At 38.3% G+C, this 121,896-nt stretch overlaps 2 protein-coding genes and 1 long non-coding RNA gene across 3 annotated transcripts; 1 reads left to right on the top strand and 2 right to left on the bottom strand.

The window, feature by feature from the left end:
* Positions 1-799: 799 nt before the first annotated feature.
* Positions 800-34,414, bottom strand: LOC141578247 (uncharacterized). The gene is made up of 3 exons (XR_012508387.1): positions 33,983-34,414; positions 13,212-13,293; positions 800-907 (listed from the first exon to the last, which is right to left on the bottom strand). It is a non-coding gene; the product is annotated as an uncharacterized LOC141578247 (long non-coding RNA).
* SPAM1 (sperm adhesion molecule 1) lies at positions 13,325-20,295 on the top strand. Its single transcript, XM_010947685.2, has 3 exons — positions 13,325-14,905; positions 15,369-15,458; positions 19,903-20,295. The coding sequence occupies exons 1-3, from the start codon at positions 13,949-13,951 to the stop codon at positions 20,293-20,295; spliced, it is 1,440 nt and encodes a 479-aa protein (XP_010945987.2). The 5' UTR covers positions 13,325-13,948.
* A 22,788-nt stretch (positions 34,415-57,202) lies between the features above and the next one.
* On the bottom strand, positions 57,203-63,742 carry TMEM229A (transmembrane protein 229A). Its single transcript, XM_074367142.1, has one exon. The coding sequence runs from the start codon at positions 62,836-62,838 to the stop codon at positions 61,252-61,254; it is 1,587 nt and encodes a 528-aa protein (XP_074223243.1). The 5' UTR covers positions 62,839-63,742; the 3' UTR covers positions 57,203-61,251.
* Between the last annotated feature and the right edge of the window lie 58,154 nt (positions 63,743-121,896).

Raw genomic sequence — 121,896 nt, 5'->3', positions numbered from 1 at the left:
CAGCAATAATAATGGTTATTAATGATTACTCCTATCTTATAGATGTAGATAAAACTGCTAATAGCCAAAGCAAGTTTGATCCTGAGAAATATTCTTAACTATTGCTTCTTTGATTTTTAGTAATTGTTCTTCCTTCTCTTGTGAAATAGAAGCAGAATCAGTCTATTTGGCTTAGATAATATATAACGCCCTAACGCTGTAAAAATATCTGGATTCTATATTAATAATTTGTCTTGTTAATAGTCATTTTAAATGCCTCTTACTCGTATGCTACTTGCTTATTCCATGAATCCAATTTAGAAGACTGAAAAGAAGTCACCCATGACGAGTCAAAAAACATTTCAGTCGGAATGAGGGAAGACAGTTTGAAGTCTGAGCTTGAATACGTTGTCTTCTTAGTGGACTTCTCCACGGGATGCAAAGAGGTAGCCAAATTAATGCAACCCACACTAAGGCTTGAGTCCATCTAATCTCCTGATGGAGTCATAATCCACGGAGTGCCACGCAGGCTCCTTCTCGGGGTTCACAGGGAGGGGACAAGAGCCATGACTAAGGCACAGCACCATCATCAGATCTGGCGCCACTGCAGAATAAATATGCTGGGTATTTTATTTCTGCCAGACCAATTCTTTCATGGCCCACATATTTAGATCAAAAAATCTTTTTTTTCTTGGTGTTTCCTAGGGAAGCTTTAATGCCAGCAGATCTATGACTCATTAAATGGTCTTGAGTTTTGCCTCCTTTACTCATGCTTCTCCTTCCTTTTATTCAGAAGAGGATAGAGGCAAGGGATGCTATTATTAATAACTATGGCAACAACTTACATTTATTTGGTCTTTACCATGTGTCAGATGTAAGGGAAGGAAAAAAACCTTTCCTTTACCCTCTTAGATTCTGCAGTGGGGGCCTGTGAATTGAAATGACAAAAGACAGATTAACAGGAGAAAAATACACCAACTTTATTTAATTAAAAAAAATTTTTTTAATAGAAGTATAGTTGATTTACAATATTGTGTTAATTTCTGGTATACAGCAGAGTGATTCAGTTATACATATTTATAAAAACCCTTTTCATATTCTTTTTCATTATAGGTTATTAGTTCCCTGTGCTCTACAGTAGGACCTTGTCATTTACCTATTTTATATACAGTAGTTTGTATCTGCTAATCTCAAACTCCTAATTCATCTTCCCCTCCCTTTCCCCTTTGGTAACCATCAGTTTGTTTTCTATGTCTGTGAGTCTCAAGCATTATTTAGTATTTTTACATGTGCATGGAAGCCTTCACAGGGAAAAGGGAGACCAAGATGTAGTTAGGACCAAAAGCTTATATGTCTTTTTAACAAAGAATGATAAAATGTGAAGGAATGACAAGACAAGGAAACAGGGTTTCAGCTTCAGGAGCAGTAAATTGTGACTGGGAAGTATATGAAGGAAGCTCCTGGAAGATAAGGGGCGTTTTCATAGGTTCATTCATGCAGATCCACTTTGGTGTCAACTCCCAGTCTCTGGTGTTAAGACGTTCCCTGCTTCCTGGCACCAGGAGTACACCTTTCCCATGAGAAATCTTCTGTCCTGCTTCAGGCAGAAGGCAGGAGGTCAGAGAGCCCTTCTCATTTATGCAGCTCAATCACCTTCAGCTCAAAATAACCCAAATACTATGCCCAAGTGGCACATTTGGGGGTGGAATGTTCTGAACCTCTTCACAGGCATCGTACTGAGTGATTTTTGCACATTATTTCACTAAAATTTCACAACAGATCTGTGAGATAGTTGCTCTTAATATCCCCATATTTTAACTGAGAGAAAAAAAAAAAAAAGAAAAGGAAAGAAAAGAAAAGGAAAACAAAACTAAAGTTCAACGAAGTTAAATAGTTTGGGCAAGGCCACATTGCTACCAAGTTGAGAAGCAGATTCCAGGCCTGCAGGTTCTCACGTAGAAAACTGAGTTGCTTAGTCCAGTAGTTTAGACATTTACAGACATTTCTTTAAGGAGTCCCAAGACAGCTCAGAATTCTGTTGTGGTTGCTGAAGAGATGAAAGAGATTTAATAATTTACCCAAGGCCACTTAATTAGAAAGTGACTACTCTTAGGATTCAAAATCCAGGCATGTCAGACTCAGAGTTTTTGGGTATCAAAGTGGTTTGATCCATTCCACAGTAAAAAATGTAGTTGACATTGTGACCCATTGCACACATGTGTAAACATATAACTGATGGGAAAAGTTAGTAAAATGATACTCACCCTAACTACATGGGGTGACCGTCTGTGTTTCCTATTCTACCCTATTCTATTCAATCTGATCCTATTTCACTCTGTTATAATCTATTTCACTTATTGTTTTTAAAATGCACATTACAACCAATTAAATCAATGTTGTGACCCATTAACAGTTTGTGACCTGCAATTTGGAAAAAAAAATGCTAGGACTAAGCCAACTCAACATCACTTTCTTGGATAATCATGTTCACAACTACCCTCAATTTGTGCCTAAAATGCATAGGACTACTTAGATGATTTAGTTTTTGCTCTGAAATGCTCTTTGTGATTAGATCTTGGCCAGAGATCATCTCAGTGTTGAAGGACTAGCCACTGTCTCTTGTGGAAGGGTTGACTGAGCTCTTCCATTTACTTCAACTGGCAGTGTGTGGTCTTTGTTGAGGCGGAAACACCCAGCTTCTCAATCCATAAGTGGAGATAAAAGGACTATTTAATTGTAAATGCAACCTTTACTGAGTTTCTACACCTTGAAGTGAATTTTGCTAGGATGACTCTTCCTCTGTCCATCTTTCCTTTCTCACTGGCCACAATCTTTAGAGGAGACTTTGATCACCGCTGTTATCCCCATCCCCTCCCCACAAAGTCCTCTGTGTTGTCTAAGAATGTCACTATCCATGATAAACATTTCTTTGGGTTTCTTGGACTAAGAATTCACAATTCCTAAATTTTTCTAGAGATATCCCTAATCTAATTACCTATATTGGCTCTTTGGGCCTCCTACAGGTCAAAGCCAATTTTCTTTACACCTTATGACAACCGTCTTTCTTATAGTTTGGGGTAAATGCAAATGAACAGATATAAGCAAGATGTAATAATACAGGTAGTCCAGGGGAGCTAACACTGCACTTCGGATTTTCAGGGCTTCTTGTGAAAAATACTTCACAGACATCCTTTCACACATCATCCCAGCACCCCTGGGAGTTAGACTGATCTAGGTTTTACCAATATATTTTCAAAGAGTTGAGTGATGCCTAAAAATTGAATAATTTGAATCATCTAATCACTGCATAATAAAGCTAAAAACAGAAATAGAGCCTTAATCCTTTTCTGAATCTCCTTAAGCCCCAAAGTCACCAGCCTTAAGGTCCCATTGGTGAATGAAAGACTCAGTTAAAATAGAAAGAAAAAAGTTAAAAGTAAATGTAAGAAGAGGAGAGCTCTTCTTTGCATGTGTGGTAGAATTCCCCAGTGAAGCCATCTGGTCCTGGGCTTTTGTTTGCAGGGAGGTTTTTTATTGCTGATTCTATATCACTTCCAGGGATTGGTCTGTTCAAATGATCTATTTCTTCTTGATTCAGACTCACAGACATAGAAAACAAACTTATGGTTACCAGGGAGGGAAGGGAGTGGGAAGGGATAAGTTGGGAGTTCGAGATTCGCAGATACTAACTACCATATATAAAATAGACAAACAACAAATTAATACTGTACAGCACAAGGAACTATATTCAATATCTTATAGTAACTTATGGTGAAGGAGAGTATGAAAACGAATATATGTATGTTTATGTATGACTGAAGCACTGTGTTATGCACCAGAAGTTGACACAATATTGTAAACTGACTGTACTTCAATAAAAATATATACACCAAAAGAAAAAAAAGGAAAAAAAAAAGTCATTGTAAAGGGAAACACCAGTAAACATTTCCACTGCTCTCTGGAGCATACATACCATATCTGCATCTTGGACTGTATCATATCATGAACTAGAGAGAATGGTGGCAGTGGGGGCAGTTCTGAGAGAGTAAGATTAAACTCCCCGCTAATTGTAACCTCTAAGATACCTTTTACTTTCATATAACAAAGTAAGATAAAACAAAGCTCTTCTTACTTAAGGATAATTGTCACCCCTTCAACTCTTTATCGTGTTAATGCTTAAGATGTGATAAATGGGTTTTATCTAACAGATAACTTGTACCTTGGAGAAGGGTAGGAGATTAAAACTGAGTGAAGCTGGGGAAAAGGAAAAAAATATTTTGATAAAAGGATTAATTAATAGATTCACTCATTCACCTACTCAATGAAGTACACGTGGACCCCCTACTCTGTACCAGGCCCAGCAGTGGGAAATTGGAACTCAAGAGAGAGTTTACAGTCTAGTGAGGGAGACAGACTTATTTCAGATTTGAACATAAACTGTGACTGGGGCTAAGAAATAAGTACACTTTTTATGAGAGCCTTTGAATCATTTGCAATAGTCTTGGTGGCAATCAGAGATTAACACTTCACTAGTCAGATCTATTTGGAAAGGCCACACAGTGGAAACAGTCAGAGAGAGATATACCTCTAGGCTCAGAAGAGACATTTTAAAAATCTAAGGCAAAGAGATTAACACAAGAGGTGCAAAGCAGGATCCCTCTGGACTGAGATGTATGCAGTTCCCAGGTGGAATTCATTTTGTCCATAAGAGCCTGTAACCCCAAGCCCTTCTCCTTCAAAGGAACTTTTGTGGATAATGAAAAATTTGAGTTTTATTTTTCTTTACAGCCTGGCTGAAAAGCTGGTCTAGACTGAACTGCCACACATTCCCGCTAGGAAGACACTTGGTTGCTGGAGTCTTCAGCCACAGTTTTGCGTTCACAAAATGTGCATTTGTAAGGTAGACTGCAGAACATGGCATTTTAGGGTGATAACTATTACCACTTAAAACTCTGACAAGATTTTTGAATCAGTCCTCTGTCCTAAGTTAAAAATTCAATCTGCCTCCGAAGTGCTCCATTTAGAAGCCTGGTTATCTCTATAGGCTTCAGATCTCTTAGATAAGAGGAAAATACCTGCTGTATTGTGTTTTGAAGCTGAGCTCATCTTTGTCTTCAGTGGTATTGATGTGCAGTCTTAATGAAGGTGCTCAGATGCGTTTAATGACATTGGGTCCCTATTGTCTTTGGACAAAGGAAATTTATGAATACATAGGTGTTTTATTTATTTTAGGCTACAGTGGCCATTTAGATCATTGACATAATCCCATATGTAGAAGATTTAGTAACTAGGACTTTGACAATTCAGAGAAAAAACCCAAAACTCATCTGACTGGTCGAGCAAAGAGAAACAAAAGTTAATACTGCTAATAGAAGACCAATTCATAGCCCATGTTATGGCTACTCTACTTTTGTGAATTTCATGGTGCAAGGCACCAGTAATAATGCAGGTGTTCGTTATTCTTCTTAAACTTTGACTTGAATAGTACTGTCAGGGAGGGGGAAATATCCCTCTCTACCCTTCTTGAGTTCTTGTGGCTGGACTAACAATAAAATCAACACAAGACAGATTAACAGGAGGACAACTAATTTAATATCATGTGCATGAGAGATCATAAAGGGATGCTCAGAGAGTCATCAAAAGCAGGCAGCTTTTATATCTCATTACATAAACAATAAATTTGTGAGCATTTGAGAGAACAAAGAGGCTTGGGTTTGAGAGCTTAATTAGTAAAGTTAGGCTTGGGTAGTAAATTATTAAAGCAGAAACAAAGTTTGTTTATGTGGGCTTCTCAGCCCTGAGCAACTTATCTCTGGTGATAAGGATGTCTCTATTAGCCTCCTGGTGCAGGAAGTGTACCCTTCACAGGGGAGATTTATTTCCTGTATTCAGGGAGACAAAGAAGAGTCAAAGTGTCCTTTTTGTATGGGCTGCTTTTCAAGGAACTTTAATTCGAAATAATCCAATGCCACTTTGGCATATTTTGGGACAGCCTGCCTGCCCTAAGCTCCAACAATAGTAAGCCCCTTTGCCTTTTTGTGCCAGGCAGCTGAGTCACCGTAACCACAGAAGAACCAGGATTGGTCCCAGAATTATGGCGGTGGAATGTTGGGTTGACGGCAAGTGAGGCATCGCCAAGTTCAGCCTAGGGTCTGACAGGTGGCACTGCAGGGAGCATCCCTAGTGAAGCTATTGTGTTTTTAATTAGCCTCTAGAATTGACTCTTCAAGACTTTACGCAGTTTTTCGATTACTCTGTTTCAGTCGTATCTGGGTGTGTCAGTGCTTCATGCTTGGTTGTAGAAAACGTATTTGTCTTCCGAGTAATGTTTGAACTCTGGCTTCTGGCTGCTACACTTTGGTTTTTTGTTTGACCATCTTCATTTTAAAGTGTTACCATAAGCCATGATTTTGAGTTTATTGAAATTCAAAGAAGATCAAGGTCATTTATTTCATTAAATGGTTAACTCAATAGCATACACAAGACTGGGGACTGACAGATTCTCTACTGGACCATACTCATTAGGTCCACTGAGCTCTCCTGTTGCCTAGGTCCCAAACCCTGGACTTCTGTAGCCTTTCCTACAGAGTCCAATTCTAGCAAGAATCCTGCAAAGTCAGTTTACTAGGAGTTCCCCATCCTCCATACCTGATCCCCCAGGATATGTAACCAGGTTCCTCATCCTCCACCTTCCCCCAGGTGATGTCTGTCTGATCACCTGGCTTGTATTCAGCAAGGATCCGGCCTGGTGAGTTTAGCCAGACCCTCCCTTTACCCCTGATGTTTCTTCTTAGTTATTTTTCTACCCACTGACCACCCCTGTCCCTTTGCTCCTTGGCTATAAATCCCCACTCTTCCTCCTTGTATTCAGAATTGAGTCCATTTCTGTTCTGAGGAGTCTTCCCTACTGCAATAGTTTTTCTTCATAAAATTTGTTTTTACTGCTTTAACTACTGTCCTGTTCTAGTTTTTCTTTGATGGTTTTGAGGCTTCTGGACAATATGTTTTGGTTCTTGTTTGAACATCTTTATTTAAAAGTCACCATTGGCCATATTTTGAGTTTACTGTAATTCAAAGTATGTCAAGTTCATTCCTTTAATTAACTATTAACTCTTGTGTGTATCTATTGAGCATCAATTAAGTGGCTTGGAAAATTGAACAATAACCTAATCCTACATGTTTTCCAATATATCAATATAACTTAAGGTTTCAATATTTAGAATTCATGTTTAATCATCCTGTGGTTTTCTAGCTTCTTAGATGTATTACTTCTTAATTATGTCTTGTCACAACAGGACAAACTTCTATTGCATAAAATGAGCATATATAAATTATATCTGTGTTCCACTATCACAATTAAATAAAATTAGATTTTTGGAATTTCTCTTGAAGAACTTTGTTATTTATTTGGCTCTTTTTTTCCTCCTCTCCTCTCTCTCTTCCCACCTTAAATATCTTTTTGAAAATATTAAATATCAATTCTAATTCATTTCATTAATTTCTTAAGGAGAGACTACTTTTACAGTGAATGCCGTAATTCCTTGAAATCGATGCCTTTAAGTTCTTTCTATATGTTACGCTACAGAAATCTGTCATTAATTTAACAGAATGCTTAATAATCAAAACACCTGCAATGAGCATTTGTTTTATCATTGTTCTTAAACTGATTTCAAATGCTAATAAGCAATGTATAAGATTCTTATGTTAATTTACCAAGCTTGTTAATCTTTTCTGTTAGGAGGCACTAAATTTGCTGAGATTCAAACACACATATTCAAACACACACACACATACCCCCACATGCACACACACAAAAGTTCCCTTTCCCCTAGTCACACAATTACACTTCAAAAAAATTAAGTCTATCTTTAATTGACTGGGCAAAGAGCTGTCTTCTCTCACCCAACAGGTTAAATACTGTAGAGTTATTAGATGGTCTGGGACAAATCTACTGACTTCTTAGAGGAAAACTCAAATTTTGTTTCAAAAGTAAGTTGTCTTTTTAAATTTCTACTGTATAGCCTGATAGGGAAAATGAGATATGTCTCTCGGGGGGGGGGGGGCGGAGAGAAGTTCTGTAACGTGCCATGTCTTTAAGACTACGTCTTTGGCTTTGGGAGGAGGTCGTTTGGCATTTAATTGTGCTTGGAAGGAGATACACAGATTAAGGATTAGCAATTTCTTTAGCCTTGAGAATCTCCAGCCTGTGCAAAATTTATCAGGGGGAGATACTGACAAAGTTAAGACAGAGTAGGAGAAAGAACCAATAATGAGGAATAATAATGATAATAATAATACTAAAGAGAAAGGGGAAGAAAAAAAGAGTTGATGTAATGCCGCCCAAAATGGTATTAACTTCTCTTGTTGAATCAGGTTTATCACCATGTCCATTTCTGGCCAAATTACTTGTAAAATATCATAGCTTAATAAGAAATTTTCTAGGAAAAATGTCTCACTTGAAAGCTCCTTTCTTTCCTGAAAACATGCATAAATTTTTGCTATAAGAGAAGAAAGTTGCACATGGATTTTTCTGCTTTGGGGATATTATGCTGGTCTCTTATTTGAAAAGTTTGCTCAGAACTCAGCTTGGATTTACTATAATTTGCAAGTGGAGGGAGAAGTCAGCCTCTGAGTTGAAATGATAAACTAAGTATTTCGTAAAGGATATACACCCTATCACATGTGATTAGTATATAAAGGCTACAAGAGCAATAAATTAGGGGCCTGCTGCTCACTTGGAATTTTGCTTCTTATTTTTCATATGAAAGCATGATTCCCAGGGTGTGGGTATAATTTAGATACATTAAAACTGGGATACATTAAATTGAGAGTTCGAGATTTGCAGACACTAACTAATAAATATAAAATAGACAAACAAGTTTATACTGTATAGCACAGGGGACCATATTCAATATCTTGTAGTAACTTAAGGTGAAAAAGCATATGAAAACCAATATATGTATGTTCCTATATGACTGAAGTATTGTGCTGTACTGTACCCCAGAAATTGACACAATGTTGGAAACTGACTATACTTCAATAAAAATATATTGAAAAAATTACGTTCAGTATCCTGAGGCCAGGGGCTATTTGCTGAGTACTGTGACAATGCCTTTATCCTATTCAGTTGTCCTGGGGACTGTAGAGTCATGGAGACTGAGAAGAAGCTAAGGAAAGGAAGCATGAGGGGAAACTCATAGAAGACAAGGGTTATATTATCTTGGCATCGTTTCCTCGTCTCCAGTGATAAGACTATTCTCTTTCTGGTTCAAAGAGGCTGTTTTTCTCACAGGAAATTTTATGTCCTGCTTTTAGGAAGAAAATGGAGGTTAGAAAGCCCTTCCTGCACCTGCTGTCTCTCAGATGCCTTTAGCTGAAAATAGTCAATATGCCAAAATGGCATTTTTGGGGATGGCATGTCCTCATCTCCTTCAATCCAAATAAACACATAAGTAGAAAAACAATGACCTCCATGTCCTGATCACCCAGTTTCTACCATTATTAACTCACAGCCAATCTTTTCCACCTAAACTCAGATCCCCCCCTTGCCACCTAGTCACCCTTCTCCAACCCAAATTATTTTGAAGCAGATCTGTATAGGACATTAAATGACATTTAAAAAATAGTTTTTCAGGTTATCTAAGATATTTTATTTTTATAAGAAATTTCACTTCCATTAGCTTAATCAGCTTTGTTACAGATGAAGGATCATGGCGGTAAAGAAAAGAGGTTGAAGGACTGTCTTTTTTATTTAGTCTGGTTCCATCTAACTGTTCAAGCCAGAAGCCAAGGAGTCATAAGTTACTTGCTTCCTTATTCTTCCAAATGCATCTGGTGACCAATGGCTGTCAATTCTCAATCTCCTCCTGAACCTATCACCCTGCTACTCTCCACCTTATTTATACTCCTTCTGTCTTGTCCCTCTCTCATTGTATCTTGTATAAAGTGCTTATAATAATCATTCTGAAGTGAATCTGATCATCTCACTACCCTAACAAAATACTATATTGGGCCAAGGACCCCTGATTGACAACCCAAAACTCTGTTAGCTGACATTTTCCACCTCACTCACAATGTCTGAACACTGCCAACACTTACACGTACAGAGATTTGTCCATATTTAAAATTGATATTTCCACACTATAAAAATGGATGTATTAAAAATTGGAAGATTTGGCACCACTCGAAATAACGTGAGCCAAATAGCAGACGTTCTTTTAGGACAGGATATGAGCTTCGGCCTTGGCCCATCGTTTCACACATCTTGCCTTTTTCACTTATTTTGTTACTTGCCTAAGGGCTGCAATCAGAATTCCTTGGGATGGAATCTGTCCCATTACCAGCATTAACTTTCTTTCTTTTTCAGGTCCTCAAAGTTCTCCCATATTGGATTATGGAATGCATCACTGCAAAGACTAGCCCTCTGTGTCTAATCCTTGCCTCTATTCCCAGCCCCTACACCTACTTGGGTTTGTCCAACTTGAGCATCGTTCTCTGTTGGGAGCCACATCTCATCTACCCAGGTGCCTTGGTATTTGGCTCTCATGGTGCATTAGGCATATCCTAACACCCTGTCACTGTGCTTATCACATCTGGCCGTCAATTTCCGCACTTCTAATACTTATCAGGAAGAGTGTGCTGTCTCCTCCTCCTCCTTTAAATACCAGTGCTTGCCACAGTACCTATCCTATAGTTCAATAAATGTTGGATGAATGATTGGCTGGTTTAATTATCTTTAGGTAATAAGACCCCAAGTGGATTGAGAGGTGCTTAGAACAATTAAGATCACAGCCAATCCAAATATACTCTTTGCTAATCATAAAGCTCTGGGCCTGTGCTAGTTCCTCTAATTGGGTCTCAGAAGTGGATGTTGATAATCCCTAAGGTTCTGCTAACAGTCTAAATGGAATTCATCTTATCCTTTGACCACAGTCACAAATCAATGATCTGTGATCTCTGGATCTTGCATTTGTACTTAAGATCTGACAACGTTTCTCTCTGCCATTCTTCTTTTCCTTTTTTTCTCTCACATAATGTTAACACTTATCAGTCTCTCAACTATCTGTCTATTTGCCTAGAGAAATTAAACTTCTCTAGAAATCTTGCCTCTGGGACTCATACGTGCAGCCAATTTCAAGTTCAAGTGAGGCTTGCTGTCTTTACGTGCTTTGACTCTGCTTATTGCCTCAGCTCACACAGACACCATCTGTCTTGCTTTGTATGGAACAGTGATACCTGAGGAGGTTATGTTGCTAAACACCAGATAGCCCAAAGGTTGGAAGGGTTTTCCTTTCTCCTTAAACTATGAAGCCTTCAAGAAGGTTTTATTCCACAGAATGAGGCTCAGAGACATAGGTTCTGGCTCTGGCTGTGTCACTGGTTTGTTATTTTTAGGTCAGTTTGGGTAAAACAGTTACATAATGATACATAGAAATATACCAGTCTTTCTCTTGAAGCTGAAACTGGTTTGAGAAAAGAGACTTGTAGAAGCTACAATCCTTTTTTTTTTTTAAACCTTTGATGATTATAATGAGTTTCCTAGGGCTGCTGAAATAAATTGTCATTAACTTGGTGGCTTAAAACAACAGAGATGTATTATCTCACAGTTCTGAAGACTAGAAATTCTAAATCAAGGTGTCAGCAGGGCCATGTTCCCTCTCAAGACTCCAGTAAAGAATCTCTCCTTGTTTTTTCTAGCTTCTGTTGGCTCCTGGCAGTATTTGGCTTTCCTTGGTCTGTAACTGCATCACTTCAGTCTCTGCCTCCATAGTCACATGGCCTTCTTCCCTGTATCTCTGTATCTCTGTATCCTCTCCTTTTCTTATATGGGTACCAGTAATTGGATTTAGGGCCCACCCTAAATCTATGATATTATCTTAATATCCTTAACTATTTGTACCTACAAAGACTCTATTTCCAAATAAGGTCACATTCTGAGGTTTGGGGTAGAAATGGATTTGTAGGGGGACACTGCTCAACCAATTAGAGTGACTATCTTCCTTTAAATGTCAACAGCTTTATCACTTTTTTTTTTTACTATAAAAACTTTTTTTATTGAGTTATTGTCATTTTACAATGTTGTGTCAAATTCCAGTATACAGCACAATTTTTCAGTTATACATGAACATACACACATTCATTGTCACATTCTCTTTCGCTGAGAGCCACAAGATCCTGTATATATTTCCAGTACAATTTTGTTTATTTAGTCTACATTTTGAAATCCCAGTCCCACTTTTTAAATTTTAAAATTCACATTTACAATTTTCAAGGATAGAAGTGTTCATTTCTTCCTGAAGATTTCTGTGAGTAGAGAGCTTTCCAATAGTCTCATTCTGCCCCATGTTTTTCTTACATAAAGTGATCATGTGGAAATTAGGTTTGAATGTTAATTATTTTAATAAGCTTAACCTACTTTTTCCTTGAAGTATAAGGACATCTAATTCTTTCTTTATTCCATGTACTTGTCCCACTCCCTGCCATTCAGACATTTTTATTGGTAGTTGGTAGTTGAACTAGTCTTCTCCCCAATATTACTTTGGATGAAGACCTTCTAGGTCATAAGTAAGAAAGTTTATAAGGGCTTAAACGGTAAAAATCTTTAGCTCCTTTACATGTTCTAACTATTAGGGGAAAAACCTATTATCTTCAAAGCATGAGACTGCAATGGTTCTTAAGATTTTATTTTGTTCCATCTATGGTGTTCTCTTTAGAGCAACTGCTTTTTCAGCAACAGGAATGAATGAATGATTTGCTATGGTAAAGACACACATTCGTGGGAAGAATGGTACAATCCACATTGTACCCTCACACAGCAGAACACTACTACTGGATTATGAAATGCATCTAATTAAATGGAATCTAATTAAAATAAATGTTCCAGTTTCCTCCTAGAATCACAGAACATTTAAATACATCTTCTTGTAGGTAATTTTTGCAAATACCAAATGTTAAGTAATGCCTAGCTTAATTTCCTATCCTTGATTCAGACATTATTGTACCAGAGTGCGCCATAACTCTTCACATTGGGACAGTCAGCACAACACAATCTCAATTATTAAAAACTATAAAGGACCAAAATTCATTTTTGCTTTTATTAAGCTAGGTCAGAACCAATTCTTTTAGTAGAAGATATAACATTGTAAAATATTTTATTAAATTTAAACAACACGAGTGTACAGTACTTTGAGATATCATTAAGAGTCCTGTTCTAAATAGAAACTTCAACTTACCCCTCAAGAGGAGATTCAGTTGGATTCTTTTGACTTATTGCCTCTGACAGAAGTGACTTTGCCTCCTCTTTTACCAGCATCCCTTAAAAAAGAAAAACAAAATGATGAAATCTCACAATTCGATGAGAGATTGTTTTCACTTTTGGGTAGACCACTACAGAGTGCTTGTCCAAGAAATAACAAACAAGCTTGAGAGGTTCAACTTGGAATTTCTTTTCATTCAATAGTTTTTTTGCTAAGGCATTGCTCAGTACGGCATTCTGCACAACTAGGAGGGCACAAGGGAAAATGGCTGCATTTACTTCTCTGCAGGTTCAATAGTGATTTGGAAAGATGAGACAAATATTAGCTATTACAGGATTTGTATCCTACATAAGAGAAAATAATTTTACTGACTCAAGCACAGGAGTCCTCCATCTTCAAAAGTTGAATTAAATTCCTTGCACTTAAAGTTGGGAATTTGGTAAAGCTTGTGATCTCTGATATGGAAAGGTAGTTTAACAAGATATCCTATGTGTGTTTTTTTTTTTTTCAGTTATAGAAGAAGCAATTTGCAAAACATTCCTAAAACACAAAAGCAAGAAGAATAATATTAAATATAAATCATCATTATATCTTTTCATCAATCAAAGTGGCTTCATTCTACTGTCTCTCTTCTGTGCTTATATCCTGCATCAAATATTGGATAAACTAAAGTGTGTAGGAGCAACAAGTGCTTTTCATAGTCATTGCTCTTCATGATGGAGGCATTAAGGCTCCATCCCATCTCCTTAAGGAGTTTTGTTGGGTCCAATGGAGCACCCCAGGCAGTGTTCACCTTCCTTCTGATTCCGTGTTGTTTGACTCGGGACTTCAGATCACCCCCTCTTATTCCAAATACCCCTTTCCTCTGGGTCTGGAATGCCCCAACTGAACTTTGTAATAGATTTAAGGTGCCTCCAGATCTGAGACTCTTCTCTTTGGTGGGAAGCCCCCAGAAAGGTGCCAGAGGACAACCTATTGCATTATTTTATGCTGATAGACTTGGCTACTATCCTCACATAGATGAAGTAACAGGCGAAAATGTGCACGGAGGAATCCCCCAGAAGGGATCCTTAGAAAGGCATTTGGAGAAAGCTATAGAGGACATTTCCTATTACATTCAAGTCGATAACGTGGGCTTGGCTGTCATTGACTGGGAAAACTGGAGGCCTACCTGGGAGAGAAACTGGAAACCGAAAGATATTTACAAGAATCAGTCTATTGAGCTAGTTCGGCAACAAAATACAACACTTTCTGACTCAGAGGCTGCCAAAGTAGCCAAAGTAGAGTTTGAAAAGGCAGGAAAGAGATTCATGCTAGAGACTTTAAAGGTGGGAAAATTACATGGGCCAAATTACTTATGGGGTTATTATCTTTTTCCTGATTGTTACAATCATAATTATAACCAACCTACTTACAATGGAAGTTGCCCTGAAATAGAAAAAAGAAGAAATGCTGCGCTTGACTGGTTGTGGAAAGAAAGCACTGCCCTTTTCCCATCCATTTATTTGACCACCAAGTTAAAGTCTTCTCTACGGGGTGCACTCTTTGCTCGTAATCGTATCCAGGAAGCCATTCGGATGTCTAAAGCAGCCAAAGCTGGACGTCCACTTCCGGTGTTTGTATATGCCCGTCCAGTTTTTACTGATATGTCTCTGAAATACCTCTCTCAGGTAAGTTAATCAAGGTATGAAGTCTATAGAATATTGTCCACAAATGGTGTTCAGTGGAATTCAATAGCACTTTTGAAGGGAGTGAAATTTAGCTTTTAATCTGGAATGTGCACACAGGTATTTCTGCATCACTATATGAATGCAAAACAAGGATATATTTTATTTTAATGTAGTCATATAGTTATCTTCACAACCATGGAGAATTGGGTAGTATAGACAATGTATTAACTCAGTTCCTTTCATTCTTTTTCTTTTATAGGGTTTTGTCAATAAAATTGAAATAGTAGAAAATCTGTATTTTTGTTATTGTAGGACAGAGGTGGCATCAAAGATAGACATAAGTAGCGGGGAAATATTTAAATGATTATTGCTGGGTCAGCATTCTTGGCTTTGGTGTAACTGTTCTAAGAGTAACACTTCTATTTTATTCCTCTCTGTTAACTCTTTCCATCACATTTGCCAGGATGACCTTGTGCATACAGTTGGTGAAAGTGTTGCTCTAGGCGTCTCTGGAATTATAATGTGGGGAAGCGCCAATTTAAGCCTAAGTATGGTAAGTTGAAATTACAGGAAGTAGGTGAAAACATTTCTACTTTTAATGTTTTTGAGGATTTTTGTGGAATTGAGTAATAAAATAACTATGTTTGGTACACAATAGTATGTGCTCAATGAATAACAGAAAAACCAAACCAGCTTTCATTTGTGTGGTTGGGTTGTAAGGCTCTTTTCCAGTGAGAAAAACAAATCTGGTGAGATTAATCGAAATTCTCTAGGCTATGTGGTTAGTAAGTAGCAAAAACAGGGCCACAATCTTGGTTTTCTGATATTTGGTGTTTTTTCTACTATATTGTGCTGTCTTTCTTCTCAAAAGAGCTCAACTAGTTGATATGCATTCATTCATTCTTTCATTTGCCCAATTACTGTTTGGTAATTACTTATTTATTTAATGACAGTTTATTGCGGGGGGCCAGTAACTGGGGGGGGGGGGGTTGTGGGCAGTTGGGAGTTACTTTTTGAAGATATTGCTAAGTTGTTCAAAGCTTCCCTAAGGGAGAGGAAAAGGAACCCTTCTTTATTTCCCATGGGTTATATTTAGTAGTATCCATTTTAAGTAAAATTTTAAGTAAAACTTGTTTTATTAGGAAAATGTGTTTATTTTGTTCTGTATAGTGTTAACTGTACTCATTTTCTCCTGACGCATTTTCTTTAGCTCAAAAAGCCTTTAACTATCATGACCTAATCCTTTCCTCTCTTCCTTTATTTTTCATCCTTGTTTCATTCTCCATATCAGGCCTTTATCCTTCACCTCTTCAGTCTTCTTGATTCAAAACATGAGTAAAGCTATCACATGGACGCTGCTGAGCTGGAGCTGAACTTTTCCTTCTCTGACGGATGTGGAGATACTTGTAATGTAGGTGCCATGGAGAATGTCTAATGATGCTTATGGCCCAGAACTCTTCTCCTGGGACCTACAGAGAACAGCTTTATACTCTTAAGACCAGAAGAGATCTTTTGATATCTTGTCCTTCAGACAGACTAGCCAGATTCTTCCTTTATTTATAAAGATACTTAACAGCAGTCTCCCTTCAGAAATTCTTTCAAGGTAATCTGAGCCCTTCTACCTCTTTGGTAGATTCTGTTGTCTCCGGTTTGATCACCAGTAAAGAGAAATAATATAAAATGTAAGTTCAGGGAAAGGTATATGTCCCCTTTGCAAAACTCTTATATGTCAGAAAATTATTTAAAAATTCTAAGAATATTTCAACTTTTTATTAGTTGTTTTCTCAAATTTATAAATTCTTTTCTCAAGGATCCTGTTACTTCTATGATGGAGCCATTTATAATTTCCCCATACTACTTCCTCTTTTTTTTTTTTTTTTTTAATAATTGAGTGCTCCACCTGACTCTGATGAGGAATGAATCAGGCATTCTCCAATCAGTAGGGGCATGGCATGGCATACTAGTCAATCATCACACTTTTTCAAAATCGCACTTTAATCTTAGATTCACATTCTTCTGCCATGACTCTCAAATCACCTTCCGTATTATTCATACAGGGACAGTCCTTCAACTTTAATATGATGATTTTCTACTTAATAACACTGCCTTGAAATGGTCCCTTGTGGACTCTATTCTGTATATGTCTTTTACCTTTGCCAATTGATGATCATTTTGACTATTGATTCTGTCATTACGTCCTCTTTTTTCTATGTCATTTGAAATCAACAGAGTCACAGATTACTTGTCCTGCTTCCCCTGATTCATTGACAACTTGAGAAACTGGTAATTGCAGGTTTACTTACAACGACTGGAATCAACATGAAACAGTTGTTATCAGATGTAGGCAAATCATTTCCTTCCATTCCATCTTATTAGATCCAGTTGTGTGACAGAGCCAGCTTCTACTGGTCCCAGCCCATGAGACCTGATTGTTAACTATTCAGAAATTTTGTGAAGTTTGTTAAACACAGCCGTTATTAAATATTAAATTATAAAAGCTTAGAAGAAAATAAAGTATGTTAAAAACAAAAATAATACTCAAAATGTGCTATCATCCATACTTTTGAGGTTATTTACATCTGTTGTATCTGTGTAAGTAGAAATGGTGTTATGTAACAGTCTGCTACTTCACACCATACTACCGTGCTGTGTAACAATGGAGTACTTGATTCCTAATTCTGCACTCAGTGATGTCAGGTTGGTAGCTTAAAACTGGCCACGGTAGGAGTATTTACACCAGGGATATTAACAAATGCTATAAACCAGGCTTTATCTCTTGGAGAACCAGTTTTAAATCTTTTCAAAGACCGCATCTTGTGCAGTCTAAGGATTCTCAAAACATTCTCATCCTTTTACTCCTTTCCCTGTGTAGTTTTTGTATCTGTAGACAACTGCAATGTCATCTGAACTTGGTATAAATTCTCATATATCCATGGCACTGGTGATGCAGTGTTGAATACTGACAAAGTCCCTGCCTTCTTGGAGCTTATTTAAAGTTGGAGGGGAAGAAACAACACAAGACAAGAAAAATATTTGACAAGCACCATGCAGGAAATTAAAATAGTAGATATGATAAAGTGGATAGGAAAGGTTTCTGAGAAGGGTATTGTCTAATTAAAGCTGTGATCTGAATGACAAGATGGAATCAACCACGTTAAAAATTAGAGAGAAGAGCATTCTGGGCAGAGGGAACAGTAAGGGCAGTTTGAAATGAACCTGCCATGCTTGTGGGACAACTAGTACATAAGGCTGAGTGGGTGACAAGAGGGTTGTACAAGAGGAAGGAGAGATTACACCACATCAGGTGCGTACAAGTTGAAAGAAGCTGGATTGTATTTTAAACACCCTACAAAGCTATGGGAGGGTTAAGAAGAGGTTTTCTATTGCTGTCATAAAAATTACAACAAACTTAGTGGTTTAAACAGCAGAAAAGTGTTATCTTACAGTTCTGTAATTCAGAAGTCCAACAGGGACCTCAATGCACTGAAATCAAGATGTCAGCAAAGTTGCACTCCTTTCTATGGAAGGCCCCTCATTTGCTCATTTGAGTTGGCAGAATTCATTTCCTTGTGATTGTAGCAACAAGATCTCTATTTTCTGGCTGGCGGTGGCTAGGGGTCATTTCCAGCTTCTGGAAGTCACCACCTTCTTTCTCTTTTGGCCCTCTCCTCTGTCTTCAAAGCCAGCAATGCTGGCTGAGTCTCCCTTCCCTTTGAATTTGCCCTCCTTCTTCCATCTAATTTTTTAAAATCCAAGCTTAAAGTGTTTCTACATTATTAAGAACCCTTGTGATTAGACTGAGCCCATCCAGATAGTTCAGGATAATCTCTCCACCTCAGGTCTATACCCTTAATCATATCTGGAAAGTCCCTTTTGCCATGTAAAGTAACAAAATCACAGATTCCATGGGACTGGGGTATGAACATCCTTCTTGGAAGGCACTTATTCTGACTACCATTGATGGCATCATCTCAAGGGAGGCAACAGAAATAGATTTGAGTGGAACCTGCCAAGATTCCTCAGCTTTCCTGATGACCCACCACTACCACTTCTTTGGTCTTACTGAAGGAGTAGCACAGACAGCTCACTCAATGGAACTGTTGATCATGAAAGAAGCAACCGCCTTCTATGTTTTTAAAAGGATGGCGTCCCAGTTTTAGAAATATCAGTTTCAAGATGAATCATTTTAGTTGCTCATAACTCATACTCTGCCAAATATCTGTAAAAGAGCTGTCATTAATTCACCCAAACTTGAGTTATACGTAACATTTAACAGAAAGTATACTCGGCTGAACCTGTTTAGTTGTTTTGAGCTAGCAATTTAGAAACCACTCTTTCCAATGCGCTTTAAACTTGTCTGACAAATGTGATACTTAATACATTCACTTACACTTCATATTATTTATAAATTGAGGGCCAACCAATGATATGCTGGGCCTCGTGCTTAGCACTTTTATATACACTGTACCTTTTCATCTTCATGATAGCCCTGTAAGGTGGGTGCTGTAATTATCCTTATTTTACAGTGATGCATAGCCAAGTTATTAATTTTTCCACGGTCCCCCAGATAGGAAACTAAGACTTAGAAAACTTAAGAGATTCCCAAGTTCACACAGTTGATCATCAATGGAACTGTGACTCCAGTCTGGGCAGATGGATCCCAGAGCCCACGCTCTAAATCCTCCCACCCTCATTGTACCTTTCTGCCCCTTCCACCCCCATTAGTTTATGAATTACTGAGGAAGACCAAAGCTAGAGTACATCAAACCTCAACTGGTCAATTATTTAGTGATATGAAATGGCATGTGAAACTTACAATTGTTACCAAAAACACTTGGAAGAATCTTGCTTGTTAAAGTAAAAAAGATAAAATATTTCTACTTCTTACTGGGTCTGTTGTCTTTTTGTGCTTCCTTAGAAATTGCTTAATATAGTGAATTAATTCACATATGAAATAACTTGGATCTTAATAATCTGATCTTCTTATAATTTTACAGCAATCTTGCATGAACCTAAACAATTACATGAAGAAGACACTGAATCCTTACATAGTCAATGTCACCCTAGCAGCCAAAATGTGTAGCCAAGTGCTTTGCCAGAAACAAGGAGTGTGTGCAAGGAGACACTGGAATTCAAGTGACTATCTTCACCTGAACCCAATGAACTTTGCTATTCAAACTGGGAAAGATGGAAAATACATGGTACATGGGAAGCCCACAATTGAAGACCTGCAACAATTTTCTGAAAAATTTTATTGCAGTTGTTATCCCAGCACCCATTGTAAGGAGACAGCTAATGTAACAAACATTCATACCATTCATGTGTGTATTGCCAAAGATGTTTGTATAGATGCCCTTCTAAACTCAGGTTGTTCTCCTATGTGGAAATAAAGATTCTCTGCCACATTTAGCAATATCTCATCCTTCACACCACCTGACACAGGGTCTCCATGTGTTTCTGGGAAAGATCTCAGTGGGTGCCTCACAGCCAGGTATTCAGCGGAAGCCACGTCCAACAACACCCAAGAGGGCTGTCAGAGTGTTAACTGGAACAACACTTCCACTCAGTGATATATTCAACACAAAAAAATCAAACAACCTTTTCAAGTACAAGTTCAGCGCTTATTAGATTTCCTGTACCCATGCTTTATGTTTTGATATGTTTTTCATTTTTTCATTTAATAGTTTAGCTCGCTTAGTTTACTTTTTTAAGCAAGAGATGATACCTGCATATTTAAAGTTTCGTATTTGAAATGTGAAACAAAACTCATGGCCAAGACAGTATTTTAATTTTTTGAGCAGAGATTGCTTTTCCATGATCAAATTGAACTTGAAATAATCATTGATTGAGAAACAAAGAATTGTGGCTAGCATCTTTAATTTTCAAAATCATAGTCCGGGCAGTGTTATTACTAAATCCATTGAACACATTTTCTTTTGAAACTTAAAGTAGACTCACTTATTAAGAGAGCATCAGGGGGAGGGTATAGCTCTGTGGTAGAGCACGTGCTTGGCATGCATAAGGTCCTGGGTTCAATCCCCAGTACCTCCATTAAAAAAAAAAAAAAAGGATAAACTTAATTACCCCCCAATGAATAAAAAAATAAATACAGGATTTAAGAGAGCATCAAATTTGCTTTGTAAGATGATATCCAGGTTTGTATTTTTGAGTTGCCATGAGAGTGTAGCAAATATTTCACATACTGTGAATGTATATATAAAACTAAGAGCTACCTGTTGTATTCTTGGTTCTACCAAAGACTGACTGTAAGGCCTATTAATACTTAGGGGCCTAGTGTTCTTCTGAGAAAAGTGACAATTTGAATAATGCCAATTTACTCCAAATGAATGTCTATAAGTAGCTTGTAATTTGTAATAAAAATGTCAGGACAATATCAAAGCATAATATCTTATCTTTTAAAATGTAATATCCTAAATGCACTCATCTGTCTCAAGCACAGAATTATAGTTTTTAGCTATTTCACTTGATAATTTGTTCAAGTTGTGCTTTTGTAAAAAGGTAACTTTTAAAAAATGATTATCCTGTCAACTTTTGCACATGGTTTAATATGTCTTCAAAATTCGTATACGAAGTATTCTAACTTTCTTTTCGCTCTTGATTGTCAAATTTGACAATCTTGTGCATCTAAAGTGCCTTAATTCATCTAAGCCTCCATTCACACCCTTCATTTAGCATTTATCGAGAGTTTATTCTCTGCGAGGCTCAATTTTAAGTGTCACAGGTTCAAGGTGAAATAGCGTACTTCTTACCATCAGTGAGTTTGTTGTATATTTGGAGAAAGACAGACATTGACTAGGGTGTGAGAAGGGCTGTGATATAAGTTCAGCATGCTCCGCTGTATAAACGAGAACCTGAGCATGTCAGAGAAGGGTTTCAAAGATGTCATGAAAGAGATGATGTGTCCGTTGCCTTGAAGGCTGAATAGCAGTTAGGTCATGTGGAAACACAAGACACAAGGGCCTTCAGTAGAACAAAACACCGAGTGTGGTTATTCGAGTGGTATACAGTGAATGATGGCCAAATGATGAAGGCTTTCGTAAAGCATACAAAGAAAAGTGGACTTTACAAGGAAGATGCTGGCTGGCATGGGTTCTTCACTTCTCCTGCTTCTGGGTCTTGCCCAAACCTGGTGTTCCTCATGTGGTCCTCTGTGTAGCTGCTCAGTAACCTTTATAAATTAAGACTCACAGAACAAACAGGAAAGGAGAAATGCTTTTCTCTTTGCTAATATTTTGTTCTTCTATAATAAGTTTATAAGTCTACATATTAGCTAAAATGAACAATATGTCCATTTTAAAGTGTGCTTTTACTATGTACAATAGCCAAGACATGGAAGTAACCTAAATGTCCATTGACAGATGATTAGATAAAGAGGCTGTGAGACAGATACATATATATGCACTGGAACACTACTCAGCCATAAAAAAGAATAAAATATGCCATTTGTAGCAACATAGATGGACCTAGAGATGGTCATACTAAGTGAAGTAAGCCAGAGAAAGAAAAATACCATATGATATCACTTATATGTGGAATCTAAAAAATAGAGAGACAAATGAACTTATTTACAAAACAAAAACAGACTTACAGACATAGAGAACAAATTTGTGATTACCGAGGCCTGAGTGGGAAGGGGAGAGGTGGAGGGATAAGTTGGGAGTTCAGGATTTGCAGATACTAATTACTATATATAGAATAGATAAACAACAAGGTCCCACTGTATAGCACAGGGAGCTATTTTCAATAGCTATAGCCTATAGTGAAAAAGAATATGAAAAAGAATATATTTATATGTATGTATGTATGTATAACTGAATCACTATGCTGTACACCAGAAATTAATACAACATTGTAAATCCACTACACTTCAATTAAAAAAAAAGTGTGCTTTTAGACTAACTCTGAAAGGAGCATCTCTCATTGAAAAGTCATTTTTGGAAAAACCTTTTTGAATTACAGTATCTAGTGAATGGCAGTTTCCTTTGAACTTGACAAACAGTGCAGTCTCGACCCTGGGTCTAGGACTGCCATTGCAGGACTCTGCAGCTTGCCTACCAGCGGCCCCAGTTCAGAATACTAAGACTCACATTATCTGTTTCACATGCAAAGCTGCCAGGATGGTTTCAACACAATCATTCTGCTCAAGGTACTGACATTTTGATGACACAATTGATAAGGAGTGGCTAAGAATTTGTACGTGAAAACCCATCAACAAAACCCATCAATAAAATTGAGAACATGGATATTTCTCGTTTCTCCTCTGCTGGCAATCAGAGAGCGGGGGAAGGAAGGAGGTGGGGGAGAATGCTGGGAGAGAAAAGATAAGCAAAAGAGAACTAGAATTCTTTGCTTTCTCTAACTCCATTGAGGATGCTAATTTGCACAGGATTGAAAAGAACATTCAATACAGACACAATTTGCCTTCAATTCCCTCTTAAAAAGCCAAGAGCGTTTGTACTTGAATGCCCTACCTGGGCTGACCTGACAGATGTCACTGCCTCCTCCTTCTCCCTTTGCCTCAGACTTCCTCTAAGAAGAAAAAATGATGAAGCCACAAAGTGCTGGCACTGTTGGAATGTGCCAAATCCGCAGACGGCTAGGTACTTGTAGGTTATGGGTAAAAAGTCACTAAGCTCTTAGAGGGGAGGGTGTAGCTCAGTGGTAGAGGACATGCCTAGCATGCATGAGGTCCTAGGTTCAGTCCCTAGTACTGAAGGAGGATTAATAAAATGGCTGCACTTAGGCTAACAGATTGCTTATTCTTATGCTTGCCCTTAAAAGGGTCAACTGACCTGAGTGACTGTTTGCTACTCACAGTTCCTGGCGTATTGTTAAAACTAAAGCTATTGATCTTACTGATTCTACTTTATTCCAGTAATTGAAAGTAATAATCAAGCTTGGTATCTGAGTCCTTCTCCAAGGAGAAGTTCACAAGACTGTAACCTTACAAAATAGCCTGAATTACCAAGAAGACCACAGCTTGAGTGCTCACGAGATAAAGAGATCTGACCTCTGGGATCTATAGAATTGGTTGTCTGGAGGCATCATGTCACCATTCTAAGTCTTCTGGTGAGAAAATGATTCTGTTGCTTCTTATCAATGCTTTATTGTTTGAGCTCTGGCTATATAACCACCCCAACCCATGTCCAAGGTGGGTTTACAGTTTTGTGAGTCCCCTTTGCCCGGCAAAGCAATAAAATTGCCTCTTTTCTTCTAAACTCCAAGACCTAGTCTCTGGGTTATTTGGCTCATCAGAGATGGGGGCCAATCTTTCGGCAACAGTACCTCCATTAAAAAAAAAAAAAATCAGTCACATTAAACAATCAATTCTTTAAAAAAATTAATTAATAGAATATTTAACACAAATAGGGCTGTCTATAATGTGCTCTTCCTACATGACAACATATTTTGGGTATTTGTCCACATCAGGGCATTTTGTAGTGACTACATTGCACTCCACTATACCATTATATGACATTTTTTCTGGAAGTTCTTAATTAATTGACATTTCATTTTCTGGAGATTTTTCCCCCCTCTATCAAAAATGTTGTAATTAGCACCTGTGTATATACATATCTTGGCCTGCTTTGGCCAGGATGAAATGGAATTGCTAATGCAAAGGGTATATACAGTTCAATTTTCAGAGATATTGCAAAATATTCTTTTAAAAGTTTGTTCCTATTAAGGATCTCACCAATAGTGAATGAGAGGGCCAATTTTCCTTACCAACACTGAGCATTATCAAATTCTGTAATTAGTGTTCATCCCTAGGTGAAAATGGCATTTCATTTTAAGAACTTGGTTCTTACATAATAAAGGTGATATTTTTCATAGTTTATTAAGGGCATTCCTTTTTTTTTTTTTTTGCCAAGACTTTTTTTTTTTTTTTTTTAAGTAAACCTTGTATTGTTTCTCCTGTATGTTCAAATTCTATTTTTAGGAGATTGTTGCCATTTCTGAAAATTAAGATAATACCTTTTCAGATGTCAACAAATTATACAATGGAAGGCCAGGTTTAAAAAGAACATTCTAATTCTTCTGCCTATTATTTCTTACGTGACATTCAGTTTTGATTATCATTATTATATTTTTAAAGTACACCAGGAGCTACAAATGCACCTAACCACCGAGTCTCATTGCTTCCATGCCACCACAGAGTCTCCTAAACTTTTGGCAAATAATTACTTTACAAGAGATCTCTTTTAAATAAACTTCTAGTAGTTTTTAATGGGACACTTAATCCTCGGTAGTAGGGTACAGGTAAAGAACAAATCCATCTCAGCTTGGCTACCTGCAAGTTGTTGACCCTGGGCTAGTAATTTTCATTCTCTGAGTTTCTTCCCTGAATGTGGAAGGCCAACTGTTGAGAAGATTACAGAAAATAAACAGAGGTCAGCCAGCATAGTGCTTGTCACAAAAATGGTGGGTACTTGACCGATAGTGATTATCATTTATCTGAAACATTTATATACTCTCCAGAGCGTTCTGTCTGACAAATGACTAAGAGTTTAACTTTGAAATCTGAAACGGGTTTTAATATGTTTAGTTTGATGAATAGGACAAGTAAAATGTATTTATAATTGATCTTTACTTAAAAGGGGTAAGTATGGTTAATTTGACTGAAAACCACAAATTACCTAACTCTGGTACAATGTGCTATCACACGGATGAATGAATATTATCAGAAAAGAATTAATACTATCAGGAGTCTCAGTCTTATGTCTAATATGCCACGTTTGTAGTTAAGACTCCATAAAAAATTTCAACACATTTTGTTAATATACCTTCACTTACTTATTTGGTTTCCAATCATTTCATTACAGTACATGTTTAATAACAAACTTTAGCACGTAGCACATGTAGTTTTTATTAAAATATATTACTTCCCCCACACCAACTTGCTAACCCTAAATTACAGCTGTAGGGACAAGTATGGGCTTGGGTTAAAATACAATTATATAATTTTTAAGGAATAAGTCATTCTGAATGATTTTACTGTTCTCTAATAGGTTTTAATTAAAGATCAGTGTTAGAAGAAATTTCTAAGTTAACCATTTTATAAAAGTAGGGAAAAATTTATGACTATAATATGTAGATACCAAAGTTTTCAAAAATTGTGCAGCCAAAAATAAATATACTTTGTGTATCTTATAGAAACCTTTAATCCTTGAATGTTGAGAGCTGACTTCAGTGACTACTAATTTTGGTGCTATCTGGTCCCCATGGATGCTAGGAACTAGCCTGGCTGGAATTGTCAGTCACTACTTCACAATCCTTCATGAATAAGAAGAGCCTCCAATTATTATTATTATTCAACACCTAATTATGTGCTTTACATACCTCTATTTAATTTTTTTTTCTTCCAGATGAGAAAACCAAGCCTTAGAATAGGTCCCATGGCTAGGGCTGGAATGAAGCCCTGGGTGACTTTGACTCTAAGCGTGCATTCCACCTTACACAATACTGCCCTCCCATGAAGTTACAAGATGAAATAACATCACGGCCCATAGAACTTAGAACTACTTCCAATTTCTTCTTTTCACTCCACAACAGCATCTGACCAGGGGTGTCTGCTAACTACAGAGACTTTTCTGACTTTTCTGAAGGGCACAGGTGATCAAGGGGTACTTAATTTTTTATATATACTTTCAAAGTATGGCATATATGGATCAAAGGAGAAACTGACATTCAAAGAAAGCAAGCAAGCTTAGGTAGGCTCCTAGAAGCTTGCATCATCTTGACACATCCCGGACCTCAGTCACAACACAAGGGAGAACTTCAGAGTCACAGCAGCAGGTGGCAGTAGGGTAACAGTGTCATTCCCCAGGGCTGCTTCAACAATAATGTCTCTGTGTCCTTGAAGCCTTTTGGTTTCGGCAAACAGAAATAACTAGTCACATGCTAGCCCTCTATGTCACCAGAAGAAAATCAGTCAGCTTTTCCTTCAGATAAAAACTGGATTAAGATGATAAAAACAGAATATACAAATAACATGGCTGGTTTGTGATCACTTTGTAAGCTCGAGGTTTTCGAAAGATGACTTTAAAATTTTTGACTTACTTACAAAACTGACTTAAAAGTGACTTTTATTTTTTTCCCCCTGCAAGTAACAAATTTAATTTTGTGGGTATTTTAGCGGTGAGGAAAACGGTGGGTGGGAAAGTGAGTGATCATATCTTCCCTGCGAGTGATTGTTGTATGTATTCTTAGTAGATAAGCTAAATAATTCTTTTAAATGTAGACTTTACTATACTAGTTGTAAAACAGCATGATGTGTGTGTGTGTGTGTGTGTGTGAGAGAGAGAGAGAGTCTGGTGAATGGTGATATGCCGGGGAAGTGGAACTTGGCGAGAGGTGGGAGTTGAGGCTGGAAAGGAAGACAGGAGTCAGATATGAGGGGTCCTCTGGGCTATGCTAGTGAACACATAAGTCATCCTTTTCAGGCAGGATTGAAATGGTCAGACTGGTATTCTAAATCTGTAGAGAAGATGAATTGAGGAAAAACTGGGTGTTGGAAACTGGAGGCAGGAAAAACAGAAGGTTGTCACTGTTACCTAGAGCAGAGATGATGAAGTGTTGAATGCGGGAAGAATTAGGGTTGGAGAGAAGAGGATAGAAATAGAAATCAATCATTGATTGCTTGGAGGTGGGAGGTTCAAGGGGAAGGAAGAACCTAATGTGAAGCCAGGTGTCTCCCTGGGGCAGTGGAAGGGGCTCAGGTGGAGAGCTGGCTTTGGGGACTCTTTTGAGTATGTTGTGTCTGAGGTGCCTGTGGGGTACCCAGAGAGGTTTTTTTGTTTGTTTATTTGTTTTTTTAAGGCTGATTCTCATGGGAGAGAGTAGGGCAGTATCATTAACAATGAGTAACAGTAATAGTCAAACCCAGTTTGAGAAGATGGTCTCTGAGCCAGACTAACTGAGCTTGAGTTCTATGTCCACCATCTACTTGTGAGCTTGGGCAAGTTACCTAACATCCTTGTGCCTCAGTTTCCTCATCTGTTGTGAGAATTAAATGAGCTGATGTATATGGAGCTTTTAGAGCAGTACTCAGTATACAGTAAAGGCCATGTACTTTTTTGTATGGTGCTGTTACTTTTATTTTAGCTCTCATTTTGGGATATTTGCTATGGGTCCAGCCTGTGCTAAGAGCATATGGGCAATTTCTCAATGAATCTCCACAACACTCTGTGATGCTAAAACTGTTATCATCTGAAGAAACTCAGACCTTTGGGGAGCTGAGCAACTTTCCCAAAGCACCCCGCTGGGAAACAAAGGGCAGAGCCAGGATGTAAGCTCCAGTCTGAAGGACCACAGAAGTCGAAGCCCAGTTAGGTATTTGAAACCACCAGAGTGGGTGAAACCTCTCTTGGGGGAGGGTGTGTAAAGGGACAAAGGCCAGGGAACACCGACGTCCCTCTGTGGTGGGATGAGGGTAGAGCAAAGCAACTGAAAATGCCCAGTGCAAGAGACTGGGAAGAAGCAGGTTGGCCAAGTCCGGGAAGGCAAGGACATCCTTTTCAGTCTGCCCTGACTGGCCCTCCCCTTTCTTTAATATTGAGATTTTACATTTTACACTTCTCTGCGTGAATAAAAAAAGAAAGAAAGAAAGAAAGAAACAGACACACAAATCTTGATTCCTACACCAGAGGCATCACATTATCTAGCAGATTTAATATATATGGAAGGTATTTTAAACTCGGAACCTCAGAGATGCTCATCTAAGGTTAGGTCCTAGGAGATTTCTCCCTCCTCTAGGCAGGGGCCTTAGGGACTAATACTTACATCTACTTCTGTGCCCCAGACTAGTGTTCCTCCAGGGTCCCCGAGCCTGGATTCTCTGTCTTTGCCTGGGGTCCCCTGGAATTTATTCTATATATCTGTATTAGTTTGCTGAGGCTGCCTTAACAAAGTATCTCAGACTGGGTGGCTTAACCAACAGAAATTTCTTTTCTTACAGTTCTGAAGGCTAGAAGTCCAAGATCAAGGTGTTAGCAGGGCTGATTTCTTCTGAGGGCAGGAAAGGAGTGATCTGTTCCACACCTCTCTCTTTGGCTCGTAGATGGCTCTCTTCTGCCTGTGTCTACCTTCTGTCCCTCTCTGTGTCCAAATTTCCTCTTCTCATAAGGACACCAGTCATATTGGATTAGGGCCCATTCTAATGGCCTCGTTTTAACTTAAGTACCTCTGTAAAGATCCTGTCTCCAGACAAGATCACACTGTTAAGTCTGGGAGTGGGACTTCAACATATGGATTTTGAAAGGACATAATTCAGCCCATAACAATGTCAGTACCCTAATGATGTTCACTTTAATGGCTAAAGATTTTGACTTTGATGAATCTAATACAAAAGTGCAGCACAAATAAAGAAACATACTCTACCCAACCGCTTTCTGGTATCAACCAAAGGAAATACATTTTCTTTTTACATCCTCCCAGTCAGCTTTCTCTAATTAATAAGATACTTAATAAAGAAACTTTTCTCCTTCTCTTGATAAGAAATAAAGATTCGTACTCAGTTTTAAAGTTGAAACCCATATGTAAACCTGTTCACTCAGCCAAGTCTGTCTCTTGTGGTCAATATCACTTAGGAAATGGGAAAACTGTTGACTAACATCACTGGGTCTTAAGGACAGTCGCTTCCCCAGGTTCTGCAGGGAAAAGCCAGGTTGGAAAAATAGCCCTGACCTCAAGATATTAATAATTTTATTCTATTTTTCATACCCCTTTTGGCATCATAGAGGCTTTGGGAATCTGGTGAAAGCTAGAGCTTCTTTTCCCGGAGATATTTACATAAGAGTGTAAGCAAAATTATTTGTGTAACTTACTTCATTGCATTGGATCAAAATACTTTTTATAAGGAATTATGCCTTTCCCATCATTTTTTTTTTGCAATGCAAAATGAATTTCAGGCAATTGTCTTAAAAAAAATAGGAAGGAAAGAAAGAACTCCAAAGTGTGCTAATAAAATTAAAAAAATAAACTTTAGTCTTGCTAAAAAAAATAAATTTCAATGAAAAAGCACCTCTCCCTTGGTTTGAATGAGAAGCTAAAATTACTGCGTGGTCTTTGGTGTGGCAGCACGCACACTTTCCGACAGACTCTGCTTTGACGGTAACACATACTAGAGAGCGGGGCTCATAACAGCACAGTGAAGCAAACACAATAAGTTCATGTTCCCAGACGACACGAAGGGCCTGTGATCAGGGAACACCAAGATATTCCAAGACTACCTGAACTGGATTTATGTCCTTTCATTTCTGTTGGCTTTACAGCACTGAGTTTTCATGTTCAGCCAGGGGATGCTGCTGATGTCAGCAAAGGGAGGATTAAGAACCCACGTTGCAACTTTCTGGTTGTCTGAGCAGAAGTATTTTAAAGAGTCATGCGGAATTTCAAGTTGTCTGCATATTTCTGTATCACAGATTTGTAAAAGAGAAGAAGTTCATATTCTGCTTTCATCTCATGAGAAAACATTTTGAAAAGGCAATGATTCAAGGCCCTGGCATTAACAAAGTTAACTTGCTAGTAGCTAAGCAGAAGTATCCAAAGCAATGGGTTGCAGAGCTTACTGCATAAAAATACATCCTCTAAGATGTGTTACTAAGCACCACAGGTGTTCTGTCTGTTCACAAAGTGCCCAGTGAGTTTTATTTGCAGAAGAAACTTTCCAGCCTTTCAAAGAGGTTGACGGATTTGAGATTTCAAAAAGAACTTGCTAAATAGGAATTCATTTTTGAAGACATCAGCTGGCTGCATAGAGAAGTTTCTAATTCCTCTATCACACGTGACTCAAAATATTATTTTTGAAAAGTCAACCATCACGGAATGATTTCATTTTTCAGAGGCACTGCTTTAACCCACCTCCTCTGCTCCCAGTCACACAGGAACTTGTGATTCTGGAGCATACAGCCTTTCCCAGTTATCTTGTGGCTATTTTAAGATGAAGCTGTGGCATCAGGACAGACCAGCTTTTAGTCAAGCCTTGCCTTTTCAACTCCAGCCTTTTTTGTTGAAAAAGATCTACACTAATATATTTTTGGAACAGAAAGTATGAGGTGGTACTTTAGCATTTTGGGCTTCAGGCTCCTTCCATCAGCAAGAATGTTGTTATGCAAAAAGCACTGGGGTTCTGCTGTCCTCTCACACACCATGGAGAGCAAAGCCAAAGGATATTCGCTATTTCTTCTTTATCTTTGACATTTTCTAACTTTAGCCAGTCTTGGAGTAAACAAAGACAGATGCTCACCATCATAATGGTGGGGCACATATTTAAAAATTCCTACCAGTGGAAAGCTGTTCCAACATATGACAACACGGGTGAATATACAGTACGTGTCTGCAGAAGCAGCCACACTAGACATAAAAATAGTGTGTTCCAAGATAATCTGGCAAAATCGTATAAAAATTATATCCGTGTACGTGTGTGTGCATACCTGTCCCTGTGTGTACGCGTGCACACACATATCCACACGCCTGAGTCACAGACCTCCCTCTGATGCCCTCCCAAGATGTAAACGAGTGGGCAGTAGCTTCAACCAAAGCCAAAACCTAATGTGATGACAAAGATGGATGCGAGCCCAATGGTGGGAGAGATCCACTTTCCTGGTGGCCTTAGAAAAGGCCTCCCAAGGTCCCATTGGTGCTGTAACTGGAAGGCTGAGTAGTAGCTTATTGAATTGAGAAGAGGAGGAAGGACATTCCAGACACAAACTGAAATGGGAGATGCCCCAACCCAGGCAATGTGAGACTCCTGTAGGAAGTATGCAGCTGCGAAGGCAGTGCAAACGACCTCGGCTTGAATCTTAACTCTGCTTTTCTGTGTGACCCTGGACAAGTCACTTCATCTCTTTTTGCCTCAGTTTTCTCATTTTCAGTATGACGAAGGCAGTTGGGGGCTCAACTTGGGCTGGGATATTTTGTTTGTCCAAACAGGATTTCTTTAATCCCTATTTACCATGCCCAGTACCTGAACACCCTATAAAAGTAGATACAGCCACCCTCCCTTGGTTTAGGGCAGACAGCAATAACAATGATAATAATAATAATTCTAGCAATGAGCCTCTGCTCTGTGCTAAGTATGACACTGCCTTGTTCATGTCTTGTCATGTTTTCCCTCAGAACACCTAAGGGAGGGGCTGTGGTTTATGTCCATGATGAGGACACGGAGATGAAGTAGACTAAGAGACACAGCCAGCGTTTCTTGGAGAGCAGCCATGGAGCCAGCACTTAAATCAGGCTCTACCCTCTACTCTGTTCTAAATTTCCTCTGGTGACTGGTCTTCTTCACTTGCATTCAATGAGCTCCACACCTGAATTCACCCTGTCTGGCCGGCCCCCTCCTTTGGTGGCCCACTCACATTAAACTGACATCTGTCCGGGAGGCTGCTTCTCAAATCATCCTCCTGACTGCACGCACCTCAGTCTATGTGCAAGTGACACTTACCCCACTTGGCCCGGATCTGAGGGCACTGTGCTTCAGTGAGGGCCCCAGGCTGCACTGTCTGGGACATGAGATTCGGTGCATTAGTCAGCTATCATCAGGCCTGAGCAAAGTCCTTTCTCCTGGAATATACTAGAAATGAGTGTCCCTGTTATCTCTGAGTGACATGAAATCGTGTCAGCCAAATCTGTGACTGCCCTGGGTCTCACTCGCATGTTTAGAAAACTGAGCATGGGAGGGCAGAGAAAGAGAGAAAGAAAAAGGAATGCAAAAAGAAAAAAAAAAATCACCAAATAAAAAACAGATTTTTTTTTTTCAAGTTCTTGTGGAGTGGAGACAAGGTGCTTCTCCGGGTCTATACAAACACATGCTGGCTTTCTTTTCATTCCTTCTGAGGCACTTTGTCTGCCATCAATAGAGGAGCCTGTTCTGCTTGAGGAAAATAATCCAGCTGGATCTAGCTCAAATCAACTGTTTACATTTCCAAATTTCCTCCTTCTTCTCTTTCCCTGTCAAATTATCTTATTTATCTAGCTCAAGGTTATAGGAGGAAAGTATCTTAGTAGATGTTACTGTATTTGGGCTGCTATAACAAAATACCGCAGACTGGGTCACTTATAAAGAACAGAAATTGCTCACAGTCCTGGAGGCTTAGAAGTCCAAGATCAAGGCACCAGCCCGGCTGTGTCTTGATGAGAGTCTTCTTCAGGATCCTGGCTGGCCCCTTCTCCTCACCTGGTGTAGGGAGCCTGGGAGCCCTCTGGAGCCTCTTTGATAAGAACACTAATTCCATTCACAAGGGCTCCACTCTCAAGATCTAAACACCCCCAGAGGCCCCACCTCCCAATGCCATCCTCTGAGGGAATCAGGATTTCAGTATATGAATTTAAGAGGGACACAGACATTCAGACCATGGCAGTTAATTTCGGCCATTCTAATTTATTCAGGTTGATTCTGTGAAGTAAAGTAGGAAAGAGTAAAAAGGAATAGAGGAAGATTAAACTCTGGACTTAACCCTCCTGCTCACTCAGCCACTCTCAAGAAGATTTGGGCTAAAGGTGCTGTCATCACGACCCTGTAAACTCCCTGGACTCCTTTCATATCCTAATTCAAAAACAGTCTCGTGCTCCCTGCCAAAGCAGATATAATCTTTCCTCCTCCTGCTTAAGATAATTGCCTAGAATGTCATACTGAGGGACATTCCAGTCCCTCATCTGCTTTTCTTAGCATCTCTTACCCACATTTTTACGATACAATATATTTTGAGCTAGATTTGCTGTCACTTCAATGGCACATTTACAGCCATAAATTAGTGAGTGATTTCTTTCGGCCAAATACATAAGAGGAACTTTAATAATATTAGAGAAACCTCTCTCATAAATTGCTTTCTTTACCATAAAAAATAAATATACTCATATGCACCGTGGCAGGTGTTAAACCATTGGGTCTCCTGCATGAAAGTCTCTAAAGGTGGAAGTGAGAATAAAGAAAATGCTCTCTCTATATTGGAAGTACCCTGGTCACAGGAAGCAGCGCAGCGCTAAGGCGACTTGCATGCTGGTTGCATTTGAAGTGATGCCTGACCACCCGTTTCATTCCAGTCAGTCCGTTCTTACCTTGAGAAAGTTGTTTCTGAAGCCTTGTCATAAGAGCTTGTAATGAGCTGCCGTGTTTACAAGGACCACGCGCAGCCCCGCCGTCAAAGCTGCTTGCTCTGCCCGAGACCAGGCTGGTTCTCAAGACACTTCAGGAACTTTTAATGAGCCCTCGGAAATCCCCTGTGAGGTGGGACGTGGCTCCTCTGTCTCCAGGCAGGAGGTGAAATATCCATCTGACTTACTTAAGGTCACAGAGAAAGAGAGAGGCCGAGGGAGCCAGAGCCGGCAGACACAGGAACGGGGCTGGAAGTGGAACTGTTCCGTAGTTAGGTAAGTGGGGGCACAGGGCAGATGAGGTGGAGGGGAGGGCGGATGGACCGGAAGATGAACGGCCCGCCTTCAGCGTAAAGGGGCTTCACTTCCTCTAAATGAGTGACAGCAAGAAACCAGTTAGAAACCGATGGCCGCAACTGTGTGGTAGCGAGAAGGACCTAACCGGAAACGGTCCAATGCTCATTGTAATATAATTAGCACTGTGGTTTAGCCCCGCCCCATGGGTTTTTCTGTGTGCATCATGGGTAAGGACATGCGCAAAAGGGGAGGAGCATGACTAAGCGCTCCTCCGGCAAGAGCCGCCAATCAATCTTGAGAGCGCCTTTCGGCGAGGGTATGAGAGTAGGGGCAAAGACCATTGCTAGCCATCCTCAGATCAGCCTGCCTCCTGTCCTTGGAGCTGGACTTTCTCTTTGCTTAAAAAAACCTTTGAAATCTTTAGCTACACAGCACTTCCGTCTCCCATCTGAATTCTCGTCTTTCAGGTAAGACATGAACCGGACTCTTTTCCCTTCCCCTTTTGGGGTAACAGAACAAACCCTGTTAGCTCAACAAAGTCGAAGTGATGAGCACAGGTGGATGGGTCCGGGCTGGAAGTGTTTTTCGCAGCAGTGATACTGCAGTTTAGACGACAGGGATGCCCAACGGAGGCCGTGTGTTTTTTCTCAGACTGAAAAGGCATCCGAGCAGGCGCTGGATGAGGAAGGGGCCGTCTGGGGAAAGCGGAAGAAAGCAGAGCTCTAAGGCCAAGCGTCAGGGTGAGGGGGCAGGTAGAGGGATAATGGGGCCGAACGTCAAGTGGTGGGGCAGTGGAGTCAGAAAAAGTTCGAAATGGGTCTAGGAGTGGTAGGGAAATGTTTGTTCTGTGTCTAGGTCTTAACTTAGGAATGGCGACATGGAAAGGTCAATACCAATGGGGAAAAAAATTAAATGTTACAGTTTCTCTAGAAACAAGAGGCATGGCTCGCCACACATAGACACATGAGGAACACCAGGTGTCAGTCAGGAAGCAGAAGCAGAAGCAGGAATAGGTGTGGGTTGGGGAGTGTGTAGGCCATGGCCTTTATTGGGGTTTTCCTGGGAAACACAAGGCAGGGCAGGGTAAATAGTTTAGGATTGGCTAGTTTGAATAGTTTCGGCAGACTTGGGGCTATAGGGATGCTTTCTAGTGGCCTGTACCTGGCCCTGGAATGATGAAGGCAGAATGTTGCCCCCCTGGGTGTACAGGCAAGAGGAGGTAGGCTCTGCACTGGTTGGTTTGTGTATCAAAGAGCAAGCCCTTTGCTGTCTCTTAAGAATTAGCTAGTCCTGAGAAGGGCAGTCTCTCCTCAATCAGATGTCGAAACATCATGATATACAGAAAATTAGAAAAATATGAGTAATGTAAGTTCTGGTTGGCTTTGGGGGCCAAGTCAGGGGGTCAGAGTGAATAGGAATGGGGCTCAAGGTCACCGAGACTGTGAAGCTTGGTGGCTACAAAGGAAAGGGTGGGGGTGGGAAATTGCCTAAGATTTGGAGCCCCACTCTGTCACTGATGTGGGTTTCCTCTGTGTGTAGATTTCCTCTGCTGTGTTGTCTGTAGAAGTATTTACTGGCTTTCTTGCATTTATAATGGGACTTCTTGTTCTCAATTTGGAAGAATGGAATATATGGGAAAAGATTCTATCTTCAGCCTACAGAAATGACCAACTTCCCCTTTCCCAAACCTGGTTTAATTCTCCAGCCCCCACTTGATCTTCTCTTTAACTGAATGTAGATTGGCCTCTTCTATTCTTCCCCATCCTTCTCCCCTTTCCCTGATTCATCCAAACCATCCTTCCAAGGCGGTCCACAGAGCCTCTCTCGCCTGCCCCAGACTTGACGTCAGATTCCAGTCTGCACCGGCTAACCAGCTTCTACGGGCTAAGTCTCCCTTCCCCTCCCTGTCTCTGGGGAACCTATCAGGACATGCTTTTCTCTTGCTCCTCTGTCTCTTTTACCTTTCTTCCAACTCCAGTATTGCCATTGCCTGTGGTTCACTAAATGAGGTCCCCCATTCTCTGTATGGAAATCAGCTTAATAACCACACTCTTGCTTCTTGCCAGTGGATTTGGTATCTGGGGTATATGGAGATGGGAGATGTGGACATGATTCCAAACTGTTGTGGACACAACACGGCAGCTGGTTGGTGAGCTAGTGACACGCTGGTTGGTAAAAGAATTTACCAGGGATAAACTATAAGAATAGAAAAGGAGCTTATTAGGGTATGCTGCTATAGGCGACAGCGGGCCGCACAGGAGAGGGACGCCTGTGTGAGCAGTGAGGGTCAGTTGTTGGAGTGTTTTATAAGGTGGAGTCCAAGGTGCCTGATTGGCTTGTGCACAGGTCTCTGATTGACTGTAGGTGAGATAAGCACTTTAGGGTCCGTGAAGGGTGATGGGGTTTATGACTCTGATAAGGTGGGCTGAAACAAGCCTATCTGAGCTGTTGTGAGACTAGGCATTACCTAGGACTATTAGTTTGTTAGGGCAAACACACCCAGTAAAGAATGTACTTTATCTGTTGAGGGATCACAGGCAGACATCTGAGAGGACAGAAATGGGGGTCATTGGACTTTAAAGGACGTCAGTTGGCCCAACACAAACCATTCTTTCTGGAGGGGGAGAGGGGACAGTAATTAGGTTGTATTTATTTATTTTAGTGGAGGTACTGGAGATTGAACCCAGGACCTTGTGCATGCTAAGCATGCGCTCCACCACTGAGCTATACCCTCCCTACCCCAAACCATTCTTTTTTCTTTTTATTTTTTATTGAGGTAACATTGGTTTATAACTTTATATGTTTCATATGTACAACATTACATTTTGACTTCTTTATACACTACAGCGTGTTCACAGACAAAAATTTAGTGTCCATCCATCAGTCATATGGTTGATGCCCCTTATCCATTTTACCTTCTCATACCTAGTCCTCTCTGGCAACCACTACTCTGTTCTCTGTATCCATGTGTTTGTTTTTGTTTTGTTTGATTTGTTCATTTATTTGTTTTTCCCAAACCATTCTTTGTTACAGTTTCTCCCCTAGTGCTAGAAAACAGTTATAACAGATCTCACAGCTCCAGAAAGATTCTATATAATCTTGGTGACCTCATAGCAAAAGTATTCAACTCCTTTTTGAGCAAAAAGAATGATAACAATAACAACAACAAAACAACCAGCTAGTATTCATCAAACATTTACCAAGCCCCAGATATTGTTGTATTTCACATATTTAACACATTTAATCCTTAACAACCACCCTGTGAGGTTGGTACTATTATCAGCCATCATTTGAACATGAGGAAACCAGGCATAGAGAGCTGAAGTAACTTGTCCATAATGCTGGAGAACATAGGTGCAACTTCCCATCTCTATTCCTCACCATACTTTCCTGTGAGAAAAAAACAGTAGTTTAGTCACTAGGAAATGGAAATTAAAGCCACTATGAAATACCACTACATGCTCACTAAAATGGCTAAAATATCAAGTGGTGGTGAGGGTATAGGACCCTTGAAATACTCACACGCTGCTGGTGGGAATTTAAGATGGTGCCACCATTTTGGAAAACTGGCACTTTCTTGTAAAGTCAAACACATCTACCAAACAATTCAGCTATTCCACTCCTAGGTATTTACTCAAGAAAAAGTTGAAAAAGTGTATGTCCCCACAAAGACTTTTTGGGAATGTTCATAACAGTTTTATGCATAATAGCCTAAAACTGGAAATCCAAATGCCCTTTGACTGATGAATGGGTAAACAAATTGTACATGTATACAATGGACTACTCTTTAGTGATAAAAAAGAACTAAGTACTGATACGTGTGATAACATGGATAAATATTGAAAGTATCATGCTGATCAAAGGAAGGCAGACACAAAAGGCTACCGAATGTATGATTCTCTTTCTATGGAACTCTAGAAAAGGTGTAACTGTAGTGACAGAAAGCAGATGAGTGGTTGTCAGGGGTTGGGGGCCGGGAGAGGGGATTGCAGAGGACAAGAAGGAGCAGTTCTGTTTCTTGATTGTACTGATGACTACACAGTTGTATACATTTAACGAGACTCACTGAATTGTACATTTAAAAATGGAATTTTATTGTATGTAAAGTATAGCTCAATAAATCTGATTTTAAGGAGGAAAATAACACGCAGCTCACTTTAAAAAGAAAAAAGAAATCAAACATTTCTAGTCCCAGAGTTACAACCAACATGCTCTCTGACTTTAACCAAATTACTTAGTATTAATAGCACTAATTCCTTCTCTACCATTAGGATGCTAGTAAATACATCTTTTCTAATGCACCTGATTATTATGAGGACAAAATAAAACAATGAATAGTAGATGAGAAAACTGATGTCCTATGCCAAAAGTGACATTTTTTTCATTCTTTAAAATCTCCCATAGGGTCCCCCTCTCCACTCCACACTGTCACCCAGAGGCTGTGTCTAAGACAGAGCAGCCCTATTACACCCAAGCCCAGATTAACACTGTCCATTTTAAGATATGGCTATAATATGGCAGCTCTCTAGTTCATCAAAGGAAGACATCAAAGTGGAGAAAATGTAAAGAAGAGATTCAAACATACGTCTAATTCTAAATTGTTAATCTTATTCTGGCCTCATCACTAACTAGCATGGATTGTGCTATCAGGCAAACGTCATTTTAAGACCAGATGCACACTTGAATAAGTGGGCCTTGGATAAGTGTTCACTCATTTCTAAGCCTCCTTCAGTGATAAAATCAGGAAATTGTGATGAAGATTAAAAGAGAAAAAGCATAAAAGAACTTAGTGCAGTGCCTGGCATAGAAAGAGTGCTTCATGAAATTGATAATAATGATAAAAAATAATTAATTAGCTGATTTATAATTATTACCAGGATCATTCATCATTTAGTTTATATATGTCTTCTCTTTTAGCTATGAGCAATGAGCTACTAATTCCTTAGAATCATAAAATTTTACAGAATAGGTTTGAAACCCAAATTGACCTATTTTTTCTTTTTCAAGTAAGTTTATGAGGTTAAACATAGTGTATTTTAAGTACCTCAAGGCATTTGACAAGCCTTCTATGATATCCTTGAGGACATGATGATGAAATATGCACCATAATATTAAGTGAGTTCATTTCAAGGCTGGCCAAATAAATGAAGAAAGTTTCTGTCCTTGACCCTGTTTTATTAAAAGGTTTTATAAATGATGTGATTGAAGACATACAGTAACATGTGTTTGTCCAATTTGCATGTGACCAGAGCTGGGAGAGGTCATAACACTTTAACCAATCGAACTAAGAGTGGCTATAAGGAACAAGCTGGAACATTCAGGGAAAAAATTAATTGAAAAACTGAGAGCACTCATATTTTGGTTAAGAATATGATTTGAACAGCTAGGGTATATGTATCATTGAGCTGTCTGAAAAAGCCCTGAGCATTTTAGTTGATCTGAAGTTTATCATAATTATAAAGTGTAACATAACTGTTGAAAAGCTGAAAGCGTTAGTGTGCTGCAGGGAAACTCCCCAGCTCCCTTAACAGAATCACTTTCTAATTCTCCAGGCTTGGCAGTGGACCGTCTCCAGATGGGAGGGGCTGCTGGGCTTCCCAGCTCTTCTCTTATCCTGTAAGAGTCCACTGGCATCACTAAGCTGTACAGCATGTACCCTTATTCTGGCACAAGTCGTGATTTAACTTAAGGCTCCAGGAAACTGGAGGGAACTTCCATCCAAAGACTACTATAAACAATCAGCATCTAGGATTGGCTCTTCTCAGAGAACAGAACCCTGGCTCTCTTCAGGGTCCCCTGGTGTGACCCGCATGTCCAGCCATAGGGTTGTCTCTCCTTACTAACCACCCATTTGCCTCATTAACCAAGACCCTCTAAACACTTCAAAAGAGCCAGCATGGAGCAAGGAAGATGCTCCATTTCTTTTCCATTTTAGATTTTTCTTCCAAGTTATAATTCTATCCCCAGGATGTTTCTTTCTGATGGATAAATGATAGTCACTGGAATGACTATTTCATTACAATGAGATCCCAGTTTCTATTCTTGTGATTGGCATGACAGCACATTTTGACCTTAATAGGACAACCATGCCGTAACACGCTAGTCCGATATTAGTACGATACACACATGTGGGGAGGGATGTCCTTTCCATCAAATCCTATTATTACCTGAATTAAGAAACAGTGTCACAAACAAACAAACAAAAACAAAGCGTATATACAGGACAGAAATAGACTCATAGACATAGAATGCAGACCTGTGGTTGCCAGGGGGGCGGAGGGTGGGAAGGGATAGACTGGGATTTCAAAATTGTAGAATAGATAGGCAAGATTATACTATATAGCACAGGGAATCACAGAGGAAAAAATGTGATAATGAGTGTGTTTATGTCCATGTATGACTGAAAAATTGTGCTGAACACTAGAATTTGACACAAAATTGTAAAATGATTATAAATCAATATAAAACCGAAAAAAAAAGAAACAGTATCACAGATTTTTTCAGTGGACCAAGGATTTTTTTTTTTAATTATAGTCAGTAAACAGTGTTGTATTGGTTTCTGCTGTACAGAACCAGTAGTGATTCAGTTGTATATATATGTATTCCTTTTCATATTCTTTTTCATTATAGGCTATTACAAGGTATTAAAAACAGTTTCCTTTGCTACACAGTAGGACCTTGTTGTTTAATTGTTTTATATATAGTAATTAGTATCTGCAAATCCCAAACTCCCAATTTATCCCTTTACCCCCCACTTTCCCCATTGGTAACTATGTTTGTCTTCTATGTCTCTGATTCCATTTTTGTTTTGTAAATAAGTTCATTTGTGTCATTTTTTAAAATTCCACATATAAGTGACATCATATGGTATTTTTCTTTCCCTGTCTAACTTAACTTCACTTAGTATGACAATCTCCAGGTCCATCCATGTTGCTGCAAATGGCATTATTTCATTCTTTTTTATGGCCGAATAGTATCCCGTTATCTTTATCTAGTCATCTGTTGATGGACATTTAGGTTGCTTCCATGTCTTGGCTATTGTAAATAGTGCTGCTATGAACACTGATGTGCATGTATCTTTTCAAATAAGAGTTTCATCTGGATATATGCCCAGGAGTAGGATGTTGGATCATACAGTAAGTCTATTTTCACTTTTACAGTTCACCTTTGATGTATATTCTATGGGTGCAATTTCCTTTTGTGTACTATTACATTTTAAAAGAAGAGTTCCATATAGAACACTTTATGCCTTTAGAATTTAAAACATCAATGTAAACAAATGCCATACAATAGGTAAAATAAGGTATCTTGGGGACATAGTTTTTTGTTTTTGTTTTTTAATTTCATGTAGATTCTGAATCTGCTCATGTCATCTGAAGTTGTAGGGACTGAGAGCTTTAGGAACTGAGGAGCATGAATCTGGGAGTTTTGGGCACCCACAGCACCAATCCAGTTATTTTCCTATCACAAACACCTTTTCTGTTTGCAAAACTCTGACACAAAACTGCCTACATATCACAAATCAATTCCACCTTTTTTCTATAAAATAATGTTATCCATAGTCTTTCTAGTGTTAATAACACATCTCCAGGAATTTAAAGATGAGTTTAAACAACTAATATTTGGAAGGCTTAAACAGTGAGAAAGATAAGTAAGATATAATCTAGGACAGTTCCTTTGTTTTATAGATGAAGAAACTGAGATTCAAAGATGCCAAATGACATGTCCATGATGGCACATCAAATGTGTAGTTGAGCTGGAAGGAAGCCCCAGTTGTTATTTTTTTCTCTCTCAACCCAGTGCCCTTTCTATTATAAAAAATGGTAGCTGAAATTTTTGATGACCAAATTAAACACAGTACATTAATATTATTTCAACAGATGTTTAATAACCAATTATAATAAGCAATTTTTCAACCTAATGAATGTGGAAACTTGAAACATTTGTTAAGCAAGTGACTGGTTCATTGAGTTCTTTTTTGTACTACATACACACACACTATCTTTTTAATAGAGTTCCTAAGAAGAATATGTTTAAGAGGGTTACACGATTCTATAGTCCTTCTGAAATCCCTCGTTTTCTCCCAGTCGTCATGGAAGGTGGGACTCTACAGACACAAAAGGAAGATCTCAGAAGACCAGCCCTTCAAACCCTGAACACTGCTCCCAGTTGGGGTGTTGGCTGCTTGGTGTTAAGCAACCAGGATGCCCTGCCTTTTTTAATAAGACTGGAGAGGCACTGATTTGGAATATCAACAACAAGGACCACGTAATGAAGGAGAAAACATACCTATATGTATGGAGCGAAGGAAAAGTTTCTCAAGTGTAAACAAAGTGAAAGTTGTCATCAGTTGAGAGCATTGCCCATTTTTCATTCACACTCATAATTTGAGCTGCCTTTCCTACTGTCTGCTTAAATCCTATCATGAAAGGATTTTTCTAGTGCTCTGAGGACAGGAAGGAAGCAAAATTAGTATACCATATTCCCAATAGGGTTAAACTAAACAGAAGAAAACCCGTTCAAGTCAGTTCTTTTTCCACTCCAGGGTGTCTTTGAATAATGAGTTTCTGGAGCATTTTAAGTGTGGTAGGATTGCATATAAATCAACTTAAACAGGTAGTGCCTGGAACAATCTATTTTCTAAAACAAGGATAATTGCTTATGTCAAATTTTTGAAATGAAGTAAGTATTCACATATGGAAGAAAACACGACTCTTTTTTTAAAAAATAATGTATATGTGCACTAAGAAAAGTTATATGTATTATAATTTTCTAGTTTCTAGACATATCTTAAAACCATGTAAAGACATTATTCATATGTTAGATTTCCACTTCCTATTAATTTTGATAATAGTTTACTTAAGTCAGATGATTTAATTTTATTGCCTGTGGCTGCTTTCCCCTACGCTGGCAGAGCTAAGTAGTTGAGACAAAGACTATAAACTTACTACATCCAAAAGACCTAAAATGCTTACTATCTAGCCTTTGGCAGAAAAAAAAAAAATGCTGACCTCTCTACCAACCTATACTATTAAAGCACTTTTAAATACATAATCGGTATAATCATGACTTTATAAGGCACAGATATATTTAGCAGCCAAACCTGTCCTTTCACTATATTGCCCCTTTTCCACATTCAAGACAATGTAGTCCCTTTCTACAGATCTGGAGCATTCCAGGACACCTAAGGCTGGAGGCCATGTGAGAACACTGGGCTATTATGAGAGTTTCTTTGTTTACTGTTTGACAGGAGGGATTTTGCCTTCTCCAAAAATTCTGTTTGATCCGAAACAGTAAAAAGATCTGATGAATTACTGAGGCCCTGAGGCTCCACTAAAGATTAGAGTAAAACTTGCACTTCAAAGGATCCTGGTGAAGGAGGGAAGGTCAATAGCTTTGAATTCTAAATGGGGATGAGGCAAGGGGACTTGCCATAAAGGGACTGGAAACCATCATTCTTAAATGAGCATTGGCAGAGCAATGTAGGGATTGCTTCACCAAGGTTCTACCACACTCTGATTGCATCTTCCTTTTCGGCTTAACAAGTAATATTCTGAGTGGGTCTTCGATAATGAGTTTCTTGCAAGAGGACATTTCTCCTGATTACCTGTGTATGTCCTGAGCACTGTTTCCAGTGTTTGACATCTATTGTCTCACTTCATCCTTACATTGACCTCATGAGATAAGTACTGTTATTATCCCTGTCTTACAAAGGAGAACATGGAAGCACAGAGTGGTTTAGTAACCTGCTTAAAATCACCTCGCTGGTAATTGTCAGAGTGAGGATTTGAACCCAGGATTTGATTCCAGTGCCTGTTTTTCAATAGCTGCCCTAGTCTGTCTCTGTTCTGACCTGGATGCCCTGCTGAAGGCATGGTGGAAAGTCACATGCCCAGGCAGTCTCCCAGTGAAGGTGCTGATGTAAAACAAATTGACTGCCAGTTATTTATCCAGCAAAAATGGGTTTAGTTGGAATCCGCAGAGAATTTTAATTGCAGTTTGATATCTGCAGCCATGGTGAGCCATGTGCAAGTCCCCAGGATAAATGGAAAGAACTCTTTAATAGGGGGAAAAAGGAAGTTAGGAGGGCTCTAGTAAATGATGAGTCCATGGCTTTTCATTGGCTGAGTTGTGGTAGGCAGCTATGCTCACTGCTATACCACCAACGCTCATTGCCTGAGTTGTGATGGTCTCATTGGCTGAGCTCTTGCCAGGAGAGGAGTCTTTCTGTTGGGCTCCACCATGTCACAGGGTGTGAGAGCTCCCCCTTCTGGTCTCATGACTGTACTAAATTGAGGTTCTTACTAATTTCTTACATAGCAGTGAATATTCTCAGTGTCAATCCCTGAGGAAGAGACTGGGAGTTTAGACAGGAAGCTGGAATTAGGAACGCTGGCCTTGGAAAGGCTGAAGAAGGAATTCCTGTGCCCACACCTGGTCTTTTTCTCTTCAGACTAGACTTTTAAGGAAGCAAAAGTTTAGACACTAGCTCCATGGTCTGTCCCTCCATGTGGAAAAGCTCTTGAACAAGGAATTTTTAGGTGAACCAAAGGAAATGGGGAGACATTGGAAATTTTTAAATGAAGGAGTTATATGTGTCCTATAAATGAAAAATACCCCAGGAGCTTTGCTGAAGATATGTTGGAGAAAGATGTAGGATTCACTCTTAGAGTGAAGTATGTGCTTTTGCAAACCTGCACAGAGGAGGAATGGGGAGGGCACAGGGCAGATGCCACCACCCCTGCTGCAGGAGGTTGGGGAGATGAGGCTGATGGCCACCAACTTGGCAACTTGGAGGTTTTTGGTGACCTTGACAAGAGCAATTTCTATGAGTGATGGAGACAAAACCTAGTTAGAGTGGGTCCAAGAGAGAATGAGCAGGGAGAAAGTAGAGACTGCAGGTTGTTGGAGCTCAGGACAGGCCACCCCAAAATGGCGTATTATTTTGAATTAGTTACTTAAGAGTGGAGGAGAGTATAGCTCAAGTGGAGGAGCACATGTTTAGCATGCACGAGGTCCAAACTTCTTTGTCTTGTCAGTTCTTCACAAATTTACGATTTCTTTATCTTAAAGGTATAAAAGCTTTCTGCTCTGGTCACTTCTTTGCAAGAACACATTTCTGCTGTTTTAAGCCACCAAGTTTATGGTAATTTATTACAGCGGCCCTAGGAAACAGATGTCATTGTATTATTATTAATGTGACAGTTGTTAGCCTGAATAAATGATTAGTGAGTCTAAATTTTACAGAGAGTGCTTGAACATGGACATCTCTTGTGCTCCAGGCTTCAGGACAGTGCATTATTTAGAGAGGACGGACTTTCCAAATGAGGGACAGATGGTGCAAAATCAGCAATTGAAACACACTTTTACATTCTAAAAACCTCAGCAGTTTTAGACATTACTTAGTGCAGATCAGTGATTTTCAACTGGGGAGGGTCCTGCTGGCTTCCAGTAGGTAGCGACTAGTGATGGAAACCTCCTAGAACGCACAGGGTAACCTCCCACAACAGACTTATGTGGCCCCAAATATCAAAAGTGAAAAAGTTGAGAAACCTGAGGGTAAATGTAAATATAGGGCCATGAGGTTCCCCTCACTCCTTCCTTTTACTTTAGGTGTAGCGCAATTTTTGTGTTAGGGAAGAAAAATTTTCTTTCTTCTTGTCTACTAGGTTCTATGGCTGATCTAATAATCAAATTGACAAAAGACAGATCAAAAGGAGAAAAAGAAGGCTTAATAACAAGTATACCTTGGCAGTGGGTATAGCTCAGTGGTGGACATGCTTAGCATGCACAAGGTTGTGGGTTCAATCCCCAGTACCTCCATAAAACAAGCAAAGCCAAACAAAACAAAACAGAAGACAAGCACATCTACCTCCTGTATACATTGGGGAGACCCAGAAAGACTGAATACCTCACCAAAAATGTGGAAGCCACCCACCACCTTAAATACCATCTTCAGCTAAAGACAAAAGAGGTTGGTGGGGGAAGTCTGTTATGGGAGGTTACCAGGAAAAGTACAGTAAAGAAGGGTAAGATTGTTACGCAAATTGAGTCATTTCCTTCTGCATTGTTTCAAGTTCCTAAAGATAGTGTTACATATTCTTCCTGGTACTGGTAGGGAGACACCCTTACAAGTGGAGATTTCTCTCTTTTTTGTTGTTGAAGTATAGTTGGTTTACAATAGTGTGTTAGTTTCAGATGTACAGCACAGTGATTCCGTTGGTTGCCACATAATGCCAGCTTCAAAGGAGCCCCGGTATTTAAAAGAGGAAAGGGACTTGAGAAGAAATGGTGTATCCATAGTTTTAGATGGTGACCACTGATTGTCCTGGGAAAGAAAAGTCAAAAGCAGAGAGAGAAATCGATTTGGACCTCTCAGGGCTTTCCTGGGAAGCGCCTGATTCCAAGCCAAGGCATTAGGCTGCCTTTCTTCTACTCTAGCTCCGGGATGAACCAAGCGCTAATGGAGCAACAACTGATAATCTTAGGCATTCAAAGAACTGTTGGTTAATAGTAACTAACTGTTTTCCCATGAGATAAAGTTTAATAAAGTGTTACAGAAACGACAGGCCAGCCAAGAAACAAGCACCACTTGGAAGGTTGGAGTACTCAGGTTTTTTACGCCGACGGGCTCAGAGGGGCTATCGCTCCTGGGCTCTGAGCACCTCTAAGACGTGTGCGTGAGGTTTTATAGGGTAGATTACAAGCTTGGGGTATATTGGCCAATAAGGCGCGAACAGTTCAGCAGTATCACAAAAGGGAAGCAGGGAATCCGCAAACCAGAACTTATCTAATAAAAACAGATCAGTTATTGACACTGATTAAACTCAGATTTACGAGTTAGCCCTGCCCAGCAGAACTCAGATCAGTAAACTGACACTTATTAAACTTAGATTTATGAGTTAGCCCAACAGAACTCAGATCAGCAAACCACTTGTTAAACTTAGATTTACGAGTAGGGCCAGCAGGACTCAGATCAGTAAACCGACACTTGTTAACCTTAGATTTACAAGTAGGCCCAGCCCGGCTTTTCCTTCTCAAAAATACTGTTTTAATTTCTCCCTCAATGTAATGACATTTGTATTTAAGGAAGATTAGTTCAGATAGATTGAATTCTATAGAAATTCCAGTTAGGGGGAAAAAGTATGAGACTGTCACATTAGAGTTCTATTTCCTCTGGAGGCCAAGGATACAGAAAGAGAAGAAAATAAATTATAATTTCAAAGGAGATGTGATAAGACTTGATTATTATTTTTTGGGAGTATTAGCTATACTTTTTTCTATTGATGTATAGTCAGTTTACAATGTTGTGTCAATTTTTGGTGTATAGCATAAAGTTTCAGTCATAAATATACATATATGTATATTTGTTTTCATGTGCTTTTTATTATATGTTACTATAAGTTATTGAATATAGTTCCCTGTGCTAACAGGAGAAATCTGTTGTTTATCTTTTTTATATATAGTAGTTATTATCTGCAAATCTCGAACTCCCAACTTATCCCTTCCCACCCTTTTCTACCCTGGTAACTGTAAGGTTTTTTTCTCTATGTCTGTGAGTCTGTTCTGTTTTGTAAATAAGTTCATTTGTGTCTTTTTTTTTTAGATTCCACATATAAGTGATACCATATGGTATTTTTCTTTCTCTTTCTGGCTTACTTCACTTAGGGTGATGATCTCTAGGTCTATCCATGTTGTTGCAAATGGCATTATTTTATCCTTCTTTATGGCTGAGTAGCGTTCCATTGTATAAATATACCACAACTTCTTTATCCACTCATCTGTCAATGGACATTTGGGTTGTTTCCATGTCTTGGCTATTGTAAATAGTGCTGCCATGAACACTGGGGTGTGTGTACCTTTTTGAATTAGAGTTCCCTCTGGATATATGCTCAGGTTTGGGATTGCTGGATCCCATGGTAAATCTGTTTTTAGTTTTTTGAGAAATCTTCAAGACTTGATTATTGACTGCCTATAAGGTATACAAGAAGGAAGAACCCAAATTACTCTTAAATTTTGACTCTTTGAATAAATGTAAATCCTGGGCAGAAGGAATGCTTTTGGTGTAGAGTTACCAACAGTAAGATTAGGGTGAATAATAGGATAAGCTGAATGTTGGTTAATACACTTAAGGTAATGTTTTTCCCAAGTGCATTTTGTGAGAGCCCCAAACACAAGGCAGCACAAACACAACTCAAGAAATCTGTTCTGTACTCAAAAAATTTGGGAAACACTGCATTCTATATCAAGTTCTTAGATGCTCATGACCAATATCAGTTAATAAAATCTCTGACAAGTTCTACAGTAAAGAAAAAATTCTTGATGTTTAAATCAAATTTTCTCAAACTTATTTGTTCTTGAAATTTTTTATTCTCAAGTGCTGATTTAGGGGAAAAAAGAGCAACAGGTTCAGGGGACTCAAAAGAAGAAGAATTACATAAATTAGTTCTCAACTTAAAAATTTAGAAAGTTAAAAGCAATCTTATGTATCAAAACAATTTCTCTAATAATTTGAGCTATTCTAGTATATTTAAAGCATCATTTGTTCTGGGTTTTTTTTTTTCCTGAATTGAAATTTAGTTTTGTTTCAACTGAAAGCAGTTGAACTCAACTGAAATATTTTGAACATAAATTAAAATAGAGCCAATAGGGAGATCATAGACCCAATTGAAAATGACAGCCCTCCAGTAACCTCAATTATGATAATAGCTTAAGAAAATATTTTTCTCAGTTGTTAATTTTTTTAAAAATATGGTTTTATGGGTTGACTTATGCTCCCTAACCCCAAATACGTGGAAGTCCCAACACCAAGTATTTCAGAATGTGACCTTTCAGATGTAAATAGTTTGAAGTCCTACTGGAGTTGGGGGGGGGTCTTCTAATCCAATATGATTGGTGTTGCTTATGAGAAGAAGGAACTTTGGACACAGAGGCAGAAAAGGATAACCAGATGATGACAGAGGCAGAGATTGGAGTGGTGCCTCTACAAACCAAGGAATGCCTAAGATTGCTGGCAAACACCAGAAGCTAGAAGAGGCAAGAAAGAATTTACCACCACCTCCCACAGGTTTCCGAAGGAGCACTGCAGACACCTTGATGTCAGACATCTAGCCGCCAGAACTGTGAGACATACACTTCTGTTGTTTCAAGCCACCCAATTTATGGTACTTTCTAATGAAAGCACTAGAAAACTAATATATGTGGTTAGAGCTCTGTCACTCAATATAGTAGCCCTAGCCCCATGTGTCTATTTAATCTAAATTAGTTAAATTTAAATATAATTTAAAATTTCACTCTCTGGGTAAATTAGCTAAAGTCACGCTGTTCAGTAGTGACTACCCTGTTGGTCAGTGCAGATATAGAACACTTCTCACTACAGAATGTTCTAGGGGACAGCACTGGTATAGAGTAAAGTTGATTATTAAAATATTTATCAACAATTTAACTACTTTGGTGAATAGGCCTCTTCAAGAAAGTTTGGTACTGGAAAAGAAAGTGGTTTTATAGACAGGCCATTTTGAATAGCTAACTCCAATCACTGACCTTTTCCATTCTGAGAAGCTTTTCATCAACCTCCTTCAACTATTTGGGGGCAGCAAGTGACCCCAATAGAATTTCTTACCATGAAAATAACTATATTACCCCAGTGATATAATTTGTGTGGTTAAGTTTAGAAATGCGGAATTTATTAAACCTCAAATAGTTCATCTAGCTGCTTCAACAAGAGATTTTCACTCAGACTATTTTTAGTGCTTTTGGAAGCCTGATGATTTCTGACACCAGGGGAGACGGGAGGATAAATACTGTGCTGTGCTTTCAGTTGAAGAAGGAATACACTGCACATTTAACCCACAAGAGGAGTTCTTAGGAGGCCACTGTTTCCTTTTGATATTGTCTAATTTACTTGATTTGCATGCAGCTTCCAAAGTAATATGCAATCTTCTGGATTAAAAAAATTTTTTTTCCTTTGGCAAAGAAAACTCAGTACCTTGTTATATATGTTTTCTATTTTACACCACCAAAAGCAGAACATCACATCGATAAGCATATTTGTAGTTATTTATAGACCATCCAGACATAATATCAGGAATCATGTTTCTGAAACGGAAATAAACACTCTATACACTTAATGGAAATGTGGTTACCTAATGATAGATACGATACATGGAAAATTGATTTTGTCCTCTTGAATATCCTGGTCAGATATTTTAAATACTAATCTCAAAACTCTGTTGTATGAAATTAAGTGAATTGGCTCTGAGTATAGTTGCCCTCTAAGGCCTCTGTCTCAGCTCTTAGAAAGTCCTGGAGACACAGTGTCTGCGACCAGAGGTTTCCAGAGAGCTGATTTTCTGAGGAACAAATAAACTTTGAAGAAAAAAATGAAAATGAAGAGGGGCTCACTTAGAAATCAGTGTACAAATACTAAGAAAGGTTAAAATTAGGGATGGACAAAATAGAACTTGACCCTAGAGAGAATAAGGAAAACAACTCAATTATATAACATTAGAAAGAAAAAACTAAGAGGATGTTCCTTTTTTCTTTCTTTGGGTTCTTCTCGCCTGTCTAATGATACAGCCCTGAACTTCCTGAGAGACAGATAATGTGGCCTAAAAAGAATGCTAAAATAGAGTCTCATTCCTGTGCCTTATTGGCTGTGTGGCAGATAAGTTTCAATAACTTCATCTATAAGCTATAGATGATAATAGTAATAATAACAACAATAATAATAGTAATAGTAATAACCATGCCGGGTCATTGTGGGAATTAAAAGGGAGTAAGTGCTATGTACTGAATTGTGTCCTCCCCCCATCAGATTCATATGTTGAAATTCTAACCCCCACAGTATGATTGTATTTGGAGATACACCCATCACAGAGGTAATTAAGGTTAAATGAGGTCATAAGGGAAGGGCCCCAACTGGTAGCATTAGCGTCCTTATAAGAAGAAACACCAATTTTCTCTCTGTATACCATATGAGGACACAGCGAGAAGGCAGCCATCTGCAAGCCAGGAAGAGAGCTCTCAACAAAAAAGAATCCTGCCAAACTTTGGTCTCAGACTTCTAGCCTCCAGAAGTGAGAAAGTAAATTTCTGTTGCTTCAGACACCCAGCCTGTGTTATCAGCAGCCCCCCTGAGCTGATGGATACAATTAGTAGGGGATCAAGGGTAGAGCTCATGTCAGACTTGCTCATCTTTAATCCCACAGCATTCTCAGTGCCTATTAACTAGCAGGTGCTCTATAAATCTTTCTTGAATGAATGAATGATTGATTCAAAAATATAAAAGTTAGTCATTACATCTGAAAGGCAGCTATGCTCACCACTATACTACCAGTGCTCATTACATATGGATTTAAATTCTCTTCGAGTAGAGCTGACTTCAAACTCTGGGTTCTTTATTGGCTTGCATACATTGGGCAGCATGCAAACCCAGTGCAATGCCAATCCCAGGGATTTTCCCCCTCCCTACCCTTTCCCTTTTCCTCCACCTTTCTGTGTAGGTGTTTAGAGAATGCAGGTTGGGATCCAGACTGCCTGAGTCCAAATCTTGACTCTGTCACTTACAGCCTTGGGCCAGATGGTTAACTCTCCCATGTGGCAGTCATAGCATATGTAAAAACAGAGACAATAATAGTGTCTACGTCTTCAGGTTGCTGTGAGAATTAAATGAACAGACACATGTCATGCTTAGAAAGTAAATAGCAACCTTAATCTAGCATCCTCTCGCCTGTGCCAATACTCCCCCTTCCTGAATCTCCTGAAATACAGTGGTCATTAATTCTGTTCTTAAATATACTTTACTTTTAGCTGAGCTTGAAGTGTCAACCTAACACAAAAAGACTGCCAGGTATTTCCCCAGCAAAGATGGAATTTTCAGGATCAGCAGAGGAGCACAATTCAGGGTCTGCAACCATGGCAAGCCACATCAAGTCCCCACCTGTCAAGAGAAGGAAAGTACTTTTACAAAGGGGAAAAGGAAGTTGAGAGGGAAACAGTAAACAGAGTCCATGGCTTTTCATTGGCTGAGTTCTTGCCAGAAAGGAAGAGGACTGTTTCTTCTTCCAGTTGAGCTCTGCTTTTGTTGCAAGGCATGGGAGCTCCTCCTTCTGGTCTCGCACCTCTATTTAGTTGAGGTTTCTGTTTATTAATTTTGCAGATGATACTGAACATCTCCTCCTCCTCCTTTCTACTGTTATTGGTGATATGGCATTCTCAGGATCTCCTGCCTATCTGACCATTTATTCCCAGATCTCTTGCAGGCTTCCTCTTTTTACTTACTTTAGAAGGTTCTCAAGTCTCTAAGTCTATATGCACTTGGCCAATTGCATCTACTTCTCTCTCTCAACATGCACAACCATCCTATCACTACACACTGTCTATTCTGACTTTTAAATTTCTCTCAATCTGTATTTTAGTCCATTTCCACTGTCATAGTCCCGGTCCAGCTCTCCATCATCTTTCACCTTTTGTATAACAGCCTCATAACTGGCCTTTCTCTACCTCTAATCTTATCCACTCTGACCCCAGTTTTTTGTTTTGTTTATGTTTTTGTTTTTGTTTTTAAATGCAAGTTCTTTCCCTGCTTAAGTCCCCTAAGTAACTTGTCAACGTCCTTAGGAAATGGCCCCTCAAACTCTAATGTGCCCATAAAATTTCAAGACCTGCCCCTTGCCTGTTGGTCATTAATTCTGTTTTTAAGTTGTCACTTCTCACTCAGGTCTCACTCATCCCTCCACCACCCTCCTGAACCAGGCACAATGGGTTCTGAGTTACTCAGTGCTCTGCTATGTACTCTTGCCAGGACTTTGAGCCTGCTGGACCTTCCATCAGAACCTCCCCAGCATGCTCTTCAGTATAAGAGGCTGAATCATTATTTCCTCCAAAAGCATCTTTCTATAACATGCTTTTGTTTTAAAATCTGTATCCTCTGCTCTATGCAAAAATAATTGTCTTTATCTTATTTACTGTTTTCAAAATGGAGGTACTGGGGACTGAACCCAGGACCTCGTGCACTCTAAGCATACGCTCTACCACCGAGATTTACCCTCCCTCCTCTTATTTACTTTTAACACACATATTTATTGAATTTACATATTTATTGAATAGAGGAATAAATGAACTCTTTTCAATTTTCCTTACATTCATTTTTACTCCTTTGGTTCAAATGCTCTGATCTACATGATGATTAATTTTATGTATCAACTTGTCTGGGCCACAGGGTGCCCAGATATTTGGTCAATCATTACTCTGAGTACTTTGGTGAAGGTGTTTTTTGGATGAATTTAATCTTTTAATCAATAGATGGAGTAAAGTAGATCGTCTTTCCTAATGTGGCTGGGCCTCATCCAATCAGTTGGAAGGCCTGAATAGAATGATAAGACTGACCTCTGAATAAGAGGAAATTCCTCCTGTTCAAACTGGGACATTGGTTTTTGCCTGTCCTGAGATTTGAACTGAAACATGGGCTCTTCCTGGGTCTTGGCCCTGCTGGTCTTCAGATTGTAACTACCCCATTGGCTCTCCTGGGTCACCAGCTTGCAGACTCACCCTGTAGATCTTAGGACTTATCAGCTTCTGTAATTGTGTGAGCCAAATTCTGACAGTAAATCTATCTGTTTACATCCTATTTGTTCTGTTTCTCCAGAGAACCCCGACTAATACTATCTGCCAATAATATTTGGGGTTGAAAATATAGCAAGAAGTGATAATAAAACATAAATTGATAATAAAACATAAATATTTACCATCTGCCAGAAGCAGCAATTTTCTAAGTCTGGCTAAGTTTGAATTTTATTTTCATTTTTCTGTTCAAAAGTTTCCCAAACCCAGGAGGTCATCAGCAAAAACCGTGATAAAAATCAACAGGCACCAGTGAGCTGCGAACCGGAGAGTGTCATGTCGTAAAACTTGCACTGCCCGCCAGTTCATGCGCATGTCAGTTTTTTAAAAACTGGTATTTCAGAAATAATGTTTTAAAGGGTAATTAAGTTCTCTAAATAGCCTACAAATTAAAAAAAAAATCCTATATTGGCTGAACTCTTAGAGAATTACCTGAGTTCTGTACATAGCAAAAGAAATTGCTGAGCAGAGGAGGGACGAATATGAGAAAATTAAGCAATTTCTACCTTTTTTCTAGGTACATGGTAGGTCTTATTTACATTCCATCAATAAATGTCTTGTTGAAATCACATGTTGCCACCTGGCAGCATTTCTAATTCCTGTTTTCACTATTGAATTATGTCAGATAAGTTCACCAAAAAAAAAATTTTTTTGAGCACCTTAATGTTGCCCTGCATTTGCAGAAATCAAGTGTCTAGATCAAGTACGTAATCGTTTTACTGCTGTATACTTTATGATATGCTGCCGAAAGATCTTGGATATTTAGCCTGGAATAAGACAATTAAGATACACTTGAAAACTTTCTTCAAACCTTTGATCTTCTGTTTGTCTATGAATGAAACACTTGGAAAAATAAGTGGAAGTTACAGATGTGGTCTTAACTGTTAAGAACTTTCTAGCAACCGAGGTATAGAACAAAGAAATGAGTTGGCCCTGGGGGATCTGAATAAGTACAAAAATTTCTGTCATCAGAAGTGAGCAAGACAAGGGTGAATGGACACCTGTCAAAAATAATCTAGGTCTTGTTCTTTCTGCTGGGAGTTGAATTAGATAACATTGTATCTCCACAAGCTCTCAGGTTCCATGATTTTAGATTTTAATAAATCGTTGACTCTTTACCTGTGCATTGGGTAGGCAAATCAATGATACATAATTAAAACTTTAGAACATGTCCAATAACATCATTTAACAAACAATAAACTCAGAAATTTCATTGAATAAATATTAGTGCAATAAAGTGGACATTTTGGTATTCAACCAAACCTAGGGTATGCAGTATTTCTGAACATAAAATTTCTTTGTAATTCAAATCTTACATGGTACAAAATCCTAGAATAATATTTATAAATGAATTATTGTAGCCAAAGAAAAGAAAAATAAGGCAAGGGCTTTCTAAGTCTACTGAACACTATTTCGTTCACTGTTTCTGTTTCTGCCTTTATTATTCCTTTGTTTCTGTTTGTTTTGTTTGCTGAAAATATCATTACAAGTAAGTACAATGATACATTTTGTTAAACTTGCTTTTAAGTACTTGGAATCTGAGTGCTTGTTCTGATGTACTCCGGGGAACTCTTTTATTTATTTTTTCTTCCTGTCCATTCATTGTTTCTAATAAAAAGTTAAGACTAAAATAGTTCTTCAGAAATGTACAAGAGCATGTTTAATTTAGTTTTTATTCCTAAAAGTTAGTGGGTAATCAAAATATGATATAAACTTCCTGCATGTTCCTCTCAATATTATTTTCAAGTATTTAAAGTTCCTAATCTGAGATCCTTTGAGACTACTTTTATTTTCAACATGGATATAAATAATATGTTAATAAAATATCTTGTATGTAATATAAATATTTGCTGGAAACCCATCAAAAGTGTGGCTAGGACTCTGCTTAATATTATAAATGGTTTTTGGATGGGACAGTTGATCTGTGGCATCTTTTGTCCTTTCTGCCTAAGCTTCTGTGACACTTGTGTCTTTTCAATTCCCTCCTCGATGAAGCTGTTTAGGTCTGCCAGGGAAGCTACCAGGAAACTCCCCCAGCTGTATCCCGTAGGTATATCTGAGCATCAGCCAAAAGACTTTCCTAGGTTGAACCAGGTTGAGATTCCAATGACCCAAGTAGGGTTCCTACTATTTAATCTTTTACTCCTATGCTTGCAGCTAATTTTTTTTTCCTGAAGTAATTTTACTTATACTCAAAGCGCTCAAAGCCTTGTTGCTTAGGCTCAGTGAATGAAGCATCACTTGAAAAGATAAGATAAGTAGACCATAAGTATCATGGTAAAATAATAAAATGCTGAATTTTTTTGTCTTTTAAATAAAGAGAAAAGAATGTCTTAAAGATGTTTCATTGCAACACACAAGCAGGCTGAACGGTATGTATTAGCCTCCTAGAAGCTCTGAGAAGCCTTCTTCCTTCACAAATAGACAGTAGGGTTCATCAGCTCAGCTTGGACAGCTTTCCACCCATGTAGTCTTTGCATGAAAAACACAATTAATACTGTCTTGAATAGTCCAAGCTGAGTTGAGAAACCATCTGTCAGAGATGTAAGAGATTCTATCTAGCCTTGGATGGAAGGCTGGATGTTATTAATCTTGATGGTTTCTTTCAATTCTTAATTCTTCTTAATTATGATAAAGATATATTTTCTTCTAAATGAGAAAATTGGTCCATGTGATTTTTGGATTCTAACAGAATTGTTAAGAGGTTACGATGAAAATTAAACCTTTTTGTATGTCAAAGACCAGCCTCTTTTTTTCTCTCTCGCTCTCTTTAGCAGCTGTCTGATAATTTGACTATTTCTGCAAAGAGAATTTAAATATTAAGGGAAAATTCTCAATATTTATATTCTCTTTATATTAGGGGAAAAAAATCCTTAAGGAAAAATTTCCGTAGACAGTCACAGGTTAATTTACAATTTGGGTTGCTAGTCACTGTTAGTCATTGCCTGTGTGACAGCTTCATGTCTGCATGTCAAGAATTAGAATGAGGCCAATTCTAATGAATAGAGGTCCACACGGACAACTGCTGATTTTGTTGGTTCCTCTGGTACCAAGTCTAAGAATAGAAAGAGAAAGAAAATTGGCAACACAACAGAACCATCTTTACCGCCATCTTTCCCTTCAGCATAAACTGAGGCACGTGTTTGATGGAGGCGAGAAAGGGTGTTTCTTCTTACTCTTCCTCCGTAAAGGATCTTAGTTCCATTAAGCACTGTTGGAAAATGTATTGGAGATAGTATATTTAAAATTAATTTAAAAGGTAAAGGGTTTTTAATGCCTTTTAATATAAGCAAACATTGATTTTATTAAAATGCTTTCAGCTATTACAATATGATGACTTATCACTCCAAGTCTGTATCATGAGTATAACTTCCTATACAAGTACATTGATTTTTTATGTGCTTTGGAAGTGGAGAGAGAACCAAAGCAGTCAACCAAAATTATTCTTCTTCTCCATCCTTCTTAAATGGAGCCAGATCCATCATGCCAACATAGACTAATTCAAAACAGTAGAAACTATTATTATTTTTATAGGGATTAGATACTTCTTAAGCAACAAAGAACAGGTCATATTTTTCTAAGCTGTGTTTGACATGAAATGTCAAATATTCATAATAAAATCTTCAAAGTTAAATACAGTGAAATGTGTGAAATATTGAAATGGATTATCAATCTTATTGGAGTCTTTATATAACACAGGGACATCTATATTCATTGTCAACATGAAAACCTTAAAAAGTAGTATTTCTGTTTAGATTCAGAGCCCAAATAGAATTGGTTTAAAATTTAAAGCACTTCTTGTAAGAAATTTCAGTATTGTATAAGTTAAACATGGAATGAAAACCATATTTATCACTTTTTTTCTCATGGTTTTTTTAGACTGCAAGGTGTTTAATCAAACTCAGAATAAATGTCTCTGCAAAAAATTTCCTTTTAATTTTTGGGCTGTTTAGTTCTTATGGTGAAGCTCATTCTGAGTGCTGTATTAAATGTGTAGCAATAATTACAGGTGTTTCTCCTAGCATGTGATATGAGGTATCCTGCATTTCAATATATTCTTCTTATACTCAAGATTATAGGACTTCAAATGAGAAACTCTATTTTACAGCACTGCTTGAATACAAAGATTATCATCTGGGGATTAGAGACGGGCTGATTGTCAGTTTTGCATCTTGGTATCAGCGCCCTTGTTATTTTCCAGAGAATAAAAAGGCAACATGAAAGAATGGCTTTGCTAAAGTATCTAGCTTTAATATAGCTGCCCTCGCATCTGGGATAGTACAAAGGAAGAGAAATACAGGTTATGAGGTGAACTCCCTAGAAGATCCAAAATCACTGTGGTCAGTAAATAGAGGTACGACAGTCTTGCTAAGAACAGACCCGGGAGTCCAGTGTACTTGGATTCTAGTCTAAATAGCTGTATGAGTTGGGCAGTTACTTAACCTCTTTGGGCTTCAGTTTCATTGTCCTGATGTAAAAAGGAGAGTTGCCAGAGGTTTAAGTTAATTGTGTGTGTGTGTGTGTGTGTGTGTGTGTGCACATATGTATATATAAATGTACACACACACATACACACTTAAGGTGTATATATCATATATGATATGTATCTTTATATATGTCATATATGAATCTTAGGATATATATATTATTTAAAACTGTATACAGATATACTTAAGATGTATATAATATATAGTCATTTAAGGTATATGTGAATATGTACATACATTTACTTAAAATTATATATATATGATACTAGAGCAGTTCTTGGTAGGTAGTAAGTGCTGCTTAAATATTAACTATTTTTATAGTTATCATTTCTATATCTGAACCGTTAATGAGTAACAAGATTGATCTGCTGGTTCTTTCCTATCCCTGCTTCTTCCCTTAAGGGTTCAAAGTTGCAGCAAAATGTTACTTTTAAGAAGCTGAGTAAACACAGAATGAGAAGCCCTAAAGAAAGGTGCTGAGTTAAGAGATGGGATAATCACTTCCTGAATACGTATGAACAAGCTCTTTATAGAACTAGCAGAGGGACTTTTGTTTTAGAGATGGGCTTCTGTTTTAGAGATGATGGATTGACATTCTGGGGAGAGTTCTGACGAGAGCCCTCACAATGCCCAGTCTCACAGCCTATTCCTAGAACAGGAGCCCTGCAAATAAGTATCATCTCATATAAACTAAAGCACTGGAATGGGGGACGGATATTTTGTCTGCATTGGGTCACTGCTGTATCTGCAGGGTCCAGGCAAGTGCCTGACAAACAGTGGGTTCACAATAACTATTTCTTGAATGCACTGAACGAATGAAAAATCTTGACCTTTCTTTTAAGAAAGATTAACATTAAAAGCAACACAAACAAAATAGCAGGAGTTCCTACTTTCTGACAGATTTCTGACCCTGAGAAAGCTGGGAAGTAGGTAGGCAGGGCTGGGGAGCAGCATGTGAAGGATGGGTGTACATCCAGCGAGTATTCCAGAAGCCAGGGATTTGGTTAAGTCTTGACAGAAATGTGTGGCGTGGAGCAGTGCCACACTTCACTCAGATTCATGCACGTGTGACAATGACACATTTGAATTACAAGTATTTTGTTCAGCGTCTGACTAATTTTAGTGTCTATACTGACACTTTTTTCTCCGCAGGTTTTCAGAAGTCTTTTAAACCTGTGACCAAGTGTCATGAAGTGACTCTTGTATTCTCTGCAAACATTTAGTTTCTACTCAGCTTTGATGGGCTAAAACATCAGTTTGACAGGCTCTATTTCACAGGTGGAGTTGATCATACAGCATGGCATAATTTAGCTGATGACCTCAGATAGCTGATTAAAATAATATAACACTCTTAGGTATATGTTAGACTTAAATCTAAATCCATGTTCATTTTTACTGCCATAGCAGACATTTTTTGAAAACAGAAATAAGTCCCTTTTTACAGCATAGACCAGCTAATAATTTGAATAAGAATATGTATTCATTTGTATACACTCTAAATTTTCCTAATTATCTTTGTAATGAAAACTGAGGAGTTATTAGTCATCCTTGGATGAGCCATGCTCAATTCTACTTGTTTTTTTCTAAATAGAATAAAAACAGCAAACAAATTTAAAGTACATTATTAATTGATTTGACATAAGATTTCTTAAAATGGTTTACATGATCTCATTTAACTTTGGAGCTTCCAGACATTAATAAAGAGTCACCAAAAAGCTATCTTTGATTTATAATGCACATTGACACATTGGGCTTGGCCCATGAACTCTGTGTGGTCCCAAAGGAAATAGAAAAATGTTTACAAGTGAACCATGGCAGAAATTGCCTGAAAACATTTATCTGTATTCCCAGAAAACAATTTAGGGCTAATGCAATTGGGGTGAACATTCCAGTTCATTTTATTCCATGGAACTGTTTCTACTCTTGAACTGTAGAAAAGACTGCTTACAGTTAGAACGCTATGAGGGTGGTCTAATTTTGATTGGCCCTTGTACATGTAAGGTAAACATTTTATATTATTGCACAGGAACAAAAATTTACAGTCGAAGATAACACAGGATCTGATTAAAGTGAACACACTTGGCAGTTAAGGCTAACCCACATTGGAAAGCAGTCATTTCCAGGATGAAGATCGAATATCTTAACACAGTGTTACCTGTCTGAATTGCTAGAAAAGATTTCTTATCTAAAAATTGACTCATATGATGTGTTTTCAAATTTTTCAGTTTCTTTTCATTTGTGTGCTAGACAGAGGCACTTTAAGAGCTATATATTAACTGTAGCTTTAGGAGAACAAGACACTGAGTTTCAGCAGGCATTGGTAAAAAATGGCAAGGAATTAAAATGACATTGGATTAAAAAGAAAGTAAACAAATCATTAAATCAGAAAATTTCTCCAAATCTTGTAAAAATCATTGGTCTCTGAGTTGAACTTTCTCACTTAAAAACAAAAATTAATGATTATCACCCCCTCTACGTCCAAATAAGTGAATACTACAGTTTTCCGATGTTAAGGGATGATGGTTTTGCAGTTTGGGCTACTGAGGGTTTTAAAATATTGACGAGTTAAGTACTTCGAGTTATCTAGCGATATTTCAGAGTATTGTAGTAGTATGCATAGGTTCCAAATGTTTTTAAAACTAAAATGTCAAATAAAATAGGTTGGAAAAGTTTAGTAAAAGATATAAAACTTAAAAGACTTAAAAAAAAAACCCATAAACTACTCCGTTTTAAATGTGTAGAAATACGCATTCATTTAGGGGAAATCCAGTGCCTTTTTTCTTTTTCTTTTTCTTTTTCTTTTTTTTTTTTTTTTTTTTTTTGGTCTTAGTTAGTTGGTACGTAATGCACCCGCCACAATACGTTAGAAAGTAGGTCCTGGTACACGCTAAGGAATATCCAACCAGGTAAATACATCAGAGTGATAAGGCCCATGAAATTGAGCGGATAGTGAGAATAGTCCCAGGAACAAGCGCCCCAAGTGCGGAGTCCCAGACCCCACAGTAACTCCCACGCGTAGATGAAGATCACGTAGATGGGCACTCGCTTCCAGGTGCCCCAGCCCCGACTGTAGCGGAGGTGGAGGTAGAGCTTGTCTACCACGAAACTGCAGCTGCCGTATATAAAGAAGGACCAGAGGGACGTGTGGCCGCTGGTTGTCCCGTCCCCCTGCCCCAGCAGGTTAAAGAAGAAGGTGAAGAAGATCTCATCCAAAAAGCCGTGCATTCCAAAGAAAAGAAAGAGGATCAGGTCCGGGAGTCCCTGGCTGGGGGCTCCCCCGGCGCCCCTGGGCCCGCGAGGCCGCCGGCGGCGGCCACCCCCTGCCGCGGGGGCCCGGGCGCCTGGCGGGGCGGGGGACGCGCGCCGCGGCTGTTGCTGCTGCTGCTGCCTCTGGTACCGCAAGCGCAGGAAGCGCTTCAGGAACACTTGGCAGTGGTAGAGCGCCAGTACATACTGCAGCGCCAGGTCCAGCGCTCCCGGCGCCGCTGCGCCCCCGGGCCGGCTGCCCAGGCTGAGCAGCAGCGCCTGGCCCGCTAGGGTCTGCAGCCCCACGTGGGCCGAGGGGTAGAGGAGGAAATTGAAGACGAAGGCGCTGGGACAGCGCTGTTGCTGCAGGTAGACCTTCTCCAGGGCAAAGTGGGTGAGCGAGTGCAGGAGGCAGCGGTAGGGCGAGGAGAAGCCCAGCATCCGGAGGTCCGGGCTGCGAACGAAGCGCCACGCCGAGGACAGGAGCACGTCCAGGGTGATCCCGTGCATCCCGTAGAAGTAGAGGCGCATCCAGGCGGGCAGCGCGGCGCCCTCGGCCGGCGTTTCAGCAGTGGACAGCGGCTCGGGGCGGCTGGCGGCAGCCTCGCCTCCCCGTCCGCCGGGGGCCACGGAATGCCGCGCCGCACCACCCCTCCTCGCCAGACCCTCGCCGTCCGCGTCGCTGCCCGCCATCGGCTCGGAGGCTGCCGAGGTGCCCGAGATCGCGCCGCTGCCGCTGCCGCCGCCGCCACCCCCGGGTGCGCGGAGCTTCGGGGCCAAGGGGCCGAGCCTCGCGCCGCCTCCCGGCAGCTGCCAGCCCCCGGGGGGCGCGCGGGGAGCTCCGTCCCGGCCGTGGCCCGGCGGCGGCCGGAGCTGGTGCGATCGGGGGACGGGCGGGCCGCCCGGATCGCGAAGTCCCCCCGCCGCGGCCCCGCCGCGCCCTCTTCTCCAGTCCGGGGCGAGGTGCCGCGGGCCGGCGCCCGCGCTCACACTGCGCGGCCTATCCGGCACCGCGGCCCGGCGAGGGGCGGTGGCACCGGGGCCGGGAGGAGAAACGCAGAGGCTGGTGCAAACCCCATCTCCTCCGCGGCTCAGCCCCGCCGCCTCTGCTGCAGGCTCTGGAAGCGTAACGCTGGCAGCGACGCCCCTTCTCCCCGCCCTCCCCATGTCCCTCTCCGCGCGTCTCGACCTCTCCCGCCTTCGCAGCGTCCCCTCCCCGCCCCAGCCCTCCGCGCTGAGTCCGGCGAGGGTCCGCTGGGGAAGGCCCGGCCCTGCTGCTCAGACCCGGTCCCCCGCTCTGCACCCGGCTCTCCGTGCGGGAGTCGTTTGCTGAGGCGGAGGCACAGAGTGAAGAAACACCTAACAGGTGTGAGACTGCGAGCTGGTGGGCATCTCTTTTATAGAGGAAACCAAGGCCAGGGCCTGGCTGGCGGAGACGAAGGGCAGAGTGCCACCGACCAGAGGCCGGGCCCGAGACCAAACTATGCTACTGTATATTTAATGTCCTTATTCAAAACCAGCTGTGTCCCAGTCACTGAGAATAAATACGAGACTCCACTCCGGTCCGACCCCGGGTTCCCCAGCACCTGAAATGTTGCCGCGGGGCCTGGTCCACTTTGTCAGCCTCTCTCCCTGGCCAGTCAGTCTGCCTCGGTTAGTTTGATCCTGGCCAGGGACAAAGATTCAAAGTCCCCTAGAAGTCCTAAAATGATTGGGGCGGGCATTGCTCTGTCTTAAATCAGGAATGGTACCTTTGCTCACACTGGCACACGCCAGTGCGTCTTTTTCTCCTTGCAGAACTAGGTCATCCCAGAAATGGAGAGTGAAATTGAGAGCAGGGATTTTTTGTTTGTTTGTTTTTCCTTTTTCTTTTTCTTTTCTTTTTTTTTTTTTTTAAGGTGGAGAGGGCGGGGGAATCCAGAAATTTGGTGTGTTGGACTCCACATTTTTCAACAATTTTGAATCAGGCTTAGAACTGGAGAGAACCTTAGAAGTAAATTATACTGAGCTCCCCCTCCACCCATCTCCCTGCCACCTGCCTCCCCCAAGCCACACAAATCATGTCTAGGCATATATGATAGTCTAGATAACAGTGTTAATTTGTAAGAAGTTCAGATGGTTCAGATGTTTCCTGGTTGGAAAGCTTTCTGGGGATTTTTTTTTTCCCTGTGGGAAAATATTCTGAAGCAGTTCCTCTATTTTTAAAGGAACCTTCTCTCCACTCTCCCCCTTTACTCATTTCAATCCCTTATGTTACAATCTGTGGTTGCTAAATTGTTGATGAATTAGGTAAGAGAGAGAAATAAGAGTACGGTGAGGAGAAAAAATAGTTACGGTGATATCAACTCTTGTATAAGGCCAAAGGACTGATTTATTTACTTATTTTGTAAAGGTTCACTACCATGTGGTTTATTTGAACATTTCTGTTGACAATGGTCAAAAGTCAGTCTGTGGAAGCTCTCATGCCAGGCAGGGACAGAAGCACCAGATAGCAGGCTCACCACCCCTGCAGTAAAACAGACAAGGTCAGTTGTACAAGAGCCTGATCAAGTACACTGACAAGAAATAATAATATAAACATTTTCGTGAGCACCTACCGTATACAAAATGCTCTACACACTGGGAAAAGACATTATAAAATGCACAGTCTCAGAAGTGTATAAACTAGTTGATATAACAATCTATTATACCTGTGTAAAGCCTACTTTCTTCTGATTCTTATTAATAATTATGATTGGCTACATACCAAGTAGTGTTTCTTTGAGTTATTATTTTATTAAATAAACTCAATTCTGGGCCCAATTTATCCAATAATAAACAAATGCTTTCTTTCTCCATAATTGCTGTTCAGGCAAGGAAATACTTCATCATTATAGCATAAATATAGTTACTAAAACATGCATACACTGACTTGCTAGATTAAATCTGAATTATTTTCAAACAAAATTAAATTTCAAGGACCCAAGCCTTCTATTTATTCTAACTTTTTAAAAAGATGCCAAGAAAACCTTGAAACGTCTAATTCTGTGGTCCAGTCTAGTTCATCTCAGGGAGTATAGGAAAATCTTTTGAATTAAACAAAAAATTAGAGCTTTTAGTTCTATATTTTAAATCTCAACATTTAAACAATTTCTATTATATCAGTATGTTATCAGTAAACAGAACATGTATACAATTTATATTAGTATAGTACTAGCAGAGTATAAATTATATCAGTATAATAGGACATGTATAAGATTTATATACATACATATCTATGAAACATGTTTAATTTTTTTACTGAAGTGTAGTCAGTTTACAATGTTGTATCAATTTCTGATGTACAGCATAATATTTCAGTCATACACATACATATACTCCTTTTCAAGTTGTTTTTCATTATAGGTTACTTTAAGATAGTGAATATATTTCCCAGTGCTATATGGTAGAAAATTATTATTTATCTGTTTTATATATAGTAATTTATATATGCAAATCCTGAATTCCCAATTTATCCCTTCCCACTCCCTTTCCCCCCTGGTAACCATAAGTTTGTTTTCTATGTCTGCAAGTCTGTTTCTGTTTTGTAAATAAGTTCATTTTTGTCTATTTTTTTAAAGTGATCTTCTCTTTCTGGCTTCACTTAGAATGACAACCTCCAGGTCCATCCATGTTGCTGCAAATGGCATTATTTTATTCTTTTTTATGGTGGAATAGTATTCCATTGTATAAATATACCACAACTTCTTTATCCAGTTGTCTGTCAAGGGATATTTGGGTTGTTTCCATGTCTTGGCTGTTGTAAATAGTGCTGCTATAAACATTGGGGTGCAGGTGTCTTTTTGAATTAGGGTTCCTTCTGAATATATGTCCAGGAGTGAGATTACTGGGTCATATGGTAAGTCTGTTTTTTGTCTTTTGAGGAATCTCCATACTGTTTTCCACAACGGCTGCACCAAACTGCATTCCCACCAACAGTGTAGGAGGGTTCCCTTTTCTCCACACCTTCTCCACCATTTATCATTTGTGGAGAAGTCTTCTTATTCTTCAAGGACCCTTTTAAAATCTGCTTTCCATTTATCTTAGGAAAAGTGATGAAACAATATAAATCAACAGTTATAAAACCATAGAAGAAAATGCACCTATTACCTGTTATTCTCTCCGAGTTTCTTTTGTATTTTCATTGTAGCCTCTTCTTAGTTAACATTACTTTTAGAGTGTGAAACACTTTTTTTAAAAAAAAGTAAAAAAAAAAAAAAGAGATAAAAGGAAAAGTTTTTAAAAGGGCATGAGACAAAGTGCAAGAAAAATATTGTATAAATTACCTTTAATTCTTTTCACTTGTTGCCTCATTTAAAAAAATCAGTATCTTCTATTATTCTGAAAAGTTAGCCCAACAATGATGCTAGTCTTTGTTTGTACCTTATCTTCACATTGTTCCTTTTGTCTGAAATGCTTCATTGCTGTGTTTCTAAAAAAAAATTCTTCTCACTTTTAAAACTGCGGAATGGCTTTAATGATCCATGATGATTTTATAATTAAAAATCCTTGTATCAGAATCTCTATGATTATAGCCTGCTTAAAAGCACTTCTGTGTTGGTCTTTGCTGCTGCAACCATTAAGTTGTAAAGATACGTCTGTAAACCTGGCAACTTTGGGGCAGTTGTTGGGCATGAGGATGAGGGGCGTTAAAAAGCAGAAAACAGGAATCTACAATAAAATAACATCAGTTTGAGATTCCTTAGGTTAGGAAGCAGCCATTCAAAGAATATTTGGAACATTGTTCTTCCATAAAAACACAGACTTCTTTGACCTCAGGGCTGTGAAGCTGTATGAGTAACCAGGTTTGTAGAGATGTAACAGTTCATGTGGAGCCAACACTGACCTTACTGGACTGGTTAAATGGGTGCAACTCCTACAGCCAGGGGAGTCAGTGCGACCAGGGAGAGATCTGAGAATTAGGAGAAGCATCCTTTGGAGGACTGTGATCATCTTTAGCGGATTGTTGCATAGTGGCCAAACGTTCAAGGTTATAGTCTTATAGAATGTCAGAGACCTTTCCTTACATACCGGAAGAACAAAAGGCAGGGATATGGAGAACACAGCATGACGAAAACAGCTCAAGGAAAATTCAACAGGGTAAGGCATGAGTGTAACGTTAGAGAAAACAGTAAAAGGCAGCAGCCATATTAACAGCAGAGGTAATCGGTAGTTAGATAAGTGGGGGCACCCAGCAGACAGGTAGAGGAGAGGGGGATGGTCTGGAAGATGAGGTTATGCCCGCCTCCAGCATAAACGGACTTGACTTCTAATTGAGAGCCAGCAGGAAACCAGTTAGAACCCCACAGCCATGACTGCACTGCAGCAGAATCAACTTAACTGGACGGGACCCAGTGTTCATTGTATTATAATTAACATTGCTGTTCAGCCACCACCACCCCACCACAGATTTTTCTGTGGGCACTGCAGGTAAGGACATGCACAAAAGGGGCCAAACATGACTAACCATTCCAGTGACAAGAGCCATCAATCAATTAAAAGACCACCTCTAAGTGAGGGTATAAGAGAAAGGGGAGGCAAAACCCACCACTTTTCCTACCTTGGATCAGCCCACCTCCCGTTCTTGGAGGCGTGCTTTTCGTTTTCTAAATAAATCTTTCGCTACACAACGCACTGTCTCCCAGCTGTAAACGTATCTTTCGGGTATGACAAGAACTGGGGTCTTTATCTTTTGGGGTAACAGAGGTAAAAGGTTTTCTTACTATGGATCAAATCACACACACACACACACACACACACACACACACACACACAACACAACACACCTCTTATACACTATAATCATCAAACTAAGGAAGACATATATCCAAGAAGGCTTGCAAGTTTTGATTGCTGGCTCCCTAAAAATACCACCAACATTGCCTACTCCTAAGGCAAAGATGAGTTTGTTGTTTACCATGGCAAGAAAGCTCTACCTTGACAAAGTTTTAATAGCATCTTGGAGTAGGGAGGTCAATGTCGGGCTCTTTATGAGGTTTTTGGAGTCTGGTTGAAGATGGGTCTTTCAATATAAGGGCTTGATTGGAACTGGGTAATAATTATGATACAATGGTTTAGGATTGATGGATACAGCAAGGTGAATGTTTGAGGTGAGGGTTGCAAAAAGCATTGAGAATAAATAGTAAACTTTTATCTCCCTGGGCCAGAGCTTCCTGGAATAGTGAAGTTGTGTTGGTGAAGACAGTGGAATAGTAAAGTCATGCTAAAGAAGACAGCCATATAATGAAGTCATGATCGTGTAGACAAGCTGTGGGGGTGTGTGGTCCTGAGTTTGCACAATCTAATGGTGAGGATCTGTTTGGAATCCAAGAGGGGAATAATTTGAGTAAGGACAAGTAAAGAGAAAGAAGAAGCAGGATTGACACTGAGTTTAGCTAAAATGATGCTCAGTGTGTGTGGTGGGCGAGGGAAGGGGAGGGAAGTTGATTGACAGTTCAATAAAACCAGATCTGTATACTATATTTGTTAAAAATGTGTATTTCTCAGTTTAATTTATTTTACCTAATCTCTTCTTTCTTAAGTAATTTCTTTTGTTGTACAATAAAGTTCCAAATTAAAGAGTTTTTTTTTCTATACATTACTTAAAGAGTGGTGTCAGGAGGTGACTATTAGAGCTCATTGCCAAATGCAGAAAGATCAAATAGGAGCACATAAATTTTTTTGAATACAACACTGTTAGGGAATCATGGAAATCTGCCCTGTTGTTTTCATTGTAAGTCTTTACAATGCTTCTTCTTTTTAACTGTATTTCTTTTATTCCTCTTTCGGAGAATTGATTAATGGGGAGTCACACTGGTATCAGGAAAGTTTCTTTTTGTACCTCCTCCTGCTGACTTTTTATGTCCTTTCATACTGTTAATTTAATTTCAGGCCTTCTCCTCTGTCTCTGGAATTTCTTGGAGCTCCTAGTTTTTACCAGGAAGCTGAGGGTTATTTCTGAGATTTCATTTGAGTGGCGCTCCTAAGGAACAGAGTTTGAATAAATTCTTTTAATTCATGAAGCTTGAAAAAAAAGCAACAAGTTGTTTTGAGAAAGCTTGCTTAAAAAATAAAATTTTACCTCGAGCAATATTCAAATCAGAAATACTCCATTTGTATAATCTTTGCCTGACCGAAACTGCCTCCTGAATGCCCCTGTGAGGCTGTTTTCCACTCCCCAGTTAGTTCCATTGTGTTTTCATAAGAAGTAGCTTATTTTGAATAATATTTCTTTACATTGGTTAGGGGTTTATTGGTAACAGATATGACAGTTAATGGATACGACTTCTTGAGCACCTACTTATCAGCTACGCAATCACACACATTATCAGTAATTCGAATAACGTTCTCTAATTTTTTTAATGTATATTGAAACCAAGGCTCAGAAAAGTTGCTTGCTCGATGTCTTAGCTAATAAACCAAAAGCCAAGACATGAAGCTGTTTCCACTTGACATTAAAGTTCATTTGTCCTATACTGTCTTACCTCCTACATTTTCAAAATGAAGCCATCTCAAATGAGCTGAAGTAGCATTTAATTAGAGAAGAGATCAATTCTGTTTACAGTTTCAGTGAGTATTAATGTAACAATCACTAACTTAGTTACTCCCTCCCTTTTGCTTTCATGCTTTTCATTTTAATCATTAATCTGCATGTTCATTTTATATACATTTTTCCCCTCTGTACATTTACTTATTTATTTTTTCCCATCTTTCCTTCTAGGTTCCTTTACAAATTAGTAAATGGCTATTTATTTGGACAAACATGGCTCTCTGGGCTGGGTTGCTCTTTGGTACTGATGTGAGAATAGAAGACGGGGTTATATAATGAGAAAATGAGGATGGAATGCAAACATATTCCTGGGTATTGTTCGTACATGTTTCTACACGTGGAAGTTAAGCAAAACCACACCCTGCTGCTCCAATCGTTCACATTCCTTTTCATGGTTACCATATCTGAAAACCTTGGTGTGGTTCAGTGCAGTGACTTAAATAGATTTGCATGTGTCCATTTATTTAACAAAGTCGGTGTGTACCTGGTAGATCTCCAAAACCAAAGTGCATATTATATTTTAATATTTTCAAAATAGAAAAAAAGCACAAGTCAATAAAATATGGTGGTTTGGTAATCTGGAGACCTTGGGGAAATTTTTCAAAGCCTCATTTGGCAGTGGGGTGGGAATGGGAGGCACATAAAGGTGGCTGAACGAACACCTCAAACAAAGAATACCAGTTATGATGTGGAAACCAAAGGTCACGAGTGCTTGGACCCTGCCCCACTTCTTACATGTATTGAGTACCTACTGTGTTCTAGGAATTCTGCTGTGAACTGAGGATGCAAAGCTGAGCACCCAATAGATCTCATCCTCACTGAAATCACAGTAGGCTACAATGTTCATTTTTAATCATTATGAGCAAGATGGCAAATTCTGGACAGAAAGAAACGTGTGCAGCGCAGTGTGCAGGGGGCTCTGGAGGGATCCAATTCATTGTTCATGCCAGGACATCCAGGTCCTATGCTCACAAGCCAGAACCCCACAAGGGACTTCCTTGATACGCAGGGCAGGGCAGAACACTGCTTGTTGTCTCTTTGCCTTCATCCTGGTCTCTTGTTCCCACAGTCAAGAGGTAGATAAGTAGGTAGGAGGTAGGTAGGAGTGAGTGGCTGTTTTAGGTGAAACTACATTAACACCAGAAGGAAAGATCTTTCCTCTTGCATCACAGCGTGTTGTGAAATTATTTCATCACCAGGAGTGAAGGTAGTACATTTTATAGTTTAACACCTAGTTATGGCATTTCTTAACTTTTTTTTTTCAGTCATTCTTTCCCTCTGTCCTCAATCATGTGACAACAGAGCTATTTTGGTCAGGTATTTTTATATTTACTTATCAGGTAAAGTCAGAAAATGTGACTTGATGGCCAAAACTCACATACTGTTAGTGGCAGGGCTGTTTCTCATTTAGAATCCCAAAGTTCCTTCCTCCAGACCACACTGGCTCTCTGACAAAGATCTCCTCCCTGCTGGAGGATTCTAAGTGCCCACCTTGGCTGTGTGAAACAAGCTCACTGATCAGGGCTCAGAAGAGAGGCCCACCTTTTTTTTTTTTTTAACATTGTTTTATTGAGTTATAGCCATTTTACAATGTTGTGTCAAATTCCAGTGTACAGCACATTTTTTCAGTTATACATGAACACACATATATTCATTGTCACATTTTTTTTTCGCTGTGAGCTACCATAAGATCTTGTATATATTTCCCTGTGCTATACAGTGTAATCTTGTTTATCTATTCTACATTTTGAAATCCCAGTCTGTTCCTTCCCACCCCCTCCCCCTTGGCAACCACAAGTTTGTATTCTATGTCTATGAGTCTATTTCTGTTTTGTATTTGTGTTTTGTATTTTTTTAGATTCCACATATGAGCGATCTCATATGGTATTTTTCTTTCTCTTTCTGGCTTACTTCACTTAGAATGACATTCTCCAGGAACATCCATGTTGCTGCAAATCGTGTTATGTTGTCGGTTTTTATGGCTGAATAGTATTCCATTGTATAAATATACCACATCTTCTTTATCCAGTCATCTGTTGATGGACATTTAGGCTGCTTCCATGTCTTGGCTATTGGGAATAGTGCTGCTATGAACATTGGGGTGCAGGTGTCATTTTGAAGTTGGGTTCCTTCTGGATATATGCCCAGGAGCGGGATTCCTGGGTCATACGGTAAGTCTATTCCTAGTCTTTTGAGGACTCTCCATACTGTTTTCCACAGTGGCTGCACCGAACTGCATTCCCACCAGCAGTGTAGGAGGGTTCCCTTATCTCCACAGCCAAGAGAGGCCCATCTTGATTTCAATTCCAGAGATAGGTGAAGGGAGCCTGAGTCAGTCCCTCTAGCCTGGATTTCTTTGACCCTCAGGTGAGGGTGCAGCTCCCAGGAATCAGTATATTCATTGCCTTCCTTAGCTAAGCTGCTGGCTCTGTTTCTGGTCACCTAGCGACTACCTTTGGTTTTCTTATTTTAGCTATAGGTTTTTGGCTTGACCCATGTGATCATGTTTCTCCTATGACTGGTCATGTTGGTGACATATTGCTATCTTCTGGTTATGACTGCCATAACTCTTGCCTTAAAGAATATATACTTCTTATATTTATATCATATCTAAATTTCATTTAATTTGTAATAGCTAAAAAGAAACATATACTTAAAAATATTTTTCTTTATTCAACAAACAGTTATGGAACATTTCTGTGCAATATGTTGTGCTATGTCCTGGACATATAAAAGTGACCATGACAAAGTCTGTGTTCTCTTGGAGTTTAGAGAATAGCTTATTATAAAAGATATAGTTGCCTATTGAAGACATTGGAAATAAAAGTAAAAAGTCAAACAAGTACTTATCATCCATGATACCACAACTCACAGATAAGCACTGTTAATGTTTTGGCATGTAGTCTTTCAACAGTATTATAAAATCATGAAAAGGAGATTATATTATGTATTCCTATTGTAATTTGTAATTTACTCTTGTCACTTTCTGATGATTAAAGAGAATCTTTCCATTCGACAGTCTGCTGCATCACTGGTGATGATGCTAAAGGATTCTTTTGTAGAGACATTCCATAATTTGTTTAGCCAATCTCCAGTTTGGGGCTGGTTAGGGTGTTTCAGAAAACTTTTGCTGTTAAGAGCTTCTATGTGACAAGCTTTCTCTTAATTATCTTTCTCGTGTAGCCATGTTTATTTATCTAGAATACATTCCTTAACGTTCTGTTGGAGGATAAAAGTTAGACACATTTTAAGGCTTTGTTTATTGCTACTGAATAGCCTCCAGAAACCTTGCTGGAACATTTGAAAACCTTCTGTAGAATAAATATTTCCCTATGATGGGACTAAGGAGTTGTGGCTGGTGGGAGGTTGGCCTTAGAGTAGAATCCTCGTGTTGAGAATCGATGTTTGAGGTGTGCAATACCTTGGGTTGTACTGAGTGGATAGTAATAAAGATCATCTTTGAAAATATCTAATATAATTCAATAAAATATATTATTATCTTGAATATGATTCAATAAAATGTATTATTTTGAATAATACACTGTTACTTCCATCTCTCCATGTGTAACAGTCCATTGCTCATGTCTCCCTCTGAAACAGACCCTTTCTTTCCTCCCTCCCTGTCTTCCATTTCATACACATACAAACATTCTTGTGCCAGGTTGCAGCACAACTAAAGCAGCTCACTGTCTAGTGAGGGAGGTAGATACTTAGAGACCACAAAACTGAATAATATTATGACAGAAGAAAAGCACTGAATGTATTTACCCACTGGCAGGAGAGAGGATCTGACGCTAACCAGGAGAAGGGTCTTCCTGTTCTCCCAATATGTTAACCTTGACTCCTTAATATCTCTCAACTCCCACATTCAGCAGTGATTAGGCCCTGCCTATTTTTGCTCTTCAATTCTCTTTTCAAACATTTTCATAATTTATTGTTTCCTTTCCAATTCCAGTACTCTCACCCTCATCCAGACCTCTGCCACCTTGGCCAGGACTATTCCAAGCTCGCGAACTGACGTACCCAGCACAAGTTTCTTCACTCTCCTGCAGTCTGTCTTGGCTTTGGCTATCCACGTCACCTCCCTAAACCACCACTTTGCACATTTCATTACCCTGGTCAAAAACCTTCAAGTAATTTCTGTGACTTAAAGCTGGGCCTGAGTACACCACCCTGATGTATTTCAGTTGTGTGAGTGTTAACAGTTTCATCATATACTCCCTTAATTGTTACCCTGAATTTTTCAAAATCTCTCCCTCACATCTCTATTTTGTCATTTTGAAAACTCATCTGAATCACAAATACTGTCAGCATCCTGGTAGCTCCTAGGCTAGAAACTTACACAGAGAAAAGATCATTCAGTGTCTGCAGATTCTGATACTGAGTTAAATGACCTGCTATTTGGACAATCCTCAAATGTCCTTGATTAAATTATATGTACATAAACTCTAGTCATGTTGCTATGAATTGGGTCGTGTGTATCTCTGCTCCCCTTCTACATTTTAATTTAATAATCACAGCCAAAAACATCTAACTGGGCTCCGGGCAAGCTCTCCTTCTGTTTCTTCATCCGTTCCTCTCGATAAGGAATTCTAGGGAAGCAGGCACCTCTTTCTCTCTCAGTGGTAGCCTGTATCATTCCTTCTATCATGTAACCCTTTTACCTGGGAATCTTTTTGCAGAAAATTATGGCGGGGGGAGGCAGAAAGGAAGAAGAAAGGGGACACTCATGGAAGCACAGAGCGAGGATGGTTGTGTCTGGCTCCTCCGACCCTTCTTCACTCTCTCCCACGAGGCAGACGTCATTATTACAGCATTCTTTCCTAGTAAGTCCAGACTTTGCCTTAGAATCCTATTCGACAGAGTGACCTAAGAAGACATTCACAGGAATTGGCAAGAAAAACGAATCCTACTTGGCATTCCCATTCTAGAATGTATATGGGGCATTCATCTCTCTTTAGACAAATTTAGATCCATGGAAATTAGCATTTATACACTTACACTCTCAGGATTGGGATAATCGTTGATTCTGTAAGAGTTCTCTCCCTCGTAAGGAAATCCTCACAGAAGAATTTTTTGAGATCACAAGTTTTCCTAGGACATGACATGTATTGCTTGAGTTACACGCAACTATTTTTTAATTTAGTGTGACATAAAGTGAGTTCTTATTTGCGTTTAAGATTTTTTAAAAAATCTTCCTTAGGAGCCAGAATTTGACAATTAACAAATAAATGCGCTAGAATCTGTGTAACATTCTTAACTTTTCAGCCTTCAGCATTGAGTTTCAAAAAAAGTATTAGCATATCAGGTTTGTATTTCAGAGCAGGGATCCAGGCTCCATCAATACTGTTATGTGTGGACATAGTTTTAATTCTTTTTGCATTTGTATAATACTTCATAGTTTACAAAGTGCTTTATATTTGTTATCTCATTGGTGCCTTGAAATAATATGTGGTAGGCAACAAGTATCATTTATTGACAGGGAAATTTCAAAATAGGGAAACTGTATTTCAAGAGTTAAAATACCTCTTGAGGAGGCTGGGCAAAAGCCCAGATGATTTTGAATTTAGCTTTCATTTAATTAAAAATATTCAATACTTTCATATCTTCAACATTTATATGGCACAAAACTATGCAGAGAAAAATTTCCTCTGACATCTGTCCCCCACCCACTTATTTTCTTTTGGGGACAATATTATTAGTTTAGTATTAGTTCTGGAGATATTTTATGCATCTACAAGTGAATAGAAGCCCCCTGTCCCATTTTTATGAGGATCCTAATACACTGTATACTTTTTTCTACACCTTATTTTTTTACACTGTTAACTTTGTGTAGGAATCATTCTGGATCTTATGTAAGAACTCATCTTCAATTTTTGTCTTAAACAGCTAGGTAGTATTGCATTGTTTGAATGAATCATTACTTATCTAGCCAAGATTTTACTGATGGTCATTTAAATGGTTTAAAATCTTTTGTCCTGGTAAAAATGGTACAAAATAAAAGCCTTGACTATAAGTCATTTCACCCATGTGGGAGTATGTATATTAGGGATAAATTTCAACAAGCAAAGCTATTAGGTGAAAGGCTGTGTACATTTGTAATTTTGATAGCAATTGCCAAATTGTTCTCCTGAGAAACTGCATCAGGTTGCACTCTCACCAGCCATTATGAGAGGGCCTATTTCCACACAATTTTGCCAGTGATGTTTTGTTACACTTTTTGATGTTTGCCAATTTGATAGGTGAAAAATAGTATCTCACTGTAGTTTTAACTTTCAATTATTATATTAAGAGTGAAGTGGGCATTATGTCAAATATAGAAGAACTAGTCATCTTTCCTCTTCTGTGAACTGTCTGTTCATATCCCTTTCCATTGGGTTGCTAGATCTTTTTTTTTTATTTATTGGCAGCAGTTCTTATTTATTAGAAAAATTCATTCTTTGTGTGACGCACAAGACTTTTGGGTCTAAATTTCACATTCCCACCACTATATTAAACACAAAAACAAAACATCATTTCTAATGCTGGTGTCTCCAGAGCATGCAAATCTTTCACATCATTCATCTATTTGCATGTAATGATATTCTCTTTTGCTTCTTATCCCATAAAGTTATTTCTTCCCTGTAATTAACTTACAATGTTGATGAATTTCACCTTCAGTCTAATTTTCCTTATTTCTGAAGCATCTTTAGGATACCTTCCAAAATTCTACCAAGAAGAACCTTACCTGTAAGAGTACTCCTTCTTACAAAGAGATGTTTCCCTTTTGTGAATTTTTTTTACTCAACTATCTGGAAACAAATTAACTTCTAAACTTATAAAATTCTAGAGTTTCACAGTAGCATAGATCTCTTTTTTGAATCTGAGCATTTCAGGCACCCAGACTTTTCTAGGTATGTGTGATAGCAAGCTGTAGTCCCTGAACTCACTCCTCCTTATACCTAACCCGTGGCAACTGTCCTGCTCTGAATTTACCTCCCTAGGATGGTTATCCCTGCTTGTCTGCTGGTCCACTGGATCTGTCCCAGAGAGAAACCGTTGCACCACTTTTTCCCATGCCCTCCTTGTCCACGGAGGAATTTTAGAGGATTATGGTTTACCAAATACAAATTCTGAAAACATAAAGAACAGATTGTAATTGACAAACCCTTTGTTTTCAAGTTATTCATGTGGCTTTTCAGCAATAACACAAAGCTCTCTTTGTCTTTGAAAAACAGAAAGAACCTCTTAACTCACCAACTATTTAAATCTACTCAATATGATGGGTGCGCTAATCCTGGCCTGGTACAAAGGGAGTGCTGTGAAAAACTCATTCTCAAGCCATATATGCTGCTAAGTTTGCCACGATAAACAGTACAGAGGTAAAAGACTGAGAGGGGTTAGAGAATATTCAGAGATTTACAGTTGGACGAATTCAAGTAGTTGGAAAATTAAGACTATTAAGGAAGGCATAAGGACCCAGGGTTATTTTGCCTGCAAAAGAGAGGCTTCCACAGTACTTTATTAATGTGTTTCTGGGTCATAAAATAAACATGGAAAGGATGGTTACAGATATACTGAGGAGAAGGGAAAATGAGCACATAAAAGATGAGGAAGAATATAGATTAGAAAAAAGATAACACTTTGATTGACTTATTTTCATATTTATTAGAAATATTTCTTATTTAAAAATAAGGATGTTCTCTTTTCTCTACGTACACTATAGTTTAATAAAAAGTTAAAAAGAGAAACAAACTGCTTTTCTTCGTGCGGGATGCCCTTGGAATGGTCGGAGAGTTAGATGGTTTTCTAAAGCTTAGTGATAATGAGTGTAGCCTTTGCCGTCAGACTGCTTGGACTAAACCCTAGCTCTGTTGCTTTCTGTTTGGATGACCTTGGGCAAACCTCTCTCCTTGCTTGTCCTAGCCTCATTTCTCACTTCTAAAATAGGCATAATGATAATGTTCTTATGAGGATTAGGTGAGAAAGATAATGTGTCCTAGTTATGATTTGGTTTTGTCTTAAGAGGCAGAACATCCAAATATTAGTGGTCTAAATCAGAGGCAAATGTTTCTTCCCTTATGAACAGTTTCCAGTAGATGTCTGGGGCTGATGTGGTGCTACACAGGTCCTAGCTCCTGTGGACCCTCTCCTGTGTGTCACTCCCATTCCTAAGTATATGTCTGTTCTAGCCATCTAGTCATTGTCTGCATTCTCGCCATCAGAAAGAACGAGGAGAAGGTTCTTTCTCAAAAATGCTTCCATTCCCAGCCCATTGTGACAATTTAGTTCCAGGATGACACCTACCAACAAGGGAGATTAGGGACCATAGTCTTTTTCCCAAGTAGCTCTGTACCCAGCCACAAATGAGTGGTCCTCTTAGTATAGATGAAGAGGAATATAGTTATTGGGGGAGGAAAGATATTTCAAAACAGCTAGCCACCTTTTGTGCTACAGGTGCAAAATGCTTAGCACAGCATCTAGCCATAAATAAAAGTTCTTTTGACGGCTATCATTTAAAACTCAGATTTATACACCCAGGATTCAATCAGTTCTTTTCACCTGGGTGTTTCACAAGCACTACCAACTCAACATTTCTAAATATGAAGTCATTATATTCCTCGCTAGTGCCTCTAATTGTTACCCGCTCTGAGGGTAAATCCTCGGCTTTTTGTGTCCTTGGCCTTGGTTAATGGCTTCACCACCCATCTATGTTGGAGTCTCTCTACTAACTCTTTCCTTCACTCACTGTGTCTAATCAGTTTCAAAGACCTGTTAATTCTTGGGAAATGTCCTTCGAATACAGCCTCTTTATGCTCATAATTCACTATCTTAGCTTCACAAGTCTTTAGAATGTGGTTCACGAGGCCCTTCATAGTCTGATTCCAATTTATTATTGAGTCCAAAATATCTTGTACTCCAGCTGCTCTGTTACAAAGATGAAGTAAATATTTATATTTTTATTGTTTTAGGCAAAATTTGAACAAAATGTTTATTTGTTTAATAAAGGATTTAATCACAAAGATTGTGATTAAACATCTATACGAGCAACCAGTTTTATATACTACAATCAATGCAAAATCAGAAACTCTTTTTTGAATGGGGCATCTCTCTGTCCCTCAACAAGTGAGAAAGTTGCCAAGAAATAAAACCCATGTACATTCTTTTCACTTATATTCACTTCATTTACAATCTTCCCTCTAAAGCCTACAGACTCACAGGAGGGTAAGAGATACTGCTTCTGCTCCAACTTTTCCCCCATACTCTGTAAAAAGATTTGTGAATGACCCATCAATATAAAAATAAACTTGCTTTGTAAGCCGTTGAGCTCTAGCTATTGGGTTGTTGTAAGTTCTTAATCATTTTTCTTTCTGGTCTGTTAAATATTCAGACTCTTTTCCTTCACTGGGATTCAAACTTGAATAATACTTTGAATCCAGAGTTTGGCATGTGAATTACTATACCTGTGTCTTGGTTCTTTAACCCAATAGTCCATTAAAAAAGGCAGTCCTGTCAACTTAGAGGACGTAGTGCTGACTCTGGATATACATATTGAAGTGAGAATAAAAGCTAGAGCACTTTAGTGGTAAAAAGTTTAAGCTCTGGAGTTAGAAGGCTGTGAACTTATGCAAGTTCCTTAAGACATTGCCCAAGGTTATAGCCTGTAAATGGCAGAGCCAGGCCTAGAACCTAGGTATATCTGGCTCAAAGTCCATGTTTTCTCCCATAGAGAGGCAAAGACAATTTAAGTTTAGAGAAAGTGAAGATTAGTACATATATATCAAAACCATAAAATTATTTTAAATGATAATTAAATGAAAACACATTGTTAGATGGAGCATCTAGCAAAAACTTCCGACCTTGCTGTGAAACCTGAAGTTAATGTCGAGAGCATTTGCTATAGAGAAATAAAACTGTAATCATGTCAGAAAAAGAGGAATCACTTTTTTCCCCATTTAATCTCTTTTTTTTGTTTGTTTCTGAAAATGTTGTCCCTAGATGTTAAAATGATGTCCAGTGGATGAAAAAAGGCATAGGCAATCATAAAATTATTCAGGTTTCTGGGGAAAAGAATCATCAAAAAATGTTCTTTCATGGCTTCACTGTAAATAGACACATTATAACGGAACCAGAATGGATAGCAAGAAAGACTTGATATTATGGTGGTAAACTGCCTGAAATGCTAAACAGTCTTTTAAATAAGTTAGTTGCAGTTTAGAAAATATAAATAGAGCATTTGGCTTATTCAAAAAGAGGACTGCCTGCTTGCTAGGCTTATTTTAAAAGAACCACTTTGCATTTTATTCCCTATCCAGCTAACAATGATGTACTAGGGGATAAATTTGCAATCTTATACATGTTCTCATGTAAGCACTTTATAGAGACTGAACCTAAATCTCTTAGAATTTTGTCTATGAAGAGGAATTCATGCTTCCTCTGAACCATATCCATAGTATTCCTATTTAGTATTTCCACAGAAGCAAGTGATAGAATATGGCCGTGAACATATATGGAAAGTGAAAGAAAGGACAGGTCGGTGTTATCCCCTATTTTAGAACTTAGGGGACAGGTGGAATGGTGACAGTTCTAACTGCAGGGTGAGGTGTAGTTTTGAAGATGGTATATTTAGACCCAGAAGACCTCAAATGTAATTCTCTGATCCACCTAAACCGTTATGGTGCCCCTACCAAGCATTTCTGGAACACCTGATAACTCATTTCTCAGAGCATTTGCCAACATCATTATTTTCATTTATTATCCATCTTCTTCCAGGCTGTAAGCTTTATGAGGACAGAGTTGGAGTCTAACTTTTGTAGTATTAGATATTTCCTTAACAAATTCCTAAACATACAGGAGTTTTCCTTTTAGGGACAGGTAGTTTAGTAAAACAAGATCTGCAGATAATACACACGTACACACAAATACCGAATGAGGGAGGAAGCAGATTTATAAGTATTTGTGTACACAAATATGCACAGTACATATTACATAATATATACAGATATAAGTATTTGTGTACATGAAGAAATGGAAGCTGAGTGAGCAGAAGAGAAAGGACATAGACTGAAATCAGAAGTGGAATAAGAAGCTAATAGGTTGATTGATTCCCAAGAAGCACTCATAGTGAACAGGCCACTGGAAAACAAGGGACCCTATTTGAAGGCATTTATGAATCCACCATAGTTCATAGAACAAGAGATGAGCAGGGATCTCAACGCTTTCTCTTCCCTCTCCTTAGATTATGCAGTTCTCACTTCCTCTGGTTGAAATATACTCAAGAAAAAGAGAGGACTTTGTGGCTATTTTGATTATTACTTCACTGTGTGTTGGAGGAGGTCATCAGGAAGATGTGACCAGCGGTTGACCTGTGAGCTGGACCCCGGTAATCAGAAGCTCCTCACTCCCACCCTCGTCCTTGGAATGTACGTTCCGTCCACCATTCCCACAGTGGGGACTATTTTCATGGACATAGTCTTGAGAAAGGAATGTGTTGTTGAGACCATCTGGACTGGCTATGTGACTGAACTTCACTAAGAGCTCTGCATAAACTTTCAAGATTTTGGTAGATGGATATGAAGATCCTCATCTTATGGCAGCCCAAGACAAGCTTCAAATGTAAGTTCTCTTCCTTATTAACCCTGCCATCAACTAATCTGCAGTGGTCTACCTCCTTCCTTGGTCTCTCTGCCCTCTGTATGAGGGCCAGTTTGCAAACCAACACTGTGCCTTTCCTTTTTGGAACGAATACACCTAAAATGTGAGTAGTTGTTCTTGGGTAGGTTTTGATAACTTCCAGTATTTGTAGTAATACAATTTTTAAACCTTTTTATTCATCAAGGAAATGTTACTTAAACAAGTTATGGGTACGTTTCAGCTTGTTGGAAAATATTTTAAATTTATTTTATAAAAACTTGATCTTTTATTGATAATGTATTATTAGAATAAAGTGCTGGAATAATGCTTCAGAAAAGAAGTGTTATGAGCACAAGGAATTAAAATATGGTAGCCTGTAAAATCAGGTCTTTGAGAAAATACGGACTTGGGACTTCTGAAATATGTGAGCAGGAAAAAGCCTCTGAAAGGTGAACTGTAATGGGTGAGTAACTGGAATATCTCCATCTTAGCCTGCTCACTATATCAGAGCACCCTGAGAAGGTGTTGTCACTGACTGACTGTTGTCTGGGTGTAGAGAGAACATAATGAGTCCAAGTAAATGTGGAGGCAGCCAAAATCTGGAAAAGAATAGAACGCAAGAGGTTAAACCCATTGCTGTTGCTGAATTTTGTCTGGTATGGGACTTACAACTGGGTAATTCCCCTGGCTGAACTTCGGTGTGACAGACAGCTTGTCTCTGCCTTTGGCTATTCTGGATATCAGAATCTCATCAGATCTCATATTGCCTGAGAAAAATCTGTACTCTGGAGTCAAGAAGTGACTTGTCCAGGGTTACACAATTGATTGGTTGCTCAGATAAGTCTCCAGTTCAGATGTCTGGATCCTCGGTTCAGTTCTCTTCATTTAGTGTACCATGCTGGCTCTGTAATGTGCCCCAGGATGAGTAACAGAAAGAGAGATGAATGTATACATTCATTCTCACTCTCAGGCTTTCAAGCCAAGGTATCTGTTCTCTGGCGGGCTACAAAAAACATAGCTTAAAACAACAACAAAACCAACCTGTCTAGGATTTTGAGTACAGATCCACATTAAGATGTAAAATCCAAAGAACTTTGTCAGTGACATTTTAGAAATACCCTGAAATAACAGACTAAATACACACTCATAGCATGATGAAGTGTAGTTCACACAATTTAAAGGATGTCATTAAAAATTAGTGCATAGCTAAGGAATTAATTTAGAATATTTACTGGTTCTGTGTGTGTGCTTGTATGTATGTTTTAATAAATCTGAACAGAAAAGTAAAACCCTAAAATATTACTTCAAAAAGAATGGCCCTAGAAATATTAAAAAATTTAAAATATTTCTAAAACTGGGGGTAACTTGGGATCATCTCTGAAGATATGCAAGTGTAACTTAACTAAGATTGAGAAAAGGAAACATATACGACATTAGGAGTAAATAGAAAGAAGACAGTAAATCTATTCTATTTCACCCTACCAAGAAAAAAAAAAAAAGGCAAAGGGTCTATTCTGAGGTCTTTTAAAAAGTTCTGATTCTAAAAGTTGAAAGGAAAATAACAGTCCACGATAGGAAAACATCAAAAAAAAAAAGGAGTTAATTCCTATTTTATTTATGTCTGTGTATTAGTTTTCTATTGCTGTGTAACAAATTACCACAAATGTGGTAACATAAAAGGAAACTTCATAATCTTACAGTTCTGGAGGCTAGAAGTAGGACATGGGCTCAAATCAAGGTGTCAACAGGACTGTATTCCTTTCTGGAGTCTCCGGGGGAGAATCATTTTTCCAGTTTCTTAAGCTGCCTACATTTGCTGGGCATCTTCCTCTGTCTCCAAGGCCAGCAACGTTGCTTCTTTCTGACTCTTCTTCCTTAGTCACGTTTCTCCCTGACTCTCTTGCACCTCCCTCTTCTACTTTTAAAGACCTTGGGATTACATTAAGCCCATCTGGATAAACCAAGATAATCTCCCATCTCAAGGTCCTTAACCTCAATCACATCCAAAGTCCCTTCTTGCCATGTAAGGTCGATTACATATTCACAGGATGTGTTCATCATTGTGTGGCCATTATTCTGCCTACCACAGTCCACGTAGTTAATATTACCAAACCTTACACAAAAATTTTAATCTGGGAGTACATGTAAAAATTGCTTCAAATTAATATATGCACATAGTTTAAAAAAATAAAATGGTGCTGAAGTGTTTACCCCGTCCGCTAACATCACTCTGGAGAAGTTACCAGTTTTACGGATTCAGTGTTTAATTATGCTGGTGGCTAGCTCCACATCTCCAAACAAATCCCATATAATGCTATTTCTTGACTTATCAACCTTGGCACTTTCTAGTGACAGCTTGCTATGAAGGATGAGGACTTAACTTCACACTGCTCTCACACCTGTCACCACTCCTCATGTAACTTTCTAAGAAATGGTATATAGAGGTACATTTGTCAGTGCTTTTTTGACTGAAAAGTTCTTTATTATTCCCTCCCATTTGATTAATGGTTTTAGCTGGGTAGAGAATTCTAAGCTGGAAAAAATCTTCCCGCAGAACCTTGAAGGCATCGCTCTACGATTTTGTGTTGCTAGTCAAACAAACACAAAAGAATCAATGCTTCTGATTTTAATTTCTCTGTATGCAATCTTCTTTTCCCAACCTTCTCTGAAATCTTTTAATATCTTTGAACCTTGGAGCTCTGAAGTTTTATAATAATGTACCCAAGTGTAGTTCCTTTCATAGTCATCCTATTGGTAGCAGGTAGACCCTACTAGATTGGAGCCACGTGTCTCCCTTCATCCCTGGAGAGTTTTCTTCTTTTAATTCTTTAATAATTCCCTCTCTTCTCTTTAGAATTCCTTATAATTGGATTTATATTGATTTTTGGTTTTGATGATCTTTTCTCTTTCATTTTCCTCTCTTTGTTTTCTTTTGCTTTTAACCCCTTTGAGAGTGCCCTTGCTTTCTCTTTCAAATAACTTTTTGACTTGGGAAATCATTCAATTAATTTCTGAATGCACATTCTTGTTTGTTTGGTTGTTCTTTTTTCAAAACTTTGTGTCCTTGGTCTTTGGAGACTATTTCCTGCCTACAGACACTACAGTTTTACTTGAAGCTCTCTTCTGCTTCTTGAATAGTCTCTCTTTGTTTAGGAGACAATTTTCTATTCATCATGGTCTTTGTCCGTTACCTGCAGCCTTTGCTCAGTTTTCTGGAGCCCATTCCTTGTCTGTTTATATTTACAACTGAGGGATTTGTAAGGTTGATGGTGTGCATTGTATGTGAAGGAGATTTATTGGCTGGAAGTTTTACATTATATTGAGAAGGAGGTGAGCCAGTTGCCTTTTCTTTGAAGGAGAATGGCTTTGCTTTCTGGCACCAGTGTGAAACACCTGACTACAGGTAATCCTGTGTGAGAATATAGGTGTTTGTTTTATACACAGGTCTTCAACGAATCTCCTGTTTTCAGCTCCATTTTCTCCTGCCCTTTCTTTTACCCACAGTCTCTAATCTGAAACCTCTCTAGATGTCTGCTGGGCAAATTGTTTCCCATATCTGATGTAGCCCCCATTTCTTTTATTTTGGGCTACAGCTTTAGCAGAAAATATACTTTCCAAATTTCCATTTTCCAGAAATGTGTCAAAGTGCTTGTTTTCGGATTGTCTTTCTCGTATTCTTTTCATTATTGTGTTTTTATAATCTTAGATAATACTTTATTATAAACTTATTGGGGACCACAGAAGAAGAGAAGCTGAATAAATTGGGGTTAATCTTCCATTTTGTACTGAAATCTAATATGCAATATTTGGTTGAGGTTGGTGAGGGAATGTATAAGACAAGTTAGTGAAAAATCATTTATGATTCTGTTTATCCCCCACCTATTTCTGTTAGCTTACGTCACTGTCTCTTGGATTTTATCTGCAAAACAGAGTAAGGCATAAAAATATGTATAAATACCACCCTTAACTGATGTGGAACCATTAAAATTCATGAGTAGTACCTTGATTTTTAGTCCTGCTATTCCCCTCATTTCCAATGAAATCAGAACATTTCAGACACCTCTAAGAATACAATAATCTCTGATTTGGATTCCTTTGCACTTTAAGACCTATTATTTTATTTTATATTTTATTTATGTGATTTATAAAGACTTCTCAGAATTTTATACAATAGTCACCATGGTGTCTTGCTTACAGTTTGATTGGGGAAGGAGAACCACTATTAATGATATAGGATAGATTTATTGTAGGAATCAGGTTGTACAAAGCTGTGGGAGAATTTGGAGACACAAAGTTCCAAAAAAGTAATGGCTGGAAGATCGGAAAAAAGTCTCTAATCATCATGAAGTGGAAGGGGTGAAGTAATTTCTGGAAGGCCCCTCTGCATATGGTGGCAAGTCTGACGTGACTGTGGGTCAGCAGCACAAGTCACTGGGAAAGAAATCTGGACCTGAAGTAAATTAGGACCCACGGGGACAAAATGGAACCTGAGAGGACAAACTGGAACTCATGTCAGCAAATGGTACCCTGTTTGACTCTCATAGCATCTAACTCTGGTATCGTGGGTGACCTAAAAAGGAAACTGGCGCTTTCAGGTGTTGTTAGACATGTACCTTGTCGAGGACCTGCTGCTGCTCCTTGTCAAGGAGGTGAGAAGCAGGTCAGGAACAAGGTACACGAGCTGTAGCAGTGCCTGTGGCACAATCTTAGTTCAGGCTCTAAGCAGTTACCAAATAGGCATACTGAGTCTGCTGTTTCTGTTGGATGACCATGTGTACATGTTGGTAGGAAGCTGGAGGTTGTGGCCAGAGACTGGGTTATCAGAATCCTAAGATTTTGAGATGAAGAGATCCATGGTTGATAAGATCCAGAAAATGCAAAATTAAGATCACTAGATCTTAGGAAATTTTAGGATCTATGAATCTAGGACTTGGGGCTATTGGATAGGTCATCCAAATGTCCATTAAATTCAATTAATATGATGATGGATATTTTGAAAGACTAGTGCCAAAACCATCTAAGTTTTGACCAATAGCAATAGATGGCAGAGAATAAGGGCTGGATAATATGTCTCAAAGGAGAAGAGGTTTGTTTGCTTTTATTAGAGAAAAGTAGAGAAAAAAAACTCTTTAGAACTAATATGAGTTGCTAGGGGCATGCCATTTCTTTTCTAGTAGATAGATGGTTTATTTTGGGGATTTTGGAGGTATGAGCTTTCTGTGTTTTTGGAGGAGCTATCAAGTCAGTGGCATGTTTATCACATGCCAGACTGGGCCAGTAGTTCAATATCCTCTATAGATAGTGACTGGACCAAAGAATAGTTCTGTGATCTACGCTATTTCAACCAGACTCTTCCATTGTAGATGCATTCCTTGAAAAGAGGGTAAAGGTTATGTAATCCTGAGGTTATCAGTTGCCATATTGACCAGTGCCTAGAAAAAGACTGCAATAAAATCTTGAGAAAATTAATTCAAGCAGAGACAGGCAGAATAATGGCTGAAAGTTGGAGGGATATTTCTGAAATTTGTGTCTTTGAGAATAATTGTTTCAGTTATACAAGTTCATAAGTAACTCTTTTAAAAAAAAAAAACTTAAGCAAGATTTGAGTTTGGGCCTCTATTACAACCAACCAAAAGACTATTAACTAATGTACTCCTTCCAATTCCTCATCATTATGGCCTTGGCCTCTGTGAATTAGAAGTAAACAAAGAGCCTCCATCAGAGGACTATGGAGAGAGAGGGATTCTCCAGAGAAAGTAAAATTTCAGTTACGACAAAGAGTACAGAGTGCTTATCTACAGTGGGATGGAGTTTTAGAGGTCACGGTGGAAAGGGTTAAAAGCCTGTGATACAAATGAACTTATTTACAAACCAGAAATAGACCCACAGACATAGAAAACAACCTTATGGTTACCAAAGAGGGAAGGGAGTGGGGGTGGGGGGGATAGATTAGGAGTTTAGGATTAACATACACATACTACAGTATGTAAAATAGATAACGAACAACAACCTACTGTATAGCACAAGGAACTATACTCAATATTTTGTAATAACCTATAATGGAAAAGAATCTGAAAAAGAATAGATATATACATGTAAAACTGAATCACTTTACTGTACACCTGAAACCAACATAACATTGTAAATCTACTGTACTTCAATAAAAAAGACAAAAACAAAAACAAAAGAAGAATTTGTCCCAGAGATTCTCACAAACGTGTGTCCCAGTATCACCCAGTTCTAAGTACGCTCTTACTCTCTATATTATTTTGATTCTTGTAAACAATGCCACATGTTACTGAGCTGCCAGATTAGAAGCAGGCATGAGACATGCCGAGTGATAATGCAGTCTTTCCAATATGAAGTTCACTCTTTTTATGAGCAGGAATTTAAATATTCTTACATGCCTTTCTACCCTTCTTCTCTCTTTCTTGACACATCTGTCCTCTCCTCCTAAGAACCCAAGTTGCTCAAGTTTAGATTGGAGAAGCAAAACCATTTCATCTCTTGTGTTGTCTCTGAATTAACCTAATAGATAGGGTGATCATATAATTTATTGCTTAAACTGAGACATGCTGCATGAAATGGGGGCATTAACAAGATTACATGGTATAACTAATATAAACAGGCACTGTCTTGGACCCATTAGACTATATGGTCACTCTATACAGCAAGACAAGGTCCAGTCTATCTTTGAGAGCATCTTTTCAGATCGAATCTAATCCTCTGTAAACATATGAAATAAAGTGGTGAGATGATGTTCAGAATTCTCAGAGGTAGAATGTTCGAATATTTGGGACTGGGTCTGTGAACTGAGTTGTGAGCATCTCAGAACCACCATTGATTTATAGGGAGCTAGATGAAATTAAAATGGAGTTGGTTCACATTTTTTAATATTTGTTTCAGAAAAGCATTTAGACGTTTACTTATTTAATATTGTTACTGTATTTTTTGTTCAGCAAGTAGGGAAATAATTTAGAAACATGCTTAAGCACAAGTAAGCAAGTGATACTTCTGATTCTGGTGTGGATTCATATCAGGATATCTGCAAATAATTACTGAAGTTGATTTTTATTTTGCATATATACACACATATATACACACACACACATATACCTAAAAACTCAGATATTCAAATATATTCAAAGTCTGATTATTCAAAATCCCAAAATCAAGTTATATGGGAATCATCCTTAGAAATGATAATTCAGAAGTTTTCATTTGCCTTTGAACCTACAAATAGAATAAACTAGGTTTTGCTAATAATTCCTAAATTTAAGTCTTACTGAATAGGACACCAAATATTTTCAGGCTTCCATAGTGTAACATGTTTTTTTTTTAATCCACCATGGAGCTGGAAAAATTACAGTTTAACCTTCAGTGCTTAATGTGATATTCTAATTTAGGGCATCCTTGTTTGGTATGTAGGGAAGGAAGCCTTTCCAGATTCAGAAAGAAGTACCATGTACTTTTTTTTTTTTTGGTAGATATGCCACAAAGTCTGAAGAACAGAGGGTTTTATATTTAGCATAAAATTACATTAACACCTTGCCAGTAATCTAAACCCTTTGGAACAGAGCCGTGAATTAGAATGAGGTGGAAAAGGGCTTCTAAGTTCTGTAAACAATTGTCACAAAACCTCTGTACTAAATCTGTGCCATTAATAATTACTGATTCTGCAACACTGAGCTTACTGGTTTTTAATTTGGTGTGTGTGTGTATACTGTACATACGTATAAAAAAGTTATGTTTTCTCTATGTGTAGAAATTTAGAACAAAAAACTAGAAGGCAAGAACTGGAGATAAGAAAGGAGACAGATTCCATCTACATACATTCTTAATGAGAGCAATTCTTAATAAAGACTTCAAATCAGCAAGAAAAATTTAAATGATAGCCACTAACTACTGCTTAATAAGGGTAAATGTAGTTTCTTTTAGAAGGAATTCCATAAAAATCAGTATAAATGTTTTAAAAAGTTGGTGGCATTTAGTCGTAGGCTTTATTTTTGGTAAAATTCACTGTCATTGAACACTTCATTCTTCCATAAAGCTAAATAAATAAATAAATAAATAAATAAATAAATAAATAAATAAATAAATATATATATATATATATATATAAAATAGTTTTATAATATAGGTGCTGTGAAAGGTAACATAAAAGTATGCATATTATATGATATATGAGTATATAAACGTCTATCTTGATATAATTACCCCCAGAACAGACCTTTTTGGACTTGGATACTTGAGACTCTGAGTCTGGTGAATGAGAGGGGGGAAAATATAGAGCAATTCTGGTTCCCTTGGCCCCAGTTTATAGGACTATTTTCAGCTGCTGCTTATTTGAAATGATGTCATGTCACTCTGCATTATAGAATTCCAGAGGTGCTGATTCAATGTCATGCCCAAGTACATTTCCTTGGGAAGTTGATGAGGTGGAACTGGAGAACGTCTGTAGGTATGTGGAGGAAGTAGCGGACTAGCTGTTAAAAGGTCCTAAGGAGACTGATGATTCACCTAGGTTTCACTTATTAAGAAAAACAATACTTTCTCCAGAAGCAAAGAAAATAAGAAAATTATGTGATAAGAAGTAACATATTACTATACTATCCTCTCCAGTCCCCCACTAATCCACATACTATTAAAATCGAGTTGTAAAAATATTTATCTTTGGACCATGAAGAGAACAAGACAATACTGAAATAACTAACACTGCCAGGATTTTGTACCCCACACCAAACACGTTCCGGTTGACAGACCTCTTTTCCTACTCAAATTCTGAATGAATCATTGAGTTGTTGGTATAACCTCTGAGCCATTTTGCTAGCGTGAAAATATGCTGTTCAGAGTTGTTTACATTCTCTCCCTCCATTTCTTTTGGAGATGTAAGAAAGTTGGATCTGACTGGACGGAAATTTGAGGGCAGAGATCCGTTTCCCTCTGCTGAAGCTACGTGTCTTGTACTAGGATCACTCCTTGCCTAAAATCCTATTGCTATTGAGATTTTAACAGATCTACTGATTGTTGTTAACAAACATCTTTCCTTCTTACAGACATGTCAGGCCGTGGGGACCCTGTTAAGTGTGTATCAAAAACACTAGACTTTAATCTCTGACGTGGAGATGGTGGTTATTCATTGACCCACCGAAGCGCTCAGACTTGTTTTACATCTTAGATCACGCAGTAGGTGACATGACCTCCCTGCCATCATTTGTCTTGCATCTTTATTACATGTAAAAAGAACGGAGTGGGGGTGAAGGGTGCAAAAGAGGTTGTAATAATACAAAACAACATGTTCTCTCATCTGAATCTTAACATGGTAGGGGTGGAGCAATGTTAGAGATGGATTGGTGGTGGAGCTTTCAAGTACCAGAGTCACGACTCACGTCTGTCAAATGATAATGTACTGTTTTGTAGATTATTTACTGATCTAGTAAGGCAGAGGCCATTAGTGCTAATAATAATAACCTTCTTACTTGCTTTCATTTCATTACCATTTCTTTTATTTATTTATTTACTTATTTACTTACTTACTTATTTATTCATGGTAGGGGCAGGTAATCAGGTTGACTTATTTATTCTTAGAGGAGGTACTGGGGATTGAACCCAGGACCTCGTGCATGCTCAGCATGTGCTCTATCACTGAGCTATATTCTCCTCCCCCTACTCCCCTATTACCATTTCTTGAGCTGGGGAGAAAGGAGTATAGTTACAGTTAGTATGCTGGGAATTCCGCACGTCTAGTCCATGATAAAATCCTTAAATGACTTACTGTTACCTTACTCAGCCTCCCTCCTTCCCTGTCTGGAAAAAGAAATCTGCTTATTCTTTAAAGCAGAGATCAAGTGTCTCCTTCTTTCTACTAACAGCTCTCCTCCCCCTAACCCAGCTGAACTTTGCCCTCACTTCTCAGCTGTTTACAGCCCACGATGCTGCCAGCTGATATTTATCACATTATGTTTCAGTTATATGCAACTCTCTCCCTCTTACCAGAGGATGAGCCCTCCAAAGGTAGAGGCTTGGTTTTCTCCATTTGTATGTCACCAGGGCCTCACAGAATATCTAGTGCTTCATAATGCCCAGAAGATGTTAGTATTGGAACCAGTACTAGCGTCTGGTCCAGTATTAACATTACACCAAGTTATTTCTCAAACAGAAACCAACCAACCAACCAACCTGTCAACAAAACAAAGAACAAACAAATAACTGCAGTGTTTAGTACTTGCCTAATCTGCATCCTTTACTCAGTTTAAACATTGTATTGTGTGTGGGTGGATGCGGCAAGACAGAGACAGGGTGGTGTATGTTTCTGAGTTTATTTTCTGATTAATCATTTCTCAGACTTCAGTATAAGTCACTTAAGTAAGTCATAGAAGCCTACATCATGATACTGTGAAACTTTTGGATGTAAACAATATAGGAGTTTCAGATGAAAGGTGTGAGCTGTTGGGACATTAATAAGTGGAATGAATCGTGCATTTTGAAGGTACTGTATTTTTGCTAAAACCCTGGCTAGAAGAAAATTTCCCTCTGTCTTTGTAGAAAGCTCTCTGCTTTATTGCTTCTTCTCTATTTTCTCCCACTCCTCCTTCTCCTTTTGCTCCTCTTTCCCCTCCTCCTTCGCTTCTTCCTTCTTCTTCTTGTCTCCATGTTTATTTTACATGTTCCCTTTTCCTCTCATTTTTATTCCTAGAGGTTTATTTTATTTTTTTAACATTTTTTATTGATTTATAATCATTTTACAATGTTGTGTCAAATTCCAGTGTTCAGCACATTTTTTCAGTTATACATGAACATATATATATTCATTGTCACATTTTTTTCTCTGTGAGCTACCATAAGATCTTGTGTATATTTCCCTGTGCTATAAAGTATAATCTTGTTTATCTATTCTACAATTTTGAAATCCTGTCTATCCCTTCCCACCCTCTGCCCCCTTGGCAACCACAAGTCTGTATTCTATGTCTATGAGTCTGTTCTAGAGGTTTATTTTTAAGAAGTTGGCAATGGTGATGGCAAGTCAGTGAATCAAAAAACAAAATGATTATGGGGAAATTAGTACAATCTAGGCCATGACTACAGGAAGAAAATATTTCTCACTTGGTTTTATTTTCCTGTGTTTCAAAAATACATTTATATATGTTGCCTAAGTAATACAGACACATAGTTCTAAATTCAAAATGAGAGAAGGTAATAGAGAGAAAAATCTTTCTCCCACATCTATCCCCTAGCTACTTGGTTTCCCCTGGACATAAAGGTAAAATCAAGTTTCTCCTGTGTCCTTCCAGAGATATTTTCTGCATATACAAATAAACACACACACACAGAGATGCAAACACAGACGTTCTTTTTCTCCTCTTGTACATAAGTGGATGCATATTTTGTACCTTAATTTTTCTGCACACTTAGTGGTTGCAAGGCATTCCATAATATGAATGTACTGAATATATATTTAACCAGTTACTTACAGGTAGATATTTAGGATGTTTCCACCACTATGTTGTTACAAGTTATGCCAAATAAGTTACCTTGTATAAATGTCATTTCACACATATTCAAGTATTTCTATATTTAAAGATGAGGAATGTCTAGATCAAAGGGAATGTATGCTGATAATTTTGACAACTATTGCCACATTGCCCTCTGCTCACATTCATGAATGGTGTGTGTGTGTGTGTGTGTGTGTGTGTGTGTGTGTGTGTGTGTTTTAAACTTTTTGATAATTCCCAGTTTGATTCACAGGGTTTCTTTGAAGTATCATTCTTTTTATATTAAATATTCCACTAGCTAGTTATTAAGTTAAAAAGTATTTGTTGTGATTTTATGATGTTCATTAAATTTTAGTAAAGTAATTAAATGAAAGAACCAAATCTGTGTTGGAGACTGCGTCCAAAGAGCTGGTTGAAAAGTCAAAAAGATAGGATTCAACTGGTTGTTTAATTACATGATAGTGAACCACTGACTGGAGGATTTAGTTTTACTGACTTGGCAAAATTAACTTATCATTTAGACTAAATTTCATAGTAGTCCAAAAAAATACTGTTTTATATGTTTATTTTCACAGTTCACTTTCTATCAATTCAACCAACACTACCTAAATTGTGCTAGATTCTGGGAGATTCAATGACAAGTATGACAGCCCCCCATATCAGGAGCTCACAGTCTAGTAAATGGCATATAAACAGGTTTTAAAAACTTACTTTAGTCAGGGGATATTGAAAGCACTTGCTTTTAATTTTAAAGATGCTTTTAATTTTAAAGATGCTGTTAAGAAATCAATGTCATGAAGAGATTGAAGAAAATCTCAACCAGGAAACGCTCTCTGCTTCAATCAACCAATTGCTAATTATTCCTTCCTTGGCATTGATAGAAATTGAATTACCCCTTTCAGAAGAGCAATATGAAATGTGAGCTATAAAACTTTCTACTCCTTTTAACCTGGTAATTTCTACAATTAGGCAATTTTCTTATAATTTGGAAATAGTTGGTTTTGCTTGGTCAATGAAATTATCTACTTTTTAAAGACAAAACAACTCGTTGAAAGATCAATGTTTTCAATTTTCATGTTGCAGTCTTACTCTGACCCTGCATCATCCTACTTATGAATTAATATTTATTGCATAAATAGAATCAATGAACACTTGAAATTTATAAATTACTTAACAAAGATGGCATGATATTAGTCTAATTAACCTAATGAAGTTTTTGTGTGAGCTCTACCTCTTGATTATGCAACATTAGATCTTAACTTCTTGCTCATTTACTGATTGCTTCCATACTACCTGGTATGAATTTTGTCCCACAATTACACTGTAACGAGAAATTATAATCTCATGATTTTGATTATCTGCCATTGATTTTAGTATCATGATATTAGGGCCAGTTTGGCCTCCTCATTTCATAATTCATGCATGGAACAAATAATAATTAGGACCTACTATACGCCTGAATGATGTCTTTATATTAACATAGTAGCTGGATATTGGGATATGGAGCTTTTGTCATAGTGGTGAAGATAAAATAAACAACTAGACAAATAAAATAATCATAGATTTGGATAATTATTATAAAGGAAATAACTAAAGAGACAAGAGGAATTGTGCCTGAGGAAGCCACTAAATGGTCAGGGAAGACCTCTGAGGAATGCACAGTTAATCATAGGTTTGAGAATGAATGGGTTTTATAGTTATTGCAAAGAGCAATCTGGGCAGAGATAATAAATATTATGGTAGGAAAAAGAACTTGGCCTTTTCTGGGGAAAAGATGAGAGTAAATGATTTACCTGGAGACGCACAACTAGTTAGTATTGGGAGTCATAGGTCTCACTTTGTGTGCTGTCATCAAACTCATCCAACATAGGGTAGAAGGGATTCGTCACTCAGTTATGCCTCCATTTCTTTAATCTACTTCTTGGAAACAGAAAAATCAGAACAAAAAAACCACTGCCTTGACATCTGGTATTTTCAGGAGTTAAATTAACTTTTTAAAATGTTTATATTTTTATCATTTCCTTAATATTAAACTTTTTACTTCCCAAAGAATAAGACACAAGACGAGATATTCTACTTTTGAATAGTATTTTTCCTCAGAACAGAGATGATTCCAATGTCTGACTTTTAAAATGATTAAAAATAATTTGGACATCACACTATGTATTATGCTTTTTCTTAGCCCCAGCTGAACCAGAGGTAGACATCTGACCCATGTTGGGCCAATCAGATTGTTTTGGAGTGGGAAGCCTGGTAGACCACCACTTATAGGATGAAGGAAACTTAAAATGAAAGATTCAGTAAAGTGGGTGAGAGCCATTGCATGCCAAAGCATGGGGAGATAGTAGAGAAAATACGTAAAGCATAGAAAGCCAATTTACAGAAAGCAGCAAGAAAATACAGCAAACATGCAGAGAAGCAGCACTAAGACCACATGGCTCATTGAGAAATAGAGTTGCTTCCAGATTTTCCAATCCTTATGGGCTGGACTGCTGTTAGATGTGGGCAAAAGGGACTCCTGCCATGGACTGTTTGAAGGACAAGAGCTCCACAAATTACAAACTCACACAAGAAAAATCAGTTTGCTAAAGAACTCAAGGGCACCTTTTGTCATTTGGCAGCCAGTGCTCCACACTGGCACAGCAAGACCCATATTCTAAACATCCATTCTTATGACTAACACCATTCAGTCCTAAGGGAAATGCTTTTCCATATCACATGCCTTATGTCCTTGAAACCAAAAGCAGCTGTGCCCGCTGTGGTTGTGCCTCTGGAATGTCAGAGGAGGGCATTTCTTCAGAGTGCAGGGTGATCTTGGGCAAGTAGGAGCCCTTGGGTAAGAAGTAAGACTGGTTTACTTGTCAAATGCTTCTCCTAGACAGCATGAGTGCAATAGACTTTTGCACAATAAAATGTAATTTACAGTAGTGCAAGATATATATTTTTTCTTTCTCTTGAAATACTCCAATTTGTGACTCCTGAGGAATTTACACATTGTATAGTATTTAGAATAGTTGTGCATGGTTGGAAAGGATCATTTTATAGTATTAAACAATTCATATTATTTATAAAGATATATATGTGAGTTGTAACATGCAGGATACTGATTCTTTATATACCTGATTGGTTCCAGATATCGTTAAAAGAGGCAATGAAAACTGAAACATAAATTTTATGGACTGATATTGTAAAATTACCATATTTTGTAATGTTTTCTGTGGAGTGATAATCTTTGTATATGCAATCCCACAGCAATTTTACTGAAACGAAAGCAAGAATTAATTTTGTGGTAACAATATATTATTTATTGCTTACATATATCTTTATTAGTCATCCAAACATCTGCTTATCAGCAGAACACCCGGATATGTGCAATAATAAATTTATTTATCTGTGATATTTTGAAACTTGGTATCTTGACTTATCACTTTTAAATATTTGGCCACATGGTATGGAAGTTTCCACTGTACTCCTATGCCATGTGCTACAGATATTGGGGGTGGGCCTATTTCTGTGACCTGCTTTTAGTCTTGTTTCTGGTTAAAATTGCTGTTGCGTCATCTCTACGCGATTCCCACTGTATCCTTTTAACAATACCCCATTGACTTGGGCCGATTAAGAGGCTTTCACTTTTTTGCACTCAAGAGTCCTATTTAAGACAATCACAGAGGCACGTGTCATTTTCCACGTAGAAGAAAAATAAATGGATTTCCATTTGAATTAAAGATCATGTAAACCACAGTTCACCGAATTCTGATTTTCTGTATCTTGAGCTTTTTAGAAATCAGGACTTTAAGAAAAGGACTAATAATCCTGCCAAGTTTATCAGTAGATGTACTTCTGTTTCTCTGGATATTTAGATGGATTTTGAGTGTCCAATAGGAATTAAACAGGCACAAAAAATAAAAATTTTACTTTGAATTAAGCTCCATCTTTTTAATAGATAAAAACACAGATTGATGTATTAAATATCTTAAAGACCAAAGTGATGTTAATGGTATTTGACTAGTACTTCAGATCGAAAACTAAGCGTTAGTAGAAAAGAACTTCATGTAAAAAATTAATGCTATTCAAAAACGAAATCTCAATTCTTTTTTTTTTTTTTTAATGCAAGTACTAATTTCAAGGTAAAAATCCAAGAGAAACATTTCCTTTATTCTCCTGGTTAAAACCAGATTGTTCATTCTTTGGAAAAGTTTCCCTAATTTAGAGTCAGAGAATTCCTAGATGTGAAAAGATCTGTATACAGTGCTCTAAGTCCACCCCCTCAACCTTATAGATGAGACAGTTGAGGACTCGATTGCTATACTGGTTTGTCCAGTTACCCAAACCATAAACGGCAGCTTAAGGTAGCCTTGTGTTTGGATTGTTAGTCCAGTATTCTTTCTTTTAAAGAATACTGTTTCTGTAGTTTCTTTAAATAAAACAAAATTTTTAAAGGAAGTGCTTATAATATAGAAGAGGATTCATGATCAATTTTATTTCTGACCTTGTAATTCATGAGGGCATTACTCTGAGATAGAGAACGGAAAGTTTAAACAAAGGTGTTTGGCATTAAACTCAGATTTAAACATATTTTGATTCCCCCAAATTCTGTGCATTGATTCAGATGTGCCATGGATATTCAGATCCGCTTGTTTGGTGCCTGAATATGTGGAGGGTTAATCTTGGTATGGAAAAGGGACAGAACTGTTGAAGTTCCATAAAGTTTCATTTTCCTATACAGTCATTATTTCAACCTCTTTTTTCCCCCCTTCCTCCTCAGGGGACTTAACCACTTTCCTAAACTGTTTTATTACTTCCTTCTTTCCAAGGTGAATCCTTACACTTAATGCTTTGAAGCCTATCTACATGTACATTTTCAGAGACCTCATTTTTTTAATACTTTCTATTTGTCTTTCTCTAGAAGGTCTCTCCCATCACTATTTAAATATACTTATGTTTCTCTTATCATTAAATGCAAAGTGACTAACCTCTTTTATCCTCTCAAATGGATATTGCCTTCCATCCGGCTTTATTCTCTCCTTCTCCTCAAGGCCAAACTACTTTAAAGATAAATGCCTAATTCCAGTCTCTTCTTGCTCATGCCTGCTCATTCCTCAGTGCATTTCATCTCAACTTGGTCCTCCCTTGCTCACCTAACTCTTAACCCTTTGTCTCAAATCCCTTCACAGAAATTGCTCTCTACCATTACCACTGGCTGCCTACTTGCTACATCCAAAGGATATTTTTAAGTCTTTATCTTGCTTATCTATAGAACCACAGAACGTCACATCTGGAAAAACTCGTCTCCGTCACCTACTCCAGTGCCTTCCCCCAGCCCCCACAAAGGTAGATGTGAAAACTGGGGACCAGAGAGTCAAGGTGTTTCCCTTCCCAATCACTCTCAGCAGTTTCTATGGTCAAGGGAAAGAAATGAAATGCCGTGTTGTCAAAAGAGTCTTCATTGTCCATTTGACTATCTCTCTACTGAGGATAAACCAATGAAAATTCATGACGCTGAAAGTGAAATGCTTTCAATAAGAAGTCAGAGTACAAATGACTTGCGTTTTGTGTGTCAAATGAGTCTCATTCATGAACTTCAGGATAGTCCGTTTTTTTAAAACAGTGTGTCAGTAATTCTAGAATTTTAAAATAATTTATTTTGCAAGGAAGAATAGATAGTAGAGAGCCAAGAAAGGGCTGACAGAAGTAAAATTGCACTTTTAGTACTGGTGACTTCTTTCAGTGGGAAATGCTGGTCCATCTGCCTGAGTGAATGTTAATTATTATACAGCAAAGAAATAAAAGAGGCCTCTTGTTGCAGATGTGATCTCTCAACCAGCTGATTAGCTTTCTGTTAGAAAAGGAAGAAGATGTCTTCTCTGCTTCCTTCCTCCCCCCTTGCAGAGAAGAGAGATGCTGTCTTTAACCTTTTACTCTGGCCAGCCTGCATCTCTTCCTGTTCAAACTCTTTTGAACTTTTAAGTTTCACACTCATCTGGTATTCCTCAGCTTCAGGAATTAGGTCAGCATTTAAATATAGAGAAACTCATTATTTAAAAATTTTGAGAAGCTTTGCAGCCATGTCAAGCCCCAGCTCCATGAAGCATTCTGACTAATTCTTACTAACACTGTTTGATTAACATTACTTGAAATGCACAAGTTCTTAGCATTGTGCATTCAGGTTGTACCAGACATCAAATACCTGCTCATATGTTGCCTAGGAGCTACTTTCTAGCTTTTCTTTTATTCAGGTATGTTTCTTTGCCTAGTCAGCTGGTCATTTCCATGGAGAATCTGGAGTCTTTCCAACTACATGAATGAATATGGACAATTTACTCACTTTTATTAAATCTTAATCTCCTCAGCTCTCCAATGGGAATACTATTACCTGCTTATAGAACTGTCATGAGGATTGTATGTTCCCAGCGTACCTGGCGCATGGCAGACATCTAACACATATTGACTTTCTTTCTTATCGTCTTCATTTCCTCTCTTCCCTCCCTTTCTTCCTCACAGAACTTATAGCCAAGTCACCTTTGGTAGATGCTTCTTTTTACATTTTCATTGAGTGAATGGGTATTACCACGGGCAGATGAAAGTGAAGGCTTATGGTAAGGTAACATTGAAAACTGTATGTGTGACCTGGGGTGAGTGATTCTGTATGGTTCAACTGACTAGGTATATTTGGCAACCTTTCTAGATAAAACAATGAATTATTAATCCAAATTAGAGAGTGATAGCTGGAACCCTGGATTTATGCCCAGAGAACAGTTCTGCCACTTATAGGCATATGGTCACCTGGCTGGGACAATGACTTTTTGTACATGTGCCAAATGAAACTTTACAATGTCTGCTGACATTCTATCCTTCCTTTGTTTCTCTGTTATTGGATGACTTTGCTGCTCTTTGTGTGTGTGTGTGTGTGTGTGTGTGTGTGTGTGTGTGTGCATTTTGTCCTAACTTTATGCCTAATAAAATATTACTGGGAAAATGAACAAGATGAAGGAGCAAGTATATTTTATTAGATGGTTTTATTTTGTGTTAAAATTGAAGCCTTTTATGGGCTATCCATGAATAGAGAGTTCCAATTTTTTATTGAAGGCCCAGTTTTGTCTCTACTTATGTTTACAGAATATGAAATATATAGCAAGGCAGATTCTGTGCATACATGAAGTCTGTAATCTCAGTAAGCCTCTATTTCCCCCCCCCCCCATACAGTAAATATCTGCTATTCAGCTGCCACAAGGCTGTCTTCCCATATATCTGGTTTGAAATTCCTGGTACTAACATTCTCAGTAGATTGGTAATGATAAGTAATTTGTATCTCTAGGGTTGCCTGACTTCAAGACTTGACTAGTAATATAATTTCTGAATGAAAGATTGGAAAACTGTATTAATCTCAAATGTGCCCAGATACTAATATTTTGTTGGTTAAAATCAGTGTACTTTTCTCAAAAAATTTTTTCTGCTTTATAAACCAGGTCATATGATCTAAATCATAAGAAGATACATTTTGACCGTTGAGGTTAATTCAGTTATTTTCTGACTAAATGGAAAAATAAAAGGAGTTTCTATAGATTTTTTTTTTTTACTTACTCATGCCAGTTGCTTACCACGGGGTTCAGTGGTCACCTGCTAGGGATTACTCTGTGAAGGCCACACTGAAACCACATGCATGTGGGAAATTTTATTTAGGTCTAAAACTGAGCATATTGGCCTGGGTTAGTGGATCAGACTGGTGAGCTGCCACTTTGGACTCCTTGGGGCATCAGGTGAAGGTTGGTGAGCTTCATGGGGGAAGGAGTAAGCAGGACCATAGCAGGGGGAGGCTTAGGTGAGGGCCTGGGAGAGAAAGAAAAGGTTGATTTTGCTCAGGCACAGTTATGCTAAAGGCCTGGTCCCTTTGTCAGAGGAGATCTAGCTGCTGGGAATTGGCATATGGGGCTGTACGAGCGGAATGGGAAGAAGACTTATCTGGGACGCAGGAATTATGGCTTGATCTGGACTCTGCATTAACCAGCTGTGTGATTTCAAATAAGCCACTCCTTTGGATAAGGCCTCCATTTCCTCAGTTATAAAATAATGGAGTCAGGCCGCTTAGGCCATCTGTTCTATTGTAAAAGTCTGTGATTCTAAGATTAGCTAATTCTTATACCGTATCTTCTATGTAATGAGAACATTTCTCAAATCCCTAGGTAGAGCTGAGGAAATACACACTGCCGTCTTCTGAAGATTAATCAAATGTACTTTAAACTCCTGATTTTGTATTTCCAAGTTGACTAGTGTCCCTCTGACTTGTATCTACTTCTTCACTGATGAGGAGTGATTTAAGGATATTCAACATAATTTTTAAATATTTTCAGAAACATACTCTACAACCTTAAAACCTCCACATTTGATAATTAGAAAATGCATATCCACAATACTATTAACAAATATAAATTCTATGTAACCTTAATAGTCTTAAAAAAAACTTCCCAATCATTTTTATTGTGGTTTATATTACACTTTCTTTTAAACTTATAACTCTTGTTTTCATCAAACCTGTCCATAGAATAATAAGTGTTACAATACTATACCATAGAATTTTAACACAGACTCTTTTTCTTATCTTAAGGTTATTAAGTTGCTTATTCTTTCTGTGTGTTTAGTTTTATTAAATAAATATTACTGATATTAAGAATTTATATACACAAGATCTTACGGTAGCTCACAGAGAAAAAAATGTGACAATGAATCTATATATGTTCATGTATAACTGAAAAACTGTGCTCTACACTGGAATTTGACACAACATTGTAAAATGACTATAAATCAATAAAAAATGTTAAAAACAAAAAAGAATTTATATGCAATCCCCTGGCTGCTCATATGGTATGATCTCATAGTTAAAATGATCCCTGAATAAATTGCGAGCTTGAGATTTGCAGATACTAACTACTATATATAAAATAGATAAACAACAAGTTTATACTGTATAGCACAGGGAAATATTCAGTATCTTGTTGTAAATTATGGTTAAAAAGAATATGAAAACAAATAAATGTAGGTTCCTATATGACTGAAGTATTGTGCTGTACACCAGAAATTGACACAACATTGTAAACTGACTGTACTTCCATAAAAATATATTTTAAAAAAGATCACTGAATTGAACAAGAAAATTCAGAGTGCATATATCAAATACTACCTTAGAGATGAAATGCATCATTAAAGTATGGAGTTGAATCCAAAGAGATCTGAAATAGAGATAGAAATCTATCTGAAGTGAGCATATGGAAGATGCTAGAGGAAAATGCTAGTTTTTACAGTTTCCTAGACAAGAAGGAACACCAGCAGCCGGTTATGCTATTGGCACAGATGGAAAGAGAGGACATATTTTTCTAATGGATTAAAATATTCAAAGGCATAGAAAATTCCAGTAGATTAAGAAACTTTATTCCACATTATTTAAGACCTGGTTAGAAATTATTACAGAGCTTTGAGAGGGGAAATGCAAAAGGTCATAAAGAATTACAGAACCGTTTAACCAAGTTTTCTGGCCCTAGAAGATGTTTCCTTTGACTACAGTCCTGAACAGAAGTAATGTATAAGGACTGTAACTGAAACTGAGCTCCACCAAGGGAGTGTGAGTGAGAGGAGGGCAGAGTTTTTAGGAGTTCAGTCCTCTTTTCTCTGTGGAACTAAGAAAAGAGAAATTGCAAGTGACCTGAAATTCAATGAGACCGTTTCAGTGAAAAAGTTCATCTGGTTCACAATGGAAAATAACTAAAATGGGATTTTTGCTGAAACAAGCAACATTTACAACCACCCAAGACAGTTAAAAAGAGCAAAAAGGAAAGAAATTTCTTAATTCTAAGAAAATACAGCCAGAAGATGTAGCCAGAAAAATCATGGCAATTTTTCGCATGCTCTTTCTCAAGATCAGGAAGCTGTACTACAGCTGAGAAGGTGACCCAGAAGGACTGATGGACAGTGTGGAGGGGAAAGAAGTGCTGGGGCCTCTGCTCCCTTCCTGTTCCAGGATTTTACAGCCTGGAAGGCAGATGGAGAAGGACAGGGAGCCAGTTAGCCCAGCTGACATCCATCGTCAGAAGCAGAAATAACAAAAATTATTATTTTGAACCACTTCTAGTCTAGACTCTTCCCAGGTCAGAGATTAGAGCTTTAGGTGTCAGAAAAGGCAGCTCCAAATGTTTAGGAATCACTGATTAGAGATTTAAAAACAAACAAGAAAAATTCCAAGTCTATTTAGTACAATGAGGTTATACACAGAAACCAATTTACTTTTTTTTTTTTTTTTTTTTTTTTTTTTTTTTTTAGTGGAACTTAGATGTTAGCTTTAGTAAGTATGGGAGCTGGGATTTAAACCAGATAGTTTGGCTCCAGAGGCCAAACGGCCAAACTCATTAAACTGTTTACCTTTCACTGACCATCGTTTAAATATCAGTATTCCTTAGGATTCTCTGCTGGGCTCTATTGTGTTCCCTCTCTCCACACTCCTTTTGGGAAAGCAGCCCAATGCTTCAGTAACCATACGCTAATCACCTTCAAATATACCCCATGAAAAATGGAGCCCTTCTATACTGTTGGTGCAGCCATTATGGAAAACAATATGGAGATTCGTTTAAAAGCTAAAAATAGACTTACAATATGATCCAGCAATCCCACTCCTGGGCATATATCTGGAGGAAACTCTAACTAGAAAAGATACATGCACCCCAATGTTCATAGCAGCACTATATACAATAGCCAAGACATGGAAGCAACCTAAATGTCCATCAGCAGATGACTGGATAAAGAAGATGTGGTATATATAAATATGTACAATGGAATGCTACTCAGCCATAAAAAGAATAAAATAATGCCATTTACAGCAACATGGATGGAACTGGAGATTGTCATACTAAGTGAAGTAAGCCAGAAAGAGAAAGAAAAATACCATATGATATCACTTATATGTGGAATCTAAAAAAATGAGACATATGAACTTATTTACAAAACAGAAACAGACTCACAGACATAGGAAACAAACTTGCAGTTACCAGGGAGGAAAATGGGGGGGGGGGTGAACGGATAAATTGGGAGTTTGGGATTTGCAGATACTAACTGCTGTATATAAAAATAGATAAACAGCACAGGGAACTATATTCAATACCTTGTAATAGCCTATAATGAAAAAGAATATGAAAAGGGATATATATATAACTGAATCATTATGCTGTACACTAGAAATCAACACAACATTGTAAACCGAATATACTTTAAAAAAAAACACTTAGTGGCAAAACCAAAACAAAACAAACAAATCTATCTCATGAGATTTAAACACCCAGGCAAATACTTGGCAGCTCCTCTTAGATGTCCTACAGGCAACTAGAACATAACACATAATAAAATAAACTCATCATGTAACTCTCCCAAACTCTTCACTTAACGTACAGATCTTTCTTTGCTGCTATGTGGGAACTCTGCTTATCAGTGTTTTATTTTTCCTCCTTGTCCTGTATCTTCCTTTCAAGGCATATTTCTCCAATTCTCATACTTTTAATTTAGCTTTTACTTTCATATTGTTTGTGTATTTGGGACGCTACCTTAAGTCTATTACTAAATACCAATAAATGAATGAACTAATAAATAAAAAAATGAAAACTACTCCATGAGGCAGCGAGGGAGGGCATGCCCACAAGTTGGCACGATCTCTCCAGGAGATGGCGCTCATAGTATATTTTTGCTTTTAGATTTTTATATTGAGAAAAATCTCACAATTTCCTCATATAGATAATTAATTTAAAGCAATATGATGTTTCATGCTTTATCATCTTTAGATGGTCCTCTGGGCTACCAAGACTTTACCTAACGACTTCATGTTTGTATTTTACAGCTGAAAGCATAGTTTGGGGTGAAATTGCTAGAAGGAATAAAATTTATGATGGGGGAGAATTTGTGATATGAGGTGAGAGGAAACAGGTATCTCAAGGCCCTTGATTGTAAAATTCCAACAAGTTATAATCTCATTATTGTAGGATGGGGAACATACAAGCTGGAAAGTAGAAGGAAAGATAAGAGATTTGGGGAGAGATAGCTAACGACTGAACATAATATATCTAGGGTTATCTGAAAATATAAAGATGTAAACCTTATTTCAAAGGCAATCACATAGTGGAATCCTGGCACTTCACCTACAGGATGTGTGATCATGGGTAAGGTCTTTTCCCTCTCTGAGCTTTTGAGCACTTCTCTTTGGAATGACAAAATTGAGCTAGATGATGTCTATGGATATTACAGTTCTAAAATTCTGCGATTGCCAAACAGAACCACAGAGTAAGAGGGAAAAGAATCCCAAGTTCAACTGGTGAAAGATACAGGCTGAGAGACCTTTCATGGTCCTATGAAAAGTTAACTCACAGGTCCTTGCACAGAGCTACTTTGTTGATGAGTGGTAGTTCTGGGTCACTATTTTCAACTCTGATAGCATAGTAGGTTCACTGGGGAGTAGTTTAAATTATAGCAATGGCTGGGCGCCACCCAGGACAACCAAGCAGAATCTCATCTCAGAAGAAAAGACACAGCTCTTAGAGTTTGTTAAAAAAGTGGTCCAGGCAATTCTACTGCACAAACAAGATTAAGAACCACTGACCTAGATAATAAAAAAAAAAAACTATTAAAGCGAAAAAGCTTTAATGAGGATAAACAATTCCTTAAAACTGGTGAGAGGTGTAGGCATAAACCTGTAGGGGAAAAAGGGGAAATGGAAAAATTAGAACATAAAAGAAAGAGAGAGTGAAAGGCAAAGGGCATACAGAAGAATGGAGGGTCAAGTGGCAGGGAGAAGGCAAAGTTCAAGTTGCCACTGCTTGTGGAAAATTTAATCTCAGAAGACAAGTGCTCCGTTTGAAAAAAAAAAAAGAAAAGAAAGAAAGAAACATTTTTCTTCACACTCCATTCCAAACCTTCCATTCTGTTATCACTGCTGGGAAATGTTGGAAGTAAGAAATAACACAATCATGCTTTTATAACCCACATCACATTATCTGGAATCTCTTCTCTCTTGTTTCTGGATGGAAAAGACAGAGTTTAAGGCATGTCTATGCAGACAGAGTGCTCTGATATCTGCCAGTCTTTGTTATCGAACTTTTTGTTAAATTAGGTTGCATGTGACTTTAACGGTTATCCACCTGATTTTTGTGTTTTTTTGCAAATAAGTCTGCAAATTTTTTGAGCAATAGGATCACTCTTATACGCCCTTCTGTCAGATTGCTTGGCTTACTTCTGGGTGGAGACAAACTATTTGCTGCTTAGTTCACTGGACTTGGAATCATTAAAAAAGTAAAAGGTCATCTTGTGAATGTGTTTCTATCTTGTAAACATGTAAGATTATTATTGTTGGGGAATCTCACACTCTGGAAAGTTTTTACCTGAATGAGAATGGAGAGAAGAGGTGTAGTGCCCATGAAGTGGTATAGTGTTATTCAAAATGGACTTTGATTAACCATAAATGTATAATGCAAACTCTAGGGGAAAAAGAGTAAAAAAAAAAAAATGAAATATAACTGATATTTGAAGAGAGGTAAGAAAACTGAATGATATAAAATGCTCAATTAAAACCACAAAAGGCAGGAAAGGAATGAAAGGCAAAAACAGGAACAAAGAACAAGAGCAACAAACAGAAAACAGTAACAAATATAGTTGATATTAATCCCATTATATCAATAATCACTTTGAACACCAGTGATCTAAATGAACTGATGAAAAGAGATTGTCACAGCGAATAAAAAACAGGACCCAACTATATGTTATTTACAGAAACTCAATTTAAATTGGAAGACATATATAGGTTAAAAGTCAATGGATGGAGAAAAACATATCCTGATTTTGATGGCAGTACAATGGTTATTATGTAAGGTGCTAACACCTGAGAAATTGGGTGAAGGGGCATATTGTAGTTATATTATTTTTGCAATTTTTAAAAAATAAGTATGAGATTATTTCAAATTAAAAAATTAGAAGAAAAACAGCAATAAAATATTAATTAAAACATATCTCTATGATATGAAAAATCTCTTTAATATATTGCTTTTTAAAACATTACATTGTGCTAAAATTTAAAAGGGTTCAATTTTAAAGTATTCTTTTAATTCTAAATGATAATATAGAAGGTGTATCATTACAGTTTCAAGTACTTATCTGCAAATAAAAAATTTGATAAGTGAATTTTTAAAATATATTAAGTTAATTAAGTTAAGTTGAGAACAAGAAATATGGATGTTCAGAAAGAAATTTGAGGAACTTGGTAAATTTTGGAAAAAAGTTTTTGTCTTCTAAAAATATCCAGGTAAAGATCAGTGAATTAATTATGTAGTATAAACAAATGTTTCAAAAGCAAGTGTTTTCTTTTGGACAGAAAGTAATAGTTTATAAAACATTTAAATTATGGTTTGAACATAGTTGTTCAAATGGTCCCAATTCAAAAAAAAAATTGCAGTTAAAATAAGCAAATTTAGCTCCGACAAATATTGTTTTCAAACCTAAGCAAGTGTCAGAGTTGTTGATTTTAAAAGCAGATTGCCAAATTGATGCAATTACGTGGTCACTGTGAACTGCTTATGATAAAAGAAAACGTAGGTACTTTTGCTGAGAGAACATTTTAAAGAAACCTATCAAACAGAGGATTTTCATCTGGCATAATACTTGGAAGCTATGCTATGCAGTTACTTGGGAATTTTTTAGATTATCAGGTATAAAGTTGTTCTGAATGGTTTTGCCTATGACTAGAATTTTTTTTAACATTTTTTTATTGAGTTATAGTCATTTTACAATGTTGTGTCAAATTCCAGTGTAGAGCACAATTTCTCAGTTATACATGAACATACATATATTCATTGTCACATTTTTTTTTCGCTGTGAACTGCCATAAGATCTTGTATACAGTTCCCTGTGCTATACAGTATAATCTTGTTTATCTATGCTACATTTTAAAAATCCCAGTCTGTCCCTTCCCACTGCCTGCCCCCTTGGCAACCACAAGTTTGTATTCTATGACTATGAGTCTGTTTCTGTTTTGTATTTATGTTTTGTTTTGGTTTTTTTTAGATTCCACATATGAGTGATCTCATATGGTATTTTTCTTTCTCTTTCTGGCTTACTTCACTTAGAATGACATTCTCCAGTAACATCCACGTTGCTGCAAATGACGTCATGTTGTCGGTTTTTGTGGCTGAATAGTATTCCATTGTATAAATATACCACATCTTCTTTATCCAGTGCTTATGACTAGAATTTTAAGCTGTCTTGACTTCTGCAACACAGATTTATTTGCAGATATAGTGCACTGTAACTAGCAACCAATAGCAGCTTCTTTCTTCTGCTTCTTTCTATAATTACAGAAGTACAGCTGACCCTCGAACAACACGAGTTTAAACTGTGTGGGTCCTCTTATGTTTAGTTTTTTTCAATAAATATAGTACCTGTAAATAGATGTAAATTTATTTTTTACATAACCTTTTTTGAATGTCTAGTGTAAGTAACACGAATTAAATCTACAGTATATAAGACAATATTGATGTAGGTTCTGACAGATGAGTCATCTTGTAAACAGATGACATAAACTTACAGTGTTGATAAATACAGTGCAGTACTGTAAATGTGTTTTCGTTATGATTTTCTTAATAGCATCTTCTTTTCTCTAGCTAACTTTATTATAAGACAGTGTATAATACATATGACATAAAAAATACGTGTTAATTGACTGTTTACATTATTGGTAAGGCTTCTGGTCAACAGCAGGCTATTAGTAACAGTAGTTAAGTTTTGGAAGAGTCAAAAGTTTCATGCTGATTTTCAGCTGTACAGGGTGGGCCCCCCTAACTCCCACATTGCTCGAGGGTCAGCTGTAGCTATAATTACAGGTGAAAACTGGAAACTTAAATAGTGGTTTTATTTTTCCTAGATGCACATTTAGCGCTTTATATACATACAGTGGTCTTAAAAGTGAATGTCTCCGTTATTTTTCTTTCTCTCCTTTGTGCCTCAATTGTAACTGCTTTAACTATTTCATGTCTGGGTTTTAGACTTTAAACATATGACCTCACTTTCTCCTGCCCTTTGGACCAGGCATTTCCACTTGTATTCTGGCCTTGCTCTCTAGTTCTGTGTAAAGGGTTCCTGCTTGGATTTATTTCATCAACTATCTTGGAATTTCTTTAGATCGCATACCCGCAGTTCTAAACTGGCTCCTTGCAATCCAGTTGGGTCTACCTGATGAGAAGATTCTGATGAGTGGGGTGATTTTAGAACCATCTAAATAGGATTTTTTAGAGCACTGATATCAGACTGGAGAAAAAAATGGATCTTCATTCCACTGTGAGCCTCTTCCCTAGGACAGCCTCTGACTGCGTAGCCAATTTAAAGGGATCGCCTCATTACTGCTCTGTGAGCCCGCTGAAAGCCAGAGCTTTATAAAAGCTAAGGAATCACAAGGCAGAAGGTAGAAGGCCCAACATTCTAAACGTGAAAATTCCTCAGCTGGACCTTAGAAATGATACAAGACCAGTGCAAGTCCCTCCAGACTTTCATCTCAGAACCAATGCATTGCTCTGGGAACTCCTATCCCACTTAATGTTGTCTCTAGATCAGCGAATCTGTATTTCTGGGACTCCTAAGGGCTGATGTAGGAGCCATAAGGTAAGAACCAGAATAGAAATTCATTCATTCTGGCCTAAGAAACTACAACTGAGATAGTCACAGCATAAAAAAAAAAAAAAAAAAAAAACCACAATGGATGCTGTTAAAAATAGCAAGGAACACTATTCAAAACTATTGCAATAGGGGTCAGTTGAATTCAGCTTCACTGAAACAAAAGGCAGGAGAGGTTTTAAGCTCTGGGGTGAGCTAGGGCGGAGTGCTGGAGGATGTTGCAGGAGACTGGTCAATGTGATCACGCCTTTTGTGTTTGCCAATCAATGCTTCTCAAGTTAGACTCCTACTTTCTCAGAGACTGAGAGATAAGAGGACTGTCCTTCCGGGTGCTTACGTTTCTAGGAGAAAATTTACATTTTGAAGGTTCAGAGAAAGAATTTAACTATTGCAAATTTTCTAAAGTAAATGCTCTCAATAAAGGGAAGTCAGGGGCCTAGAGTCACGAAAAAAAGTGTCTAAAGTTAAATCAAGCTACGAGGATCCTTAAGGCATCTTTGTCAACAGGTGAGGGGAGTCTCCAGTGAACCCTGAAAGTACCCGAGGTACTTAGCCCTTGCTAAGCCCAAAGAGTGAGAAGAGAATACCAAGTACCAGTCAATTAAGAATTTCATGCCCCCTTTCTTTCTTTTTTGAGAAAGAACTGATGTTTTAATTATTTTTACCCAATTCTGAAGAGCCTGACTCAGAAGACTTCCCAATGAAAAAGTAAGTGAAAAATCATGCCAGGCTTGTGAGTCAATCCTAAAATGATACCTAATATTGCCTCTTTCTGTCTAATCTTCATCCCTCCCTCCCATTTATTTACTTTCAGGTTGAATGTCACCCATTCATTCTTCCAGCCATCTTACTTGTCCTGGAAATCACCCAGCACCTTTCCTCTATCTTAGTCCATTCTGTTGAAAAGAGAAAGGAACACAACTTGAATTTATTTTTCACTAAGGGTATAAATGCAGTGAAGACATAATTTAAAAATAAGAATATCACAATGCTAAGAACTCAAAGAAGTTTCTAGGAAGTAAGATTGAGGTCTTGTTACTGCTGGGGTGGAATCTGGGACTTTGGTGTCTTTCAATCCAACATCCCACACTAGCGCAATAGCACTAAGCAGCTCATGGGTTTGGTCCTCTGGTTGTTGGCAGTTCATCCTCCTCTTCCCTGGAAAAGCCCTGGATGTTGGGAAAGCCTAATAATGTCTCAGCCTCCTGAAGATGGTCTGGCTTGTTTATAAGGACATTAAAAGAGAAGGCTATTGATCCTTGATCCAGTTCCTTTCTAAAGAAACAAAGGCCAACTTGGGGCCAGACTCAGGGGCATCTTTACAAGGATCCTCTCGCTTAGTCCTGCCAACAACTGTGTGATGTGGACTTTATTATTATCGTTCCTGTTTTATGGGTGAGGAAATTAACACTTTGCAAAGTAAATATCACGTTCTGTGCAAATGCTGTAGTTGGGTCTGATCCTAATCAGATTATTGCAGAGCCTCAACATTAACCACATCCTTATCCTGGGTCAGATGCTTTTAAAGAAAACAAATTGCACTGTACACTTGTTAAAAATGGCAGGGAAGATTTTACTCAAGACTATCATTCTAGGGGAGAGAGACTGAATTCAATGCTGACTACAGTTTGCACTAGTGGGAACGTGTAGGGAGTAGGTGGAAAGTTACTAACTTGGTTAGATGCCAAGGGTGAGAGGGAAGGGCACTTGATTAGTTATCAAGGGTAGGGATTCTCTACAAACTGGCTTATCAGGATTCTTTGCTAACTGTGAGCTCAGCAGGCCAAGGTCGGGGTGGGGAGGACTCAGAGGAGCCTGGCTAAATTTTGATCAAAGAGAGATTTGTTGTCAATGCACTAGTGAATTCGATTGCTGAAAACATTAGAGTTTAGAAAGGAAAAAGCATGTACATAAAATGGTTTTTGAGGTTATTTTGGATAGAAATTTGGTGAATTTGTACATTCTGGTTTATGATGACAGGCTTTAGGGCCTCATTTTCCATTGGTGTTTTCCTGATTGAATTACTCATATTCACCTAATTCGCCTAAGAAAGCCTGATACATCCATTCTGATGTGCAGGAGGAAGGTAAAGAAATGTTTCCTATTCTTTATTGCATAGCCTAATATTTATTCTTTCCTATAGGTACTACCTCATTATCTGGATTTTGTGAATCTCTCCCACACCTTCCACTCTCCCTCCTTCTCATCAGTCTCAGTCCTTTTCTTTTTATGCTGTTTTTATTTCCAAAATAGAGGAGAAAAAAAAAAAAGAAATTTATTCTTGTTTTTTTTCTTTTTATATCTAGAGTCCTATTTTCAAATTATTTTATTTTTTAAAATAATTTTTAAGTTCTTAAAATGTTAAGTCAGTTGTTTTGCTTCCTTAAAATATACATGCTATAGCAAGAGATAAACACGCTCAAGTATTCTAGGATATGCATCCTTAAATTATTTGTGAGAGCCAGACGAGTTTTGAAGACATCGGTATGCAAGAGCGTGTACTCGAGACTGTTTGGTTTCCAGAGGTCCTTCATAGCATCTAGTCCTGAAACAACAAACATCCTTTTGCTCTTGAAACTGGTTCAGAACAGAATAGAAAGAACAAGGCCAGCTGGTTGAAGCTTTGGAGGTAAGCCGACCATTTGCTTAACAAAGCAGGGCCTCGCTCTACCTCTCCAAGGCGCTTTCATCTGAAAACTGGGTTGAGCACCGAGTAGAAACCCGCTCTCTCCAGTGGGATTCCTCATTTCCTGGTTTCAAACGGGCACAAAGAATAGATTCTCTTGTGTTTGCCTGCCATTCACATTTTTAGACAGATCCGAAACTAGAGGTGTGCTTAAATAACGATGGCTGGTGCACGCTTCCTTCTCTCCGACTGGGGATTTGGATTCTCATTTTCCCAGAGCAAGGCGAAACTGCTGTTCAACTCAGCTCGCTAAAAGCTGATGCAAAGTAATGTGAAGCGAACAGTCCTTAATAATGAGAAAGATAACTGGAAGCATACCATCTCTGCTGCCCCTTCTGAGTGCCCTTTATTATTATTTTTTTTCTTGGCCTTTAAAATCCACAGTTCCCGCCTCCCCCCGCTCCCCCGCCGAGGGCAGGGGGAAGGGAAGGAGCTCTTTAGCTATAGAGATACTGCTAAAAGCAGATAATCTAAATGAACATGTCTTTCAGAAAGCCATTTTTCCCTTGTGTTCCCATTTTTGTGCCATTAATGAGAACTTTGCATCAGTTTGCATCTGTGCACACTGGAAGTCTGAACGTGTGGCTAGTCATCAGCACAGACAGGTTTTCATCTGTTGCCTTTTAAGAGCGGTCAATCTCTTTTGAAATGGAAATTAAAATCACAAGCTAAAACCAAAATTGTTTGCCTCCAATTTTACAGCCCATGACTGTAAAGGTCGTTATTGATCTGACTCACTCTTTCAATAAACCCGGGATGTTACAAACACAGATGCACATTGTTGGTGTTCAGAAGTGAGCCTGGTCAGCGATGCCTTCCTCAGCCATTTAAGCTCATGGGGAAGACAACTGTGGGTAAGAAATTAAGCATTGACCAACTAATATTTTGGGCCATCTCATGCCAGAACACTTTTAAAGACCATCAAATTAAATTTTCTTTGAAATATGAGCACATAGAAACAATAGTCATCAATCTTTGAAAGGCCTCTTCTTAAAAGACAGTAGCTGAGGGACAAGAGGCGCCAACATCATGGTTGGGCATTCACATCTTTCTGATCCCAACCTACTAGAAATAAAAGTCTAAAGACTGGATATAAAGCGGAACATAGCCCAAAATAAAAGGGTGAAATGATGAAGAACTGACTGATAGGTAGGTAGAAATCTAAATATTCCATTAATAAGCATTTTATTAAATGCCGTACAAGACAGTTTTGAAGACCTCTTGCATTCTAAGCACTCGTACAGAACCGAGGAAGTAAAGGCATAGCTTCATTTGTTATTGTCAAATGGCAAAAACAAAACCATTTAGTAAAGAGTTTAACGTCCTTTATTCAAGGGAAAACAATCCATGGATTGGGGGGGGGGGTGCAGGGCCTCACAAGCAGTGGAGCACTCTTCCCGAGGGATTTTAGGCAAAATCGAGTATTAGAAAAGGCAATGCAGAAACGGCACGGTTGGCCAGGGGGTCAGCGATTTTCTTAAAAGGCTAGCAGGCCCTATTTTCTAGGGTAAGTTGAGCTGGCTAAAGGGATCCTGGAGGGTTGTGACTGGTGTATGTTAGGGTTCCTTGGCAGTGAGGTGCTTCTTGTAAGTGTGGGCTGAGTTAGGTTTCAGTCCATGACGTGACTACTAGGTGCCTCCATTTTGTGGGTCCCGACATAGTCAAGAATCACCTTTATCACCATCAGTCCCGAAAAGCAGTAAACTAGAATTGTTCATTCCTTCTCACTCTGTCTCAACATCTATTCCCCTGCTTTTCCCTGTCTTTACAGCATGTCTAAGATTTATAAGGACTTAGATTGACCCAACAATACTAGAACACAGAGAAAGAGGCTTTTTTTTTTTAAACCAACAGGATCACAATACAACAATTTTATAGAAGAAGGAAAAGCAAATACGTACGTTCCATTTCTTTCTTACGATGAGGCTGAACGTGATGTTGATTTTTCTGAGGTTTTATCTTGTTCTTTCCTCTGGAACACATCCCTTTGTTTCTTCATTTTGCTTGACTCTGCGTTGGTTTCCACGCATTAGGTAAAACAGCCACCTCTCCTAGTCTTGAAGGACGGGCCTCGGGTAGGAGATAAGCCTCTTGGTTCACCCTTGCGCTGGCTCTTGGTTATTTCTCAAATCTTTGTGATTCTCCAAGTGGCCTGTTTTATTTTTAGTGGCTCCCAGGAGTTGAAGGTTTTCCAACCCTGTCAGCGTCCTCAAGGGAAGGATCTCATGCAGCGCGGAGATTCAGGCAGATTGGAAGCCAGACCCTCGGGCAGCAGCTTTTAAAATATGCAAATGTATACAGCCCCGTGGGACCCCAAGCGCAAGCCCCGCGGGCCACCAGGGCCAGATGATCCAGCGGTGCCCCTGGGCGGCGGCTGCAGGAACCAGGGCACCAGACGAGTGTGAGCTTCTGTCCGGGAGACGGCAGCGAGGAAGAGGGAGAGCGGGAAGGTGACAGCCGCCTGGGAAGAAAAAAGGAAAAAAAGATGGCCCCGCCAGTCTCCAACCCTGAGAGGATGCAGGCCCCCAGACGTCTGTCTGGTCGGACACCTGCCCCTCAGGACCACGCCTGGAGACCAGCAGGTGAGCCTCTCCCACAAAGTGCGGTCAGATGGAGCTTCCTCCCCGGGCCTGGAGCTGGTGAGTCAGGCTCGCGAGCCCTTTACGAGCCGTTTCGCAGATTGCTATAACCTTGTGTGCACTTGAACCCCTCTGGTTTTCAAAGCTAGGTGTTTTGGGGGTTCATCTCTCTAGGGCAGGTCTGGAAAGTTGGGGGTGCCTGGTGTGGGGTTCTCCTCGGGGAGCAGCTCGGGGTTCTGAGCGCCCTCCGACTACTGTAGGGGTGGGGTTTCCGGCCCGATGGTGGCCCGACGTCTGGCTGCTGCTTCCACCCGCTTCCGCGGGTTTCTCTCGCCTGTCAGATGTGGGAGTGACGCAGACAGTTTCTAGGTTTTTCCAGAGGAAGTTGTTCCATGTGTAGCTGTAGAGTTGGTGTGTCTGTGGGAGGAGGTGCATTCGGGATCCTCTTAAGCTGCCATCTCGAACCGGAACCCTGATGTTGATTTTTCGATGCTGAAAATAATAAATAATGACAAATTCAAAACGATTTACAGTGAACATGGGGCGAGGAAATTGAGTGAATTATCTTCATGATTTTCTATCAGGCTTTTCATGCCCAACAGATGTGTTAAGCGTGGAAGAGTTCTGGACTAATCGTTTAAAAATGCAAGCCCCAAACTAAACGAAACCGAAAAGCCTGTTAGTTCAAGCATCGAATAAATTCTGGTGGTTAAAGACACCAAACCTAAGAAGTATGGTAGTTCTTGTATAAGGCTTCTCCTTTAATAAGCATTCTTGTTAATGATAAATATCTGGCAATACACAGTGTTTGTTGAATGAATAAATCCTGAGGTTGTCTTATTTTAATTTTGTATTACAAAAATATAATTGTTTGTGATTATAGAGAAACACAGTTGATTTTTACATGTTGACTTTTTAATTCTAATAATTTATCTGCATATACTTTGGTATTCTTTATATACATTGTGTGTGTGTGTGTGTATGTGTAAATAATAACAGTTTTACTTTTATTTTTCTTCACTATTTTTATGCCTTATTTCTTCACTATAGTTTGAATATAAAAGGAAATATATCCTTGTCTCATTTCTTACCTTAGAAAGAATGCTTTCAACATTTGCCATTAAGTGTGGTATTTGCTGTAGTTCTGTTTTGGGGGAAGTGAGGGAGTTCCTTTATTAAAATGAAGAAAGTCCCTTTTATTCGTAGCTGTGAGGTTTTTTTTTAATCATGAATTGATGTTGAATTTAATCAAATAATTTTTCTTCATTCACTGGAATGGTCGTATGATTTTTCTTCTTTAGTCCATGTATTGGAAAGCTATTGTGACTGTAGAACTGCATAAGAAGTCACCCTCAAACTCAATGATGTAAAATGACAGTAGTCTGTGTCATGTCTATTAATATCTCACTGGCCAAAGCAAGTAACTTGGTTTAGTCCTAGGTCAAAAGAAGGAGAATCCACTCTGGCACCAGGGACTTCAAAATTCCATGACAAAAGGCATGGATACAGGGAGGGGCCAAAAGAAAGATCTTTTCCACATTCCATTCCTTGGCCACAGTTACAATCCTTCCCCTGCGAAATACACCCATCCTAGGATCCCCAGAATCTCACATTGCATATCATGTGGCTTAAGATGAGATTGAGACGCTGCTCCTCCTGATCCAGAGACCAATAAATCAAAAGGGTCAAATTATCCTCCTCATTTATAGGCAACATGGAACCATGGACAAGATAACCACAATGAATGCTCTCAGATAATGGGAGAAGGGAGGCATAGAGTAGTCACTAGTCCAAGGCAAGTCTGAAATTCCACTGGTAAAATGTTACCATCTCTCCTTAGATAGAGGGAGAAAATATTCCTTGATTAACCACTTTTCTACCTGAGAATGGCTTCCCATCAGTTGCTTTCCTTGGCTCTTGCCTCTACCCCCTGGGATATCATTCCTTTTGCATTTTCCTTTCTGCCTTCTTCTGAGAAGGCATTAAAAATATACCTTTGGGGGGAGGAGATGTTATATTGGCTTGCTTTCTGCCTGTAGGAAGTTGAGGACTAAGAGATTTTTAAAAATCTCAGTCTCAACGTGTTTTTAGCCCAGTATGGTGACACTTCTGCTGATAGAGATCTCTTAAAAAGTTTATTATTGATGTATTTTATTTCACTCAATTCTTTTGTCAAATGCTCACCCTATAGTTCTTTTAAAGGTATTTATTGCTTTATCTAGGATTAATTATGTATATTTTGGGTCAATCAGGTTTCTATGGAACTAAGTCCTTAAGCTTCCTAAGGAGTATTTTTTTATTCAGCTGAAATGATCTAGGTGCCACCTTAATTTTTTCATAGCTCTTCACAAAGGACATGGCTATTTCACCCTTGGTTTGGTTTTTGCTTCCAAGCTTAATCAAATGGCCACAGCCTTTCTGGTTTTAATCCTTTTCCTCCAGTGTGTATCATATTTTGAGTCTTTTACTTTCTGGATGTGTACAGATAAGAAGCAGTTTGATTTGCAACGTAGCAAGTTCTGAGCTCTTTATATACTCTCTAAATTCTGCTTATAAACTGGGCAGTTCTTTTCTGAATTTATCTTTGCTTTGAAGTGTCTTATTTTATGAAGCAAAAGAGATCAATTGAAGCTTTGAATGTCCTGCCTGGAAAATATCTTTCCTAAGACTAAATTAATTAGGAGTATTTTACATCTTCCATGTTATAGTACAACAGTGTTGCCACTATATAACATAGGTCATTGTTTTTTCAGTGTCTTGTATTAGTTCCTTGCCATTTTTCAAGACTCAACATTTTTCTCACTTTCTACCATCTGGTCCCAAACCAATGCTACACATATTAGTTTTTGTTAAAGAAGCATCCAGTTCCATTTTGGTTAGCTAGCATCACAATAATGCTGCAAACTAACCGTCCCAAAACTTAATTCCTGAAACGACAATCATTCATCCTCAGGTTAGCTGGAATGGCTCTGCTCATGTTTGTCAGACTCATTTTGGGGCCAGTGGGCTAGTCCAATGGTGATGGCAGAAGTTCTAGGTATCAAGTACTGGATATTCAAGTGAACAATTTCAAGTCTCTGCTTCCTCCTCTACTGCTAAAACATCATTATCCAGAAAAATCACAGGGCTGAGCTCAAAGTCAAAGAGAATAGAAATACATCCCAAATGTAGGGAGAGGGAATGCAAATTTAAATGACAAAGGTTATGGATACAAAGAGGGGTGAAGAGTCTATACATTCTGTTTATGTGGTGAGTTACATTGATTAATTATTCATGTTAAGTTATACTTGCATTCCTATAGTAAACCTTATTTTATTCTGAAAGACAATACTCGTTGTATTTTGCTGGATTTGTCCTATTAATATTTTGTTAAAGATTTTTATGTTCCTGAGAGACTGGTGATTTTTCTTTCATTCAGTCTTTGATATCAAGATGTTTCTGCCCTCATAAAATGAGTTGTTAAGATTTTCCTACTTTTCTACAGTCTGAATATGTATAAGAATGGTATTGTCTCTTTCTTAAATGTTTGGTAGGATTTATTAATAAAGCTGTATATACCTGGAGATTATTTTTGTGGCAAGGCTTTTAACTACAGATTGCATTTCTTTAATGCTTATAGGATTATTTACATATTCAATTTCTTTTTGTGACAGTTTTGGTATTTGTGTTTTTCTAAAAAAATTCTTTTTATGTAAAATTTCAAATTTATAGGTAAAAGTTGATACCTTCTTATCTTTTTAATGTCTGTGGGATCTAAAGTTATGCTCCCGTTTTCATTCTTTATATTGATATTTTTCTGTTTCTCTCCCTCTTACACTTCTTTGCCTCTGATTGTTTACTAGTCTCTTCTATCTTGATGTCATGCATTTGCTTTACAGAGGCAATTGCTTCAGCCAGATTTTTACATTCAAGGGGATATATTTTGTCATATTTTTTTGTTTGCACTATGGCAATTTTTTTGGTGAGTGTTCTTTATCTGCCTTTGTTTTTCTTATTCTTTTCTCCCTTTAATCTTGTAGTGTCCTTTTTAAAAAAGATTTTTCTGCTGGCTCCATTTTGATCACTCATCTTTGAATTGCAGTGATTTAAGGAATAGGATTCAGACCCATATTCCAAGTTTGTAAGCATTTTTATTATGTCTCTGCATTTTTATAAATTAATACTTCTAAACCGTTCTTTGCCCCGATCAGTAGACATCAAGAGCTGTAGGTCTGCTTATCGTTCAAAATTTCTCTTCTCTCCTTACAGGAGGTCAGCTGCTTCTTGCGAATATGGCTATTTGTACAATTCCATATTAAACTCTCTTTTTTCTTCTTAGTAGAACCAAGCTGGAATAACTGAAGCTCTCATCTCAAGCATGCTTGCTGTTTTGTTAATTTTAGTTTTGTACTCGAGGGTGTACACATTGAGATGCACTCTGGAGATGTATAACTTAGTATTTTTTCCTGCCAAGATCAGATTCTTGTCTTGACCCTTCCTCATAACCATACTGCATCTAACTGCTTTGAAATATCTTCCCCCTTGTTCATCTGTTAAATTTTGGGGGAGATTCATTATTTTGCTAATTTTTTCAGTGATGTATACTGTTTCTCCTTCCTCGTTCTCAGTGCATTTAGATTTCTTTCTAAAAAGGTAAGGGAAAAATCTAATTGTAAAGAATTAATCAAAATTATGGGTTGTAATGTTATGTTTAAACTTTTGCTTGAAGTAACCTTTTGTTGATGATTTTGAGATCAAAGCATGTGCCCTTTTCTCAACTATTTGTGTGGATCTGAACAAATCCAAACCCATTTTTGAAAAACATAATTTAAAATGAGTGTTCCAATAAAAAGAAACATTACTTTTGTATTCAAAGAATTCTTCCAATCTGTAACTCGCTACAAAAACCAAAAACAAAACAAAAAACCCCACAAGTCTTTTACAACCATAGGGTAATAAAGACAATGAAATGGGTATCTATGGGTAAATCACTAAATATATAGTGGTTGAGAATATACAAAAAACTGTATGTTGTAACCTGGAGGTGCGAAAAATGTATAAACATGGTACTCAACTAACATGGAGAAATGGTAGAGTAGCTCTGATACTAGGACTAGGCCACCTGGGTTCTGACCCCACTTCTGCCCTGTCCCTGCCCTTCTGCTGTGTGGCCTGAGCAAGTCAAGTAACCTCTCTGTGTTCTCATTTGTAAAGATGTAGAAATAATAGTACCTCCCTACTAGAGTTGTTACAACTAATATATGTGAAGAGCTTAGAAAAAGATTTGGCATACTAAGCATTCAATAGACGCTTCCTATTATTTTGTGACAGTTGACCTTAAGTGAAGCTTTCCACAAGTCAAATTAAAATTTTTGCGATATATAGTTGTTTACATTTACATTTTCCTCAGCCACATAGTAGTTTTGTATGCATGGAATGGTGAGTAAGTTGGCAGTCAGACTTAAGAATACACAAACGTTCTGCAGAGACGCAGCTCCAAATTTGGTTCAGCACCTCCCTGCTGTTATCAAGAACCCATCTTTTCACCCTGTTATCCTCAAAGTTTTGCATGGGTCTAAGGACCTTGTTGAAAAATGCTGGGTGCCAACCCAAGATCTTCCCTCCTCTGCTTTTTTTTTTCCCTGACAGAATGGCAATTTTATTTGCAGAGACTATATGTCCAGCTTGAAAAAAATGTCAAAGAAACTCCCATTGGATGCTACAGACATCCAAATGAATTCTGTAAAATGAGACTGCTTTGTTGTTAATGTTCAAAGATATTCCTTGGTACATCTCAGGGACTTTGATTTCATTATAAAAGTGATTCATGCACAGAGTTAAAAACTATTAGGATGAAAAGCCTTAAAGTAAAAATTAAAAGTTATCTCCTCTCATCCATCCCCATACTCCCAATTTCCTCCAATCAGAAAGGCATCTTCTTCTTCTTTTTTTTTTTTCATATCTTTAAAATGACATCATTTAAAATATCTTTTATTTACTGCATCATGTCCCATCTGGCCTTTTATTTTTCCATTGCAATCACCCCAGTTCCATTACTCATCTAGTTTGTGTGTTCTGAGGTACACAGACTAGAAATCACTTTTGTAACTCCACAGGAAACTGATTTTCTTTACCAGAGAGAATATGCTCATTTAGGAGAAGAATTTGAATTAGTAAGACTCACTCTGAAGCACTAAGCAGTGAGACCCTTATAATTTTCATCAAGATGGTCAATGATGGTGTGTGTATGTGCGTTTTGTGACTGTATCGCTGTCACTTCATCCCAGTATTCTTCAATGTTTACAACTATAGCAGCAAGAAGATTTTGTAAGTGGTCTTCCATCTTCAGTGGTAAGTGATATTTTATATTTTGTTTTAGCACTAGGGGTAGGAATGATATCTTTTCACTGAGGCATATAGAACAAGATGCAAGATTTTTTTTTTAAGATGCAAGATTTTTAAAATGCTAAACATATCATGGTTACATATGCTGGAAGATTAAGGGAGAGAAAAATGACCTAGGCTAATGCATTTGAAGCTTGCTATAAAGTACAATACACTTTAAAGTAGGGCTATGTTGGATTTCTTCCAAGCCATTAATTTCTGAAGAGCCATAAGAACCTTATTAAATAGGGGTTATCCTGGGCAATGTTATAATGTCCTTTTAAGTCTCTCAGCCTACTTTTTCCACACGATTTTCTCTTTCGCCCAGAGAATATTTTATCCAGTCCTTTGGGAACTCTCATACTATTTCTCCTTCTCACTCCTCCAAAGGCACTAGTGTTCATTTACATCTTAAGTCATTTCATTAGGATCCCATCTCTAACTCTAAATAGAAAAGGTGTCTTTCACCTTAATTAAAGGAATACAAATGATTCTTGAATGAATTGGGAATTTCTGAGCCTCTTAAATCTCACTCTGTGGGCTGAGAAGAAGGATGGTCCTTCATTTATTATGATATTATTTTAAAGACAGTGTCACAGGTAGCATTTTAGTGAGATTCTCCCTTGACTTATGAGGCTGCCCCAATTTTTTATTATAATCAGGTAACTTAGTAAAGAACACCAAAGAAAAATATCTTAAATTTTTAAATGGCAGAGTGGACTTTGATTTTGAAGATTCCCTCACACCCAAGCCTTGCTGTGGTTGACTGCTTAACTTTCTGCTTTCTACTTGGAAAAGATGAAGTCCCCTCTGCTGTGATTTGCACCTTAGGTTAGTCAACATGCTGTTTTAGTGGCTTGTTGGTAAAGCTACATCCAAACAATGGTAGAGCATAGCACTGTGGTGGTCCCAATCCTGACACCCTCATCTGGTTTGTTTGCAGTTGTTTCAGAGTGTGAAATAATTTAAAATTTAAATCACAAATAAGGGGCAATGGAAAATGCTGTTGTGAAATCAAAGACACGATGAAAGGGCGTCTCTGTTCCTCCAAGAAGGGTTGTCACTGCTGTCATGTGTCTATTCTGGGCTTGAGACACAGTAGGTATTCCTTCAGGCTCTGTAATTCTATTAGTGACATTTAGGATTCTCTCAAGAAATTCTTAATCTTTTTGAGCTGCCTGGTAAGTTGCCTTGTCGGAAGTTATTTTCTTGTTATCCATACAAAGTCTGCCTAAGGACTTTTTA

Source organism: Camelus bactrianus, chromosome 7 (genome assembly GCF_048773025.1).
Source record: "Camelus bactrianus isolate YW-2024 breed Bactrian camel chromosome 7, ASM4877302v1, whole genome shotgun sequence".
Taxonomy (NCBI): domain Eukaryota; kingdom Metazoa; phylum Chordata; class Mammalia; order Artiodactyla; family Camelidae; genus Camelus; species Camelus bactrianus.
The sequence above is the reverse complement of the archived record's forward strand: the minus strand, read 5'-3'. Positions and strand labels throughout refer to the sequence as shown.

Excerpts from the sequence above, each read along its gene's own strand:
- SPAM1 (XM_010947685.2), top strand. The coding sequence starts at position 13,949 with ATGATGGAGGCATTAAGGCTCCATCCCATCTCCTTAAGGAGTTTTGTT. Across the intron at positions 14,906-15,368 it reads CTCTGAAATACCTCTCTCAG|GATGACCTTGTGCATACAGT; the intron begins GTAAGTTAATCA and ends CACATTTGCCAG. Across the intron at positions 15,459-19,902 it reads CCAATTTAAGCCTAAGTATG|CAATCTTGCATGAACCTAAA; the intron begins GTAAGTTGAAAT and ends ATAATTTTACAG.
- TMEM229A (XM_074367142.1), bottom strand. The coding sequence starts at position 62,838 with ATGGGGAGGGCGGGGAGAAGGGGCGTCGCTGCCAGCGTTACGCTTCCA.